The sequence below is a fragment of the Pinus tabuliformis genome, chromosome 4_1 (assembly GCF_031772625.1).
Source record: "Pinus tabuliformis cultivar Carrire ecotype Pingquan chromosome 4_1, CPIR1, whole genome shotgun sequence".
In the NCBI taxonomy this organism is placed as follows: Eukaryota; Viridiplantae; Streptophyta; class Pinopsida; order Pinales; family Pinaceae; genus Pinus; species Pinus tabuliformis.
Genome location: NC_142303.1, coordinates 96,852,431 through 96,996,609, shown reverse-complemented (window position 1 = coordinate 96,996,609; position 144,179 = coordinate 96,852,431). Strand labels below are relative to the sequence as shown.

At 38.7% G+C, this 144,179-nt stretch overlaps 1 pseudogene; it reads right to left on the bottom strand.

Annotated features, from left to right (window-relative positions):
* Nucleotides 1–58,731: 58,731 nt before the first annotated feature.
* On the bottom strand, nt 58,732–129,521 carry LOC149174393 (rust resistance kinase Lr10 pseudogene; annotated as a pseudogene).
* Between the last annotated feature and the right edge of the window lie 14,658 nt (nt 129,522–144,179).

The following is a 144,179-nucleotide window of genomic DNA, read 5'->3' as shown; positions in this document are numbered from 1 at the left end:
GATACATCTCATCTTGCTAAAATTAAAAAAGAAACATAAAACTAACTAAATTATAACTTTATTATTGTTATTATTATTAAAATAATTTATATATAAGTTAAATATATATACATTTAAAAAAACATGGAACAAGATTCTTAATCATGGAAATTTGCCTCCACTTTACCATGGAGATTCTTAAGCTATGAATAGGATTTGTTACAATATCATGGGCCAATACCATGTCTTATCAATACCATATGCACAAAAAGTCATAACCTGCTCCATATGACACTTGTTCATATGGCATTTTTTTAGTTAATCAATTTAATTAAAAGAGTTAAAAGAAAATAACAACTTTTGACATAAATATCAACCATTGATTTGTGTATACTATTATGAATATTCTAGAATATTTCATGCAGTTTTAATCCCTACCATCCACCTAATAATTATTGATAATTAAAATTAAAATTTTGCAATCCCTATTCTAAAATAGTCACTCCTAATAAATATGATGATGATGATGATGATTAATTTCCATTGCTATCAAATTTTTTCTATTGAACCTTTAAAAAGTAAGGAATTACTTAAGTTTCTTAAAATTTTATTTTTGTGTTCGAAAAGTGTTAAGAGAAGCTTTTCAAATTGTCTTGGATGTATGTTGGATATTCTAAGAGGAAGTGTTTTTCTTCTTAATCCTCTTAGTGTCACAAAGATAACAATTTTTTTCATCCTACGATGTTTTGGGAACTATCCAATATATAGTTTGACCATAAAACTAGTAAAACTTTATTTTTAATTTAGCAATGTAATTTGTTTTTTTTTAATTAGTGAAAGCAAAAAGATAAAATGGTTAATCAACTTATATTTCAATTTTTTTTTAATCCTGAACTTTTAGGACAAAGTAATTTATTTTTAAATTTAAATTTTCTATATATAGTAATATATAGATAATCAAAAGTCATAAACATATATTTAAATATTATTATTTTAAATAAATTATATTATAAAATAAAAACTATAAATAAATATTTTCAAAACTATATGAATTATATAATTTGGAAATTTTATATATTTATATATATCGTACAAAGTGGTGACAGCGATAGCATGTGAAACTGGCTTATTGAAGTTTTTTCTTTTATATAAAAAGCTACAAGGTATATAATTTGGAAATTTTATATATTTATATATAGCGTACAAAGTGGTGACAGCGATAGCATGTGAAATTGGCTTATTGAAGTTTTTTCTTTTATATAAAAAGCTACAAGGTAAAGCTTCTAGAGAGGGGATTTACCTAGATGGAAATCATCAACATACTCGCTTATGATATTGAAATTTATGGAGAAAAGATAGAGTGCTAGTAAGAAAATCTATAGAAGACTTCAAAGTCAACATGTAATTAGTATTTGCAGATAGGTTGATTCAGAAAATTGGATTTTAGTGGAAGACATCAATGACTTGTCACTCAAACATATTATACCGAAAGGAGATTGTTTCTATGAAAAATCACAGTGATGGTTAGTATTATCCAAGGAACGACATTTGGAGAGTATCTATATTGACCTTGGAAACAATTTCGAGTATTTATATTGACCTTGGAAACAATTTCGAGTAAAAAAGAATTGCTCATTATAACCAACTTCCTCCTTTTTAATAAAATTGTAGAAGATTTTTTTACTTGAAAGCACTCCAACTTCATGATTTGTGTTTACTTGAGCCATACTCAACATCAACAACCTTTACAAGAATTTAAAACTTTGTTCACACTAACGTTTTTATTAATTCATTTGGTTGTGTGTTCTTATTCTTCGTGTTTTTTTAATCTGATTGTGTTCTTATTCTTTTCAAGGTACCTAAAATTATGATTTTTTCCAATTATATATATATATATAAACTTACTAAAATTTATAATAATTTTGAAATTTATTACTTATAAATTTTTTTCTAAATTTTTTATTTAAAAAAATAAATGGTAAATCAAATATATATTAAAAAGTTAATTTTATTTGATCATCATTATTATTATAAATTCAAATTAGGTCATTTTAATAATATTACTAAAAAATATATCAATTACTTGTTTTAGCTAATTTAAATGGTTATTCCACTTTTTGTTTCAACTATCTATTTTTATATTAGAGATTTAAATAGAATTGAATAGCTTTAATAAAAAAAATAATTGATGATGATGATGATGATGATGGTTAACGTCCAGTGAGACCAAATTTTGGTCTATCAGACCTAAAGAAACGAATTATTTAGTTTGATTTAAGATTTTATTCCTATGCTCAAAAAGCTTGGAGAGAAGCCTCTAGAGCTCACTGTAATTTTGACATCGTAAAAGGCTACGAAGCTCAGTATTGCAACAAAGATTTTGAAATTGAGATCTAATGTGGTTGTACGCAGAGCACTGTAAGAAGAACTGATTTTCATCTTGGTATAAAGCATTTTAGATTTTTATTTTAAATGAAATTTAATTTGATAAATTATAAAATTATAATAAAGATTTGAAATATAAAGATATCCATTTGAGGATTTTAAACTTAAATTTATTCAATAAAATAAAAATAAGAAAATGAAATTTATAATAAATATTATATCATTATATCTATAAAATTAAAATAGATTTAAAAAAACCATATTATAAAAATTTAATTAATTATTTTTCAATAAGTTAAAATTAAAATAAATATTATTCAAATTATAATAAGTATTTGTGATTTTTATTATTAATTAGTAAATTAACTATAAATATTCAATATTTTAAAATTTATTTATTTTTGTTATAATTTAGTGAGTCTAATTCACTCACAATTCACTTTAAATAAATCAATAAAGAAATAAATTTAAAAATATAACACTTGAGAATTTTCATTTTTTTTTTCTTTATTATAATTTAATAAATTTACTAACCAAAACAAGGTCATACCCTAAAATATCAATAAATATGTACACTTAAGCACAACACACAATGATAATGTTAAATTTAAAGTGATAACATTTAATGATAATGTTGTATTTAAAATGATACCATTTTAAGTATAGATTTACCTCAGGATTGAAGTTGATGTGAGCAATTGATAGAAGCTGAAGATGTGGAAAATATACTTTTATAAACAAAATAATAATGTTAAAATGATAAGTTATAACATCTTTATCCTAATAGAATGTAAATGTAAATTAGCCTCACTGATCTTGATCTTGATGTGAGCAACTAACATAAGATCATGATGCACAAAACATACTTTTAGAAATCTAATGGCCCAAACTTCGGTAAGAGAGATTCACCGCTTGGAGCAATCACCGAGTTAGGGTTGTTGTGGAGGTAAATCCCCTCTGCGGACATAGGCGATCCCTACTAGTCCAAATAGGGTCTAGCAACAATCAAACAACGCTAACACGCAGGTTCCTAATTGCAAATGAAAGACCAATGATGAAGGCCTACCTGGATTCCAACGCTAGTACTTGTAGAAGAGTTGATGCTCCCATTCCTTTGCTCCGGCTGGTCACAATCCTCACGATCCTCGTGCACGGACACCTGCACATGCAAAGAACGATACAAACACAAGCATAAAATCCAATAGATGCAACTATATATCAGTCAGAAAGGATATAACTCAAACACCATCATAAAGACAATAATAGTGGAACCATAATGATAGTCGTCTATTATTGATAAACAAAGAAGAATACAACCATAGTTCTGACGTCAAATCCTTCTCAAGAGGGTCCAGCCAGCAAGTCTCTCAAGCATTCACCCTTGAAGGTAGATCTCCCAAGAAAAAAAACCTCTCTCACACAAGTTTACACAAGATGGAAACACTTCACAACCTTCCTTAAGCTCTCTATCAATCCCACACTTGTCACACCAGCTACCTATCAAGCTCACACACTATCAGCAACACTCCAAACACTATGAATTCCAAACTAGCAGCTCATAGCAATGGTGGAGGCTTAAATAGGAGAAGGAGTCTCCATGAATGGTGGGAGGATGAGCTTATCTCCAAGGAAGGTGGCTCAAATGATGAAACAAACATGCCAGAGAAGGGAGGGCGACATTTACAAGGCCAACAACCAAGTCTGGAGTCATCTGGAAGGACGGCTGTTAGAACAAACTCGCCCAGACTGGATCAACGCGGCTGAATAACTGCACTGGAGCACTGACATCGTTGCTGAATAACGAAGAAAGTCATGTTAGCGTGATCAAATATGAGCAATAGTCGCGCTGTCTCATGAAATTCGACCAGTGCGGGAATCACGTGTACTTCCGTGCTGGCAGTGCATTCAGTCTGTTTTGGAGCGCTCATCAGCGCGTTTATTTTTACAACAGTCACGATGATAGAAGAACTTTGGCAAAGTGGGTCATTTGGCAACATTAGAGAGCATGAGCATGATTAATTTGGTCTCATGACATAGTAGGAAGACTGACAGGAAGACAGTGACAAATTACTGTGTAACAGATGCCCCCTAAAGCATGAAGCCCAAGAGAGTGGGAGGGGTGAAATGCTTTATGAAACTAGCTGAACTGGAACACCACCGTGAAGAACCTGTACGCAAGTACAACTGATATCGCTGATAATCAATTACAAGTAGTCTAGGCATGGGCGCAGCCATCCAAAAGACATACGAAAGAGGTCTGTGGTATGGACGCAGCCACCCAGCTAATGAGACCATGATGATAGTAAAGGTATGGTCGCAGCCATCCATGAAGACTCAGGTATGGGCGCAGCCATCCATCAATGAGTCACGTAATGATCATAATAATCCACAAAATCGCAACCTAGATCTCAATAGACAAAACCCAGGGTCTTGCACTCCATCTCGCCCGAACAAAGTACAAGTTCAAACATGTGAATATAGGAGTTGAAGTCGAACATGCGAGAACATCGTCTGATTACCAGTCAATGATGAAAACTGTTAGCAGACGTGAGAGGTACCACCAATAATGACAATGGTCCTCAAGGTACTATAGGTACAATCTACGGCGTGCGAATTAGTGAGCTGGCATCGAGCACCCACATAATCATTCGATCGGAGGCCAATGATGAAAACCTCGCGCCGAACACGAAGAACCTGCCATTGAGGCATGTAGGCTCCAAGGCACCTGAAGGGAGTCTCTGGGTCATCTTCCTGCATAATGAGCTGAAGTTGACAGGAAGTGACCTTGATCGAAGGTGGGCCATAATGTTTCCCACATCATCGACACGAGACAGAGAAGGATAAGATTTTTTGCATGAGGTATCAGAGGGAGGTTGAGTATTCTTGCAGAGGTCAACTTCTCTTGAACATATCGGCGGCACGACAGTGGACTTGGCAGTATTTGACATTAAATGATCAGGGGTCATGGCGACAAGGCAATGAGCAGATGAGAGGTCAAATAGAATAACCCAAACCCACGGAGGCTAGTGTAAAAACAAGATGAGAGGTTCCCACCCAGACACGAATGCGGACAAATGCCATGTTCAAGAGCGACATACTGCTGACACGACAATGATTGTGGTTCAATTTTCCCCACCATTTCTGGCGAGTACCCCGGTTATTTTTTGATGACAAGCTTGACGGGGATAACATATGCTTGAAAGGCGTCATTTCGACATAATCCGATGTCATTAGGTTTTAACGAGTCTGAAAAAGGAATAACTCAGCGTCTTTTCTTGTTTAGAGAGTCTGAAAAGACACCAGAAAAGTGAACTCCAGGGGGGTCCTTTTTCATAAAGTTGTGTCTCTCGAGCCCGAAAAAGTATAACATGATGCTCGAAAGAACTGCCCGACCAGAATGATCGAGGAGTACTTTTCGTAAGTAGTGACTTTGACCCGAAAAAGTAGAAAAGCGGTCAGAAGCACATCGTTTTGTAGCCAATAACGAGTTCGAAACGACAAAAACCCGACGACCTTTCTAAGTTTAAACAGTCGAAAAAAGAGCTTAAAGGCGACCGCCTCTCGCTTCTTTTACTGAGTCGAGAGGGAGACTCGGCTATCTTTTCTTATTTCACGTCGAAAAAGAGATTAAAGACGACGTTTTGGGACCAAGTGCATATAGAAATGTCGTAATTCCACCAGCATGAGAATCTGCACAAGGAACACCGCCCGCGTAAAATCGTTCGAAATAATATAGAAAATATGCATAAAAACATAGTAAAACTATATCAGAACCAAGCATATGGTAAAAACTATGATAAGAAACCCATATTTATGAAAAATAATATTTAATTTTCAAAATTTACCATAAATAGGGGGGTAAACAAAATTTTTACCATTGTTACCATTTGGAGCTTTGGAGAGCGACTTGGAGCTGTGAGGTTGACGAGCGAAATTCCATCTCGTACATGCATCATCCTTCCTGAAGTCAGTTCCAGGTAGGTTCATCTTGCCTTACGCTCCATTTTGAAGTCTTTTTGCTGCATTTTAACGGTGGGAAATGGTTGTTTGAGCGGATTTTTTGAAACGCATTCCGCTCTCGGTCAGCGCGGATTTCCCTATCGGGTCCGCGCTGATCGAAAAAAACTTCCACAGGCCACTCCCGGATCAGCGCGGAAGAGTGATGTACTTCCGCGCTGACCCAGAAAAAATATCAAAGGCGCCCATTATCAGTGCGACTGTTTTAAAAACAGTCGCGCTGACGCCGCACAACAAGTTTTTTGATAAAATTAACGTGTGAAACTTTATGAGCAGGGCCCTAATGAAATTTTTTGATCATGTAGGGTATAATGGCGTTCGTTTGGCAGGAACGCGCTCATGATAATGAGGACATAGCGGAATTTGCCGATGCTGGGTGCCGAAATGCATTGCGGGGGTGCAGGTTGCTTAAATTTTTCTTAACTCCACGCCTGCGAGCAGAACCTGACCTTCTGGAACTCTTGATCAGAGCCTGGAATCCCACTGATGGGAAGTTCGTTATTCGAGGCCGAGACATCGAGTTTGATTACACAGACATCTATTTTTTGACCGAGTTGTCACGCCGATGTGAGATGCCTATTCTGGAGGGGCAGCGACCCGGTGGTGATACTCTAGACATGCTGATGGCTCAGGTGTGCCCAAGGGCACGCAAGTCGTGGAGCGGGAAGATAGCAATTACTACAGTGGAGGACATCATCCTTCGAACTATGCTCTTCATGGTGACTCGGGCAGCGGGCTCCCAAGCCCAACACGAGGCCTCAAAGACCCATCTGCGACTGGCTCTCGAATGCTTGAATCCTACCATATTTAACTAGACAGCGGTAGTAGCAGCAAATATGAAGAGACAACTGACCAACTGTCGTCGTGGTGAGTCAAAGCAGTTTGGATACAGATCGATCTTACTCCCGCTCATGCTGGAGCGGGTGCCGACGTTGCAGCTACAGGATATGGTCGTGGACCCGCCTAGAGGCCCTCGTGAGACGAGGGCCACACGATGGGGCCATGTCATGCCATGGGGAGGTGGCGGTTACCCCCATGGACTTTTTCCGGACGGGCTCGGCCCATAAGGGTTCTGCCCATAGGGATTCTGTCCATAAGCAGACGGTTGACTCTGGATCTACCCCCCAGCACCCCATGGATTACCTACTTGACCTGCAGGAGCAACATACTGTTGCTGATAATTCTGATAAGGGGTGACCTGCATTTGTTGATAATTTTGATACGGGGCCAACTAAGTTTGCCCCTGGGGTTGCTGGTAACCATACGGTTGTTGAGCTCCATACTGAGCCCGGTGACCAGGTTGCGCTTGGTAAGAAGGTTGGGATTGCAACCCACCTTGCATCTGAAGACCAGTTTGAGTCTGGGGCCTAGAAGGATGTCCTTGAACAGGTTGAGGTTGGACCATCTAGCTGGAAGGTTGTCCTAGTTGGGTTTGGGACGAGCCCGTTTGCCCAGAAGGATGAGCTTGCTGGGTATTAGGTTGTCCTTGTGCAACCGAGGGTTGTCCTTGCGAAACAGATGGCTGAGCGGGCTAGATGGCTGGTTGACTTTGAGGTTGACCAACTTGTCCAGAAGGATGACTAGGCTAGGCAGTGGGTTGGCCTTGCTGTATGTAAGGCTGACCGCCCTGCCCAGAAGGGTACCCCTGCTGGACTCCAGGTTGTCCTTGTTGCATATAAGGTTGTCCTGCTTGTCCAGATGGATAACCTTGCTGGACACCAGGTTGACCTTGTTGGATGCAAGATTGTCCTAGTTGCCCAGACGGGTAACCTTGCTGGATACTAGGTTGCCCCGGATTACCAGAAGGTGGAGTAAGATAAGTGAAAGATGGACCACCAGCGGCCGAAGGTTTTCCCTGATAGGGTTGTCCTTGTGGGCCCCCAGGCTTCCCTGGGTAAGACCGGCCATAATATTGCTGCCCTTGGGGGGTTTGCACATACGACGGCTGACCTTGGTTAGGCGGTCCCTGAAGCTGTGCAGGCATTGCTTGGCCACCATGGTAAGTGGTGGCGCCCCAAGCAACGGATAATGGTACCGAGACCTCAACAACAGGTTGAGTAGGTAAGGGTCTGGAAAGATAAAGGAACTGACCAGTGGAATCGTAGTAATAAAATGGACCTTGTGTGTTCGGATCCTGGATAGCTTGCATATATTGATCATATGGCCCTCCTCCTGGAACGAGACTAGAAGAGGGTGGTGCACTTTGTGCAGGATGAACAACTCTGGGTGTATGTGTCGGCTGGCCACTACTCACTTGGCTGTGAGGCGGACCAGCACCAATAGTCACAGCTGAAGATGCCGTAACGACACTAACAACTGGTGTTGAATGTGCTACACAAACAGTCGGAATAGTTGGAACTGAAGTGACGGGTGTACTATGAACTTGTGAAACAAATGATCCTGTAGTGGGAGTGATGCGGAGGTCCCACATAGTACTTGAAGCAGGGATCCTAGTACCCGCATTATCCCTCAACGACTTATAGCGTGAGGGTACCAGAGATGTGGCCGGGATAGGAGTTTCGATACTCGACAAAACAGGTGTCTCACTCACTCTAGGAGATGTATCATCCATATCAGATGTAGACATTGGGGTCGAAACACCAAGAGGGGTAAAAGGAATATCGTCTTCAGGCTCCCAAATGGGGTTCCAATTAATTTCGTAATCCTCTTCGTCTGGAGCACGAGAGTTAATCGGTTGGATACTCGGGATAACAGGGAGAGTATCGCTTACAACCAGTACCTCAGGAGCAACAGAAGGCAGAGACCCTTGATCACTTGGAATGGGAGACGGGATCGATGATTCAGCCAGGATGAAAAACTTCAAAACAAAACCTAGGGAAACTAACGAGAAAGGACCCTACTCAAACTAACGCAAACAAGATCTAACAGGGTAAATGTTAATCGCGGCCGAATAAATTTTAAGACGTAAGGACACAACTTGACCTTTTCATTTTTTAAGAGTCGAGAAAAGGGCAAAAAGATGACTCTAGTCGCCTTTGAATCTTTAATGAGCCCGAAGTGACAAATTCTCAGATGAGCCTTTTCTTTTAAGGAGTCTGAAAAGGATCAAAAGTGACTACTTTGGAGAGCTAGGCAAAAAGGTTTACCAAACAAATCCGTAAAACTGCATATACACCTTGGCAGTCATATGAAAACCAAGGACTTCCCGTACGGCAGTCAATCTTCCCGAATGCTGTGTTCGGTGCATTACGGCTTGTAAGGTGGCAGACACAGCTTCCTGTGGATAAAGGATGATAACCTAGTGGGGTCTCCCCATATACTCGACGGTACGTGGGAGCTCAAATCCGTGCTAGACAACTTGTTGCGTCACGGAAGGAGGAATCACCCAACCTTAAGTGAAACAAAAGTGACTAGGTTTAACGACGCCGGAGCACGTCTCTAGCCTAGACCTCTAAACAGTGAGCATTATGTTCCAATTCGTTTTTAAGTTCATTCAGTTCATTTTAAGGTTGATCTTGAATTAGGTTTCGGTTTTCAAGCCTTACCGTATGAAATCTCTCAAAATTGCCTAAATGCAAACTATATGCCAAAATATGTCATTCCATTCGATGAACGCTAATTACGAGAGGGTTAGAGGGCTTTCACACAAACGAAATGATCACAAAACAACAAACAGGCTCTCTAATGCAGCTCATGGAAATTCACAAACTTTTCCTTCAAGATCACTAATCACTAATCAAAATGAAAAGCTTCTAGTTCTCATTAACTAATACAAAGCGAAAGAGATTTTTCTTTTTGTTGATGCCAAAGTGCATTAAATAGGGAAAATTTTAAGAACCCCCCTAAATTTACATGTATAATAAATGGGCGAATCTCCATGGTATATAGGAAAAATGGAAGGCGATTTTATCAATAATATGATATGTATATATAATTTTTTGGCGAATCTCTCACCAGGCATGGCGAATATTTTACTCAATTATAAAATCTTGTGTTTATTGAATACACAAATGAAATCATTGAATTTCTTTAAAATATCTTTTGAAATCAAAATTACCGAAATTACATATCGATAACCTAGGGGGTGTAGGATAAAATTCACCCGTGCCATTCACAGAAAGCATGAGAAAAAACCTAATACTATATATAAAACCAAGAAAAATTCAAATTCATCACTTCTAGGGACCTCGTAACCACCCTGCCAATACACAAGTATGTTCCTGTTTGCAATTAGGAAAATTACCCAAATTACAATCTGTTTACTCCAGCATATGTTGGAAAGTTATAGAAGGATGACTAGTGCAATCAATCAATTCCTTTTAGCCCTGGATTTGTTTCAGTTTAAAACAGAAGTATACAAATATACTTGTCCAATGTCTATGCTTTAAATATTCACCTCAAGATGTTTTTACAATATAATTTCCTAAGTCTATTTAATATCTTCATTATCATAAAAACCAACCTATATCCATCTTAACTCCACATCTACCACTCTTAGGGGGATGAAATCTATTTATCCCTCTGAGCACTTGGTAGACCCAGAATTATTAAGATGGATCTAAGATGATAGAATTTCCCCTTTAAATAGTCTATGCTCACATGAATACAATGGTATTACCATGGGTCAATACCATGGGTTATCATAAACCTGGAGCTTAAAAATTACTATTAGTAATTTATAAAAATTAATAAAATTACTAGTTGATTTTTATTTCATTTTTTATTTTAACCAAGCTAAAATGTTTAACATACATTAAATTACAACATCCATTTTTACTCTTGATGCAAAACCCGTGAGAGGGATCAAATATTTTTTCACTCTATGCTAGTTTGCATATCACGATATTTGATACCTCTCGGGGGTTAGTAGATCCAGAGTAAATATGGATCTATGATGGTTTAATTCCCCCATTTAAATAGGCTACATTCCAGGTGAATACCATGGGTCAATACCATGTGCCATTTTGGTGAATACCATGTGCCATTTTTATTTTTATTAATACTAATATTAGGGTTAATAATGCTTTTTTGCGTGGTATTAATAACAATCTAGTCCATGGTATTTGTCCCATAGTATTTTGCCCATAGGTTTCACCTAAATATAACGCATTTTTTAAGTGTTCGTAAATATAAGGTGACTTATGAAGTAAATATAAAAAAATGTTTTATTTGTTTACCATAGCTCTCGTTTATTTATATTTTTATTAATTTACCATACCTCTTTTATAAATATGGTATTTGGCCCATAGGATTCACTTAAATAAAACCTCTTTCTTGAGCCTTCATAAATAGAACGAGGGTTATGGACTAAATATAAAAAGAGGTTTTATTTATTTACCATGCGTCTAGTTTATTTATATTTTTATGTATTTACCATACCTTTTGAGTAAGTATAAAAATATGTTTTATTTATTTACCATACCTCCACTTTACTTATATTTTTATTTGTTTACACCATTGCATGTATATAAGGTGACTTATGGAGTAAATATAAAAAATGTTTTATTTATTTACCATACCTCTCATTTATTTATATTTTTATTAATTTACCATACCTCTTTTATAAATATGGTATTTGGGCCTTTGGCCCATAGGATTCACTTAAATAAAACCTATTCTTGAGAATGGGCGAATGGATTCACTTAAATAAAACCTATTCTTTAAAATGGGCGAATGGAAGGTTGTAACTCCTAATTTCAAGGGCTAAATTTACCTTTTTTACCCTCTCCCTTAAAATAAGGTGGGCTATTTGAGGTGATTTGTAAAAATTTACTATGATACAAAATATTCGCCCACTAAAGATTTAAAACCCCTTAATTTCGCCAAAGGGCGAACATTCGCCCCTAAAATTTTATATGGCATTAAACAAACTTTAAGAAATGATAACAAACAAATGTGAAGAGAACCGGTTGACCCCAAACAACTGTGATCTGTGTCCGGGTAGTGAGAAGAAATCGAAACAATGTCAAGACTGGTTCAACAACAATCACTTAAACAACCAAGCAAAAGCAAGCAAAGAGGAAGGCTTCAGCAAACCAAAAGCAAGCAGTAAACGAACCTTTGCAAACGAGTAACCAAGCAAAGCTGATCCAACAAACTTGGAATGATAAAACTAGGTCACAAGACAAAAAGCAAGATTCGCTCAACAAGACTCACAAGAAAGTGCTTCAATCTTCAGACAATGAAAATCAAGTCATAAACCAAGTGAAAACAACAGGGGATAGCAAGACCAACAGGCTCAGGAGGCAGAATTGAAGAAATTCAATTCTACAGGAATCAGCGCGGGTGATACACAACAACAATGCGCTGATAAGAAACTACGCGTAGCAACAATGCGATGTCAGCGCGGAAGTACACGCCTTACCCGCGATGGTCCGATTTACAGAACCATCGCGACTATTTGGTGTATTAACGCGATGATCAGGAAATCACAGAAAGGGCTGCGCAATGACAGCGTGACTGTTTAATTATAAACCGCGATGATGCTAAAAAACGACCACAATCAAGCCAAAAACTCCCAAACCAAGGCAATCACTCTTTAAACAATCAAGGCACCTCCCAGACCGAACCAGGAAACCCAAAAACAGAGAACTAATCCCCAATCTTTGAAAAGAGAGAAAAAATCAAACTCAAGGAAAGAATGAACAAGAAAGGACAAAAACCAGCTCCAAGTCGTTCAGTTCGTAAACCAAACCGGAGATTGACTAAAGTGGCGTTGATCTACTTCGCTAATGCAGAGCAATAGCGTTTCGAAGTCTATCTGGCCGTACTTCAGGCTCTATCTAAAGTTTACAAATCAAACAACAAGGTAAACTCCCCAGCGGAGTCGCCAAATTGTTGTGGAGGTAAATCCCCTCTGCGGACAGAGGTGATCCCTACTAGTCCAAATAGGGTCTAGCAAAAATCAAACAACGCTAACACGCAGGTTCCTAATTGCAAATGAAAGACCAATGATGAAGGCCTACCTGGATTCCAACGCTAGTACTTGTAGAAGAGTTGATGCTCCTTTTCCTTTGCTCCGGTTGGTCACAATCCTCACGATCCTCGTGCACGGACACCTGCACATGCAAAGAATGATACAAACACAAGCATAAAATCCAATAGATGCAACTATATATCAGTTAGAAAGGATATAAATCAAACACCATCATAAAGACAATAAGAGTGGAACCATAATGATAGTCGTCTATTATTGATAAACAAAGAAGAATACAACCATAGTTCTAATGTCAAATCCTTCTCAAGAGGTGTTACACAAAAATATCGTCACCGTGATTATTTGCAGTGAGTATGGGTCTATCATCACTTGTACTGTCCTCCTAAGCAAGTCTCAGACCTCAGCTCTTTAAATCAAGCCTTGGAAATGAGAGAAAGGCATTAAAAATCAATGTAACTCTGGTTCCGCACTTTCTCTCATAGTCACCTGCGGTCCCGCACCTTCTGTGTACAAAAGCTGCGTACCTGCCCGCTCTGTCCCTAACGGTGTAGGTGCAGACCCTTGTGAAAGTCAAAAGGCGCAAGTTTTATCTTTAAAAACTCACTTTGGGTTAATTCTAGAGGTTTCTAGAAGGAATTTTGACGTGGATTGTTTGCTATGAGGTGGTTCATGCATCCCAAAAGAGAAGGAGCTAATCCCTTGATGAGAGGAGCTATCCCTTTGAAGGATGGCTTTATCCCTTTGAAGGAGGACCTAGTAACCTCCCTGAATTGCACTATAAATACAGGCATTGGGCTGGTTGCTGGGGAGGTTAGAAGCTGAACTTTTTTGAGGGTAAATGCTGGTGAAATCAAGACTTCCTAGTTGAGCTTAAGAGGAGAGATCACACATCTTTTTGGCTTCATTGGGGAGTGAGTGAAACTTGTCAAAGTAGAGGAGAATTCTTGCTGGACCCTGGGAGGAGCTTTTACAACATCAAGGCAAAGGTTGTAAGGTTCTTCTTCTTTTGAATTAATACAATCAAACTCATTTTTCTCAACAAGTATCTTATGTTATTTGTTTCATGGACTCCTTGACTTTCATGTTAAATATGTTTTATGCAATTTGCTTTTCAGGTGCTATTTAATTTGTTTGCCTTGTTTGTGTTTGCAGATTCGCGAAAAGGAGCTCATTTGGATCGAAGGAGCGAGGGCATCCACAAGCTAGCGTTGGACCTAAGGTAGGCCCTAAAAACACTTGTTTGCTATTGTTTATCAAAGCATATTTAGAGAAAGATAGTGTCTGGTTGGTTTTCTTGTCATTAGGTCTTATTTAGATTCTAGGAAGGTCTATCTTGTCCACAAGATCAACTTATTCCATGCGACAAAATGGCGACCATACTGGGGAATTGATTGTTTTCCTTGTTTATACTTTGACCTGAGAAACTGTATTTTTTGTTTCTGTTTTTGGCTTGATGATTGTGGGATTGGGTGGATTTAGTTAATTTTGAGTTAGTTTTTATTTTTCATAGTTTTGGGAGAAGTACGCACCCTCTGAGTTAAGCACAGTGCGTACCTGTACGCGCTTTTGCTTTGTGCACAGAGTGTGAACGCACCTGTGTAAACAGGTTGCCTGCGTACCTTGTCAAAATTTTGAGAAATTTTAAATTTTTCTCTTTTTTATCAGTTTAGAATTTGTTTATAGGTTTTAGCCATTGCCCAGACCTGCGTGTACCCTCTCAAAAACTTTCCTTGGTTTAATTTCACTAGCGTTAGGGTTTTAGGTGAAATTCCTAGGAGTTTTGCTTGTTGGGTTTGTTTTTCATTTTGGTTGTGTAGTGACTCTGAGCTTAGAAGCTGTAGGGACTTCAGATCACCTTAGTGTCTACCAGCCTTCTTATGAGTCTGACCATGTATGAAATCTCCCCTTGTTTGAGGAATCCGCTCTAAGTTTTCTCTTTACAAAACTTCGAAAAGCTTGTGTTTGAGAGTTTGGATTTTCATTTTCAAAAAGAAAACGAAATTGGTTGTTCTTGACTAATTTGTGATTCTGCATAAATTAGTCCTTAGCTTGCATCTAGCTGAGTAAAACATCCTTAAAAAAGACTTTTAGTAGGCTTTGACTTCAAATAGGTTTTATAATTTGTAGATCTCAAAGTTAGTCATTTTCATTAGTTTTGAGTGTTTTGCAAAAAATATATAAAAAATCTCTTTTGGAAAAAGTTTGTTTTTTGTAGTGATTGAGTGCTTTGAAACGAAAAAGGGAAATTTTTTTGAAATAATTACTTGTCTCATTTTGAGTGCTTTGGAAAGGAAAAGCTCTTCTTTTAATTTGTTTAATTGAGAAAGATTTGTGTTTACAAAGTTTTTGCATTCTCAAACTCTTTCTTAGTTTAGAAGTTCATCGAAGAGAAAAAGATTGTTTAGATCATCTTAGGTGCATTTTTAGTGATTTTGAGTCGAGTCTTCATACCACAAGTTTCATCTCCACACCTTTGGACTTAAACAAAAACCACTAAAATTAACGCTTAAAGTAAAATTCACCTAGTAACATTTTTATTTCTAGGGCTTTGATACACCAACTTAGCTTAGGCTAGTGTCTTGGAACAGGAGAGTAATTAACTCTCCAAGACAGTAAAAACAAACAAGTAGCTGTATCTTGTGGTAGGGAAGAAATCCAATTGTTGCATTTATGCTCTGGGAAAGCTCCTCTTAAAAGAGAAGCACGAGATCGTGTCCGAACCAGTGTGGGAATCAATCCTTCCTCATTGGGAACGACGCTAGATATTCACGTATTAAAAACGGTAAACCTCGGATTAACCATTGTCGAGGAGCATGGGGTCACTTGTTGGTAAACCTTGGATTATGTCAAGGAGCCTTCAAGGGGATTGAGCTTGATACTCTGACCTTGCGTGCTTATCGGATCGTAGACTGTTCCCCTAGGTGTATTTGTCTCAGTTGGTAACCTTAGTGGCCATATTCTTTAGGACTCTTCCTGAGGTGACAATGGTGGGAAGATCCCACTGTACCTGGAACAGACGTCGGCTAGACTCACTTGGATTTTCTGGGGGGTTCACTTCACTCGAGACGGTTAAGTGGAGGAACTTGTGCCAGTACATTCATTAAGCAGGTTGCCGGGGTAACTGTTCCAACCGCCATTTCTGTACTGAACTCTACGACGTTGGATTTCATCACCAACTAGTGTTTTCGGTCCGGAAAGTTACTGTTTGTGTGTGTTTGATCTCCTAGATTCTTTAGGCGTGTGATTCAAATTTGTTTGGTTCTTTAGAGACCTTAGGTGCTTTTTATTGAGATTTTACTTTGTTTGTGTGTGAAGTAGTTAAAAGTCTTTAACTGTGGCTGAATTACCAAGACAGTCCCGTAGACTTTGGGGCCAGTCTCCTGAGATTATAAACGTGGCTGAGTTATTGAGGAAGTCCCATAGACTTTGGGGCCAACCTCCTGAGGAAGTACCGAGCCAACTTGAAGGCTTAAAAGTCCTCGTAACTCCTAGAGACAGTAGAGTTGGGTCACCGGAAGAAGGAGAATCTTCTTTGATAGTACATCCTGATTTTCAAACGCCAGTAGCAGAATATAATCCACAGTCAGTGTCTGTCTCCAAAATCGCTGGTAGCTTTTCATCTACTAGTGATATAGGTGAAGAACCCGAAATATCCGAACCTGAAAGTGAATTTGCTGCTACGCCGACATCGGGGTTTGTTTCTCCAACTTTTAGTGGTCCTGGTTCACCTAGGGTAGAAAGAGTAATCACTCAAGATCTTCCTTCTGGACTTATTTCTATTGAAGAACTTGCTCTGGAAGAAGAAGAAGTAGGCATCCCTATCCCTGAAAATCAACCTGTCATTGAACTAAGGGAGCGTGAATCAATTTTTTACAATCCACCTAGGAGAAGTTCTTGGTATCTTTCTTTGACTAATTATTTAGAAAACTCAGGGTTAAGTTTTTCACCACCTCGTGCTCCTTATCACTCAACACCTAGAGGTTTTCACACTCCCGTTAATATGGTAGGACACTCGTCCATGTTTACTCAATCGCACGAATCTTTTTTGTACGACAATCCTTCTGTTCCCTCAGGGTATCAGTCTCTTTCTGGTACTTTTTTGGGAGCATCTCCTCAACCCATTGAGCAAGGGTTATTAACTGGAAGCAATGGTACAAAGCCGTTGAGCGTAGAAGACATTCTTATGATGTCAGGTTCTATTCCCAATCCTCAACCTCAAGGTGGCCAGTTACCGCCTGGGGGGCAGCCTTAATTAACGCCTGGGGGGCAACCTCAAGGTACACAATTTGCATGTGGGGGCAACCTCAAGGACAGTACATACCTACGGGACAGTACATTCCTCAAGGTCAACCCTAGACTCAATATGTACCCCAAGGTCAACCCCAGTATCAATTTATACCTCAAGGTCAACCCCAGTATCAGTATGTGCCTCAAGGGTATCAACCCAAGGTCAATACTCGAACCAAGGTTTCCAACCACCCCAAGGTCAAATGTATGTTCAAGGAACAGGAAATGTACCTTTCAATTATCATTCCTACCCTCAACCCGGTTATGGTCCTCAGTATTCTCAACCAGTTATGGGTCAGTACCCTGGAATGAATATAGTGTGGGATCCATCGCAAACCCAACAGGTGTTGCAGCCAAGTGTACAGTTGTCATCTCAAACTGGACAACCCCTAGTTTCTGGTACACCCCAGCAACTAGTCCAATCTAACATTCAAACTTCTGTACCTTTGGTAGTTTCTCAGCCTGGGCACAGTACACCTCGTATTCCACCTCAAACAACTGCTACAACTGCTGCTACATCTGTTCAATCTACCCCACCTACTTCTGGAGTATCGACAACTCTGGTTTCTACTGTTCCTGTATCCACTCCTCAGACATCTTTACCACCATCTGGATCTACGATTCAAACTTCGGTTCAGATGCCTGTAGGACAACCTGGTTTAAGTACGGTTGTCACTAGTTAACCACAATTCACCTATCAACCGTACCAGGGACAGTACCAATTCGGTCCTGCTGTGCACCAGCCAGTTTATCAGTATCAACCGTACCCTAGGTACACTTATCAACAACCTCAACAACCCCAGTACGGTCCGGTTAATCCTGGTTTTCCAGGAGGATACAATATCCCGAATGCGATTCCTATTCCTAGTTATCCTGGATATCTTCCTCGTGGGGCTGGTCTCATGACCCAGAGTTTCAGGGATCCTAATTGGCAGTTACCTTTTATCGCAACTTTGGACTTGCCTGACTTGTCGCGCCTAACGAACGATCCCATTAATTATCTTCCGTTTTGGCCACCAATGCCGAATAAGTTACCCAGTGACATTCCCAAGTTCGAAGGTAAATCAGGAGAGGACCCGTCGAACCATGTGATGACTTACCACCTCTGGTGTGCGTCTAACTCCATCACAGATGATTCAATCCATCTTAGACTTTTCCAGCGCACTCTAATTGGTCTCGCGGCCAAGCGGTACATTGAATTACCGCGAGGCACTTTTTATAATTTTAGTCAGTTAGCTACCTCGTTTTTAACTCATTTTCAGTTGCCAGTCCGATATGACAATGGCACAGAATTGTTAACTTCGCTAAAACAATCGACATCCACGTACATTTCAGATCATATTCATGAGTGGAGATGTCGACGTCGTTTAGTAAAGGTATTTATTCCGGATCAGATCTTGGCTGAGTGGTTTGTAAAATCTTTGTTGCCAAAGATCACTGAAGATGTTGCTAAAGCCGGAGTGGTTACTGAGGAGCAAGTCATTGCTAAATCACAGTACCTTGACTTGGTGTATACTCATTCGGGTACGTTACACGAAAAAATCCCCGATCTTCCCAAGCAAAATCAAATCGCTGCAGCTCCTTCAGGATCTCATGCCGCCGATGGTATGATTGGCACGGTTAACACTAAAAGTAAGAAGAAGTCTTCCAAGAATTCTTCCCCTATCATAACCTTGATTGATTCCCCAACAGGAGATTCTTCTGTAGAGATTTCCGCCGATATTCACGTTGTAGAATCATCTACAGCCAAACCAAAATCCGGTGGGAAGAAGAAAGGAAAGAAGAAGAATAAAATGGACAAAAGTTCAAAGGAGAAACCTGAAAAGGCGGAATCAAATGACAAAAAGCGCAAACCTCGTTATCCTTGTCTCATTTGTGACGATGAACATTTTACAAGAGACTGCCCTCATCGTGCAGAGGTTGCGAAAATTGTCAAGGGTTCCCAAAATCCTGTTGTTTTGAAGGATCCTTTTCCGGCTCAAGACAGTAAGATGATAGGTTCATCCTCGAGTGCCAATGAAGAACCCATACTGATGATGTCCCCTGTTAGGATTGCGACTCGATCACAAGATTATGGTAGTAAGAGTCCTGTTGATGGTAAAGAAGCAGAATCTTCTCATTCTAATCCATCAACCTCAGCTCCCGGTTCTGATCCACTACAGATCGAGAAACCTAATCCAGACTTGGTAATCAAACCACCCGCCAAGGGTATACTTCGAAAGTCAGCTTTCAATCCACATGCGAGAGCGGCTCAGAATTATAACATTGTTGAGGATTTAGCTGTTTCACCCTCGGCAATGTTGGCATTGGAAGTGCTGCAATCATGCCCAGCACAACGTAAATTACTTTTGTCGGCTATAGGAGCTGTTGATGTTCAGGACCCGAACCTAATAATTTTCGATCTAGAAAATAATACACCACGTTTGCCTCATCAAATGGCTTTCCAGATTCCAGTGATAGTAAAAAACAGGCCTATTCATCGGACTGTAATTGATGAGGGAGCCTCAACGTGTATTATGTCGATACAGTGTTGGAGATCGTTTGGTTCTCCTTCACTAAATCAATCCCCAACGATTCTAAAGGCCTTTGATGGCCATGGGTTTCATCCTTTTGGCATTCTACAAGATTTGCCTATAGGGGTTGAAGGAAAAACCGTTAGTCTAGATGTGGAGGTGGTTGATGCCCCTCTAGATTACAACCTTCTCTTGGGTCGAAGTTGGTCTTACGCTATGACAGCGGTCGTTTCATCGGTCTTTCGAGTAATATAGTTTCCACACAATGGAAAGATCATAACAATAGACCAGCTGACTTACTTTTCATCCAACCCAGCCTCTTCGAAGAGTATACAGCATGTTGGTAAAACGAATATCCCATATAAGGATGTTGGAGTAGGACTAGTTAAAGATGCCGATTTACTGGGAAATTTTCCTTTTCCTCCAATCAACGCATCATCTTCATTCGCAACCATTCATATGATTACATCAGTCACCATTGTTTATGATGATCCTTGGATCATCCCTTCTGAATCTGAGATAGACTCATTTGGCAATTCCATGCCTTTGAGTCCATATGAAATTTCCTATGAAGCCATGCAGTCTTTTGCTGACCCGTGTTCAACCAAAAATGACTTAATGAATGTGGTCGGTGAGGAATCACTTTTCACATCAACCTTGGATTTAACCACGTTTTCTGAACTTGCTCACTCTGATGAGCAAATTCGTGAAATCCTATGTGTAGATGATTTACCATGGGAAGATCTCCATCACAGATCTTCGTTTTTACCTGAGGATGATCGTTTTGAAACTGATTTCTCATCAATTTTTACAACTGAATATGTCAAGGAACCTCAGCATCCAATGAAACATCCTGATTCAGAGTTAAATTTGGGAAACATCTCTCGAACTATTCCTATTGACATTTCGGTTAAGCCCGGAATTGTTGAGAACATTCATATAGGTGCCTCGTGTACAGATGACGAAATTCAAATATATAAGGACCTATTTCAAGAATTCCGCGACGTGTTTGCTTGGTCCTATGAGGAAATGCCAGGAATTGATCCCGCGATTGTTGTTCATGAGATCAAGACTTAGCCGGACGCTAAACCCGTCCGACAACGCTTGCGTCAGATTCACCCACGAAAAGCTGCTGCAATTAAAGCAGAAGTTGAAAAATTGTTGAAAGCAGGTTTCATTTATCCGATCCCGTTAACGGATTGGGTATCGAATATTGTTTTGGTTAACAAAAAGCAGGGAACAATAAGAATATGCATCGACTATAGGGACATTAATTGAGCGTGTCCAAAGGACAATTACCCATCCCCCTATATCGATCAAATCATTGATGATTGTGCCGGCAGCGAAATATTTTCCTTTATGGACGGTTTTTCCGGATACAATCAAATCAACATTCTACCTGCCGATCAACCAAAAACGGCTTTCATTTGTCCATGGGGGACATTTGCTTATTGCAAATTACCTTTTGGGCTTAATAATGCTGGAGCAACTTTTCAAAGGGCGATGTCTTATGCGTTTCATGACATCAAGCACATGGTGCAACCGTATCTCGATGATTTGCCTGCTCATTCATTACATCGAGCTGATCAGCTCGTCCATTTACGAGCAATCTTTATGAGGTGTAGGCATTATCTTATTCAGTTGAACCCACACAAATGTGTTTTCTATATAGAAACAGGTCGATTGTTGGGATTTGTAGTTTCGAAAGCTGGCATTCGCGTTGATCCCTCGAAGGTCGAAGCTATCATCAAATTGCCTCCTCCTTCGAGTCTTCGCCAACTCCAAAGTTTGCAGGGGAAAGCAAAATTTTTACGACGATTCATTCCTAACTACGTCGAGTTACAAAGGGTTTTACCCGGTTGTTGAAGCAAAACACTCAATTCTATTGGGATGAGATAACTCAGAAATCTTTTGATGCACTCAAACACGCGTTGACCCATGCACCGTTATTGCATCCTCCCAATTACAACCAGGATTACTTCTTGTATCTTGCCGCCTCTCATTCCACCATTGGAATGGTCTTACTTCAGGAAGATGAATCAAGAACTGAACATGTGATATATTACCTCAGTCGCACGCTAAATCCAACGGAGCTAAAATACTCACATGTGGAGAAATTGGCATTGGCAGCCGTTCAAGCTGTCCAACGTTTCCGTCACTACATTCTACTACAAAAAACTACGATAATTTCGGATTGCAACCCTATGATCTACATTTTGACCAAGCAACTGCTAGGGGGCAAGTAATCTAAATGGATCGTTATCCTCCAAGAGTTCGGCTTGGAATTTGAGAAATCTAAGTCTACGAAATCTTTAGTTTTTGCGGAGTTAATGTGTGACTTCCCGCGTGCTGACACGGAAACTGTGGCGGAGGAGCCCATTGCGGACGAATCCTTGTTTTTAATCAACACTTTAGATCCTTGGTATGGGGATATCATCGTTTATCTCCAGACCCAATCCTTTCGACCAGAAATTTCAAGGTCAGAACGTCTGAAAATTCGATTCCAGTCCCAACAATTCAGAATTATTGGAGATACTCTTTATCGCCGTGGGGCGGACTCTGTTTTTCAATGTTGCTTAACTCACGAGGAAGCTGAAAGGGTTCTACATGACTGTCACTCTAGAACGTGTGGCGGTCATATGTCTGGGTATGCCACAACCTAAAATATATTGCGCACTGGCTACTTCTCGCCGTCTTTATTTAAAGATTGTATTACGGCGGTCCGAAAATGCCACAACTGCCAGATTTTTGATCGTAAGATGCGCACTCCGCCTGCTCCTCTCCACCCTATAATTGTCGTTGGTCCTTTTTCCAAATGGGGTATCGATTTTATTACATGTAACCCTCAATCGGCCGGGGGGCATGCGTATATTATCCTTGCGGTAGATTATTTTACTAAGTGGGCCGAGGCGATGCCTACATTTGAGGCAGATGGCAAGGCAGCTGCAATTTTCGTTTTCAATCATATAATTGCTAGGTTTGGTGTCTCACAAGCGATAATCATTGATCATGGGCGTCATTTTCGAAACGTTATGATGACCGAACTTACAGGCCAGCTTGGTTTACGTCACAATAGTTCAACCCCTTATTATCCACAAGCGAATGGTCTGGTTGAGTCCATCAACAAAATTTTAGTTATCATGATCCGACGAATCATTGGGATTCATCGGTCAAATTGGCACAACATGCTATTTTCAGCGCTTTGGGCGTATCGAACTTTAGTAAAAACATCAACAGGGTTCACTCCTTTCCAACTAGTCTATGGTTTGGAAGCTGTGTTACCAATTGAATGCGAAATCCCGTCACTGCAAATGGCCATCGAGTTACTTCCAGCCACTTCCGAAGAGGAAAAGCGTTTGTTATACTTAGCTTAATTAGATGAGAATCGATGTGATGCTGCATTGGTGATCGAGACTCATGCAAAACGAATGAAAGCTCATTATAATCGAAATGTGACCCCTTGAATTTTTTCGGAAGGAGATCTAGTCTTAGTTTATGATCAAGCTAATGATAAATTAGGCGCTGGAAAATTCGTTCCTATGTGGCATGGTCCCTATGTTGTCAAGAGAAAGCTAGCAAAAGGGGCTTATGAATTGGTAGACTTTGATGGAGACTCTTTGGGTAAACCCAGAAATGGCCTTTACTTGAAGAGGTATTACGCTTAAAAGAATGGGTATGGAGATTTTTAGTTAGGATAGTTTTTCTTTCTAGCTGGTGTGTTTTAGTTTAAACAGTGTGCTTAGCTTAGAGAGTGTTTTTTCGTCATTATTCCTGCTTATCTTGGTTTTAATATTGATATTGTAGATGTCGATGCCTCTCCAAACATACATTGGTTTCGCTGATGGTGCTTGTCGTAATACACGGAACATCTCTTCCGCAGCTTGGGTTATCTATTCGCCCTCTGACGAGTTAGTATCTATGCATGGGGTAAGCCTCGGTCAAACAACGAACAACATTGCTGAATATAGTGCAGTGATTGAGTTATTATCTAAATCTATTTCATTTGGGATTCAGAGTTTGATAGTGAGGTTAGATTCTGAACTCGTTGTATTACAACTTAATAGAGTGTATGCCATTAGAAATATAGTGTTATTAAGATTATTTTTGAGAGTGCATCTCTTGGAACGTGAATTTGATTACATTGAATATCAGCATATTCCGAGATCTTTAAATACATTAGCAGATGCAATTGCTTCTCGAATGTTAAATAGACATTTGCAATAATCATACATGTAAATTTAAAACCATTCCATAACATGATTTACAAGATAAGCCGGTAATAGTGATATATATATATATATATATATATATATATATATATATATATATATCTATATAGGAGTGTGTCAAAAATACATCGTCTTCAATCATAGGTTAAAAAACACCTTATGATCGGAAAAAATGATAAGTACAAAAACAAAAATGTCTCATGTGCCCACAATAGGCGATCATCCTATCACTGGTGATGATCTCTATAAGAAACCACTGCACAGGCCACCTTGCAAAGGAACCTCCTAAAAGGTCCTGGGACTCCAATCACATAGTGCTAAAGTCGACGAGGAATGTCATCTATAGTGGTCTCAGGAATATCTCCTGTCAAGCGCTCAAGATGACCCTCCAACTCGGCCAAAACCTCTGCTGATTCGTCCTGCGGGGCTGGCGTGGGTGCAACGGGTTGCCTCCTCTTGAAAGGCCGGAGAGCGGCTGGTCGTTGTGGACCCACATTTTCATTTCAAAGTTTTTACTATCAGTTTTGAGACGATGGAAAAATAAAAAAATTTAAATAGAAGAAAATGCTGAAAAGGATTTTACTTGACTCGTCCCACTGCTCTCTTGGTGGAAGAACCATGTCTGGGTCACCACGAAAATCTATCCCAGCGTGAGGGAAGTCCAGAATGGAAAAGACCTAGTTTTCTAGCCATTGGAAATACTCAGGTTTGAATCGAGCAACCTCTGTCCTCTGGTCCGGGTGACGGGCCATGACTGCGACCCATCGCATCAACTTGGGATCTCGAGGAAGCCCAGCTCCAACAGTAAGGTGTTGTGGGATCAGCATAGGAACCCTCTCCAGGCCAAAACTCACGACCAAAGCCCCATAACCAAAGGTCTTTAGTCGTCCGTTCTTGGCCCTGGTCAGTTGGCCTTTCACGTTGGCCAACACGGCATCGCACCAGTTGAAGATGGTGCCTCGAAAGCAATCAACTGCCATACGCATTTGGGATCCGGTGGCAATATGTAATGCAGCATCTCTGCAAAGTCTGGTGACAGTGAATGCAATCACCATGAGCTCAGGACAGGATATCATCTTTATGTCTATCCCTTTGTCTCTAGCCTGGCTGTTGCAGTACTCTAGCTGGAGGCTATCGACAGACTGGCCACCTGGCCTTGTCCCGTGCAGAGTCAAGTCTTCGCCTCTCTTAGGCAAATCAGTCAAGAAATATATGTCCGCCGGCTCGATTTCGAGCTGGTGGCCACCAATGAAGAAGCACTGGTCCTGTATGCTCCATCTATCAACCAGCCACTGTAAGAAATCCACCTGAGCCCTCATGCCAAGAATGGCCCAGAATTTGTACAGTCCACACGCCCTCAAAGCATCAAGTGAAGGGTGATGATTCCATGCGGCAACATCCACGTCCTCATGCTCTCGTTCACGCCAATCTAGCATGATGTACTCTCTGCATCAAGTATAAAGATTAATTAAATTGCTAGAAAATATTTTGATTGGTCCACTTTTGAGAATTTTTGAGTTCAAAACCCTTGCGGCGGGGTATGCACCCTCCGGGTTAGACACAATGCGTGGGACCGCACTTTGTCTACACAGAAGGTGCGGACCCAGAGCTTTTTCCCAATGGAGAAAAAGTCGGGTTTCGTAGGCCCGCAATGGTAAACTTGTGGGCCCCCACGCGCAGGTTTTGCGCCTAAAAACCCTCCCAAAAATGAAAATAAAAGACTAAAACAAAAAATTAAACGGTTAAAAATGAAGAGTAGGATGATGTGGATTACCTGGAGAATACGGCGCTCGATTCCGATGGTTGGATTTTCCGAAATATTCACGGGAAGTTTTCTGAGCAAAAGCACTATTTTCTCACCCAAACTCAAACAGTAAAAATGAATCGACAAAGGCTCTTTTTATAAGTTTTTTGAGTAAATAAATCGCAAATTTGTTTATGTTTCACTTTGAAAAGGTATTTTGCGACGTTTTTATCCATTTCAAACAGGTATGAGTAATGTTTGTGTTTTTGTGCAGAATAAAGGATTATTTAGGTGAAATCTATCATTTTCAACAGAAAAACATGTAGATTCATCTTTAAGCTCTTTTCGGACTCCTAAAACATGAAAAGATTGCCGAGTGTTTCTTTTAAAGTTGTTAAAATGGAATTAAAAGACGGTCCACTTACAGTTCTTTTCCGACCGTAAAAACATGAAAAGATTGCCGGATTTTTGTCGTTTCAAATTCGATATTGGTTATAAAACGACGTGTCATTGATCACTTTTTTACTTTTTCGATTCAAAGGCACTAATGACGAAAAGTACCCCTTGGTGGTAAAAGATCAAGCGGTTCTCTCAAGTATTATTTTATACTTTTTCGAGCTTGGGAGACACAAATTTACGAAAAAGGTCAACCCTGGAGTCTTCTTAAGTTTTTTCAGACTCTCTAAAACTGAAAAACGCCGAGTTTCTCCTATACTGGACTCGTTAAAATTTCACAGTAAAGGACTTGTTCAATTACAAACAGGAATGAACCACTCCTTCTTAGGGTTCGAATTTAAACTAAGTTGGACTCATTCGAAGGATGAGCTTATAATAAAGCAAATGTTATCCTCCTCAAGCTTGTCAAAAATAAAGAGGTACTTGCCAGAAATGGTGGGGGAAAAGAGAGAAAAATGAGCCTGTTTGTCATACTTTGTAACCACTCTTGAACACGACACTTTTTTCACCTGGGTTGGGAAATCCTTTGCCTAACAGTTGATCAAACCACATTGAAAGTCTTCAGCCGGTTTCTTGGTATTAACTATGGGTCAATTGTCACCAAACCATCTGTCGTGTCGTTATGTGTTCAAGAGGTCACTGCCAATAAGCCATTCATTTGCAAAATATCTGTCATCGATCTTGACCATCCCTGAGTTAGTCCTTGCAACTAAATTTCTTCAACTTGATCTATGATTTCGTGTTGTGGGCTTGCCTACGACGGATCACTTTCTATCGAAATCGGCTCATTATCTAGAAAGATGATCTAGGAATTGTCAGTACCTTGAGATCTGCATGCATCAATGGCAGGTTTCTTGCCTTTGACGACAGTTTACATCATTGACTTTCGATTAAAGGATTCCATGACATGCTCGACATCAACACATTTATTTGCATCTCATGGACTGTACTGGGTACTTTGAGAGGCATTGACATTACTGGTGGTTTCTCTCACACTTGTTAATAGTTTACATCATTGACTGGTAATCAAGTGGTTTCTACCATGTTCGACATCAACACATTTATTCGCATGGATAGAATCGTACTGTTTCGGGAAGTAGAAATGAAGACCCTGGATCCAGTTTCCACAATCCAGGCTGCGAGGAATTTTGTATTCATCATATAATGGACTATTCATAAACATATCGCTGCGTCCATAATATGTCCACATGAGTCTATACTTGTGATGTTTTACAAGATCATTCCTGTATCAGAATAGTAATTAGTTTCTAGTCAGTTTTTATCCGAGTATGCGAATGCCTACCTCAGCGATGATATGATCTCATATATATATCTTGCATTGAATGTTTTAACAGGTTCCAACCAGGTTCTCCACAAGATGATCATCGAAATGATAAAGTACTTCACTCTTCCTAAATGATAAGAAATCCTCATCTACTAAAGACTTCGCACTTTAGGGGGCAATCTGTTACACAAAAATATCGTCACCACGATTATTTGCAGTCAGTATGGGTCTATCATCACTTGTACTGTCCTCCTAAGCAAGTCTCAGACCTCAACTCTTCAAATCAAGCTTTGGAAATGAGAGAAAGACATTAAAAATCAATGTAACTCTGGTTCCGCACTGTCTCTCATAGTCACCTGCGGTCCCGCACCTTCTGTGTAAAAAAGCTGCGTACCTGCCCGCTCTGTCCCTAACGGTGTAGGTGCAGACCCATATGAAAGTCAAAAGGCGCAAGTTTTATCTTTAAAAAACTCACTTTGGGTTAATTTATAGGTTTCTAGAAGGAATTTTGACGTGGATTGTTCGCTCTGAGGTGGTTCATGCATCCCAAAAGAGAAGGATCTAATCCCTTGATGAGAGGAGCTATCCCTTTGAAGGAGGGCTTTATCCCTTTGAAGGAGGACCTAGTAACCTCCCTCCTTTGCACTATAAATACAGGTATTGGGCTGGTTGCTGGGGAGGTTAGAAGCTGAACATTTTTGAGGGTAAATGCTGGTGAAATCAAGACTTCCTAGTTGAGCTTAAGAGGAGAGATCAAACAACTTTTTGGCTTCATAGGGGAGTGAGTGAAACTTGTCAAAGTAGAGGAGACTTCTTGCTGGACCCTGGGAGGATCTTGTACAGCATCAAGGCAAAGGTTGTAAGGTTCTTCTTCTTTTGAATTAATACAATTTTTTCTCAACAAGTATCTTATGTTATTTGTTTCATGGACTCCTTGACTTTCATGTTAAATATGTTTTATGCAATTGGCTTTTCAGGTGCTATTTAATTTGTTTGCCTTGTTTGTGTTTGCAGATTCGCGAAAAGGAGCTCATTTGGATCGAAGGAGCGAGGGCATCCACAAGCTAGTGTTGGACCTAAGGTAGGCCCTAAAAACACTTGTTTGCTATTGTTTATCAAAGCATATTTAGAGAAAGATAGTGTCTGGTTGGTTTGCTTGTCATTAGGTCTTCTTTAGATTCTAGGAAGGTCTATCTTGTCCGCACGATCGACTTATTCCATGTGACAAGAGGGTCTAGCCAGCAAGTCTCTCAAGCATTCACCCTTGAAGGTAGATCTCCCAAGACAAAACTCTCTCTCACACAATTTTACACAAGATGGAAACACTTCACAACCTTCCTTAAGCTCTCTATCAATCCCACACTTGTCACACCAGCTACCTATCAAGCTCACACACTATCAGCAACACTCCAAACACTATGAATTCCAAACTAGCAGCTCATAGCAATGGTGGAGGCTTAAATAGGAGAAGGAGTCTCCATGAATGATGGGAGGATGAGCTTATCTCCAAGGAAGGTGGCTCAAATGACGAAACAGACATGCCAGAGAAGGGAGGGCGACATTTATAAGGCCAACAACCAGGTTTGGAGTCATATGGAAGGCCGGCTGTTAGAACAAACTCGCCCAGACTGGATCATCGCGGGTGAATAACTGCACTGGAGCGCTGACATCACTGCTGAATAACGAAGAAAGTCATGTCAGCACGATCAAATATGAGCAATAGTCGCGCTGTCTCATGAAATTTGACCAACGCGGGAATCACGTGTACTTTCGCGCTGGTAGCGCATTCGGTCTGTTTTGGAGCGCTCATCAACGCATTTATTTTTACAACAGTTGCGATGATAGAAGAAATTTGGCAAAGTGGGTCATTTGGCAACATTAGAGAGCATGAGCATGATTAATTTGGTCTCATGACATAGTAGGAAGACTGACAAGAAGACAGTGACAAATTACTGTGTAACAAGGGTCTTAACACTTCATGGTAGTCATCTACTCATTCACAAAGGTATTGTGTGGAGACCGGGGCAAATCTAGAAACTGGTTCAAGTAAGACAATAAAAAATATAAATCTACAAAAGTAAGACAATAAAAAATATAAATCTATAATGTAATCTCAATTGCAGAAGGATTTACCGTGGATGGTAGTAGAGGATTTTGAGGTGTGGTTGTTGAGCTAATTTGTGGACCTAAATTAACACAATTATTTCTTATCAATCCGGGTTATTTATGCTTTCAGGAAAGTTCACTATATGTGAAGATCAGATGTAATCAAACCTTGAAAGATAAGTTATTCAAAAGCTAAAAGTAATACATTCTATAAGTCTAATTCAATCAGCTTAAAAAGGGAAAAAACATTGAAAGGGTTCTTGACTCAAGAAGTCCACCTTCACCTCAATTAACACTTAATGAATCAGAGATTGAAACCAAGAGCTTAATATGGATAAATTATTAATGAAAGAAGCTCTTAACTTAAGAGACACATAAGGTATTCCATCATAATTCATTCATCTCAATATCAAAATCTCAATGAGAAACTACTTGCATGCAAACAAAAGAAACTAGTTTTGATTCATCATTTTAGCAGAAGGGATGCCCAACTTGAACACCTGTTTTTCCAACTCAATAAAGTTATGAATAAGATATTAACTAATGAAATCAATCACTATGCATAAAACATAAAACAAACTGAAATAAAGCTTTGAAAGACTAGTGCTATAATCAACCAGATTACAAGGAAATGAAACTAGTTAACAAAGAAGTGTACTTAGCTTGGAATGGGGACCCTCCACCCTTGCCTTGCACACTTGAGAGGTGATATCAAAAGCTTAAATTAAGTCACACATCCATAGCTTTGAACAACAAAATAATAATAACACAAGTCTTCAAATTAACTCCTCAATCCAAAGATGTCACAGCATAAAAGTATATCATAAAATCAATACATAAGCCATCAAAGTTTTGGCTTTAAATAAGAAGTCTCATGAAAAAACTGATCTATATGCACTCAAACAAACCCATCTACTCTCATCCACCTATCTAAGTCGAATTCATTACTCCCATCCCAAGAAAGATGACCATTCCTATGAAATCTCAAAACTGCCCTATTTCTATGGGATTCCTGAATGACTAGTCATGGTTGACTAGCACCAAATGGGCCTAATAAAGCTTGTTCTATTCGAACTAAGCATTTCTGGCTTAGTCCTAGTTCCCAAGCTATTCATCCATGCATTCCATTCGTGCCCAAGTGTCCTGCAACCATATCAACCATAGAGCTATTACGAGAATTTCTGAATCTGCCAATTTTGCACTAAAAATCAAATTTTCATAAAAACTTTAGAAATTGAAAAATTAAAATTAAATACCTGAATGGATATAAAATATACATCAAAATGGGATAAATGAAGGGAAAATGGATGGAAAATAGATGGATAAGTAAGTTTCTTTGAGCAAAAATAAGACCAAAACTAAGGCCCAACATCTCTCCCTTGCTTATCATCAAGCATGTCCCCATGCTTGCTTGCTCCTCTTTAACCTCCGTTTCTCTGTAGTAGATGTTGTACTTGTAGAGGCTTCCTGTTGTGCTGCCCTGACCAAAAGATCTATACCTGTGTCATGTCTCTCCCTAAACAAAGCTGCTTTGACCTTTTGGTTTTCATACTTTGCCTGCCACATGTTCTTTTCCTTTAGCCATTTAAATGCTTGCTTAGAAAGTAGATCATTTTTCCTTTTCAGCCTCCCCAATTCTTAATTTAATTTTTCATTTGCCTTAACCAATTTAGCATTATCTTTCTTATTTGCCTTGTTTTATTCTTTTAATTGTTTCTCCAAGATTTTGCTAATTTCCAATTGGTCAGTTAAATCCCTGATTCTTCCCAAATTGATTTCTCTCTCAAAATATTGTGTTGTTTTCATTAGTGATGTTGTTGCTGCATCATCATATGAAGAATCCTTCTCAAATACCTCTTGTGCAATATCATTTTCTTCTTGTTGTCTTGGGAAATATGTTTCTACTTCCTTGTCTAAATCAATGGGACTTTTATTCCTAAATCTTCTAGGAATAGACATAACAGATGTTTCATTTTCTTGCATAGCCATGCTATTTTGTTGTTTGGCTCTTGTTCTGGGATACAAGGGTGAGTTCATCAATCCTCTGTTTTCCTACTCTATTTTATCCTGTACCTCATTAACCTGTTCAATGAATTGATTTTTAGACATGAACTCTCGCCACAGTATGCCCTGTGATCTCACCTGATACTCAACTAGGATTTTGATTAATCCTTGGTGGTAAATCTGTCCTGCTTTAGGCCTGTGTTCATGTTTGACTATTTCAATCATTCTCAAAAGGCTCCTATATAGGAAATAAGGCAAGTTAATCTTATCCTCCCCTTTTATATGCTGCAGAAGTCTGACATGATACAAGTGGGCAACGTTATATCCTCTATCATAGGTCAAAAACTTTTGGATAATCAAAACCAACTCACCCCATGGTTCATTAAACCATTCCTTGGGTATCCCTTTTGTTCTATCAAATGTCCCCTTCCGGTTCTTCTCAAGAAAGAAAGTCCAAGCTTTCTCCTTGAAGTGCAGACCTTTGTAATACTTCTCACCTATCATGGGTAGATCTAAAGCTTGGGAAATATATTCCTGGGTTACAGGAATAATGACATCTCCCACCCGTGTCTGGTCTTGACTGAAATTGTTTATAAAGTCCCTAGTTATTTGTTCAGAGTGGCCATCAAATTTTTGTAGGAAAGTTATCATCCCCGCCTGGTAAAGTTTTTCTATAGTTTCCTTCCCCCAGTTTTCTATCTGAAATTTTGGCTCTACTCTGACTGACATTGCTTCTGTAAACTAATGAATGAATTCCTCTGCTGTTACTAATTTCATTTTGACAAAAAAAAGATATAAATATTTGTTTGTTTTCAAAATGAAATTTTGAAAGCGAAGAAGCTTACCTTCCTCCTCTCAATCAACTTAATTCTAACCTCTGCTTGACTCTGTTCTCTACAACAACACTGTTTTAGTTCCCTGCTCAATGCAAACATACACCTGTATACCCCTGTTAATATGTTGCTCTCTGTTTTTTTAAAACAAAAATACATATATAAACAATATCCATATATGCTCAGTGCCTTATTTCGTTGCCAAAATTCAAACCATTGTTTTACTATGTATGTTCAACTAGGGAAACTGAGTAGTTCGCATGCATATAGCTCTCGGCCTAACCAAAAATTTTTGCAAAAACGTTTTTGACTGATCACAAAATTTGGAGAATATGCCTACGGCCTCATCACAAAAACAATTACCAAAAATACGCTCGGTTGCATAAAAAATATGGGCAAGAAGGCTCTTGGCCTTAGTATGGCAGATTGAGGACTATACACATACGCTCGGCCTCACAAACATGAGTGATAAAATAAGAAAACATGGCGCATTTAGCTCAGCAATCAAATCTTCATTTGGCAAGTCAAAATTTCACATGCATTATATATTCAATCCTTAGGCATTTCAATCCCCTGTTTTCGGTGCAAACGAAACAACAGTGCGCAGCAAGGGTTATGGACGCATGTCGTTTCATAACAGTTTGACTGTTTGTTTTGATGTTTGAAACGGCGCGCAATCAAAACAATGTATGGCAACAAACAAGCGCAGTGCGCAGTCTATAGCACTCAAATTTTAATACCCACTCACCGCCATTCAATATAACATGCCATAAAAACTAAGTTTCGTGCCTCCTCTGTGTATAGTTTCCAATGTTAACACGATACACCATAAAAATTCCTTATAACAATGCCAAATCCTAAACGTGTTAACCATGCAATTCATTGTCATTTAAGGGAAGCGTGATCCACTAGCAGTGCATACCAAGATTCACGCAGCGAATCAACGGATTTGAGGCTATGGTTTCGGCTTACCTGTTATCAACGAGCGCTTTGAGGAATATCCGGCGCTCCAAATCCTTGTTCAACTGTGCAATTGACTGGTGGCAGGGACAGAGCAATCGTAACCATTAATTCAGAGAGTTCATAACCTTGACTCTCTGTGTGCCGAGCTTTAAACAACTAGCGCCTTACCTGATTAAATCCTGAAAATCTGCTATCCCTGAATATTAAACCCAGGATTATTTCCTTCTTTAAATCCGCCCCAACTCAATTCACTCTTCTTTTTACTATGCTGCGGCTTCAAACACCATTTCCCTGAGCTATTCGGCAATGAAGATTATGATTTAAACAACGCAAGAGCTCAGTCGGTTCATGACCGTTTCAGGGCTGTACTACGCTTCGTGTCCATTGGTGTTTACAATGCGTGGTTTACATGGCCATCCTGATTTACCAGTTGCCCGATTGTATCATGAGGATGGCCGAATCATTGTTTTCATACGCATGACCCCTGCGCAGTATACTGTCCAATGACCATGAGTTGCCATGCCACCGTGTTAAGCTCGTACTTGTGTGATGGCCGGTATTTGTTTGGGGTTAATGTTTTGTTTATTGCGGTTGTTTTACCATCATGCCCACCGTCATGTGCTTGCAATGATATACAACCATTGCTTGTTTTGCAATGATTCGCATGTAATGATATTTCAACCTCCCCGCCGTAATGTTTCAATGTTGGTTTGCATGCGGCCGTCCACCATATATATCATACCATATTGTATGCATTGTGTTATGCGCCTTCACTTATACCTATATCATATATCATATGTTGTGCACCACTTATATCATATGCGCGTTGGGTGATATAAATGGCTTTAGCGCATTCACACATTTTGTTTTGAACTATGGTATATGTTGTATGATATATAATAACTTTTTATTTCCATATAGCGCATGGGGTTTATTTGACTTGTATAACTTAGCTTTATAATTTTAAAATGACCATTTGGGTCATATTTAAAATTATCACCATCACTAATGCTTTAAGTTGTATGTGCAGGTTGAAGGTTGTCCCAGTTTGGTATTTCTAAGCTCTTAAAGAAAAATACTTAGGAGTAATAGGATTAATGAAAATAGGGAATATGTATGGAAATGAAAGGGAATAGGGTTATGATGTATAAGGGTTATAGGAATATAGGATATGAATGATAATGAATATCCTCAGGTACTAATTTCAACTTAACAGAAACTAAAAATTCCTAAGAAAAAATTTAATTTTTAAAGCACAAAATGACTATACATATACTCCCCTGGATGATGGCTGTACAAGTGAGATGAAATCAATTGATCAGATGTTGTAGATGGATCAAAATGTAAAATTTATTGCTGCTCCTTGTTCTTCATGTTCTGGTTCTTGAATTATTATTCAAGTTTCTCTGTAATGATTCTTTGTTTCGGGTCCCTTTTCACTGCTTACAAAATATGCACATGTTGTTTTGACATTGGCAGGTCTTTCAGATCCCTTGGCAATGATTTGTTATGTCAGGTCCCTCTGTTGACAATACAAGTTCTGTCTATACTTCAGCTTTCCAGCTAAAGAGCTGATGTTTGCAATGTCAGCTTTTAACTTCAGCTGTCCAGTTAAAGAGCGGATGCAAGTCTCCCCCTTGTTGAAGATATGACTTGTCCTCAAGTCATTTGGTGGTGGAGAGTGCCTGCAGTAAAAGTATCTGAGAACAGTAGAACAAGTAGAAGGAATTCATAGAGTCCAAGTTGCCCTGGTTTTCCCGTATGAATTCGTGTTTGCAAAGTGCTAGTTGCCTGGTTTTCACTTGCAAACAAATTATTTGTTTTTTGTTTTGTTTTTTTTTTATGTGTTTTTTTTTATATGTTTTTTATTTATTTATTCAAATACTAAACTGGAAGATGGCTGATCCTGTGCCATGAGTTCCAGTTCGGTATCTTCGATCAGTTGTTTCATAAATGCTTCTTTACTAATAGGCCTATTGTAAACTTTGAGCCTATGTCCATTTACTATAAACGAGGTGGAATCCTGGTTGATTGTCTTGATCCTGACTACTCCATTGTCAAAGATTTCGTCAATTTCATATGGGCCTAGCCAATGTGTTGTGAACTTCGCTTTGAAGTCTTTGAATTTGGAGTCGAAAAGCAATGCCCAGTCTCCCTTGTGAAATGTCTTTGTTTTGATATATCTGTCGTGCCACTTCATTCTTTGTTGTTGCACCAATGTAGTATGTTCCATGGCTTGTTGACGATGCTCATCTAACTGATTCAGTTCCATGATCTGCTGCTGTTGTGCTTCTGTCAAGTCGAGTCCTAGTTCAGCTGCTAGTCTGTATGTATGTATTTGAAACTCTATAGGCAGTAGGGCCTCTTTCCCATATACTAACTGGTATGGACTGAAACTAGTTGTAGTTTTCCATGTGATCCTGTAGGCCCATAGTGCATCTTTTAATTTTTCAGACCAATCTTTTCTGTTCATCTGTACTGTTTTTGTCATGATATTTTCTAGGACTTTATTTGTTGATTCAACCTGCCCATTTGCTTGTGGATGATATGGTGTAGATTTCCTGTGTTTGATCTTGTATTTCTCTGTTAGATCTCGTACCAGCTTTGATGTAAACTGTGTGCCTTGATCTGTTACAATTTGTCTAGGTACTCCATATCTGACAAAGATTTCTTCAAAGAGAAAGGTGACCACTGTATCTTCTGTTGCTCTGTTTACTGCTTTTGCTTCTGCCCATTTGGTTACATAGTCTGTACATACTAAGATGTACCTCTTCCCATTTGATGGTGGATTGATAGGTCCAAAAAAGTCAAGTTCCCACTGCTCAAATGGTTCTATGAGAACCTGTGGCTTCAGCGGCATTTCATCCGATGTTATTAGTCGCCCTATTCTCTAGCAGCTGTCACATTGCTTGACATATTTCTTAGAATCTCTGAAGATGGATGGCCAGTAATAGCCCAGTTGCAACACCTTATATGTTGTTCGTTTATCTGCAAAATGGCCACCACATGGTTCATCGTGACATGCTCTTAGAATGTCTAATATTTCGTCTTCCTGTACACATTTTCTAATTATCAAGTCTGAACCAGTATAAAATAAATCACCATTTACCCAACTATATTTAGAGCTTGCTCTAACAATTTTATATTTTTGCTTTTTAGTGAATTGAGCTGGAAACTTCCCAAAAGGTAAATAGTTTGCAATGTCTGCAAACCATGGTGTTTTGACTGTGATGGAAAACAGATGTTCATCTGGAAAGTTATCTGCAACTGGATTTGGATCGTTGGGTGAGTGTATGCAGGACAGAAAGTCAGCCACTTGATTTTCTTTTCCTGGCCGATCTTGTATTGTGATATTAAATTCTTGCAATAACAGTAACCATCTTGTTATTCGTCCATTGGTGATGGGTTTATTCATCAAGTATTTGATTGCTGAATGATCAGTATGAATGAAAACTTGATATCCTGTTATATAGTGCCGGAATTTATTTACTGCATGTATAATGGCTAACATTTCTTTTTCTGTGACTGTGTAGTTCATTTCTACAGGTGTTAGATTCTTGCTTATAAAGTATATTGCATAAGTGAACAAGTTCTCTTTCTGTCCAAGAGAGGCACATATCGTGGTATCGGATGCATCAGTTGATATATGAAATGGTAAAGACTAGTTGGGCCCATGAAGAATGGGGGAAACTGACAATTTTTCTTTCAGAATTTGAAATGCATTTTGACAATCATTTGTCCAATGAAATTCGATATATTTTGCTAATAGTTTGAACAGAGTTTGGGCTATTTTACTAAAGTTTTCAATGAATCATCTATAATAGCCTAAGAAGCTTCTTACCTCTTTCTGTGTTGTAGGAGGAATTAAGCTTACTAGGACTTGGATTTTTGCTGGATCCACCTTTATTCCTGAAGTAGAAATATGGTGTCCCAGAACTATTCCTTTTGTCAACATCATATAGCATTTCTCATTGCTTAATGACAAATTTGTTTCAATGCATCGTCTCAAAACTTTCTCAAGGTTGTTTAAGAAATCATTGTATGTGTTTCCGTAAACTGTGAAGTCATCCATATAGACCTCTACACATTCATGAATTAGATCAGCAAATATTGCAAGTACTGCTCGTTGGAAAGTTGCAGGTGCATTGCATAGACCAAATGGAAAAACATTATATGCATATGTTCCCCATGGACAAGTAAATTTTGTCTTGTCTTGGTCTTCTGTTGCTATTCTTATCTGGTTGTATCCGCTAAACCCATCTAAGAAGGAGAAAAATTTCTTCCCAGCTAATGAGTCTAACACTTGATCAATGAATGGTAGAGGAAAATGATCTTTTAGTGTAGCTTTGTTTAGTTCCCGATAGTCCACACATACCCTCCACTTTCCATTTTTCTTTGGTACAATAACCAGTGGAGAAACCCATTGACTATCTGAAATAGGATAGATGAATCCAACTTTTAACAATTTTTGCAGTTCTTCTTTCACTATTTCCTTCATCATGGGATTCATTCGTCTTTGAGGTTGTCTTACAGGTTTAAGTTGATCATCTGTATAGATGTGGTGGATACATGTGCTAGGATGGATTCCTTGCATATCAGTATAATCCCAGGCAAAAGCTTTTGAATATTTATGTAATAATGCTATTACCTCTTGCTCTTGTGCTGATTGCAATTCGTTTCCAATGTTTAGATGTTTTCCAGGATGAATCTCAATTGTTTTTATTTTTGGCTTGGAGATTGTGTTTACAGGAAAGATGTCTATAAAAGATTTCTGCAAAGTTTGAATTGTACAAGTTTCCTGAAAGCATTGATTCAAAAGGTTACTTGCAGCTTCACATTGAAATTTTTTAAGCTGCTCTGAAATACTTGGTTCTGAAATGAAAAGATCCATTAAGTCTTCATTCTCTTCTTCTTCTCTAAAATCAAAGAATTGGTTTATACTTAAAACTGATTTTGTTTGCTGTTTTTCTTGAGTTTCAAGTACTGATTCTAAAGAAGTTGATTATGCAGGTGAATAAAGAGTTATGTGTTTCCTTTCATCTCCATGTGAAATAATCATGCTTCCAGATCTGAATCCTATGAAGGCATCAGCGGTGTTTTTGGGAAAAGTATCCAATACGGAATGACCCTATCCCACTCTAAGGGTGATAGTACCTCAACAACAACTGAATGCAAAGCTATTCAAGATTACTTCTTTAAGAGATGAGAGAGAGAAGAGAAAGGGGATCCACTAACCGTTATCTTCCGCTAATGGTTGATCCAATCTTCCCTCTTTGCTACTTGCTCCAAGCTCCTTGCTCTTTCACCAGCCCAGCTACACAAAGATCCTGTAAAAGCACAAGAAAAGGAAACTACAAGAAGCATACATCCATAATCGATTCAGGGATTAGCATAAATCAAATATACAAGCATCAATTCACCATTGAGACACATGCATATAGAAGAACCTCAAATACTTTATTAATAGAAGAAGTAAAGTTCTGAGAGTGTCACAACCATAATAGGCCCAATCCAGCAACACCTCCCAGCAGAAAGAAATCTCCTCTTCACCTCCTTCAAGCAAATCACCCAATAGTTCTATACTCAAACCAACAACACTTCCTTACTTACACAAAATTCCAGCCTCCCATAGACCTCATGAGAGAGCTCTATATATAGAAGTTTTGGAGAAAGCATGAGCCAGCTTGAGACTAACATGAAGCAGACTAGTGTCTTCTCCTACTTCAGTTAATCTTCAGTTCTTGAGTCCACTTGGAGTCTCTTGCTTCCACTTGGAGATCTAGATCCTCTTACTCATCACAAGGCGAATTCCCTGATCCAAGTGTCATTTTGGAAGCTTCCTGGGCATTTGACACCTTGCAGAATGACTGTGCCACTTGGCCAATCTCGCCCAGCGCAGGTAGCCTTCATTGATTTTGACATTCAGCACAGGTACAGAGTGGAGCAGTTGACATTCAGCGCAGATGCTCAGTGGAGCAGCTGACATGATCCAGAAATAGCTTGTTTTTGAGTGTTTTCAGGTGGAGAATTGATTTTCAGTGCTGTGGTTTGCTGACCTTGTTCCTCTAGGGGTAGGAACAACATGTTTAGGGACTTTGGATCCCTTAGATTATTGACATTCCATGCTTCATGCTGTTAGGCACAAAAATGTCTATAACAGTTGCCCCCTAAAGTATGAGGTCGTTCATCGGGTGAAATGCTTTATTAGCAGGATCCGAAGTTCATTCAATCGCTGAGAGGTGCCCTGTAATAAAATACAATACAATACATTATTTTTCATTCTGCTTTCATGATCTAGCTGAGGCGGGCATTCCCATGCTTAGCTTTATAAATTCATTTTGGTACATACAACAGACGATCGTCTGATAGTAGACTGATAATTCTCTGCTGAAATTATCATCCTTTGAGTAGGATGATCATCTGCTGCAATGATGTACATATCAAATGTCTTTATATCTCCTGAATATATATCGCAGCTCGGATGGATGAAACTAGATCCGGGGTCTTCAAACTCGTTCGATCTTCACTCTAAGTACAAGTCGATCCATGTGAGAATTGCGCTGAAGTCGAACATGGAAAGACATCGCTTGATTACCGGTCAATAATGTAAACCGTTAACAAGCGCGAGAGGAATCACCGATAATGATAATGACCCTCAAGGTACTACAGTACAATTCACGTGGTGTGAATATAGGACTTGGCGTCGAACACCACGCAAAATCTTCTGGTCGAAGGTCATTGATGTATACCTGTCGCCGGAAGTGAGAAGCTTGCCATTGAGGCATGCAAGCTTCAAAGTACTGGGGGGGTGTTCCTAGATCAACTTCTTGGATAATGAGCTGAAGTCGACAAGAAGCGATCCGTCAAAGGAGGGCCTTAATGAATCCCACATCAGTGACACGGAACGGAGCTAATGATTTTAGTGGAGGTGAAAACAATCTGTGAGATATGATTCAGGGTGGCGATCATGGGTGGATGAAGGATAATGTATGGCAGTGGATGGGACACGGTTGACTCTTTCTAAACAACATCTCTTGAACATATAACGACACTGATGTGATGGATCGGTAGCATTACCCCAAATACGGATGGTTTGGCGAAGACCATGGTGATGAGACCGGTGAATGAAACAACCCAACCCGATGTGATATAGAGGACAAAGTGTCATGTTCAAGAGCGACTTGCTACCATTAAAGCTTTGAGGTTCTCCTAATTTTTCCCCAGTCATTTCTGACCAGTACCTCTTTATTTTTGTCAAGCTTGAGGAGGATAACATATGCTTGTTCTATAACCTGCCCTTCGGGCAAGCCCATCACTATGTTTTAACGAGCCTAGCGATAGGAAAACTCGTTCTCGTCTAAAGACAAGTTTATCGCTATTTAATCATTTTAACGAGTCTAGCGACAAAGACAACTTGGTCCTTTTCATTTTTAGAGAGTCTGAAAAGGTACAGAAAGTTAACTCCAAAATTCCTTTTTCGTCATCTAATCCCTTAAGTCCGAAAAAGTATAAAACAATACAGAAGGGATGAAATTTCGATAACTTTAACGAGCCGAATAAAACAAGCGCTCAACCTTTTTGTGCAATAATCCCTCAGGTCCAAAAAGATTAAAATCTAGAGGAGGGATAGCTCTTCCGGTCCTTTTAACGAGATGGAAGGCCAAAACTCGGCAAACTTTTCATTTTTTATGAGTCAATTGAAAAGAGCTCAAAGAAGACTCGTCTTTTGAGGAACGAGTGATAAAAAGGGATAGCCGCAGATTCCAGGTACAGGTTGGAAATTTCCAATCATGGCAGTGTCACAAGGATGGCTAAGTGAAATCACTCTTCCCAGCTGTTCCTCAAAATGGGTAAACAATCATATGGGGTGAACGATCGGCCAAATGGAATGGAGGTGGCAAGTGCAAACACGACCAAGGCTTTTTATGGCTAATAAATTTATGATCACAATGGTTATTTACCGAAATAGGTTCATTTTTTAATGAGCTTGAACTATGGGGGAAACTCTTGCTCACACTTTTCTATTTTTTAACGAGCATAAATTCCACGGTAAAATTGCTCGAATCTTGCGTTTAGTTTTTAACGAGCATGAACTTTATGCTAAAACTGCTCGATATACCAGTCATAAGATAGGGAATGTCTCCTGAAAGATCCCATTTTTTATAGAGCTTGCGCCTTACCAAAGCTATGCTCCCTCTCATCCTTTCTTTATGCAAGTTCGGAAACGGCTAATCCCAAAAAACAGATAAATAACCGCCCCTAGCTTGCACTCCAAAAGGTTTGCATGCCCCCAGGTATAAAGTACAATTTCAAGGCTGCCCCTACTTATCCGATAAAACATTTGTTTTAAAGGGTGAGGCTTACCTCTTTCTGGTTACCCAAAGATTGTTCTGTTAATCTTTCAAACTGAACACTTCCTCGGCATTGCCTCCCATAGTAGACAATGGTGAATGACCTTTGTCAAACACGTGACCTTAACAAAAGAATCCTATTCTAGAACAACCCCTCTTCCAACCACGGACGGGGTACAGACTAGTCATATTCTCTCGCGGAAATTCTACCTTATACCCAGGGTTTCTTCTGCCCGAAGCAGACCAGGATTCATGCCCCCTGGGTTCCAGTCCCATCTTTCCGAATCACTCGCACTCATCAGGAAGGAGGACTGGGGGTGTAGACATTTATTGAGTGAAAAGACCATTGAGGGTTGGTATTTGACTATTTGCGATGCGTGATCCTGGAAATGAAAGTTGGTCTACGAGCTTGACCACCCTTCCTTCGTGTGGAAAACACATTACTCTAAAGAGTGAGGAGACTATAGCTCCCATGCCATATATATAGTCTCGTCCAAGGAGTAGGTTATAATCCAAGGGTCCTTGAACGACCATCACGTTCATTTGAACGATCTTCCCTTTCAATGTAACAGGCACATTGGGGAGGATCCCTAATGGTCGACTGGTTCCTTTATCAAAGCCCGAGAGATTTCTTATCTCAGGCAAAAGCGTCGGGGAACCCAGTGCTTTCCAAGCAACAGAGGAAAGGATACTCACAGATGCCCCTTCATCAATGATAGTTCCAGCCATCACCATTCTGTAAATTTGGACTATGATTCTGAATGGTATACTGGCTGGCAACCGGGGTCTGCCTAGTTGGTTCCAATCAAAGGACACAACCAGGTTGCTTGGTGGTGGGACCGAATACACGGCCGGATACGATCCTGACGACGTTCCTTCCTGCGATAAAGGAATGGGCGCATTGCCCTGATGCTCATCAGAATCTGTGTTGATGAAAAGAATCTGGATGGTGTCATCCTTATTCTCTTCCGTGAGGGTGTCATTTGAAGATGAATCTTCAGTGACGGTGTCATTTGAGGATGAAACCTCTGAAGGAAGAACCGGGTCAACTGCCGTATCGACCTTTAGACTTTCGTCTGGTTTGGATTCAGTAGGTTCATTTTCAATGACTGACGCTTCAGCTGACCACTTGAGCGGGCCAGCTGTGTTTTCAACCAACGAAGGACTTGGCACGAGTTTTTTGTATCCAGGAGGAAGTCTCAACGGTGAAACCGGACGATCTTCCAAAACTCTCTTCGCTTCGTCTAAGAAGGGACAACAGTGGATGGCGTGATCGCCTTCACACAGTCTACAGGGGGATCTTGCTCCCCCCTTTTGTCTTGAACCTTCACTTTCGCTGGTTGAAGGTAAGCACTCAACCTGGTTATCAGAGGTTGATGCTCCCGAATTGTGCAACCGAGGGGACCAGTCCCTTAGTATCCGGGGAATACAGGGACAATCTCTATGGAAGTGGTATCCTCTACATATGGCACATGGCGATTTAGGCCCGGTCTCTGCTGTGTGTGATTTTTTGTTAGATGTCTTTTGCTTGCCCCCAGTCGCCTTAGGCTCCTTCTTCTTCTTCTCTTTCTTCTTCTTTTCCTTCTTCTCCATGGGAGCTTGGCTTTTGCCAGCCCCACTTTTCAAAGATGAAGGATTGGAGGAAGAGTTATAGGAAGTAGAAGGCCGGTGGGACGCTCTAGACTCATCTAACTGTTGACTCGACTGTTCAGGAACCATGGTGTTCTGAACTACATTAGTTGAGAATAGCCAAATAGGCAGGCCAATTGTCAGTCCTGGAAGCGACAATGTGGCCATGTGGGGCGCACCAACTTCTCCCCAAGAGGAGAAAGGACTAGGATTTCTGTCATGTGGAATTCCTTGGTTGGGGCGTTCCATGTTCTCAACCTAAAGATCAACGCAGGAATAGGAGGTGATTATGTTCCGTTTAAAATAAATTTTATAACGACGCTTAGACACAACTTGCTTTTTCACTTTTTAAGAGTCGAGAAAAAGCTAAAGATGACTCTAGTCTCCTTCGATGTTTTAACGAGCCCGAAGTGACAAATGCTCGGATGGACTTTTTCAGTTATAGAGTTTGAAAAAGGCCAAAAGAAACTACTGTGGAGTTCTAGGCAGAGGGTGTGCCAAACCTTTCGCAAAACCACAGAATACATTTTACGGTACGAGTGGTCGATCTTCGTGAATGTTGTGTTCACTGCATTGCGATCAGTAGGGAGGCCGACACGGTTTCCTATGGATAAAGGCTTTGATCCTATAGGGGTCTCCCAATATATACGTGACGGTACGTGGGAGCACAAGTCCATATTGATACTTATCGCTTCACCGTGGAGGAATCACCCAACCACTCAACGCTAAGATATCACGTTTAACGACGCCGGAACACGTCTCTAGCTTAGACCTCTATGTGTTTGCGTTATGTTTCAATGCGTTGTTATGTAAATTCAATTTATTTTAAGGTTGATCTTGTTTAGCAGTTTGCCTTTATGGATCACCACGAGATGTATAGTAACACTCCTAAATGCAGTCTAAGATGATAATCAAGCTTTTCAATCTTTCAACTTTGAAAATCTTAACTACTGAGGGAAAAGAAAGATAACACCTTTTCACACAGATCATAGAGCACACACTAATGCACTTTTTCCTTAAATCAACATGCAAACTATCATAATGCACATGCACAATGCAAGTATTTCTTTTCTCTTTCTTAATGTTGGTGCAACACAAAAAGAAAGGTGTTGTATAATTTTGAATTCAATTTCAAGCGAAAGCAAACAAGTTTGTCCAAAATCAAAAGACACCTTAAGATTTACTTGTTTCGACACTAGAAATATATAAATTCAAACCATATGACGAAAGAAAAATCTCAATCAGCTATGAACAGCAAACAAACTAACTCTTAAGATCAAAACGACACTTAATCACAGGTCTAGATCTAAGAGGCCACAGCAAGACTAGTTCACTTTCGTTATGGGAAACTGTAAATGTACAAGAAATACACAAAGAACAAACACAGTTTCTTTATACAACCGAGGCGGAATAGTGACAAGGAAAGTTGGTTTCAGATAGGCACATTGACTGGTAACAGGCAGCAAAACAAGAGTGAAAACAGGGCAAGAAACAGCAGGAAACCCCAGTAGCACTAGGAAAAACTGGTCTAGCGCAGGTGGGACACTGTCTGTTTGACCTTCAGTGCAGGTATCCCCTTCGGGAACTGCGCTGAAATGCAGACAGCCTTTGGACAGCCTGCACTGAAGAACGAAACTTTCGTTTCTCTTGGTTTCCGGGTCACAGATTGCTCAAAAATTCACCGTTTTTGCTCAAATCAGAAGCTATCAGTCAAGGACACACTAAGGGATGAAAAGGAGGATGAAAAGCTATCACTAAGAGCTTATTAGAGTCCTTTTGGATCAGCTCTTCAAATCATAAACTTGCCCAGAAACTGAGCTAGAGTAGCTGCCCTCTACTTTGTATTTGAAAGATCCAAATACAGTTTGATTCGGTACTCCCTTTGTTTATGAAATGAATAGCAAAACACAAACAACCAACAAGATACGATCCCCAGTGGAGTCGCCAATTTGTTGTTGGGAAAAGTATCCAATACGGAATGACCCTATCCCACTCTAAGGGTGATAGTACCTCAGCAACAACTGAATGCAAAGCTATTCAAGATTACTTCTTTATGAGATGGGAGAGAGAAGAGAAAGGGGATCCACTAACCGTTATCTTCCGCTAATGGTTGATCCAATCTTCCCTCTTTGCTACTTGCTCCAAGCTCCTTGCTCTTTCACCGGCCCAGCTACACAAAGATCTTGTAAAAGCACAAGAAAAGGAAACTACAAGAAGCATACATCCATAATCGATTCAGGGATTAGCATAAATCAAATATACAAGCATCAATTCACCATTGAGACACATGCATATAGAAGAACCTCAAATACTTTATTAATAGAAGAAGTAAAGTTCTGAGAGTGTCACAACCATAATAGGCCCAATCCAGCAACACCTCCCAGCAGAAAGAAATCTCCTCTTCACCTCCTTCAAGCAAATCACCTAATAGTTCTATACTCAAACCAACAACACTTCCTTACTTGCACAAAATTCCAGCCTCCCATAGACCTCATGAGAGAGCTCTATATATAGAAGTTTTGGAGAAAGCATGAGTCAGCTTGAGACTGACATGAAGCAGACTAGTGTCTTCTCCTACTTCAGTTAATCTTCAGTTCTTGAGTCCACTTGGAGTCTCTTGCTTCCACTTGGAGATCTAGATCCTCTTACTCATCACAAGGTGAATTCCCTGATCCAAGTGTCATTTTGGAAGCTTCCTGGGCATTTGACACCTTGCAGAATGATTGTGCCACTTGGCCAATCTCGCCCAGCGCAGGTAGCCTTCATTGATTTTGACACTCAGCGCAGGTACAGAGTGGAGCAGTTGACATTCAGCGCAGATGCTCAGTGGAGCAGCTGACATGATCCAGAAATAGCTTGTTTTTGAGTGTTTTCAGGTGGAGAACTGATTTTCAGTGCTGTGGTTTGCTGACCTTGTTCCTCTAGGGGTAGGAACAACATGTTTAGGGACTTTGGATCCCTCAGATTATTGAAATTCCATGCTTCATGCTGTTAGGCACAAAAATGTCTATAACAAGAGGTAGCCAACCATGGTCTGCCTAATATTAGAGGATGTCCTCCCAAGTTTGTCTTTGGTTGCAAGATCAGGAAGTCAACAGGATACTCCGATGAATCCAAAGAGACTATGATATCTTCTAATATTCCTTCAGGAACAACTTTAGATCTATCCGCTAGTTCCAAGATTGTAGAAGTTGACCTATGTTGTTTAAATTCAAAGTTTTCATTGTCTCCATTGTCATTACGTTTATAGCTGCTGCCAAGTCTATTAATGTGTTTGGTACTGAAAAATTATTTATTGATATAGTAACCATAGGGATACCAGGATCAATATATCTCTCTACTATAGTTTGTGTAGACATGAGGCTTGCTAATTTACCAACGACTTGGATTGTAGTAGGATCCTTTTTCTTTTTCTCTGATTTCCGAATGCACAATTCCTTTATTGTTTTAGCATATATTGGTATTTCTTTAATTGCCTTCAACAAAGCAATTTTTACATAAGCATTTTTTAACTCATCTAAGATATCAAATTCAGGAAGGATTGTTTTGTTTTGTTGTTCCACTAACCTCTCAGGATAAGGTGGTGTTCGTGTTGTAATATTTGTTCCTTTTTGAATTTGTATCTCAGTTTGTGATGTTTCAGGTGATTCTCCTTGTTCAGTTGGTTCTTCTATGATTGGAGGAGAATCCTTTTTAAGCACTTTTACAGACCTTATATGGACATCATTAAGAGGAAGAATCGAATATGTAGGGAAACATGCTGCTTCCTCTATAGTGTATGCAGATTTGTCCACCTTATTATTTGGATTGGCCATTGGTTGGGCTGGTAGTTGAGTTGGTCTGGGTTGATTTGTGGGTAGTTGTAACTGTTGTGGTTGGGTCAACAACGATGGTGGATTCTGTTGTGGAAATGGGATGGATTGCGGATATGCAGAATGTTGTTGTTGAAAGGGTATGGATTGTGGATATTGTGGATATGCAAATGGTTGTTGGTATTGTTGCTGGTATTGTTGTTGATACTGTTGAGGTGGCTAGTTTCCATAACCATATCCTCTCCAACCTTGTACAGGTTTTTGTGAATATTGTTGTGGAGGCCAAGCTTGCCATGGCATTGGAGGGGTCCAAGGATTTTGAGGTGGATAGGGATAATTTTGTTGAGGGAATTGCTGCTGATTTTGTTGAGGCATCCTAGGTTGCCATGGTCTTCATGGTGCTACATAATAGAAACCTTCTATCCCTGGCACTTCTTCCATTGAGTTCATTTGTAATTCCTTCAATCTTAAACAATTCTCTGTGGAATGATTTTCTGTACAAAGACCACGAACCTGAATACTATCCAAGGGACATTCTCTCAAGGGATGTTTCTTTTTACATTTGGAACAAAAGATTGCTAGAGCTTGTTCTTGTTCTTCTTTCTTCTTGTTTGCCTTTAGCACATCTATTTGTGTCCCTAATGTACTCAAGGGATCTGTTTTGAAATTTTCCAATAATCTTCCTATTTCAGCTCTTGTTATCCCTCCTGCAGCTGACTTTGCTGCTTTTGAACTTACTTCCCTTCTTCCGGTTTTTGATCTTCCTCTAGAATATTTTTGACATAACTCAACAATTTCATCGAACGGTAGGTTTGAAATGTCTCCTTTACCCATAACATTCAAAATGTCAAGGTATTCATCCCTTACACCCTTGAGAAAGATCGTGCGAATGGTTTCTTGACTTAGAGAGTGTTGTTTAGATTTCTGTAGATTATATGCAAATCTTTCCAAATATTCTTCTAAACTTTCATCTTCTTGTTGTGTCATTCTGAAAACATCTTCCTTTGAATCTCTAGATCTACAATAAGCTTGATATTTCTTAAGGAAGACAGATCTCATATCATCCCAAGAAGCTATTGTTTGTTCTCCTAAACCCATAAACCATTTCAAAGCTGCTTCTTTTAATGTTGCAGGGAAAAGACGAAGTTTATAAACGTCATCAGTATATCCATATGTTCTACATAGAATATCAAATTCAAACATAAATGCATCAGGATCTTCTGTGGACATTCCATAAAAGTTTGGCAATACACAAGGTGGAATATTTTTCATTTTTACTTCTTCTCCTAATATTGCACTTGTGTCTGCTATTGGAAAGCCAAAAGTAGTTTCTTGATCATTACCATCTTCTTGTCTTTTCTGATCGTTTTCTAGCTTGCTATCATTTTCTTGTTTTGCCTCCTCTTCTCTTTTTCTTCTCCATTCTCTTTGTTGTCTTTCATATTCAGCCCTTTGTTGTTCAGGAGTGAAAATAACAGATCCATGTCCCTCTTCTGCCATTGATTGATTTGTTTCAATTTCGAGTGGAATTTCAGGTTGTTGGAATTACAGGTTGTTTTCCTTTAATAATTTATTTTTTGTTTTCCGGAAGTGGAGAATTGTTTTTGTTTTGCTTCCCAAGCTAACAAAGTTTTCCTTTCAATCAAGGTTAATCTTTGTCTAGTTCTTTGTTTTTCTGCCAATTCCTCAATTATTGGATTACCAGTAACTGGGGTGTTTGATGTTCCTATCTCTACTTGTGGGGGGTTTTTGATAAATCTACCTTGAGGATCTCTATATCTAGGCATAAAGAAACATAACTAAAAAGGAATGTAACTAATGTTTTTGTTGTTTTGAAATTTATCTTTCTATTGACTATGCAGATATTTTCCTCCCCGACAACGGCACCAAAATGTTGAGCTAATTTGTGGACCTAAATTAACACAATTATTTCTTATCAATCCGGGTTGTTTATGCTTTCAGGCAAGTTCACTATATGTGAAGATCATATGTAATCAAACCTTGAAAGATAAGTTATTCAAAAGCTAAAAGTAATACATTCTATAACTCTAATTCAATCAGCTTAAAAAGGGAAAAAAACATTGAAAGGGTTCTTGACTCAAGAAGTCCACCTTCACCTCAATTATCACTTAATGAATCAGAGATTGAAACCAAAATCTTAAGATGGATAAATTATTAATGAAAGAAGTTCTTAACTTAAGAGACACATAAGGTATTCCATCATAATTCATTCATCTCAATGAGAAACTACTTGCATGCAAACAAAAGAAACTAGTTTTGATTCATAATTTTAGTAGAAGGGATGCCCAACTTGAACACATTTTTTTCCAACTCAATAAAGTGATGAATAAGCTATTAACTAGTGAAATCAATCACTATGCATAAACCATAAAGCAAACTGAAATAAATCTTTGAAAGACTAGTGCTATAATCAACCAGATTACAAGGAAATGAAACTAGTTAACAAGGAAGTGTACTTAGCTTGGAATGGGGGCCCTCCACCCTTGCCTTGCACACTTGAGAGGTGATATCAGAAGCTTAAATTCAGTCACACATCCATAGCATTGAACAGCAAAATAAAAATAACACAAGTCTTCAAATTAACTCCTCAATCCAAAGATGTCACAACATAAAAGTATATCATAAAATCAATACATAAGCCATCAAAGTTTTGGCTTTAAATAAGAAGTCTCATGAAAAAATTGATCTATATTCACTCAAAAAAACCCATCTACTCTCATCCACCTATCTAAGTCGAATTCATTACTCCCATCCCAAGAAAGATGACCATTCCTATGAAATCTCAAAACTGCCCTATTTCTATGGGATTCCTGAATGATTAGTCATGGTTGACTAGCACCAAATGGGCCTAATAAAGCTTGTTCTGTTCGAACTAATCATTTCTGGCTTAGTCCTAGTTCCCAAGCTGTTCATCCATGCATTCCATTCGTGCCCACGTGTCTTGCAACCATATCAACCATAGAGCTATTACGGGAATTTTTGAATCTGCCAATTTTGCACTAAAAATCAAATTTTCATAAAAACTTTAGAAATTGAAAAATTAAAATTAAATACCTGAATGGATATCAAATATACATCAAAATGGGATAAATGAAGGGAAAATGGATGGAAAATAGATGGATAAGTAAGTTTCTTTGAGCAAAAATAAGACCAAAACTAAGGCCCAACAGTGGCCAAGGAATTGAAGGGCGACTGTTACAGGGAAAAGTGTCTATTTAGAACTGCTCTATCCCACTAGGGTGTGATAGCTGCCTTAGAAACAAACAGAGAAAAGCTAATTATGTTTTTCCTTTATGAATTATAGATGGAGAGGAATAGAAAGACCAACCTCTGTCATGCGCTAATCCTTTGATTACGGTCCCTCTCTTCTTTGATAGTCCCCAGCTACCTTCTCCCTTGCACGCCCAACTTCACAAAGTACCTGTAAGATCACAGAAGCATAACACTATACAAAGGCATGGATCTATATTCATAAACAACTTAGGATCAGATTTAAATTGACCATACAAATGTAACAAGCATCAATGATACAAAAGCATGGAGGAAAACTCAAATAGCTTTTATTGATAAACAAGAAAAGATCCAGGAGGAGTTACAACTAGTTGTTCTGACCCAGCATCAACCTCCCAGCAAAGAAGCCCCTCTTCACCTCCAACAAAGCTTAGATCACCCAACAATCTGATGTTTGTCTTTAGAAACCAACATCAATTCCTTACAATATACAAAATTCCAGCCTCTGGATCTCTGGGATGAGGGATCCATATATAGATATCTGTAAGGGGGACTAGTCAGCTTGTGATTTGATTAGTGTCTTCTCTCTGTCAGTTCTTGCTTCCACTTGGAGACTGAGGGCCTCTTACTCATCCTTGGTCGAATTCAGCGAGGCAAGTGTCACAGGAGAAGATTCTGGAAGCTTCCGTTGCCTCTCCACCTCGCGGAATGACACTGCCATTTATTATTTCTCTCCCATCGCACCCCACAGAAGGGACTTTTGCAATGCAACGCACCCTCACAGTGCATTTGGGTGAGATTCAACGCACCTAGCCAGTGGAGCAGCTGCAATGATCCTGTTTTGACCAATTTTGAGTAGTTTTTCATGGAGAACTTATGGGAGAAGCTGTAATCTATTGACCTTGTTCCTTTAGGAGTTAGAACAACACTTTTAGGGACTTAAGAGCCCTTGGTTTATGGACATTTCATGCTTGGTGTTGTAGGGCACAAAAATGTCTATAACAGTTTCCCCCTAAAGTATGAGGTCGTTAACCTTTTGGTGTCGGGTGAAATGCTTTATTATGAGGATCCGAAGTTCTTTCAATGCTGGGAGGAGACCTGTAATAAGATACAATACAATACATTATCTTCATAATATTTTCATGATCTAGCTGAGGCGGGCATTCCCATGCTCAGCTTTATAAATTCATTTTCATGTACATAGGACAGACAACCGTCTGAGTGTAGACTGATGATTCTGATGGAGCCATCATCCTTTTGGTAGGATGATTATCTGTGCTGCAATGCTATACATTTAATGTCTTTATTTCCTGAATTTATATCGCAGCCTGGATGGTTGAAACTAGATCCAGGGTCTTCAATCTCGTCCGATCTTCACTTGAAGTACAAGCCGATCCATGTGAGAAATGTTCTGAAGTCGAACATGGAGAGACATCGCTTGATTACCAGTTAATGATGTAAACTGTTAACAAGCGCGAGAGGAATCACCGATAATGATAATGAACTTCAAGGTACTGCAGTACAATTCACGTGGTGTGAATAAAGGACTTGGCGTCGAACGCCACGCAAAATCTTTCGGTCGAAGGTCATTGATGTATACCTGTCGCCGGAAGTGAGAAACTTGCCATTGAGGCATGCAAGCTTCAAAGTACTAAATGGGGTGTTCCTAGATCAACTTCTTGGATAATGAGCTGATGTCGACAAGAAGTGATCCGTCACAGGAGGGCCTTAATGAATCCCACATCAATGACACGGAACAGAGCAAATGATTTCGATGGAGGTGAAAACGATTTGGTGATATAAGGTTCAGGGTGGTGGTCATGAAAGAATGGAGTATAATGTATGGTAGTGGGTGAGACACAGGCGACTTCTCTCGATGAATTCTCTTGAACATATCGGCGACACTGATGTGATGGATTGGTAGCATTAACCCCAAATTTGGATGGTATGGTGTGACCGGTGAATGAAACAACCCAACCCGACTCGGACACGGAGTGGAAGTGTCATGTTCAAGAGCGACTTGCTACCAACAAAGTTTCTTTGAGTTTTCTTCCCAATTTTTCCCCAGTCATTGCTGACCAGTACCTCTTTATTTTTGTCAAGCTTGAGGAGGATAACATATGCTTGTTCTATAATTTTCCCTTCGGGCAAACCCATCGCTATGTTTTAACGAGCCTAGTGATAGTGAAACTCGTTCTTGTCTAAAGACAAGTTTGTCGCTATTAATATTTTTAACGAGTTTAACGACAAAGTTAACTCAGTCCTTTTCAATTTTAGAGAGTCTGAAAAGGAACGTAAAGGTAACTCCAAAATTCCTTTTTCGTCATCTAATCCCTTAAGTCCGAAAAAGTATAAAACAATACAGAAGGGATGAATTTTCGATAGTTTTAACGAGTCGAACAAAAGAAGCGCTCGATCTTTTTGTGTAATAATCCCTTAGGTCCAAAAAGATTAAAATGTAGAGGAGGGATAGCACTTCCTGTCCCTTTAACGAGCTGGAGAGGCCAATGGCTTGGCAATCTTTTCATATTTTACAAGTCAGTTGAAAAGAGCTTAAAGGAGACTTGTATTTTGAGGAACGAGTGATAAGACGGGTAGCAGCTGATTCCAGGTAAGGTTTGGAATTTTCCAATCACGGCAGTGTCACAAGGATGGCTAGTGAAATCACTCTTCTCAGCTGTTCCTCAAAATGGGTAAACAATCAAATGGAGGTGAATGATCAACCAATGAAAAAGTGGAGGTGATGGTGCAAACACGACCAAGGCTTTAACGGCTGAAGTACTACATTCACGATGGTTATTTACCCAGGAATAGTTCATTTTTTAACGAGCTTAAACGCAGGTGGAAACATTTGCTCATGTCTTATGCTTATTTTTTAACGAGCTTGAACTATGTGCTAAAACTTCTCGATATGGGTTTATTTTTTAACGAGCTTGAACCTTGCGGTAACACTGCTCGATTAATCCAGTCTTGTGATAAGAATGTCTCATATAAAACGACAAATTTTAGAGTTTTTCCCCACATCCTTTATTTATGCAAGTTAGGAAACGACCAATCCTACGAGTTTAAAGGGTTAGAGGCCCTAAAAATTTTAAAAAAATAAATAGTCGCTCTTCGCTTGCATGCCAAAAGGCTTGCATGCCCCCAGGTATAAAACAGAGTTTCAAGGTTACCACTTCTTTAGTCTGTTAAAACATTTGTTTTACCGAGAGAGGCCTACCTCTTACAGGTTACCCAAAGATTGTTCTATTCACAGTGCAAACAAAACACTTCTCCGGCGATGTCTACCGAGATAAACAAAGGTGAGCGACGATGCCCGCCAACTCACATAACTTTGACAAGAGAATCTTGTTCTAGAATAACCCCCTCTTCCAATCACGGATGGCGGTACAGACTAGTCATATTCTCCCGCAGAAACCTACCCTATACTCGAAGTTTTCCTGTCGAAGCAGACCAGGGTGCATGCCCCCTGGGTTTCAGTCATGTCCCCCCGAATCACTCGCGCTCATCGGGAGGACGGACTGGAGATTGAGACATTTCTTGCATGAAAAGACCATTTAGGGATGGTATATGACTATTTGCTATGCGTGATCCAGGAAATGAAAGCTGGTCCACGAGCTTGACCACTGTTCCTTCGTGCGGAAAACACATCACTCTAAAGAGTGATGAGACAATGGCTCTCATGCAATAAATATAGTCTCGTCCAAGGAGTAGATTGTAATCTAGGGGTCCTTGAACTACCATTATGTTCATGTGAACGGTTTTCCCTCTCAATGTTATGGGCACATCAGGAAGGATCCCTAACGGTCAACTCGTTCCTTTATCAAAGCCTGTTAGATTTCTCATCTCAGGCAAAAGCGATGGTGAACCAAGCACTTTCCAAGCAGTTGAGGAAAGGATACTCACAGAAGCCCCCTCATCTATGATGGTACAAGCCATAACCATTCTATATATTTGAACAATAATCTGGAATGGTATACTGGCCGGTAAACAGGGTCTGCCTAGTTGATTCCAGTCGAAGGAGACAACTAGGTTGCTTGGAGGTGGGACCGAATAGACGGCCGAGTACAACTCTGATGAATTTCCTTCCCGCGGTAAAGGAACGGGTAGACTGCCGCCATGTTCGTTGGAGTCTGTGCCTATGAAAAGAATTTGGACGGTGTCATCCTTGTTCTCTTCAGTGGCTATATCATCTGAAGATGGAACCTCTGAAGGCAAGACCGGGTCAACTTCCGCCTCGACCTTTTGACTTTCGTCTGGTATGGATTCAAATGGTTCATCTTCAATGACAAATGCTTCGGCCGACCACCTGAGCGGGCCAGCCAGATTTTCAACTAGTGACGGACTCGACAAGAGTTTTTTATATCCAGGAGGAAGTCGTAATGGTGAAACCGGACGATCATCCAAAACTCTTTTAGCTTCATTTAAGAAGGGACAACGGTGGACGGCATGATCCCCTTCGCACAGTTTACAAGGAAATCTATATTTTCCTTTTTGTCCTGGGGCTTCACTTTCACTAGTTGACGGTGTGTTTTCAACATGATTATCAGAGGTTGACGACACCGAGTTGTGCAAACGAGGAGACCAGTCCCTTAAGATCCAAGGGATGCAAGGAAAATCTTTGTGAAAGTGGTCTCCTTTGCAAATGACACATGGCGATTTAGGCCTGGTCGGTGTAGTGTGTGGATTTTCGTTAGATGACACTCATTTGCCCCCATTCGCTTTTGGCTCCTTATTCTTCTTCTCTTTCTTCTTCTTTTCCTTCTTCTCCTTAGATACTTGACTTTTGGCTTTACCAGCCCCATCAATGAGGAGAGGAAGAATTAGAGGAAGTAGAAGGTTGGTGGGTAACTCTGGACTCGTCTAATTGCTGATTCAATTGTTCAGGAATTGCGGTGTTCTGAACGACAGAGGTTGAGAAGAGCCATACAGGCAAACCAATTGTCAGTCCTTGAAGCGACAATGTGGCCATATGGGGCGCACCAACATCTCCCCAAGAGGAGAAAGGACTAGGATTTCCTCCAAGGGGAATTCCTTGGTTGGTGGATTCCATTTTCTCAACCCAAGATCAACATAGGAAAGGGGTAATGAACATTCCGTTTAAAATAAATTTTTAGACGCTTTGACACAACTTGTTTTTTCAGTTTTTAAGAGTTGAGAAAAAACAAAAGATGACTCTAGTCGCCTTCGATTTTTAATGAGCCTGAAGTGACAAGTGCTCAGATGGACCTTTTCCATTAAGGAGTCTGAAAAGGAACGAAAGGGACTACTCTGGCAGTCTAGGTAGAGGGAGTACCAAACCAATCACAAAACTGCAAAATACTTTTTATGGTACGACAGTCAATCTTCCCGAATGCTGTGTTCAGTGCGTTGCGCTCGATAGGGCAGCAGACACAACTTCCTATGGATAAAGGATTTAAGCCTATAGGCGTCTCCCAAAATATACTCGACGGTACATGGGAGCACAAGTCCGTACTGGCACTTATCGTCTCAAAGTGGAGGAATCACCCAACCATCAGTGAGAACAACAATTACCAGGCTTTACGATGCTGGAATACGTCTCTAGCCTAGACCTCTAAATGTTGTGTGTTAAGTTCCAAAGTGTTGTTAGATTCATTGAATTTATTTTAAGCTGATCTTGCTTATGAAGTTTGCATTTTGAGTTCACCACAAGATGTAGATGTAATTCATAAAATGCAATCTAAATATGATAAACAAACTTTTTATCTCTTTTGTGCAATGAAAATCCTAGCTACTAGGGAAAAGAAAGACAGAATCTTTTCACAAAGAGCAAAGAGCACACTGTAAATGCACTTTCCTAAATCAAGCCAAATAGACTGTTTATATGCAAATGCACATGCATGTATTTGTTTTTCGACTTTCTTAGTATATAGATGCTAAAAAGAAAGTTGATGTACAAATCTGAATTTCTTTTCAAGCGACAAACATAAACAAGCTTCTTTTCGAAATCAAAGATAGAGATGATTACGACACCTTACGATTTTGAAATGAATGCTTGTTTTTGACACTAGAAAATTACAAATTCAGACCAAAGGCAATAGTAACAGGATAATCGACCATCAACAACAATCAAACGTTATCCTATGATCGAAATCGAAACTTGCAACAGATTCAAATCAAAGGACGACAGTACGACTATGCTACTTTTGCAAAGGAAAATTGTAAATGACTCAACAAACACACAAAAACATCTACAGTTCTTGTGTACAAAGGAGGCGGAATAACAGCAAGGAAAAGGAGTTTCAAGCAGACATATACTGATCATAGGCAGCAAAATTCAGGAATAGAACTCGAAAGGGTGATCCACATAAGACACAACTGCACAGAGCTAGTCTGATTAGCGCACCTGTAACACAGGGAATCTGAAATGCAGCGCAGGTTGTCCCTTCGGGAAGTGCGCTGAAATTAAAAATCTCTGAACAGTACATGTGTTGGGCCAGAAACGAGACTCTGTTCGGGTTCCGGGTCACAGTTTGCAGTTCAGTTCTTGGTTTTTGGTCGAGTAAAAAGCAATCAATAATGCAACAATCAGGGGTAGATCTAAGGAGGATCTAAGAGCTATCACAAGGGAAATCAGATAGTTTGTGAATCAGTTGTTTAAATCATAAACAGATCCAGTGGATGGATTGAAGCAACAATTATCTACTTTTAATTTGTTATGGCAAATGTAATTCGAATGTTACTTATAAGTTTATGAAACAAACAACAAAGACTGATAAACAAACAAACTAATTATCTCCAGTATCCATTTTGTTACCGGGAAAAGTGTCTATTTAGAACTGCTCTATCCCACTGAGGTGTGACAGCGGCCTTAGAAACAAACAGAGAAAAGCTACTTATGTTTTTCCTTTATGAATTATAGATAGAGAGGAATAGAAAGGCCAACCTCTGTCTTGCACTAATCCTTTGATTCGATCACTCTCTTCTTTGATAGTCCCCAGCTACCTGCTCCCTTGCACGCCCAGCTTCACAAAGTACCTATAAGATCACAGAAGCATAGCACTATACAAAGACATGGATCCATATTCATAAACAACTTAGGATCAGATTTAAATTGACCATACAAATGTAACAAGCATCAATGATACAAAATCATGGAGGAAAACTCCAATAGCTTTTATTGATAAACAAGAAAAGATCGAGGAGGAGTTACAACCAGTTGTTCTGACCCAGCATCAACCTCCCAGCAAAGAAGCCCCTCTTCACCTCAAACAAAGCTTAGATCACCCAACAATCTGATGTTTGTCTTTAGAAACCAATAACAATTCCTTACAATATACAAAATTCCAGCCTCTGGATCTCTGGGATGAGGGATCCATATATAGATATCTGTAAGGGGGATGAGTCAGCTTGTGATTTGATTAGTGTCTTCTCTCTATCATTTCTTGCTTCCACTTAGAGACTGAGGGCCTCTTACTCATCCTTGGTCGAATTCAGTGAGGCAAGTGTCACAGGAGAAGATTCTGGAAGCTTCCATTGCCTCTCCACCTCACGGAATGACACTGGCATTTGTCATTTCTCGCCCATCGCACCCCACAGAAGGGACTTCTGCAATGCAACGCACCCTCACAGTGCATTTCGGTGAGATGCAATGTACCTAGCAAGTGGAGCAGCTGTAATGATCCTGTTTTGACCAATTTTGAGTAGTTTTTCATGGAGAACTTCTGGGAGAAGTTGTAATTTGTTGACCTTGTTCCTTTAGGGGTTAGAACAACACTTTTATGGACTTAGGAACCCTTGGTTTATGGACATTTCATGCTTGGTGTTGTAGGGCACAAAAATGTCTATAACAACGACGGAGGATTGGCGAAGTCATCTCCATTTCCTTCTAACATTTGCACAACCCTCATCATGCAAGGACGATCTGCAGAGTTATATTGAATGCACCACAAACCAACTTTTGTGAATATTCTCGCCTTCTCCTCATCTGCACATTCCATTTCTCCTCCTCTCAACCTCATCCCCAACTAACCACTCTCAATCAACTTGAAATCCAATTCAAGAAAGTATAATTGACTAGACCGGCTCACCTGCACATCAATATTCTTTCTGCCTCCAACAATCTCTAGCAATAATATTCCGAAACTATAGACATCTAATTTATCTGTAACAGGACTGGCATCATTATCGCACAACTCCGGTGCAACATATCCCAGCATCCCTATCGTTGTTTTCATAGAAATATGATCGTCTCCCTTTCCAAAAAGTTTTGCGAGACCAAAATCAACAATTTTAGGGGTGAAGTCGACGTCCAACAATATATTGTGAGGTTTGATGTCGAAGTGTATGATGCGCTTTTGGCAATCATGGTGTAAATATGCAGTTCCACGGGCCTCACCCAAAGCAATCGAATACAATTGTTCCCACCTTAAGTCTTGTCCCTCCTCTTTCGGGGCAAATAAAAATTTATCCAGACATCCATTAGGCGTGTATTCATATATGAGTCTGCTTATAGGGTTTTCAAAACAGTACCCCAACAGACGAGCCAGATTGACGTGATGGACCCGTCCAATGGTAGCAACCTCATTCATGAATTGGGTCTTGGTATGCCTATGCCTATCAAGAAGCTTAACAGCCACTAGAGCATCATTCCCAAGCATTCCTTTATAGACCACACCAAACCCTCCTTCTCCCAACTTGTTTGCAAAGTTGTTTGTGATCTTCTTGAGGTGAGAGTGTGAATATCTGGCTGGAATTGGCATTTCATAAGCATTTTCCTTTAGGAATTTCTCCACCCTTGAAGTAGAGGTACCAGGAGTAGGGCTTCTCTTCTTGGCATAAAACATTAAGAACAACACTGCTATTGTTTCCAGCGCAACTCCTCCAATGATGCAACCTGCAGTGAAATACAAAGATTGATATGAATGTGAAAGAATGAACACTCATGGTTGAAGTCGAAATGCCAAGGTCACGAGGTGGAGGTGAAGTGGTTGTGATAGTTCGGTGATTGTTTTAGCAATCGAGTCTCGGAAGAGTTCATAACTGTCCAAGAGCAGATGAATCGATTCAATGGATCGAAGGAAGGTTAAAGAGAGAAGTTTATGGTGTAAGACGGGTTGGTTTATGGATGGTGGAAGTAGCATTCAAAGTTTTGACTATTGGGACTATGCACAAAAGCAAGAATGAGTTGGGTTGAATGAATTCGTGTTATTGCAAACCTAGTAGCAGCATTCCAGGTGTTCATCGCTGTAATCATTGTTTGATATCTTATATTTCGTTGTTGTAGTAGCAAGAGTTTTTAATTCTGTTGAATGTTTAATAAATAGGCACTAAATCCTTTGTTTTGTATATTGAATTACTTGTCTGTATTTGATTTTATTCTCTGTTTCAAATGTGAGTTTTGTTGTGTACTCTGTGAGTAGAGCACGATGTGTTGTAACTGCTAGTGAGTTGCAACCCGTAGCTACTGCGTCAAAATGAAATCAATACATTAATTTTAATGTACCCGTCAATTTTAGTTTCAATTTCAATTTCTATATCTATCTCTATTTGTATTTCTATTTTTATAGCCATAGAGATAGTCTCTTACTAAATGTTGCTCTCAGGTATTAGTTCCATATTTAGATATGTACCTAACTATCCTAATTTACTTAAACAATTACTTCAATATCTGAACATCTTTATTTATGTATAGTGACAATTTTCTATATTCAACAACGACATGTAAGTCTTATTATTTTGGTGGAGAGTTTGTTTTCTTTTAAGTGAAGCCAAAAAAAATAGTCTAAAATTATTTCTTTTTAATTTCACCTTCTTATAATAAAATCTATATTTATTATATTTTTTTGCTATGTTATTATATTTTATTTTCCTAAACCCTATTTTTCTAAGTTCCCACATCCATTTCATTATCTTTATGTTTTTTTCTATATTTTTATTCTTACTTACATAAATTAATATTTTGTCCTTTACATTCTTCCAATTTTCTCTTTACATAGTTTTCTCTTCTATTTAGAAATGCATAAGCACACTCTGTTAATTCGCATCTAATATTGTTACATGTATGATATATCAAGATAGAGAAATTAACTTGATCACACAATCAATTAGTTGAGAACATATATCAACCTTACATCAATCTAGGAAGCATCTAGTTGAGAAAATATCTCTCAAGCCAACTAGATCTAACCAACTCCCTAAAGACTTGGAACAAGATCCTTCTTCAACCTATGATCATACCTAAAACAAGTAGGAGTTACATACTTTAACAATCCCCATTAATGATGTTGGAAATAATACTGAGAGGGGTGGTGGGGGGGGGGGGGGGGGGGGGTTGAATTAGTATTAGCAATTTAACAATTTTTCATTTCCATAAACAAATTGATATGCGCTACTTCTGTTAATTAAACCTGCATATATATGCAACTGTGTTTAGAGAAACTCGTGTATATCTTGCAGGTTTCTAATTTAGTTAGCTGATCTTAATCTGTGTATCAGAACCATAAAAATAGTAATCAAGTGCAGTAAACAGTATAGGCAATCACACACATGAACACAAGATATAAGGTGGAAACCCAATGTGGGTGAAAACCACCTACTACAATTCATCTCTATGTTCTTTTAATAAGAAACTTCTTTTTACAATATTTATGTACTGATGCAATCTTATACCAATATGCAGGCTTCTACCTGCAGAAGGCTACAACCTTCTCTCGTTTTCCAGCTTCTCCTAGAAGGGAACTACAACCCCCTTAGTTCTTGTACTAGATGATGTACTAGTACGTAGGTGCTAACCTACAGAAGGCTACAACATTCTCTTTTCTTCCAGGAACCATGTTTCATGAATTTTTAGACTGGATCCATCAATAACATCAATCAAATATCAAATATTTTTGTATCAACCAATCTCCTTTGCATCAACCAAAATTGAATCAAACAATCACTTCTCTAAAGCTGTAACCAAAATACAGTAATAGTAACCATAAACCAATCCTGAACCCAGAACACTGCAGCAATAAACAGAAGTAGCTAAAACATATTTTATGAGATGTACCCTACTTTAATCTGTAGAACCTGCATGTATACATCGATATATTAAGGCAAATCTGCGTATACGCCATTTTCAATTATCTAACCAGCGTGTATACGTGCCTTTGATATGTTGAACCTCTGTACAGATCTATAAAATATAATTTACCCTTTTCAATTATTTAGATATCAGTTATACCCAGATCATTAGATTTATAGATCATTTCATGCACAAAATATAATAGATCAAAATCTCACAAAGATACTTCTCTTCAAGCCTTAAGATCTTGACCCATCAATATAACTCATCCTTCTCCTAGTGCTCAGGTTCCTCTTTGATTCAGATTCAGCTATGCACCATAACCCAATGACCAGTATTCTAGATCTTGTTCTTCATAAGATATCCAATACTTGAGTGCCTTTGCCTAATGATCTCCTTCCCCTTTTATAGTCTTAGGCCTTACTCAATACCATTGTCCAAAACCACTTAGAACCAAAACCTGGGTCCAAAATACCTCGGTTCAACTCTTCGGATGAGATACCATGGTCCAAAACCATAGTTTCAAATACCAAGGACCAAAAACCAAGTTTTCCGAACTATACGTGCTTTTCTATGCATGGAAGTGCATGTATACGCATACGCTCCTTTGGATCGGCGATCTCGCATGTATATGCAGCTTGCTTAAGTGGAACCTGCATATATCTCTTTTTCCTTCATTCTGAGAGCCTGAATTATGATCTGTCAACTGAGTGAGTTGCCATCAAGGACAACACCTGTGTCATAGTGCCAAACATGTGTCATAATGCCAACAATATCCCCAAATCACTGTCACTCTCCCCCTTTGTCATCAAGGGCAAAGGGCTATGCTCCCCCTGAATACATGCTGAAATCTATGATCTGCTGAAGAGTCTTGTCCATGCTCCCCCTAACTGTAAGAAAGGTCTACAAAAAGATGTTCTAAAAGAACTTCTTATCACCAAGGATTCATACATACATCCATCTCCCAACCAAGTGGGGATATACCATAATTGACTCATTCACCCAACCAAGTGGGGATATACCAAGAATTTATACAAGATAAAACAAGAATATTACATCATCCATTGCAGGCATAGTGGTGAAACAAAATAGGTCGTTACATGACCTTGATAATAAAAGAAACACATGACATAGAGACAAAATATATAAAAGAAGAATATGATAGTCATCAACAACTATCATCAATAGCATCTGTCAATCATCATCCAGACCAGCAACCATGATCTCCCTCTGCACCTGTTCCACCTGAAACAAAAACAGTTATGACCTTGATAATAAAAGAAACACATGACATAGAGACAAAATATCTAAAAGAAGAATATGATAGTCATCAAAAACTATCATCAATAACATCTGTCAATCATCATCCAGACCAGCAACCATGATCTCCCTCTGCACCTGTTCCACCTGAAACAAAAACAATTGTGAAATTGAACCAAGATCTTCTAGGATAATGCCAACAATGCATTATTAGAAGTATATGCTCCCCCTGAACCTGTGCTAGATGGTCTCTGTCAGACCCATATCAGGCTCTTTTCATCTTGAGTCTAGCCCACTATTTGCCTTCAAACCAACATATACACATTTTTATCCACAGAAACCGGAATATTTACACAGATCCTATTCATGAAACTCACGTACAACTAATGTTCTCTGAACAGATAAGTGTCAACAACAAGATGATGCATCAACTACTCCCAGCTTCTGTCTGAGGTATTCAAATGTCTCTCTAGGCAGTGGTTTGGTGAATATATTAGCAACCTGTTCCTTGGAGGGAACATACTCCAATTTGACCTTTGTTCAAGCATTTTTTCCTGGAGAAAATGATATTTGATAGGTATGTGCTTGGTCTTTGAATGCATGACTAGATTCTTTGAAATACTGATGGCACTTGTATTATCACATAAAATGGAGATAGGTGGAGTACAAGTGATTTGAATGTCTTGCAATGTTTGCATCATCCAAAGGAGTTGTGTGCAGCAAGATGCAGCAGCCACATATTCTACTTCAGCTGTAGATAATGCAATTGAACTTTGTTTCTTGCTTAACCAGGATACTAATTTGGAACCCATAAAGAATGCACCACCACTAGTGCTTTTTCTGTCATCCACGCTTCCTGCCCAATCTGCATCTGTATATGCATGAAGTGTGAGATTTGTATCTCTAGGATACCATAAGCCATATTTTTGAGTTCCTTGAAGATATTTTAAAATTCTTTTAACTTCCTGAAGGTGTGCTTCCTTTGGATTTGCCTGAAATCTTCCAACGATTCCCACTGCATGCATGATGTTTGGTCGGGTACCTGTCAGATAGAGAACACTACCAATCATGGATCTCTAGGTTGGTTGATGTACTGCTGTTGATTCATCGTTTGTGCTGAGGTTGCATCCTATTACCATAGGGGTACATGCTGGTTTCGAATCCTCCATGCCATATTTCTTCAAGATTTGCTTGAGGTACTTGGTTTGTGATAGAAAGATACCGTCCTTGTTTTGTTGGACTTGTAAACCAAGAAAATATGTGAGCTCACCAAGTAGGGACATTTCAAATTCTTTCTGCATCACCAAAGCAAAGTTTTGACTCATGGTTTCTTCATTGCTACCAAAGATGATATGATCAACATACACAACAAGTATTAGCAATTTATCATTGTCAATTTTTATATATAGATTGCTATCTACTGATCCTTTTGAAAAACCTTGTTGATGGAGGTATTTGTCCAGACGATAATACTAACCCCTTGGAGCCTTTTTAAGGCCATAGAGAGCCTTTTTGAGTCTGCATAGAAGTTTTGGATCATTTCCAAGGATAAATCCATTTGGTTGCTCAATATACACTTCTTCTAGGACTCCATTTAGAAAGGCAGATTTCACATCCATTTGATATACTTTGAACTTTTTAAAGCTAGAAAGAGCAAGAAACATTCTTATGGCTTCAAGTCTAGCAAGCGATGCAAAATTTTCTTTGAAGTCTATACATTCTTGTTGAGCATACCCTTTACAAACAAGTCTAGCCTTGTTTCTAATAACATCTCCATTTTCATTCAGCTTGTTTTTGAATATCCATTTGGTCCCTATGACATTCTTATCATTAGGTCTAGGAACCAATTCCCAAGTGTTATTCTTTTCAATCTACTCAAGTTCTTCATTCATGGCCTTGACCTAGCATTCATCTTTGCATGCTTTGCTTATATTTCGTGGTTCGACGGAGGAGAGCAATGCTAGATAGCTTGAAGCTTCTGTAATAGTTCTTCTTGTTTGTACACCTACCTCTTTCTGCCCCAAAATTTGAGTCCTTGGATGATTCTTCTGGACGTACCTGAATGGAGTCTTTTCTTCTACCCTTATCTGTTCTTCTGGTGCCTCATAAGTTTCTTCTTCAGCATTAGTTTGATCTGATGTTGAAGGATAGTCCTCATCATCTTCAAATCTTCGATTTTTATCTTCTTTGGATTGTTGTCTACTTCATCAACCACCACATCAATACTTTCAATAATTTTTCCAAGTCTTTTATTGTAACACTTATATCCTTTACTTCGAGAAGAGTAACCAAGGAGAATGCCTTCATCTACTCTAGGTTCAAACTTGCCAAGATTTTCATCAGTCCTTTTGATGTAACATTTGCTTCCAAAGACTTTGAAGTATTTTATAGTAGGATTCTTACCATACCAAAGTTCATGAGGAGTTTGAGTGTTGTTTACTCGGACGTTTGTTTTGTTGAGAATAGTAACGGCGGCAAATGCAGCTTCACCCCATAAGGTTGCAGGAGTTCTAGATTCATCAAGCATAGCATGAGCCATTTGTTGAACCATTCTATTCATCCTTTCTACCACTCCATTTTGCTGAGGAGTCCTTGCAATAGAGAATTCCGTTCTTATTCCATGTTCTTCACAAAAGTCGAAAAATTCATTCGAGGTAAATTCCCCTCCTCGATCAGACCTAAGGCATTTGATTTTGCGATATGATTCATTTTCAACCAAGGCTTTGAAAACTTTAAACTTTTCGAAAGCTTTGTATTTATGCTTCAGAAGTCCTATAGAACACATCCTGGAAAGGTCGTCAACGAACAATATAAAGTATTCTTCTCCACGATGTGACTTTTTCCTTGATGGACCACATAAATCAGTATGGACAAGTTCAAGTAGCTTACTAGCTAATCCTTCCTTCTCAGGGAAATGTGTTTTGGTTTTCTTACCAGACTAACATGATTTTCATATTGTATTGTTTGGAATTCTGATGTCAAGAAGATCAGGAACAACCTGATATTTGTATGCTTTCCTTATCTGAGGGAAGCTTAGATGCCCCAATCCTTTGTGCCATAGCCAGTGTTCATCATTTTTGCTTAGGTAACATTGTTGTTGTCCTCCCTTGAGTATGTATAAATTATTTGGAGTTCTTATGCCTTTGATCACTGTTTCTCTTATATCAAGCTCACGAAGAATGCATCCATTTGATCGAAATACTACCTCATTTCCTTGCTTACACATTTGACTAACACTCAATAGATTATGCTTTAAGCCATAAACATACATAACATTTCCATCTTTGACCTTTTCTTTTAAAAGAATAGAGCCTTTACCTTTTATGAGTGTAGGGGTGTCATTTCCAAATGAGAACTTCCTTTCCTTTTCTAAGGCACTATATGAATGAAGCTTTTCTTTATCACCTGTCATATGTTTCGAGCATCCACTGTCGATGTACCACTGATTTTCCTATCCTTCTGCATATAAGTCTATACCACATCTTTCTATTTGCGGTTCTTTCTTTATCCATGTTTTGGGACCCAATGACACTTGCTCCTTCTGAGATGTTTGTCGAACCTTACTCCTGCATTCAAACTCTTCATGACTGAAGTTGTTACAAATAGAGAATTCTATTTCATTTTCAAGAGCAGAAAAGTTATTGTAGGTCCTCTTCATTATCCCAGTCACGCTCCTTTGATTTCGTGCTTCTCTAGTCATGATGGTCTTGTAGGCAACACATTGAGCAGCTTTGTGTCCAAAGTTATGACATGAGAAACATTGGCCATTAAATAAATTCCTGCGATTATCAAATCTACTGACCAGGTGATTGTAGTTTCCATTGACATTCATTCTTGATGAAAATTGAGAATGATTTACCTGCGGTTGGTTGTAGCTTCTGTTCATCCTTGAAGTATATTGACCCCGATTTACCTGGTGATCCGTTTTATGCCTCTATTGATGATTTTCAACCTGTTCACTTCTCCTTGTTGCATCAAGATAAATTTTGGAGGTGGATGGCTTCTGTGCTTGAGATGCTTCTTCAGTATACCCAATACCTGTCTTTATTAGAGGAGAACGTTGCAGTTTGATAATCTCATCTAAAGTTTTAGATCCTTTAGCAAATCTAAGATTAAGAGCTTTTGTTTTCTTAATATCTTTTCTAAGTCCCACAATTTCACATTCTAACTTTTCATTGTGTTTTTCCCTTTCAGCAAGTTGGAATGTCAGAGTATCTATAATCATACTCTTTTCTTCTAAATAGATTTTAAGTTTAGAAATTTCTTGATAGAGATCATCTTCATCTGTAGCATCCAAGAAATCATCATCTTCGAAAGCCATCAAAAGTCTATAATCATTACCATGTTCATCTACATCACTATTTGATAATCCATCGCTGTATTCATGTGTATAATAACTCTTCTTACTTACGTTTTGTTTTCTGTTCCATTTAACTGGTTCCTTAACTTTATCAAGCTTGTCTTTATGAGGACATTTGGCTGCATAATGACCGACTCTTCCACAAGCAAAGCATTTGAAAGGTAGCTTACCTCTAAATCTTCCAGAACCCCGTTGAAGGTTCTTGACAAAGTTTGATTCTTCCTCTCCTTCTGACGTATGCCCTGACTCATTGTATTCTCCTTTTCTTGAAGCTTTGAATGCGGCTTCTTTCATATCTGATGGACCCCCTTTCCTCATTTCGAAAGCCGTTAGGATTCCGTGCAGCTGTGACATGGTAATACGCTGAAGATTCTACTTTTCTTCTATGGTAGAAAATTTTGATTCAAACTTAGAAGACAAAGATCTCAGAACATTTTAAACCAAAGTAACTTTTTTTTATCTCTTCACCCAAGTTTTTCATGCGATTAAAAATCTCATCTATACGTAAGAAATAATTAGCCACACTTTCATCATTGTGCATTCTAAGAGTTTCATATTGAATTCTGAGAGATTGTAGTTTTGGATGTTTTACCTGATCGTCTCCTTCATAGCTTAGAACGATCTTGTCTCATATTTCTTTGGTGGTTTTGAGCTGCATAACCTTGACGAATTCTGATTGAGATAGACTCCCTAATAGAGTATTGACAACCTTTGCATTTGTTTCATACTGCTTCTTACCAGTCGTATCTGTAGGAGTTGTTGATGGAAATGTGTATCCTCCTTCCACGATATCCCAAACTTCTGTACCAAGAGATTGAAGATAAGTTGTGATTCTTCCCTTCCAATAGATGAAGTTTCTCCCATCAATGATTGGTGGCCTGATAGATGCTTATTTTTTGTAGTTGCTCATGATGATAGATCTTCCTTCAAGCAATCAAGCTTCTTTTGAAGGACCTGCTCTGTTACCATTGGAAATAATACTGAGGGGGGAGTGAATCAGTATTAGCAGTTTAACAATTTTTTATTTCCATAAACAAATTGATATATGCTACTTCTGTTAATTAAACCTGCATATATATGCAACTGTGTTTAGAGAAAGCCATGTATATCTTGCAGGCTTCTAATTTAGTTACCTGATCTTAATATGTGTATCAGAACCATAAAAATAATAATCAAGTTCAGTAAATAGTACATGCAATTACACACATGAACACAAGATATAAGGTGGAAACCCAATGTGGGTGAAAACCACCTACTGCAATTCGTCCCTATGTTCTTTTAATAAGAAACTTCTTTTTACAATATTTCTGTACTGGTGCAGTCTTATACTAGTACGCAGGCTTCTACCTGTAGAAGGCTACAACCTTCTCTCGTTTTCAAGCTTCTCTTGGAAGGGAGCTACAACTCCCTTAGCTCTTGTACTAGTTGATGTACTAGTACGTAGGTGCTGACCTATAGAAGGCTACAACCTTCTCTTTTCTTCTAGGGACCACGTTTCATAAATTTTCAGATTGGATCCATCAATAACATCAATGAAACATCAAATATATCTGTATCAACCAATCTCCTCTGCACCAACCAAAACTAAATCAAATAATAACTTGTATGAAGCTGTAACCAGAATATAGTAACTAGAAACCAATCCTGAACCCAGAACACTACAGTAATAAACAGAAGTAGCTAAAACATATTTTATGAGACATACGCTACTTTAATCTATAGAACCTGCATGCATATGTTGATATATTAAGCAAACCTGTGTATACGCCGTTTTCAATTATCTAACCAACGTGTATACGCACCTTCGATATGATGAACCTGCATACAGATCTATAAAAGATAATTTACCCTTTTCAATTATTTAGATATTAGTTATACCCAGATCATCAGATTTATAGATCAATTCATGCGCCAAATATAACAGACCAAAATCTCACAAAGATACTTCTCTTCAAGCCTTAAGATCTTGACCCATCAATAGAACTCATCCTTCTCTTAGCGCTCAGTTTCCTCTTTGACTCAGATTCAGCTATGCACCATAACCCAATGACCAGTATTCTAGATCTTGTTCTTCATAATATATCCAATACTTGCGTGCCTTTGCCTAATGATCTCCTTCCCCTTTTATAGTCTTAGGCCTTACTCAATACCATGGTCCAAAACCACTTAGAACCAAAACTTGGGTCCAGAATACTTGGGTTCAACTCTTTAGGCGAGATACCATGGTCCAAAACCATAGGTCCAAATACCAAGGACCAAAAACCAAGTTTTCCAAACTGTACACACTTTTCTGTGTATGGAAGTGTGTGTATACGCATACACTCCTTTGGATCGGCGATCCTGCGTGTATATGCGGCTTGGTTAAGTGGAACCTGCGTATATCTCTTTTTCCTTCATTTTGAGAGCTTGAATTGTGATTTGTCAACTGAGTGAGTTGCCATCAAGGACAACACCTGTGTCATAGTGCCAAACCTGTGTGATAATGCCAACAAATGACTACTTATCCTAAGCTCATTCAGTTGACGACTTCACCAACATGTTCTTCTTTACAACACATGATCCACTATCAACTGAAGGACCTCTTGATCAATGAAGTCTATTTATAGTCCAACTTGGCATTTACAAACATTATTAATATGTTGACACCCATAAAAAGGAAAAACTATTCACCAGAATGAATGGGTGACCAACCACTACATTTGTCAGTCTATAGGGATGCCCTTCATGTACGTGTTTCATTTAACCATCATTCCATCACATATATTCATACATGTACTTATACCTTTAACTTCCCCTACATCACCCTCATCATCATGTTAGGTTCTCTCAGCTACCCATAACCACACTCTGGGTTTTCTTGGTTTGACCTCAACCATGGCCTAGGTTTTCTTGCCTTACCCTCAACCATGCTTTTTATGTTCCTACATTATACTCACAAAGAACAAAAACACTCTACAGGATTCCTTGTCCATATGTTCCCTATCTCTCACAAACTTGCATTTCTTCATCACATGCTCACATGGTTTCTTCTTACAACAAACAACACATCAACTATTTCATGTTGATCATAAATTTCCTTCACAATGTGGTTTCTAGTTTAGCTCAAACCTGGAATACAAAGTGGTTTTGGATTACAAAAAAATACATGGGGGTACACATGCCTCATTAGACTCGCATCAACATTGACTCAAGTATGAAAAGCTCCACTCATGGAGATACCAGATACATACATTTCAAGGACCATTACATCAAATCAAAACATGACACATAGACTTTCTTAAAAACACAAGGTGATTCAAATTATAATATGGTCATGGGTTTGTTATTATTCAACACACCACACAATCTTACCTTAGTTTGTCCACCACCATTTAACCTTTTCTACTACCACAACCAATATCATCATCTACCATAAATCTTCCATAGGAACCGTCATATGTTTTCCTTGTACCGAACTCCAAATATCTCTTTGTTGTATCTACGACCTCTCTATCCTTCTTGCTCCAATTTCATCATTCAACTCCAAAAAATCAAACTCCATTCATCACTTAGTTTTCTCAAGCTATAAGAATGTAACTCACTTCTACCTCAATAGATGTTCACGCTCCTCCCTTCATTTGAAGAACTGTTGTCATGTACCGGTTGGAAATTAATCATACCATTGAAACCTCAAATTAATTTGGAACCTATCGTACTCTAGGGTTTAACATCAATTTGACCACGAAGACTCATTAGCTAGTCATCCTATGCACATACTTCCATCTAACAAGATACATGGATGTCATCCACTATACTTGATAATTATCTAGGAAAGTAGTCCAGATATGATATGTATCAATCTCATCCTTAGATTCTTTGCCCATGCCAATGAGGATTCGTAGTGAAACTTTCAACGAATAGTTCACAAAGCAAGAACACATGGCTAGAGCTCATTTTTTTCATACAACACTTCTTTTCAAAAAAGACCTAGGAATGATGTTTACATCACAAAACATTGCAACATTACATAAATAAGGGATAATGACGTATATAACAAGAATAACATTTTCTTCTACAATCACTCACACATTCGGAATATCTATCTTCATCTTGGATAACCTTACTTCATTTTTCATTTGTTATAGTAGTTAATTATAACAAAATAATTCCACCTACAGATTGAGTTACTTAAGATCAATATATAAATTCAATAAAATATTACCATGAATTGAACCAGGGATTTGTATCTTCATTTACCTTATCCTTCCTAAAGCATCATGTGTGGAAAACATGCTAAAATAACTTCCCATATTAAATCACCACAGATTTTAGTAATTTGGGAACCATTTTCACAATGGTTATAGGACATTTGACATTGTTCATGCAATAGTAACTCACGTTGACAATAAGCATCCTCTTGACTACACCAAAATTATGACTATCCATAACCAAAATATCTACTTTTGAATTTGAATTTGTCTCACAAATGAGATCCTTCACTAGGGGAGAAATACCTCCCAGAACAGATAGTAGTAATAAATTTTAGCCTCTGTTTTAGGATTTGGTTGTTAAAACGAACCAGCATATATGTAAGTTTTATGTTATTGTAAAGGGATTTGGACCGAGTGGTTTTATCTCATATTGCTTAAGAAAAGAGGAAGATATCTCTATGTATTGGTTGATCCCAGAGGCATTGTGATCTCTGAAAACCTTTATGTGCATCTGAACATCTCTTTATCAGTTAAATCTTGAATTTATGTGTATCTTTGGCTTCACGCATCGTTTTTCTTTTAAGTCTTTACATCAATGGTTTGGAATGGTTTCCTAGTTAATAATTTGATTGAAGTCAATTTGAATGTGTTTTCTTCATATCGGCGTGCTCGTTTCCATTTTATGTGTCGTTTATCCCTGCAAGCTAAATTCTGGTTTACACTAACAAAAAGTGAAAAACTTAGTCCGAAATTGGAATTTGGACTTGAAATCTTGTTAAATGTGGCTAATATCCATATCGGGTCCATAAGCGCTATCACATCGTAGCAATTCAGTGGAGAGGAATTGGCCTTTTGAACCGCCGAAATCCGATGTTGCAACACATTCAGATCCGAAATATTATATAGGAGGATTTATAACCTTTTGGGTTTGCGAAGTGTTATCGCATCATAATTCTTAAGTGGAAGGAGCCTGGTGAGGAAGTGTTGAGACTACCGAATGCGATCACCGATAATGCTACAATGTTATCGCATCGGAAAAGGGCCATTAGCATAGTGCCGATAGTGTTATTCCATTTCTTATGGAATAAACCCCACCGATAGTGTATATTCGTGTTAATGCATTCCTTTGAGGAAAACAGTGTCGATAGTGTTAAATGAAGTGCCAACAGTGTTATTCCATATCTCATGGAATAACCCGTCGATAGTGCATTTTCCAGTATAATTGCATTATGGGAAATTGAACCCATCGATAGTGTATTTTACACATATTTGCATATTTTCCATTCAAAACAACACCGATAGTGTATTACATAATTCCTATGGAATTACAGCTCCGATAGTGAGAAAAAGGGGCTTCGTTATGAAATTGCACCCGATAACAAGGGTTGGGCCAATTAAGGGAAAAAGATTGGTAATAGTGGCTAAACAGGGGAAAATTTATAAAACAGTCACTCTAGGAATATATGATTGATACTCCAGTTGGCATTGAAGAAGAGATACAACCAGAATTAGAGGAAATTGTATCAGGGTTTGAACATTTGTCTATATTGCCTACACCCAGGCCACCATTAGTGGTATCAGAGCAACCTGTTGACACTGAATTGAATCTCGGAAAGAGTGATAGTTAATATGGCTTTCAAAGTTGGAAGAGAACGAGGACATGGTAGAAGAGGACGACTAGTTGCAAATGTTGAAGTGATGGAAGATATGCAACAGATGAAAGCTAGATTGGAAGCATTAACAACAGGGCGAAATATAGACAATGGGGATGTTAGTGAGCCTGAGATTGAAGCGGAAGGAGAGGAGGAAACTATAGCAGTTACTCCTGAGATGAGATTCTTCCAATCAGTGTTGAGATCCACAGCTAGGCCAAAGACTGAGGTTTCAATATATGAAGAAGGATTGAATCCAAAAGAATTGATAGACTGGATTAATGGCATCGAAAAATTCTTTGATTATGAAGAAGTAAAGTTTGTTGTCACCAAGCTAAAAGGACATGCAACACTTTAGTGGGATGGAGTGCAGGTAGAAAGAAAGAGTCTTGGCAAGAAACCAATCAAAAATTGGAATAGGATGGTAGCAAAGTTAAGCGGTAAGTTTCTACAAAGTAATTATCAACAAACCTTGTTCAGACAAAAGCAGAATCTTAGACAGAGGTCTATGACAGTGGGAGAATATACAAAGGAATTCTATAAGGTAAGCATAAGAGATGGACAAACTCAGGATACATATGAGAAGGTGGCTAGATATGTGAATGGTCTTAGGATGGACCTTCAAGATGAGATAAGTATACTGTCTCGTAAAACAATAGAAGAAGCTTATTAGATGGTACTGAAATATGAAGAAAAACTCATGAGGAAGCAGTCTGCCAGAGGAAGAGGTACTTTCCAAGGGAAAGGAAGCCAAGGTGGTACAGGAAGATCTACAACACCTAAAGATGGAGCTAGTAGCAGCTCAAACCAACATGCACCCACAGGAGGTGATGCAAGTGGCAGAGGGAGTTTTTCTAGGGGAAGAGGAGGCAGAGGAAGAGGAAGAGACGTAAGATGTTACAGGTGTAACAAACTGGGACAAAGAGCTTTTGAGGGTCCAGAGAATGCAAGAAAAAGTCATAGGAATGAAATTGTTGCTCAAGTTGAGGAAGAAGTAGCAGTAGTGATAGAAGAAGAAAATATGCCAGAGAGAGGAGAATCTTTGGTAGTCAATAAAGTTTTTCTCAAGCCAGCAAAGGAGATAGTTGAACCATCACAAAGAAATACTTTGTTCAGAACAGTGTGCAAGGTTAAAGGGAAATGCTGTCAGATGATCATTGGTAGTGGCAGCACTAATAATTTGGTCTCTACAGAAGTGGTGGAGAAATTGAAGCTGAAGACAATGAGACATCCAACACCTTACAAGGTGTCATGGTTACAAAATGGACATCAGTTGTTAATGAATGAATAGTGTGAAGTGGAGTTTCAGTTGGGCAAATATAAGGATAAAATTGTATGTGATGTGATGCCTAGGGATGACTGTCACATATTGCTTGGAAGACCTTGGCAATATGATAGAGGATCTATGCATGATGGGGAAGAAACACCTACAAGTTTGGTAAGGATGGTGTCAATCATACATTGTTTCTTATGGGAGAAGAGGATGCACCAGGAAAGAAGACTAATAAAAAAAGTCTAATACTAGGAGGAAAGGAATACTTATAGTAGATTGAAGAGAATGAGGTAAATTTTGCTGTAATTTGCAAGCCCAAGGTAATAATGACTTCTACTAAAGTTTTTGATTTACCCATTGAAATTCAAGAAATGTTGGAAAACTATAGTGATATCATTGTTGATGATTTGCCTAATGACTTACCACCCATTAGAAGAATTATCCATCATATAGATTTGATTCCTGGAGAAAATATACCTAACAAAGCAGCTTACATAATGACTCCCACATAAAATGAAGAGGTTATAAAGCAGGTTCAGGAACTGCTTGACAAAGGACTGATTAGAGAAATCTTGAGTTCTTGTGCAGTACCAATAGTGTTGAGTCCAAAGAAAGATGGAGGCTGGAGAATGTGTACTGATTCAAGATCCATCAATACAATCACAGTTAGTGACAGATTTCCTTTAACTAGAATTGAAGATTTGATGGATTGTTTGGGTGGAGCAAAGTATTTTACAAAACTAGATCTTAAGAGTGGGTATCATTAGATAAGGATAAGAGAAGGAGATGAGTGGAAAACTACTTTTAAGACAAATGAAGGATTGTATGAGTGGAGAGTAATGCCTTTTGGGTTGTCAATTGCACCAAGTACATTTATGAGACTCATGAATGAAATTCTTAAAGAGTTTATTGGTAAATTTGTAATAGTATATATGGATGATATATTAGTTTACAGCAGGTCGAAGGAGAAGCACATGAGACATCTAAATTATGTCTTACAAAGGTTACAACAAGAGAAATTATTGTTGAATTTGAAGAAATGCTCATTCATGAAGGAGGAATTAGTGTATTTGGGTTTTGTTGTTTCTGTTGAAGGATTGAAGATGGATCCATAGAAGATCAAGGAAATCATGGAGTGGTCTTCACCTAAAAGTGTCTTTGAGGTAAGAAGTTTTCATGGTCTTGCTAGTTTTTATAGGAAATTCATAAGGAATTTTAGTAAGATCAATGCTCCTATTATTGAGACCATAAATAAGGATAAACATTAGATGGACTGCTGAAGTAGAAAAGAATTTTCAGTTGTTGAAGAAGAAGATCACTGAAAAACCTATTTTGGTTCTACCTGATTTTAGTAAACCTTTCCAAGTGAAATGTGATGCCAGTGGAGAAGCTATTGGGGGTGTTTTAAGTCAAGAAGACAGACCTATAGCTTTTTTTAATGAAAAGTTGAATGATTCAAAGAAGAAGTATTCTTCTTATGATAAAGAGTTCTATGTAGTTGTGCAGTCATTGAAGAAGTGGAGACATTATCTAATGTCAAAAGAGTTCATACTTTATTCAGATAACCATGCATTGTAGTATATTATGCAGCAGCCAAAGCTTAACCAGAAACATGCTAAATGGGTAGAGTATCTTCAAGGTTTCCATTTTGTCTTGAAGCACATAAATGGCCAATCAAAGAAAGTTGCAGATGCATGAAGTAGGAGAAATGTATTACTTCAAGAGAGTCAAATTCAAGTGTTGGGTTTTGATTTCCTTAAAGAATTGTATGATATAGATTCAAATTTTAAAGAGGAATTTGAAGCTTGTAAGAATTCTATTTTAATGGATAGGAATGAATGGTTGGATTATTTCTTACAAGATGTATTGTTGTTTAAAAGAAATCAGTTGTTTATACCAAACTGTTCTATGAGGGAGAAATTAATCAAAGAGAAACATAGTGGTAGACTTGCAGGACATTTTGGTATAGAGAAGACTTATGAACAGTTGAGTATATTTTATTTCTGGCTGAAAATGAGACCTAAAGTGGAAAAGTATGTGAAAACTTGCAAAATCTGTCAATATGCAAAGTGAAGAAGCCAAAACACAGGTTTGTATGTTCCATTACCAATTCCAGATAGGCCTTGGGATATGGTAAGTATGGATTTTGTTTTGGGCTTACCAAAGACTCAAAGAGGAAATGATTCAATTTTTTTGTAGTGAACAGATCTTCAAAATTGACACATTTTATTCCATGTTATAAAACTAGTGATGCTACTCACATTGCTAATCTGTTTTTCAAGGAGATTGTAAGATTGCATGGGTTTCCTAACAATATTGTCTCAGACAGGCATTCCAAATTTGTTGGACTTTTCTGGAGGACATTATGGAAGAGGTTGGGAACTAAACTAAGTTTCAGTTCTTCCTATCATCCACAGATTGATGGACAGACTGAAGTTGTGAACAAGAGTTTGGGTAATCTTTTAAGGGGTCTTACTGCAGAGAATCCAAAGGAGTGGGATCAAGTGTTCGCACAGGCTGAATATGCATATAATGACTCACCTAATAGGAGTACAGGGCAGAGTCCATTCCATATAGTTTATGGAATGCATCCAAGAGGAGTATCTGAGTTAAGAAACTTGGGAAAAGATGAGATGATAAGTGCATAGGGAGAAGATTTTACTTCAGAAATGCAAGCAATACATGAGAAAGTGAAACAAAGCTACAGGATAGCAACATCAATTACAAAACCAGAGTAGACATGAGAAGAAGAGAGGTGAACTTTGAAGTTGGAGATTTGGTTTTAGCACACCTAAGGAAGGAAATATTTCCAAAGTGGGAGTATAACAAATTGAAGCTCAAGAAAATTGGACCATGCAGAGTATTAAGGAAATTTTCTGCAAATGCATATGAAATTGAATTACCCCCTGATGTTGGAATATTTCCAATTTTCAATGTTGCTGATCTGTACAAGTATGAAGGTGAAACTGCAGATGATATAGAAAAGGATCAGGAGACATAGGAAATTGACTGCATAAAACAATTACCTACATCAAAGGAATTATAGACAGAAAGGATTTTGGACAAGAAAGTGTTCAAGAAAACCAGAGGATAGGAGTACTTTCAGTATTTGGTCAAATGGAAGGATCATCCAATTGCTGAAGCTACTTGGGTAACATAAATCATACTATAGAAATTGGGCAGTTCTATAGAAGAGCTCATGGACAGGAGCCCATGAAGAATTTTTTCCTCAGGAGTCTGATGCAAGAGCATGAGACTTGGAGGGAAAAGGCTTCAAACTTATTCCAAAAATACAAAAAAATCTACAAGCAAAGGAGTGGGATCCTTTAGCAATCAATTTCCATGTTTTTCTAGTTAAGCATAGAGCTAGAATCTAGGGTTAAATCATTATGTACTAAGTGTTAATTAGTTAGCTGTAGTGGAGATTCTCAAGGAGAATACCTCATAGAACAGATAGGATTAGTTAGTTGTAGTGGAGATTCTCAAGGAGAATACCTCACGGAACAGATAGAAGTAATAAATTTTAGCCTCTGTTTTAGGATCTGGTTGTTAAAACAAGCTAGTATATATGTAACTTTTATGTTATTGTAAAGGGATTTGGACCGAGTGGTTTTATCTCATATTTCTTAAGAAAAGAGGAATATATCTCTTTGTATTGGTCGATCCTGGAGGCATTGTGATATCCGAAAACCTTTCTGTGCATCTGAACATCTGTTCATCAATTAAATCTTAAATTTATGCATATCTTTGGCTTCACGTAATGTTTTTATTTTAAGTCTTTACAAAAATGGTTCACCTTGGTTTACTAGTTAATAATTTGATTGAAGTCAATTTGAATGTGTTTCCTTCATCGGCGTGCTCTGTTTCCATTTTACACGTCGTTTAGCCCCGCAAGCTAAATTCTGGTTTACACTAAGAAACAGTGAAAAACCTAGTCTGAAATTGGAATCCGGACTTGAAATCTTGTTAAATGTGGCTAATATCCATATCGGGTCTATAAGTGCTATCGCATCACAATGCTTCAGTGGAGAGGAACTAGCCTTTTGAACAGCTGAAATTCGATGTTGCGACACATTCGGATCCAAAATATTATAGAGAAGGATTTATAACCTATCAGGTCTGCAAAGTGTTATCAAATCACAATTCTTAAGTGGAAGGAGCCTCGCAAGGGAGCGTTGAGACTGCCGATTGCGATCAACGATAATGCTACAGTGTTATCGCATCAGAAAAGGGCCATTAGCATAGCGCCGATAGTGTTATTCCATCTCTTATGGAATAAACCCCACCAATAGTGTATATGCGTGTTAACACATTCCTTTGAGGAAAATAGCGCCGATAGTGTTAAATGAAGTGCCGATAGTGTTATTCCATGTCTCATGGAATAACTCGCCGATAGTGTATTTTCCGTTATAATTGCATTATGGGAAATTGAACCCACTGATATTGTATTTTACACATATTTGCATATTTGCCATTCAAAACAACGTTGATAGTGTATTACATAATTCCTATGGAATTACAACTCTGATAGTGAGAAAAAGGGGCTCTGTTACGAAATTGCACCCGATAACAAGGGTTGGCCCGATTAAGGGAAAAGGATTGGTAATAGTGGCTAAAAAGGGGAAAATTTATAAAATAGTAAGTCTAGGAATACATGACTGATACTCCAATTGGGATTAAAGAAGATATACAACCAGAATTAGAGGAAATTGTATCAGGGTTTGAACATTTGTCTATACTGCCTGCACCCAGGCCACCTGTTAGCTACCTATACCAATAGGTTTCATTTTTCATGATTGCAGGGTAAGTGCCAATATGATCTACTTTGGTGATGCAAAGATCTCATATTCTTGTGGAAGACACATATCTATAGTTGGTTGATGTTGTCCTACTTCTGAATGGGTGATCCAACAGTCTAAGCTGGGTCATGCCATGTTTCAATTTTTTTTGTTGTAGATTAAAGAAAGAAATCTATCCAAACTGTTCAATCTTGGCAGATAAGTAGTTAGGTAGAGAATGAAGGTTCCCAACTATTTAATCTGGGGCCTTGGAAGTAATAATGCTAGCCTTAGATAGAAAATCAAAAGGAAAATGCCAAAGGAAAAGAAAAGGCACATGAGGGTTTGCAAGTCTAAATGCACCCTCCTTGAAGTAACAAAAAATGCTAGGAAATAGAATGGGTAGGTAGATGGGGTTGCAGAAGCATGATTTCTTTCATATCACTGGCCTAAGCAAAGGAAACACATGGTGGCCAGTGCAGATCCTCCTATTCAGCAGTTTTGCAGCAGCAAAATGAAGCATGTCTAACTTTCCAATCATCCCCCAGCACATTCCTTGCTAACATCCCTCTATCACCTGGGTTTATGAGAGAAATCAAACTCATTCATTGATCCTTGTAGCATAAAGAGCCACATTTCTTGTGTAAAAAAAATCTTTTCATTTTGATCTACTCTCCTAACTAAGTTTGTTCCCTAACAACTTAGTCTTTGCCTCCTCCCATTCCTATTCCCCTCCAATACTAACTACTAACTCTATCTATACTTAACTCCCTATGTTCCCCTCTCCCTATTAATATAGCATCATTGTGTATAAAAACCCCAAAAATAAGTATATTCCCTTCCCCTAGGCAATATAACCTAATAGTTCTAAAGGGTTAAAATACAAAGAAATCAAAGCGCTAAGGTAAGACCGCGCTAATATAGTGTCTTGGGATTAAATCAAGATCCGCTTGGTTTATAACCCTAACCCCACTTTTGCAAAAAATATCAAAAACCCATTTTGCCTATAAAACGCCGCAAAAACCCATATTTTCTTTCATTTCCAAAGTCCCGCCCAGGCGTGCTTTTCCATAAAAATCAATTGTTTATTCTCCGCCTCCCCGCCGTATCGTCCTATCATTTTCACAACCCGTCACCCGTCGGATCTGGGCTTTCCCATCCGACGGCCCACATTGATATCGGACCGCCCCCGATGGCGGTACTTTACCTCCCGAAAAATGTCAGACCATGACGTCAGGGCAGTGCCACGCGTCGCTCCCAAATCGTATCGGGAGGTCGCCTGCCAAAACCACTCCCGTACTGTAAGCGGTCCGATGGAACCGCTTACCGCCCTCCGTATACCGCCTGCCCACGTCATGCCCACGTCACGCCCACGTCATGCCAATTCGGCCCCGCGTCAACGCTAAGCCTGCCATTGCTCCACTCTGTCCGCCACCTCTGCAGTTCCCGTGGACCACTCACAGGCCGCTACGTCACCTTTCCGTATCCGACCCCACCCGATGACGTCATGCTGACGTCATCCAAAAACGCGCCAAAAGCCCAAAATGTCCATATTTTCGCCAAATTTTGCGTTTTTCTCATATTTTCACCAAAAGAACTACTGTGATCTCTGCATGTAATTTACGATGTTCTCGCCACCAACCTGCAGAAATTGATTTTAGAGACCGTGGGTGCCCTCAATTCACCTGCATTGCCACCATTGACCGTCTGCACCAGGTATTTATCCAAGTTTCTCCTCCGCGCCTGGTTTTTTGCATAAATTCACCAAAACAAGCAAAAAAGAGTGAAAAACACCGTAATCTCCAGCAAATTCTCGGTGACCACCTTTATCTCTAACTACAAGGCCGAATTTACCTACAGACTGTCTGCATTTAGCCTAATTTCCACAAATTTACAGTCAGTTTACGCATTCGCAAACTAAAACTTCTGCTGCACAAGTTCACCAGGAAAACAACTCTTCAGTCCCAGTACCTGCTCATTATACCTTTTCAGGAGCATTTCAACTTGTTTTCACCATAATTCACCCTGTTTCCCCTGCAAATTGCCTTGCTTCTGCAGAATTCATTGCTCTGTATCGTTGTGCCCACAAAAACAAGTTCAAATTACAATTCAAAGTGCCAAAACCATGGAAACACCAGTGGCATTGAATATTGCACCTCTAAATGCCCCACAAAGAGAGCTAGAGTGGCAGGCCCTGGCTGACAGAGATTACCAGATGGTAGAAGTACTCTCAATGGACACCAAATATAACATCCATGTACTCAATGACCTTAAAGCCAAACACCTCAGTGGGAATGACATCCTAGGAATTTGGGACTCCAATTTTCCCATTTTCAATCTCCCTCAGGTCAATATCCTCCCAGACTTCATACACAGATGTAGTGCCAACTATGACCCCTGTCAGAGAGCTGTCCTCAATTCCTCAGGCTCAATTTTGTTCCATGTCACCCCTGAGGCCATAAATGAAATGCTACACTTTCATACTTCAAGGCCATTGAATCCCCTCTCCATCATGGATTTGATAAAGAAAGGAGGCAAGCTGTCCAATGCCCAAATTGTAAAGATCAATCAATTATTCATTGAATCAAGCTCTGAAACTGTGAGGACTCCCCCTATTGGAAATTTGTATCTAAATGAGCTGGGAAAAATGCTTGTGGATATGATCAGTTATGTCTTGGGATACAGAACATCTGAGGATGCTGATGAAATTATTATGGCCATGCTGTCCATCTTCTCCCCTGGAAAGCCTCCTGCTGTTCACTATGATTATGCTGCCTACATTGCCAATAAGATTCATGAGCAATTGATGAATCTAGAGAGGGAGAGGATATTCAGATACACCTCTTATATCTATCATTTGTTCCTATTCTATCAGCCTGATAGCTTCCCTATTACTCTCAAGAAGCTTGATGCCCAAGGGAACCCAAGGTCTGTAGTATTTTGGTCTTCTATCTTTCATCATACATCTTATTCACCATACAGCTACTGTGAATTCATAGACCTTTTTATCCATCCAGCCATGTCCTTGCTGCTGAGTGCCCCTCCTCCAAGATTAACAGATGAGATGCAAAGGATCCTCCAGCTCTCAAAGGCCTACAGCATTGGGGATTGGTACTTTTACCAACACCATACAGTGATCAGAATATATGGCTGTGAGTTAGCCCCATATAGGCTGCCAAGATATGTCCCTATGAGACTCTTTGCCTTAGAGTATTTCAGGCAGTTTGGAAATGCAGACATGGTCCATTTCCACAGCAAAAACAAGAAGGTACAACTCAAAGTCAGGAACCAGCTAGGCCCATTTATTTATAACAAAAGAGAGGAGGCATGGCAAGAAGCAGACAAGATCCTGAAGTGCCTCGAGTTGCAAACTAGTTTCCTCTGGATACCCTATGATCCAAATCACTTCATTAGCCTTAGAAGGGTCAAGTATAAATTGGCCAGCTATGATCATGTCAGGCTGCCTCATATTGAACAATATGCAAATCTATTAAGATGGAAAGAGGGCACATTAGAAGAGGCAAGTACTAGAGAGGAAATACTACAAAAAGAAGCAAAGAATCTTGAAAAGGAAGCTGACTTGGAAAATTGTGGGCAGGTTTCCTCGTCTTATCAAGTGCAACTTGGACCAGCTGCCTCATCCTCTACAGCCCCCCAGCAGGCAGCTAGAACTACTCCTCAGGCAGCTAGAACTACTCCTCAGGCAGCTAGAACTACTCCTCAGGCAGCCAGCAAAGATAAAGAGAAAGAGATGGAACAGGAACTGCCACCCCCTACAGCAGAACAGCAGAAGGAGCAGCCCAAACAGCAAGAAGAAATGACTGAGGCCCCAATATCTACAGAGAAACAGGCTCAAGAAAGTGTGCCTCCAAGGCAGGAAACAGTAGTGGAGACCTCGGTGCTCCAAACTCCACTAAATGAAGAAAGAAGCATGAAGAGGGATAGAGAGCAGGAAACTCCCCTCACCACATCAACAAATAAAAAAGGGGAGAAAAGGCAAAGATTAAATCCCCTTTCTGAAGAAGAGATGCCTATTGGGCAATCCTTGGGTATGGGCCCCCCTAGTATGGAGGCATCTCCCAGTTCCTTCTAGCAGGAACAAGAAAGAACAATTGGAGGAGAGGCCAGCTCCTCAAGCCAGCAAAGGAGAGCTGAATCAGGCATAAAGCAGCAATTTATTGACATCAAGAAGAGAAATGAGCCAGTCAGGCTCCAGCTGTACAATCACTTGCTTAAAATGGCTCCCACAAACCAGCAGAGGCTTATGTCAGTATATGACATAACAGAGGGGAAAATGACTATGAGTTATTTCATGCCTACTATGCTGCAGCCACAGTCAGCTGCAGATTATATAAGGACCAACCTTGAGGTACTTGCAAAGGACATCCACCCAATGGACCAGATAGAGCTTCACAAGCAAACGGGTGAGATGGTCTATTCAACTCCTGTAGACAAGACCTTCCTGGCACACAAATTGCAAAACAGTGTTCATAATACAACTGCCCAACTTGAATTGGAGAAGGCATCCTCTCAGGCCAAAGACTACAGGATCAGGTCTTTGGAAGATATTATTATAGAGCTTGGGCATGACCCAAAGGATCCCAAAGCTGTACAGGCACTACTAAAGGAAAGAGATGCAGATATAGCGGCTTTGAGGAAAATAGTAAAAATTCTAGCAACCCTTCACCCTCAAACAGAAGATGTTGCACAACAGAGGAAGGACCAAGATGTAGCAGCCATTCTGCTAACACTGCACAAACAATTGGTACAAACAGAAGGGAAATTGGTAGAAACAGAGGCTGCACTACAGGAAGCCCTGAAGAAGAAAGAGGGAGGCTAGACATCTCAACCCCCTCAGCTAGTGATCAACCTTGAGGAGCCCCCTCAAAGTATCACTCCTCCCACAGGACAGATAGCTGAAACAAGCCCATCAACATCAGCACTAGCAACAACATCAGAACAGACTCCAAGCCTTGACATGCAGAAGATGATGAAGGAGATTCAAGCTCTAGAGGCCCAAATGGCAGAGCTGAATGAAGCCAAGGAGAAATTGGCCACAGTTAATGAAAAATATGATAAATATAAGCAAACTGTAGCTGAAAGAACAAGGGAAGTAAAAGCTCTATAGAAAAGGATAAAAGAGCTAGAGAAAGAGCTCTCTCTTGACAAAATAGTGGCAGAAATCAAGAAAGTCCTGTGGGCCAATATTGGTCAATCCATAACAGACCAATGGCAATACATAAAAACCATTCATGAGCACATGGATCTCATAGGCAGGGCACACAAGGAAATTCAGAGAGCAAGGGCATCTCTAGGCACTATGCCTGAGATAGCCAATAGGATGATCAATGTCCTCAATAACCGCACAGGCCCTCAGCTGGCAGCAATAGGAATCCCCAACAGAACTGACACCATCTTATTGATAAAGAGGGTCCTCACTTTAAGAAATCAAGTGCAGACATTGGATAGTAGATGCCAGGAAATGTAGACAGAGGTGAACAAGTTTACAGAGAAGTTCACAACATTTCATAACAGAGGCCTTCCCAACCTACTAAACAGCGCAGGTAGGTTGCTATCCCATGAAAATTATGCCAAAAGGGTTAATACTTTTGCTACAAATCAGATCACTGTAGGATCATGTACCCCAGAGGAAACAGGGCCTGCATCTGGGTAGAGCCTCTATGAGAAAATATAAAATTTATTTTTTATCATGAATGAAATCAGACATCTGTTTGAATTGCCTCCTAATTACTACAAATATACTGAGGCAGATGAAACACTAGACACAATTTTGAGACATCAGTTGCTTACACAGGAATGGTGGACCAGCATGATACAGAAATTGCTGTGAACAAACAGGTCTTCATCAAGTTTTTCATCAAAATATAAGTCATCATGTTCAGAAAAATTGGTGCATTCAGTATGACTGGAGAAGAGTGGACAGAGCCAACTCAGCAGACAAATTTGGCCACTAAAGCAACACTGACAGATGCAGATGACATGGCCGAGAAAGCTACAGCATGACAGAACATAAAGAGCATATCATTAAGAATTAATGCAGAGTGCTCAGCCGACTCAGTGGCCTCCAAAAGTCAAAAAGGTTTCTGACAGAACTGAAGGGTATTCATTGTACATTAAAAATAGCAATAACTTTCTTATCTGCTATTTTCTGAAAGTTGGTGAACGCAGTTATTGAAAAAATGACTCAGCGTTCAGATATTTTGTAAAACCGATTGTATATGTATCCCCTCGCATAAGCTTGTTGGGGTTGTTGATTTTCTCTTCTATAGAACTTATGCTGTAAATTTCAGAGTTTTAATACAGGGAGCTGATGGAATTTCGACAGTTCTGAGTTGTTTTGAGGTGTTGTGGTGTGATTGCTTACTGCTACAGGATTCCTGTATATTTCATGGCACAATAAGTTTCTTGAACCTTCTTGTTATGTATTTCATTGTTTCTTAATCCGTTCATGCTCTATATTCAACAGTTTAATAGCATAGAAAAAGAATAGTTTCAGGATTTGTTCATTGAATACCCTGAACTCAATCTATGTTGTTATGAATGTTTTCCTCTAGTATTAGTTATGAAAGTGTAATTCTTAATTGCTTCACCTTCAGACTAAAACTTCACAGTGAGTATTATTCAGGAATTCAAATCTGCTCCTGAGTGATATATCTCTTTCTCATATCACCAGCTTAGTGAAAAACTCTTAGTTGCCTTTCACTGGCTAGACATATTTCATCTTCACAATTTTAAGTTTGTTTCATGATATATCTATAAGGCCCTGCAGTTTTAGCCAATCTTACTCAATGTCTCAAACAACCCATAATCACAGACTCCATTGCCCAATGGACTGAACCTTTTGAAGACCTCATCTTAGCTATTGGAAGACATCATTCAACCAAAATTTTAAACAAAACCCTCACCTCATAACTAGCCTAAGATCCTCAAGAACAAATTTAAAAACTAAAAGAGAGAGCCCTCTTTGATTACAGGTTGGCTAGAACCTGTAATCCAAAGCATGGTTAGTGGTTACCTCGGCCGTATTCCCTCAGGAGTCAAAGGGAACAACCTGGGTGTTAACACCACCAAAATGCATAAGCACACTATATTAATTCAGATAAAATATTGTTACATCAAGAGTACATGAATGATATCTCAAGATATAGAAACTACTTGATCGCATAACCAATGAATTGAGTGAATCTCTCAACATGCCATTAATGTATGATAAACAATAATTTGACCAAATATCTCTCAAGCCAACAAGATCTAATCAACTCCCTAAAGACTAAACAAACTCCTCCTCAAGTTGATCACACCTAACATGAGTAAGAGTTAGATACTCTAACACTTCTCCCCCCCATATATTTTTAATGCCTCTTTTATCCTCCTGTTTAGTTTTAACTAATTTTATATTTTTATTCTTTATTTTCTTTTATCTTTATCTTTTTTATTTTTCACTCATTTATTATTTTTACTTTTGTCTTTATACTATATATTGCTCGATATTTATTATTATTTCTCATTGTTTTTGTATTATTGATAAAAACAAGAAATCAAAGTGCTAAATCTATGCATGACAATATTTTTTGTTGTATATATTCTTAGAATCGATTTGCAAGTAGTTCCACCCATGTTTACTTAAATCTATACTCCACTATTTACATTCTTCCAATTTATTTTTTAACTTAATTTCTGATTATTCCCTGCCGCATTTTAAACTCGCTTTATATCTTTATTATTTAGTTTATTTTATCTTCATATTTTTTACTTTTTATCTATTTATTACTTTTATTTTTATCCCTTTATTATTTATCCTCCTTTTTATATTTCTTCATTTTTTAAAATTGTGGCATATATATATACTTTACTATTGTTCTATTTTATATTTACTATTTACATTATTATGTATAATATTTATATTTTAAATGTGGGTTTTATTAATTGTAAAGAAAATATTATTTTCATGTTTAAATTATTAAAATTAATCGACAATAGCTTTATATTGAAAATAATTGTGTAAGTATATTCATTAGTTACAAGTTAATTAATTTTATCAATTTATATCATGGAATGACTATTAAATAATGAGAATGGAAGTCAAAGTGTTGGGAAGATGAGAGATGCAACTCTTAGGTGAGGCAAAGCTCAATTTGGAGAGACTACCTACACTCGCACTTGCATTCATCCAACCCAAAAAATACTTACATACATAGGATTAGAAAGTGGTTGAGGATTTTGAACAACATCCTCATAAATAGTATCTAAAATCTACATAATCTCAATGAGAATGTATAATAATCTGATAACAATAATTTAATCTAGAAATTTCTCCATTATTTTAACACTCTCCCTTTATGGAGAAATGTATTTTTTAACACACCTAAGTGATTTCAAAATAGTTCATACTTTTCCTTTCCAATAGATTTTGTAAAGATGTCAGCACGTTTTCATTTGTATTACAATAAACTAAATCAATTTCCTTATACTATATCTTTTCCCTGACAAAATGATAATCATTCTCAATATGTTTTGATCATGCATGGTACATAGGATTGTTGGCCAGTGGGATGGAGCTTTTATTATCACACTTGATAACCATTGATGTTTTATGTTCGTCTTCCACATCTTCAAGAACTCACCTCAACCGAATTGCTGAACAAGAAGCGTTGCATAAAGCTTTATATTTTGCTTTAGTTGATGACAAAGAAATAGTTGGTTGCTTCTAACTAATCTATTTCGCGGTCTCAGATCCATCATTGAATGCATATCTTGAAGTTGATCTTCTATCATCGGGATTTCTAACCCAATTTGAATTAGAATAACCTACCAACTCAACATAAAAGTCATCAGTATATTTAATACTAAAATTAGCAGCCCTTTCAAATATCGAAGGACTTTCTTAACTTCTTTCCAGCAACTTTCAAGAGCTTGGCCATAAATTGACTTATGATGCTAATTTAATATATATGTCTAGGCTAGTTGTAGTGAGATAGTTTAGACTTTCCACCAACTAACGATATAATGTACCATCCACCTATTTAGTCCCATCATCATTGTAGAGTTTGACATTATGTTCTAAAGGTCCTAATACTGCCATACATTGATCCATTTTAAACCTTTTTAGAATCTCTCATGTATATTTATTTGTGTAACCAATTTTTTTTAACTTCTCTTCGCATTTCAAGGCCTAATCAATAGTGAAATTCACCAAGGTCTTTTATTTCAAAAACCTGTGACAATTGTCTTTTAACTTTATCAATCAACCTAGATGCAATTCCAGTTATAATGAGATCATCATTATAAAAGGAAATCAAAACAATATGCTCCTTCTGATTTGATTTGAAATACATGTTATGATCACATTTTCTTTTCATAAAACCCTTTTAAAGAAAGAAAGAGTCAATCTTCACATACCAAGGCCTTGGTGTCTATTTTAACCCATATAAGAATTTCTTTAGTTAAAGAAAAAAATTCTCTTAACCCTTTTTAACAAATCCTTCTAGTTTAACAGGAAATATTTCTTCAATCACTTCCCCATTCAAAAAAACAGACTTAACATCTAGTTGATGTAGTTTCCATTGATATTTTTGCAGCTAATGCAATCATTAATCTAATTGTGTTTAGATTTTTTACATGTGAAAAGGTTTCATCATAATCAATTCCATCTCTTTGTGAGTAGCCTTTAATAGACATTTTGGATTTAGATTTATTTATACTTTCATCAGAATTAATTTTTTTTCTTGAAAAACCATTTGGATCCTATGGGTTTTATTTTTAAACAATTATATTAATTCCCAAGTATCAATTTTCATTATGGACTCATATTCTTCCTTCATTGCATTTCTCCATTATTTATGCTCATTAGCATATTCAAAATTAAAAGGTTATATGGCATTCATTACTTATGTCATTAAGGCATAGTCCTTATACCTTATGGGTATCCACGTTTGGCATGATGACCTCCTTATTGATTCATTGCTTTCATGTCTTCTCCTTCTTTGTGGTGAATTATCTCCTTCTCCTCGTGTGTTATGGTTGCTTGAGGTGTTAATGCCACTATATTCTTCCTCCTATTTATGTTCCTATTTATCATCTACCTCTTCCTTGAAATCATTATAATCAAGAGGAATATGCCATGCATCATAGTTTTTCTCCTTATGGCATTCAACTACATGCTCATGAAATAACACATTTCTATTTGCAAAAAATTATGTGTAGTACTTGATGAATGCACCTAATGTATATTCCCCCCCTTGATCTAATCAGAGGATCGTGATGTATTTTTATGTTTGCCTCTCAAACAATTTTTAAAACTCTTTAAAATATTCAAATACGTCACTTTTATTTCTTATGAAATACACCCAAGAATATTTTGTGCAATCATCAATAAAGATCAAAAAATAATATGCTACACCAGACACAAGTAGTTTGCTAGGTGGAGACCCTGAGAATCTTCTAGAAGCTGCTCATTTGACACTTGCCTCCTTGAGTTCACCCAAGGATGAGTAAGAGATCATGAAATCTCCAAGTGGAACCAAGAACTATTAGAGAGATGACACTAATCAAAATCCCAGAAGCTGACTCACCCCCTGCAAGTATCTATATATGGATCCCTCATCCTAGAGATCTAAAGGTTGGAATTGGGCAATTTGAAAAGAAGTGTTGTTGGTTTCTCTTTGAAGACATTGTTGGGTGATCTTGCTTTGTATGAGGTGAAGAGGGCTTTCAAGTTGGGAGGATGGCGCTGGGTCAGACCAAGTGGTTGTAATCCTCTCTTCTACTACTCTTATCAATAAAGCTATTTGAGTTTTCCTCCATATTCTCGTGTAACTCTGAATATTGTGTTGATATATGCATTTGTATGGTCAATATATATATCTGATTCTATATTGTTTACAACGATAGGTCTCTATGCTTTGATGGTATTATGTTGTTGTGATTCTACAGGTTCTCTTTGAAGTGGGACAAGTAAGGAAGCAGTGGCGAGATTCTGTCGAAGGGGAAAGGAAACAAGCAAGGAGCCAAGCGAAAGACTGAGGTTGGTACTCTCTTCTTCTTTCTCATCTATCTCTTGTAAAGGAAAATACAAGTAACTTTAGTTTGTTTGTTTCTAAGATAACTACCCGTCTTAGTGGGACTAGCAGTTCTGAATAGACACTAGTTTTCTTGGTAACAAAATGGCGACTCCACTGGGGAGCGATTAGTTTGATTGCTTGTCTCCATTTTTTTGATTCATAAACCATAGACGGAGCCTGAAGTTAAGCCAGCTAGCCTTCGAATTGCATTTTCTATGCAAGTGCAAAGTAGATCAACGCTGCTTCAGTCAATCTCCGGGTTTGTTTATGAACTGAACAATTGACTTGCAAACATCCTAAGTGCCCTAGAGGTAGCTCAAGTAACCTCATTAGATCAGCCCTTTTACTTTTTGTTTACTAACTATCATTAGCTTGGCCTAAATCCTTGAACTAAGCTGTAAACTATGACCAAAAACCAAGTTGAAGTCTCATCCCTGGACCATCGCACCTTCTCCTCTTGGCAACCTGGATGCATCGCACCTCCCATGTGCAATAGGTGAGATGCATCCCTGCTTCCCTGTGTTACAGGTGCGATGATCATATAAGACTGTTTCTGCCTCCAGATCTTGGTTTTTTCTTCACTTCCTTCAGCTTTATTCAGGAGTTTTGCTATCTGTGATCAGTAAACCATTGTTGAAATCCCCTTCCTTTGCATCATCCAGCCTCCATTGTAAACAGATTTGTGAATGTTTTTATGTATTTTTCGCCATTCACAGTTCTCATTTACAAAATAGTAGCTTAATCGAACTGTCGTCTTTTGATTTGAAAGTGTCACAAGTGTCATTTTCAGTCAAGGAAAATAATCCTTCTCCTTTTGATAGTCGATTACACTGTTACTCTTGTATTTGATCTGAATTTATAGTATTTCGAGTGTCGAAAGCAGTTTTCAATTCAAAATCGCAAAGTGTCGTCTTACCTTCCTGTCGTTTTTTGAAATGAAAATCGTTAGTACTGTCGCTTTGAAAGAAGATATAATTCAGATTTGTACCCAACATTCTTTTTGTCATTCACACATTAAGAAAGCGAAAAACAAATACATGCATGTGCATTTTCATTTAGACTGCTTGTTGATTTCGATTTAGGACAGTGCATCTAGTGTGTGCTCTCTGTTCTATGTTGAAAGGATTTCATTTCTCTTTTTGTAGTAGCTAGGATTTTCATTGCAAAAAGAAGAGTAAATGACTGTTTATCATCTTAGATTGCATATTTAGTTGTATATCTACATCACACGGTGAACCTTAAAGGCAAACTTCTTAAGAAAGATCAACTGTAAAATAAATTCAATGAACATAAAAATGCTTTGGAACCTAATGGACAACATCTAGAAGTCTAGGCTAGAGACGTATTCCGGCATCGTACATCTTGGTAACTGTTGCTTTCAGCGTAGGTTGGGTGATTCCTCCTCTTTGAGACGACAAGTGCCAGTACGGACTTGTGCTCCCACGTACCATCGAGTATATATTGGGAGACTAGAATAGGTTATATCCTATCCTTAGGAAGCCATGTCTACCGCTCTATCGATCGCAATGCACTGAACACAACATTCGGGAAGATTGATTGCCATACCATAAAAATTATTCTGCAGTTTTGCGATTGGTTTGATAATCCCTTTGTCTAGATTTCCAGAGTAGCCTCTTTCGTTCCTTTTTAGACTCCTTAAAAGAAAAGGTCCATCTGAGTACTTGTCACTTCAGGCTCATTAAAAATCGAAGGCGACTAGAGTCATCTTTAGCTTTTTCTCGACTCTTAAAAATTGAAAAATCAAGTTGTGTCAAAGCGTCTAAAATTTATTTTAATCGGAATAATGTCACTGTTCCCTCGTTGATCTTAGGTTGAGAAAATGGAGTCCACCAACCAAGGATTTCCCCTTGGGGGAAATCCTAGTCCTTTCTCCTCTCGGGGGGATGTTGGTGCACCTCATATGGCCACATTATCCCTTCCAGGACTGACGATTGGCCTGCCGGTATGGCTTTTCTCGACCTCTGTTATTCAAAGCACTGTGATTCTTGAGCAATCAAATCAGCAACTAGATGATGCTAGAGTTACCCCCCAACCTTTTACCTCGTTTTTTTCTCCCTTTCCTTCTTCCTCTTTGCTTGGTGAAGATAGTAAAACTAAAAGCCAAGTAACTGAGAAGAAGAAGAAAGGGAAGGAGAAGAAGAAGAAGGAGCCAACGGAAAAAAGGGGCAACCATACATTGTCTAGCGAAAATCCACACACTGCACCATCCAAACCTAAATCTCCATGTGTCATCTGCAAAGGGGACCACTGTCATCGAGATTTTCCTTGCATCCCATGGATCTTAAGGGATTGATCTCCCCGCTTGCACAATCCGGTGTCGTCAACCTCTGATGATCATGTTGACAGTACACTGTCAACTAGTGAAAACGAAGTCACCGGACAGAAAGGAAAATCTAAATTTCCTTGCAGAATGTGTGGAGCTGATCATGCCCTCCACCGTTGTCCCTTCCTGGACGAAGCTAAAAGAGTCTTGGATAACCGTCTTGCATCACTGTAGCGACTCCCTCCTGGATACGAGAAACTCTTGCCGAGTCCATTGCTAGTTGAAAATCCGACTGACGCACCTTTGTTGTCGGTCGAAGAACCTATCATTGAAAATGAATCCTTTGAGTCCACATCGGACCAAAGTCAACAGGTCAAGACGACAGTCGACCCCATCTTGTCTTAAGAGGATTTACCTTCAGATGATACAGTCACCAAAGAGAATGAGAACTATACCGTTCAGATTCTTTTCATAAACACAAACTCCGATGAACATGGGGGAAATTTACCCGTTCCTTTACCGCAGGAAGGAAGTTCATTAGAGATGTATCCGACCGTTTATTCGGTCCCACCTCCAAGCAACCTAGTTGTCTCCTTTGATTGGAATCTACTAGGCAGACCCCGTTTACCATCTAATGTACCATTCTGAATCATAGTGCAAACTTACAGAATGGTCATGGTTGGTACCATCATAGATGAAGGGGCTTTTGTGAGTATCCTTTCCTCAATTTCTTGGAAAGCGCTTGGTTCGCCATCGCTTTTTCCTGAGATGCGAAATCTGACAGGCTTTGACAAAGGAACCAGTCGACCGTTAGGGATCCTTCCAAATTTGCCTATAACTTTGAGAGGGAAAATTGTTTATCTAAACATAATGGTAGTCCAAGGACCTTTATATTACAATCTACTCTTGGGCGTGACTACATTTATAGCATGGGAGCTATTGTTTCCTCACTCTTTCAAGTGATGTGTTTTCCGCATGAAGGAAGAGTGGTCCAGCTCGTAGACCAGCTTTCATTCCCCGGTTCGCACATAGCTAATAGTCAAATGCCATCCCTAACAGGTATTTTTTGCGCAAGGAATTTCTCATTAATCTCCAGTCCATCCACCTGATGAACGCGAGTGATTCGGTGGTTGTGACTGAAACCCAAGGGGCATGCACCCTGGTCTGCTTCGGCAGAAAAACTTGAGGTATAGGGTAGGTTTCCGCGGAGGATATATGACTAGTCTGACACACCCGCTCATTTAGGAAAATGGGATTAGACTGGAATAAGATACCTCTGTTAGAAGGTATGCCTTTCCTGACAGAACAAATGTTTTGTCTGCAAATTGAAGGGTAACTTGTGAAACTCTACTTCACTATACCTGGGGGCATGCAAACCTTTTTGCGTGAAAGTGAAAAGTGACAATTTATTTTATTAGTTTGTAGGTTCTTAACCCTTTAAAATTGTAGGATTGGTCATTCCTAGCTTACACAATAAAAGGAGTCAGAGCATAATTTCGAATGGTGCAAGCTCCCTAAAAAATGAACCTATCGATGATACATCCTTATTATACGATTGGCATGAGCAGTTTTACGCAATGTTCAAGCTCGTTAAAAATTAAACCTATCAATGAGCATATGTTCCACCAGAGTTTAATCTCATTAAAAATTGAACCCACCTATGGTAAATAACCATTGCGAACGCATTATCATCAGCTTTTGAGCCTTGGTCGTGTTCTTACTATCACCTCCACTCTGTTTTAGCTGATCATACGCCTCCATTTGATTGTTTACCCCTTTTGAGGAACGGTTGCGACGAGTGATTCTGTTAGCCATCTTCTTAACACTGTTGTGATTGGAAAGTTCCAACCCTCACCTGGAACCAGCTACTACCCAAATATATCACTCGTTCCTAAAAAAAACGAGTCTCCTTTAAGCTCTTTTCATATGACTCATAAAATATGAAAAGATTGCCGAGCAATTTGCCTCTCCAGCTCGTTAAAGTGATCGGAAGTGTCATCCCTCCTCTAGATTTTAATATTTTTTGACTTGAGGGATTATTACCCAAAAATATCGAGCGTTTGTCTTGTTCGGCTCGTTAAAACTATCAAAAAGTCATCCCTTTCACATTGTTTTATACTTTTTCAAACTTAAGGGATTATACTACGAAAAAGGAATATCAGAGTTTACTGTCCGCCTCTTTTCAGACTCTCTAAAATTGAAAAGGACCGAGTTATCCTTGTTGTTAAACTCATTAAAATAATAGCGACAAACTTTTCCATTTAGACAAGAGCGAGTTTCATTGTCGCTAGGCTCGTTAAAACATAGTGACAGGTTTGCCCAAAGGGAAAATTATAGAACAAGCATATGTTTTCCTCCTCAAGCTTGACAAAAATAAAGAGGTACTAGTCAGAAATGACTGTGGAAAATTGGGAAGAAAAATTGAAGAAACTTTATTGGTAGAAGGTCGCTCTTGAACATGACACTTTCACTCCATCACCATGATTGAGTCGGGTTGGGTTATTCCGTTCACTGGTCACATCACCATTGGTCCACCGTACCATCCACTTTTGGGGTTAACACTACCAATCCATTTCAGTGTCGCCGATATGTTCAAGAGAAGTCGCTCAGAGAATTCACCTACCCATATTGTGTCTCATCCGCTGCAACATCTTCATGCTTCATTCTTTCATGACCACCACCTTGAACCATGTATCATCAGATCGTTTTCACCTCTACAAAATCATTTGCTCCATTCCATGTCGTAGATGTGGGATCCATCAATGACCTCCTACGACGGGTCACTTCTTGTCGACATCAGATCATTATCCAAGAAGCCGACCTAGGAACAACCCTTTCAGTACTTTGAAGCTTGCACGCCTCAATGGCAAGTTTCTCACTTCCGGTGACAGGTTTACATTAATGGCCTTCGACCGAAAGATTTTGCATGGTGTTCGATATCGAGTCATGTATTCACACCATGTAAGTTGTACTGCAGTACCTTGAGGGTCATCATAATCATCGGTGATTCCTCTGGTGCCTGTTAACACCTTACATCACTGGCTGGTAATCAGGTGATGTCCTTCCATGTTCGACATCAGCACATATTTTCACATGAATCGACTTGTACTTTCAGGCGAAGATTGAACGAGTTTTGAAGACCCCGGATCTAGTTTCATCCATCTGAGCTGCGATATATTCAGGGAAATAAAGACATCAAATGTACATCATTGCTGCACAGATAATCATCCAAACAAAGGGATGATGGCTCTACCAGAATCATCAGTCTACACACAGACGGTTGTCTATCCTACGTACATGAAAATGAATTTATCAAGCTGAGCATCGGAATGCCTACATCAGCTAGATCATGAAAATATTATGAAGATAATGTATTGTATTGTATCTTATTACAGGTCACCTTCTAGTTCGAAAAACCTTGGATCCTCATTATAAAGCATTTCACCCGACATCAAAAGATTTACGACCTCATGCTTTAGGGGGCAACTGTTATAAACATATTTGGGTACTGCAAACCCAATCAAATATGTCCATAAACCAAGGGTTTCTAAGTCCCTAAAAGTGTTGTTTCATACCCTAAAGGAGCAAGGTCATCTGATTACATCATCTCCCAGAAGTTGTCTATGAAAAACTACTCAAGACTGGTCAAAGCAGGACCATACAGACTGCCCAGTGCAAAGGGTGCGATGCATCTCACCTGCCACATGAGAAAAGTGCGATGCATACTGGAAAGCCCTTCTGTAGGGTGCGATGAGCGAGAGCAGACAAATGGCACAAGCAGTTTGCTAGGTGGAGACCCTAAGAATCTTCTAGAAGCTGCTCATTTGACACTTGCCTCCTTGAGTTCACCCAAGGATGAGTAAGAGATCATGAAATCTCCAAGTGGAACCAAGAACTATCAGAGAGATGACACTAATCGAAATCCTAGAAGCTGACTCACCCCCCTGCAAATATCTATATATGGATCCCTCATCCCAGAGATCCAAGGGTTGAAATTGGGTAATTTTCAAAGAAGTGTTGTTGGCTTCTCTTTGAAGGCATTGTTGGGTGATCTTGCTTTGTATGAGGTGAAGAGGGCTTTCAAGCTGGGAGGATGGCGTTGGGTCAGACCAAGTAGTTGTAGTCCTCTCTTCTACTACTCTTATCAATAAATCTATTTGAGTTTTCCTCCATATTCTTCTGTATCTCTGAATATTGTGTTGATATATGCATTTGTATGGTCAATGTATTTCTGATCCTATATTGTTTACAACAATAGGTCTCTATGCTTTGATGGTATTATGTTGCTGTGATTCTAGAGGTTCTCTTTGAAGCGGGACAAGTAAGGAAGTAGTGGCGAGATTCTGTCAGAGGGGAAAGGAAACAAGCAAGGAGCCAAGCGAAAGACTGAGGTTGGTACTCTCTGCTTATTTCTCATCTATCTCTCCTAAAGGAAAATACATGTAACTTTAGTTTGTTTGTTTCTAAGATAGCTACCCGTCTTAGTGGGACTAGTAGTTCTGAATAGACGCTAGTTTTCCCGGTAACACTAGGTTTTCATATCCACTTTCATGAACCACAAGATTGTTGCACCAATCAATAAAAATGCTACCTAGAAGCTTTTATAGATTTCCAATCTGAATTCCCCACATCAATACCAGTGCTCCTCAAACTATCTTGCATGTATCTTTATCGAACATTGTTTTTACACCTCCATCATCCATATTGTTTACAGAAATCAGATTTCTGGCCAATGCAGAAATATACAGAACACTAAGAAGTGTTCCAATCCTTCCACCTTGCAACTTCAGCTTGAATTTTCCACATTCGATGCTTATTTCCTTCCTTTCATCCCCTAAGAAGACATCCCCACCATTATATTTCTTGTACTCAAGAACCATTCCGCATGGGGAGTGAAGTGGAAGGATTCCCCTGAGTCAATCAACCATGCTTTATGATCTACATGTATACTTTAAGAAGAAGCTAAGTACACATCCACACCTTCATCTGAGGTGGTTTTCACCTCTACAGAAGTAGCATCATGAAATCCATTTCCTTTCTTAGGAACTTTAGATCTACAATCCTTTTTGTAGTTCCCTTCCTTTCCGCATTCCAACACACCTTTGTAGGTTTCCCTGGAGATTTAGATCTCCCACTCAAGGACTTATTTTGTTTCTGTTCTGGGACCTTCCTCATACATAAAAGGGAATCTCGACTCTGGCTCTCCAGATTTTTCTGTCTCATCTCCTCTAATAACAAGGATGAGACTATTTCATCAAAATTCAAGGTAGTTGTATTGCTACCTATAGAAACAGCCAGAATATCCCACGAATATGGTAGAGAACACAGTAAATTGATGCTCTTATCTTCATCTGAAATTTTATATGAACATAAAACAACTGGCTTAACACAGTATTAAATGCATTCAAATGTTGTGTTACCAAGTCTCCATCCTTCATCCTCAGGTTATACAACTTTTTGTGTAAGAACAATTTGTTCATGAGAGACTTAGATTGGTACAAAGTCCCTAACTTGTCTGACAAAGTGTTTGTTGTAGCTTCCCCTGATACATTCAACAATACTAAATCTGAGATACACAAACATATTGTGCTCTTTTCCTTCTGATCTAACTTCGCCTAGCCTTCTGCTGACATTGTAGTTGGTTTAGTACCTAGATCTACTACGATACACTGATCTTTATCCACCAATAGATCCTCCATCTTAAGCTTCCACAACAAAAAATTGTCCATTGAATTTCTCAATCTCTATCTTTCCACTATTTGCCATCTTTTTACACCGTAAGAATTGATCCTGTAGATCTCCCATTGAGCAATGTCTACCATAGGCCCGAGAAAAAACCCTCAGCAGCAAAGGGGTCCCCTTGAAGCTGAAACAACTGTGATACCAAAAGTAGGTTTTAACCCTATACAGAAATTACCTACAAATGAATTCTTCAAACATAAAACTAAACAATGGCGAGAATAAAAAACAAATATACGCAGAGATTTTCCCCTGGATCCCAAAACTGGGAGTACTAGATTGATTTTTCATTATCTTCCTTTCAATGTTACAATACATATATGTACATGTTGAAGCATTCATAAACCCCAATCCATCAACCCTAGATTAGAACATAACCGAAGTTCCCTTGATCAGATCTACAAAATATCATGGGCAGATAACCATCATACCCAAAACCATGGGTAGGTCCACCCACCATCTTTGGGTCCACTAAAGTATTATTGGGTTTTCATAAAAAAGCATTCTCCAGGCGCTACCCCAAATCCCTATAGGGGGGCTACTACCCCCTTGAAAACCCCCCCTAGAGTGGGGCTACCATCGCTGTGCAAACCCTCCAATAAGGGGGGCTACTGCCCCCTTATGACCCCCCTTGATGCACCTGGTGCAACATACAACGAATGCTTCTAGTCATGGAAATAATATAGCACATACCTAACATGGGAACTAAATTTTGGCCAAAATTTTTGATAAAAGGACAAGAAAAGTCTAGGTAAAGTTTTTGGATGAGAAACTAAGCCTTAGAATCAGTTGAATTTCCAAGAGTTATAAGGCCAAGTGGGCAAAGTTGATGTAAAGATTTTTCTCATTCTTATTGAGCTGAGAGGCTCATTCTATAACCTAGTATGAGGGGGATCTGTAAGTTTGTCCATCCGTCTGTCCATCAAATTGACACGTGCCTCTTTAAAATTAAAATAAATTATGTTCTAAATAGAAAAATAATGTCGACTATAATAAAAAATTATGTATATATCGTGGAATTTTTTTATGGTTAAAATGTTTATTTCGTCCTATATATACTCTATATATCATTCAAAATACAAATTAAACAATGAAAAATTACACATTGTATTTTCCCTCTAAAGACATTCGCACATGAAAAAATTTGATCCCTCTCGGCTCATGTTAGATCTGTATTTAAGATGGATCTATGCCAATATATAAAACATTTCCAAGTTTTAGGCTTCGTATGCACCACCCACTTATATATTTGTGTCTCTAGCATTATTTTGTATGGATGTGTAATTATAAATATGGTTTAAGTATAAAATTTTGCTAATGATATAACTTAGAAAGAAGTAGAGACGTGTAGTCCAAGTTTACTATAAATAAAGTGGGGATATCATTGGGGAAAAGTATTGGTGTTTCACACTTATAGGTCCACAATGCACCATAAACCTTGTGAGTCCTCCTGGGCTATGACAAGAATAGTTCCAACCTCTTTGAAACTTATTTTTGACTTTTTTGTGTTTTGTTTTTTAGGGAATTTTTTAAATGGGTAAAAATATATTTGATAGTAAACAATATGCACCACACAATAGTGCGACATATAAGGTTGGGATATACACCACTGGTTCTAAAAAGATACAACAATGTATATCCTAACCTATATTTTATTTATTGCATTCCGTGTGGGGTTCATACGGTTACCATTTTCAAGTGGCTTGGAATGGTTTTGATATCATATGAAAATTTTGGAAACTTCTAATTTGAAAACGCGAATTTGAAAGAAGTTCCATTAGAATTTTCTACATATTCAACCATCATATTCACAAAAAAATTGTAAAGTTCAACCCATAAAGCATGTTTTGATCGACATGTGATTTAATAAGTAATTTTATAATACTATTTTATGTGATTTTTAAAAGGATATAATTCTTGGAATATGGTCTTGTATTAAGACTTAAAATTTTTCTTCATTGGTTAAGAGCTTTTCTTAACCAAACATAAAGAAATGGATTAATGACCTAAGAACTAGAGGAATTAGGCAAGAGTGGGACTCTACTACCCTTAAGAAAGATTAGTGGGTAGTTTCAAGAGGCATGATTTTCCTTGAACCATAGTGATGAGATAGGTTGCATTCACAGATATTATCCAATGATGGTTGTCCTCACTATTGGTTGACCATTGAGTTATGATAGGTTTTGGCACCTTTAACATATTATGGAATATAATGCTATGAATTTTCCCCTTCCATTGTACTCATATTCCCTCCATATATAATATGAAAATAATGTGGCCATGTACCATTCATCTATCATAATTTCTAGAATCAATGGCAAGTGGGAAGAATGCATTTGCACGTTGATCTATGAAAGAGATTATGTCATTCATGGGGTGGCTTGAAGTTAAGTTGACACCAAAGTAGTGATCTCTAGACTATATGTTTTATAACTTATGATTGTAACTTGTTATATAGGTAATACAAGCACAACCATATAGATTAAATAGTTGTGTTGATAGCATCAATTCATAATAAGCATAAAAATAGGCAATTTCATGATACATCTCATCTTGCTAAAATAAAAATAAAAAAACATAAAACGTAGTAATTATAACTTTATTATTATTATTATTAAAGTAAGTTATATATAAGTTAAATATATACATTTAAAAAAACGTGAAACAAGATTCATAATCATGGAAATTTGTCTCCACTTTGCCATGGAAATTCTTAAGCTATGAATAGACGTTGTTACAATATCATGACCCAATACCATGGCTTATCAATACCACATGCACAAAAATTCATAACCAGCTCCATACGAAACTTGTTCATATGACATTGTTTTAGTTAATCAATTTAATTAAACAAGTTAAAAGGGCATAACAAATTTGGGCATAAATATCAACGATTGATTTGTGTATACTATTAGGAATATTCTAGAATATTTCATGCTTACCATCCACTAATAGTTATTGATAATTAAATTAAAACTCTGGAATCCCTATTCCAAAATAGACACTCATAATTAATATGATGATGATGATTAATTTCCATTGCTATCAAATTTGGTCTACTGAACCTTAGAAAGGTAAGGAATTACTTAAATTTCTTAAAAAAAAATATTTTTGTGTTTGAAAAGTGTTAAGAGAAGCTTTTCAAATTGTCCATATTTTTGCTTTGTTGGAGGGATAAGAAAGATGGTAGTCTAACATATTTTTTGAAATTGGGATTTAATTTGGATGTATGTTGGATATTCTAAGAGCAAGTGTTTTTCTTCTTCAATTCTCTTAGTGTCACAAAATAACAAATTCTTTCATTCTAAGATGTTTGGGAACTGTCCAACACATTGTTTGATCATAAAACTAATAAAATTTTATTTTTAATTTAACAATATTAATCTTTTTTCTTTACATTAATGAAAGCAAAAAAATAATTTTATTTTTTAATTTATGGTTAATCAACTCATATTTCAATTTTTTTAATCCTAAACTTTTAAAACTATATATATATATATATATATATATATATATATATATATATATATATATATATAATTCATAAACATATATTTAAATATTATATTATTATGTAATGTATTAAAAATCTATAAATAAATATTTTAAAAACTATATGATTCGTATAATTTGCAAATTTTATATATTTATATATACCGTATACAGTGGTTACAGCTATAGCATGTATAAGTGGATTATTGACTTATATACTTTTATAAGAAAAGCTACAAGGTAAAGGATCCTGGAGAGGGGATTTGCCCATATGGAAAATCATTAACATACTTGCTTATGATTTTGAAATTTATGAAGAAAAGATAGAGTGGTAGTGAGGAAATTACATAGAAGAATCAGAAACTTGTAATTAGTGTTTGCAGATAGATTGTTACAGAAAATTGGAAAGCATCAATGACTTAATGCCGAGCGTACTATATAAAAAGGAAATTGTTTTTATGAAAAATCACAATGATATTAGTATTAGCCAAAGAACGGTATTTGGAGAGTATTTATATTGACCTAAACTGGATTTCTTCCTTTTTAATAGAATTGTAAAAGATTCTTTACTTGAAAGCACTCCAATCCAACTTGATGAGTTGTGTTTAAAACTTTGTTCACAATAACGTTTTTATTAATTCATTTGGCTGTGTGTTCTTATTCTTCTCGTTTTATTAATCTGGTTGTGTTCTTATTCTTTTCGAGATACCTAAAATGATTACAAGATGATTACAAGATGGAATGTTAGTATTTGTTTTTAATAAAATTATAAGTTTTTCAAATTTATATTATATTATATATATTAGATAATAAAAATAAAAATAATATATATTATTTTATTTATTAAAATTTATAATAAAATTAAAATTTATTATATAAATAACTTAATCTTTTTTTCTAAATTATTTAAATATAAAAATAATATGGTAATTCAAAAATATATATTAAAAAATTAATCTTACTTGGTTGTCACCATTATTATTATAAACTCAAATTATGTCATATGTAAATTACTTGTTTTAGCTAACTTAAATGGTTATTTCACTTTTTTTTCCAATTATCTATTTTTATATTAGAAATTTAAATAGAATTGAATAACTTTAATAAGAATTTTTTTATAATCTACCAAATAAAATAAAGTATAAAGTTACTTGTTTTAGCTAACTTAAATGGTTATTTCACTTTTTTTCCAATTATCTATTTTTATATTAGAAATTTAAATAGAATTGAATAACTTTAATAAGAATTTTTTTATAATCTACCAAATAAAATAAAGTACAAAGAATTTTTTATGTCATTATTTTAAATGAAATTTAATTTGATAAATTATAAAATTATAATAAAGATTTGAAATATAAAAATATTGAGTTGAGGATTTTAAACTTAAATTCATTCAATAAAATAAAAATAAGAAAATGAAATTTATAATAAATATTATATTATTATGTCTATAAAATTAAAATAAATTAAAAAAAATATATATTATAAAAATTTAATTAATTAATAAGAAAATGAAATTTATAATAAATATTATATTATTATGTCTATAAAATTAAAATAAATTAAAAAAAAAATATATTATAAAAATTTAATTAATTATTTTTCAATATGTTTTTCCAGACGAAAAATCGTAACTTTTCATTAATTTGAAAAATTGCATATAGTAGAAGTCGTAGGCATATGTAGTCTGTTGGTCGTAGCTTTTAAGTAAATATAAAAAACTATTGGCCATAGCCATGCAAAATATATAGATATGTACATAATTTACCGCGTAGGGTATACTCATAAGTCTAAGGCACGAAAGAAAAATATATACAATATATCAACAAGTAGCTGTTATAATCATTGCTAAAAATTGCAAAATAATTTAGGGCTTGTCTACCCTTGGATATGCTCTATCAATATATGGCCAATGATAGTACTGGTAGTGATCATCTCCAATCTTCTCCTGAATTAACCATAAGCCTCTAGGGTGTGCCGCAACCTCCTTGGAAAGTTGGTTAGTAGCTGTGTTACGTTCCCTGTAAATATGTTGACATGAAACATAATTAAACTGTGCTTTTAATATCATGATATCATCCAATATGTTCCTGAGAGTGTGCACATGACAAGTAGAAATGTTATTGAACCAATTGATGATGATTTTTGAGTCATCAAAAATCTGTAAATGATAGCATGCATGGGCCAATGCAAAATGAAGAAGATGTCTGAGAGAGACGATTTCAACAAAGTTGTTTGTTCCCAAGCCTAAACCCATTTGTATTTTGTAATGATGGTTTTCAGTTTTATGAAGTAGGATTCCCCCTCCACATCCCTGTGCTTGTGCCGCGCCATCAAAGTAGGCCCAGGGAATAGATTGATCAATAGTTTCGGGTGAGATAACATGACCTACAGGTGTATTATCTTCATCAGGGATTTCATGATATGCTGTAATAATTTTTGTGATGATGGATGACCGTCGAGCCACTTTTTCCCTGAAGATGATCCCATTCCTTGTCAACCAAATAGACCAGAAGATGAGGAGTGGTAGACAATGCACTTTAGTGTTTCGGTTTGTAGCTTGCCAAATATCCCAAGCATCTGATACATTATGTCCATGCCATCTGTTAGTAAGGGCCAACAGGTATAGGACTTGATTCCAAAGATGAGTTACCAATGGGCAGGATAGGAAAAGATGGTTGTTGGATTCCTTCGCTTGTTGACAGAGCACACACCAGGTAGGGTGATCCGGATTTAAACAGGAACACAAAAAATTACAGAGATAACCATAAACACAGAGATGCATCGGAAATAATACTTGATATCATTAATGTAAAATACTGAAATATGCTTACAGACAGAAATGGAAATAAACCAGCTAGGGCAATGGTAGCTTATCTCTGAGAAGAGATGTGGTAGCTACATGCCTCTGAACTGTCTTACATTGAGGCTCGAAGGCCTATTTATTATTGAGAAAAAATGGAAAACCCTAAACATCCAAAAAGCTAACCCTAGAAGATGGAACGCCAAACTGTGGGCCCTTTCTGGGTAAATTGGTACATCAACTTCCTGAGGTCGTAACTTTGGCACACGATATGTGCACGTTAGAAAGATCTATTTGAGAACTACAACTTTGGGAAGAGAAACATTGGTCCATGGACCCAAGTTGCTCCCAATTTTCCCAAAAAACTTCGTTTAGGGCCTCAAAATGGCTTCAGAAGTTCAAGACCCGAAAAACTACTAAAAATAGTAAACTATGCTACAATTAAGGAAACTGAAAAGTTGAAAGAAACAATGGTGGGGGTCCAAGTGGACTTGGCAGGTGGCTACCAATATCCACCTGGATCATTCCTCCCCCCTTAGGAAGCAATGGTCCCCATTGTGATGAGTTCCTCCATGAGATGAGGAAACTTCTGTTGAACTTGGTCCGTAGTGAGCCACTTACCCTGGTGAAGGAGTTGGCTTGCTTTGACAACTCTATACAGTTGGATATTCTGCTAGCGGGTGTGCTTGATTTGTGTGCCCATGATCTGATCAGTTGTAGCTTGTTCCATGCAATCTGGATTTGAACCTATGGGTGTGAGTTATTATGCAATGTCGGATGTGTCTAGTAATGGTGGAAAGTATGGTCGAAGGTGGTCCACATTGAACACTGGGTGTAGGCCAAGGAATGTGGGAATGCTGAGCTCAAATGCATTTTCTCCCATAGCCTTGGTAATGGTGTAAGGGCCATATCAGAGTGGTCTGAGTTTCTGATAGGCTCTGGTAAGGTGTTCCTTTTGCAAATGCAACTAGACTTTGCCGCCCACCAGAAACTTGTGTGGCACTTGATGTTCATCATGTCGTTGCTTTTACTTGGCATTTGATTTCTACAGGATGTCATGGACTTGTTGGCGAATATGTTGGATGTTCTCAATGAAGCTGTTTTCCTTATCTGTTTCAGACTAGACATGAGCCAAATCTGCATGAGTAGCTGCAAATGGCATGGCCACAACAATGGGACATAGTGGCTGGAATCCCAAGCCCACCTGAAAAGGGTTGTTGCTAGTCGAGCTGTGGAGAGCCCGGTTGTATCTGTGCTAAACATAGGGGAGGCTCTTGTCCGATGTGCATGGATGCTTTGAGTTGTACATGCGCAGAATGTGTGCAATCATCTTGTTGACAACCTCTATCTAGCCATCAGTTTGAGGATGAAAGGCTGTGGACTTAGTGAGTTTGGTGTCTAGGATCGACCAGAGACTAGACTAAAATGTACTGAGGAACTTGCTATCTCGATTTGAGATGATATACTATGGTATCCCAAAGTGTACCCACACTCGTTCAAAGAAGAGTTGAGCAGTGGCTTTTGTTGTGATATTCTTCTTGTAGGCCGCCATAATGGCCATCTTCAAGAACCTGTCGACGACCACAATAACACAGTCATTTCCATGCATAGTGGAAGGAAGGCCTGACATGTAATCCATGGAGATGGATTCCCAAGGTCGACTAGGGGTAGGCAATGGGGTATAGAGGTCTTGCTTCTTAATGGTCAGTTTGGAAATGGCGCAGGCAGTGCATGATCTGATGTACTTCCCAACATCTTGTCGAAGATTCGGCTAACAGATAGTAGTACTGCCACCATTTTCTCGACCCCGAAATGCCCAATAGCCCGACTGTAGTGTGCTTCCCAAATCATCTTGGCATGCTTGCTTGAAGGAACATGAATTGAACTAGGTGGCATAACATGGCATCTTAGAGGTGAAAATCTGGAACATGCTGACCCTCCAAGAGTGTTTGGTATGTGTGGCCAAATTTTGGGTCACTTTTCTAGAGAGGTGGCCAATAAGAAGTCTTGTTCCCACAAGAGTTGAGCACGGTGGTTAACGCCATGATTGGTGGTTGACTGAGGCAATCTCCAACATTATTGGTGCTACCCTTCTTATACTTGATATTCAAATGGAATTGTTGCAGGTATGTGGACCACTTCTGATGGCGATCATTCTGCAATTTTCCTTGGAACTGTATGAAATGCAGGGGTCGGTGGTCTGTGTGGATGACCATTTCCTTCCCCAAAATGTAATGCTTCGATTTTCAGTAGGCTTGTAGAATGGAATACATCTCTTTGTCATAAGTGGGATATTTCCAGACTGTGTCTGAAAGTGTCTCACTGTGATATGCCACTGGATGCTTGTGTTGGGTAAGGACTGCCCTAATAGCATAGTCAGAGGAATTTTTCTCGACCTCAAATGGTTGTTGCAAGTCTGGCAATGTGAGCACTGTTTCAGAGTAGAGGTGATCTTTCAACTCTGTGAATGCTTTCTGTTGAGGTTCAAACCAAAAGAATTTTTCTTTCTCTCCTCCCTTGGTGACATGACTCAAGGGCCAAGTGATATGAGAAAATCCCAACACAAACCTGCGGTAGAAGTTGGCAAGACCTAGAAAGCTGTGGAGCTCTGTCAGAGTGGTTGGAGATGGCCAATCTCGAATGACTTGGATCTTGGCTAGATCCACATGCACTCCCTGTTCATCAATAACGTATCCCAAATACTAAACTTGGGTCATGCCAAAAGTTCATTTCTCCAAATTGGCACATAACTTGTGTTGTCGTTGTGTTTGGAGAACCTTTTGGATGTGGTGGAAGTGCTCTTCCCAACTGTGGCTAAAGATCAGGATGTCATCCAAGTATCCCACTACAAATGAGTTGGTGAATGGCTGCAAGATGTCATCCATTAGCCTCATGAACATTGCAGGAGCATTCGTCAATCTGAAAGGCATAACCAACCATTCGAAAAGGTCCTCCTTGGCTTTGAAGGCAGTCTTCCACACATTGGAGGGTTCGTTTGGTACCTGGTGATATCTTGACTTTAAATTGATCTTGCTGAAATATTTTGCCCCCTTTGGTTGGTCCAGGAGGTCATCAATCCACGGGATCGGGTACCTATTATGGACAGTGATCTTGTTCTAGACCCGATAGTCAATATAGAGTCTCCAGGTCCCACACTTCTTCTATACCAACACAATCGGGCTCCCATGGGGTGATGAAATCAGATGGATGTGACCTTTCTATAGAAGCTCTTGAATCTGCCTCTTGATTTCATCATTCTCCAACATGGAGCACCGATAGATTGGTCCATTAGGTAGTGGCACACCTGGTGTCAGATCAATGGAGTGCTTGACCTAATAGTGCAGAGGAACCCCTGAGGGGAAGGTGAAGATTTCCTCATACTCCTCCATGACCTTGTCCATCTGTAGTTGTTGTGCGGAGGGGCCCTGTCTGGAGGTCGTGGCTACCGTCTTCTTCTTTCCTTGAGGGCATATCATCAGGAAAACAAATTTCACAATTTTGGAAATGAGCTTACTACATTGTTTTGCAGTAACCAAAGAGATGGCGGTAGGTGGTGCTACCTCTCGTATCCTGTACAACTTATTTCCCAAAGTAACAATAACAACACGAGGCCTTGATTCATACACAACATGTCACTTCCACAAGTATGGTTGTCCTAATAATACATCACAAACTTCAAGGGGAGCAATTTCACACAATACCTCATCTGTGAAGGGCTTGATGTTGTATGGAAGGTGACACTGCTGGCTCATGCGAATATCCCATCCTTGGAGAAGCCACCCAATGGTGTACGGTTGTGGATGTGCTGTGGTTGGTAAGCCCAGCCACTTCATGACCTCTACCACAATTAGGTTCTTTTGGCTCCTGCTGTTGATAATGAAGTGTAGCGGGGAGCCCTTTACCCACATCTGGGAGTGGAAGAGATGTTCCTCCTCCTCTGTATCTTCGGGTTCCTCCTTCTGGATCTTCATGGTGGCAACGATGGCATTGGGCTCTGCATCGATAATCTTCTTTCCTTTGTCATTCCCCTTGTCGGGTTCTGACTCAGAGTCGGAACATGCATCTAATTCTGAAACCTTTAGCTCTGCCACTAGAGACTGCTTGGCCCAACTAATCCAAAATGGATCCTAGAAAACCCTCTAAGTCTTCTAAAGATCAAAACCATCGCAAAATAAGAACCCTTAGAAATGGCGGATAACACTATTGGGAGTGAAAAACACAAAGAAATGACCAAAAACAAAGCTATCGACAGCTTGGACAGTGATGAATAGGAGCCGTTGGATCTGGCCGATCAATGATCCAGATCCAATCGGCATATCGCAATTGACGGTTACAGGTGGAGGCTATCAGAGGTGACCATATGACAGTTGCAATGCAATCAGTGCGGGTCAACGAGGACTGTCTATCAAGTGCGCATATCGATAGCCCAGGTTAACTTGCAATATCTTAATCAACAAATACAAGGAGCGGTTACCAAACGGCCGGGGGTTTATCCGATATGCGATTGCGATCAATCGCATCGCAATATCGCATTGGAGAAGTACAACAGAGCGAGGCTGATATACATATGACTTGCAATTGCTGGACCTGATGGAGTTATAGATCATATTTTATATATTTTGAGATCTGGAAAACAACATTTTCCTTTTTATTTCACATTTTTGTTAAATAAACGAAATTGCAAAGGAAATGCGCCTGATGCAATGAAGCGGACCCAATGGAACTTATAGATGAAAATACATAGCATTTCAAGTCCGCCATAAAGCCATTTCCGATATTTTTAGTGTTTTAACATATTTTCCAAATACAAAGGAAAACCACGGAATGGGAATTTGCGACATGCGATAACAACTTAAAGGCGGACCCGATGGAATATAGGGTGGAATTCATAATATTTGAAGTCTGATAAACAGTGATTTGGCGGATTTTTCCCGTGTTTTACAGTGTTTCTCTGTGTAAATAGAGAACACTATTTTTGGGGATTTCAAAGGCCCGATGGTCCCTTCCATTGTAGAACAAGAGGCCACCTCCCCTGAAGACGTTATTCCATGATTGCTAATGCTCAGAAGGGGATTCGAGCGGACAAAGGCTAGGAGCCAGAGAGCCCGAGAAGGGGAAACGAACAGACCGTGCCGATTGGCTTTAAAGCCATAGACTGACAAAGACAAAGGGGAAGCAGTACTGAGACAGAGAGAAAACAGAGACAGAGAGTGAAAGAAAGAGTCTGTGTACTTAGAGAGGCATGAGGGATTCAAGTAAACTCCTACTATTTGTATCTGTGTGTGTTGAGACTCAATTTGAGCTCACATTTTGTAAAACTCGACTCTTGAAGACATAATAGAGAGGTTACCACTAAAGGTTGGACCAGGAGACATAGCCCAAGATTTTTGGGTGAATTCCATATTAGAATTGCTGTGTTTATGTGTGTTTTTCTATTATGCTTCTCTAACTACTCAATTGTCTATATTATTTGCAATCTTATCAATTCGTTGCATAAGTAATATAGGAAAATCCATGGACATGAGTTTGTAATACCTTAAAAGTAATCTAAGATCTTCATTTTCAGATCAAGTGGTATCAGAGCTTTAGGTTTGCTAAGGTTAGACAAGCTTGTGCTGGATTGTTGAATGCTAAATAGGTCAAAGCTCAAACTAGGAGAAGGAGAGCTTGTTGAGACTAATCCAGAGATTGGAAGAGTCTATGCTCAGAGGAGAATGGTGGAAGAAGTCCCATTGTAATCAGAATCTCAGTTCATGGATAGTTTCATGTCCATGACAGCCATGGTGGAAAAAATGTGTCGGGAATTTAAGAAGGATTGAGGGGAAAGCACCTCAACACCCAAACAAGGCAAGGGAGTAGAGGAACTTCTTCTAGTTGCCCATTTAGAAGGCAAAGGGAAAGGGGAAGAGCCTCCTCCATCAACTCCTCCTTCAAGCCTTGAAAACAAAAAGAAGAAAACATCTTTGATTAAATTAGATGTAATATTTGATTTTCCAAGCTATGATGGAGAATTAAATGCATAAAAGCTAGATAACTGGATTAGATAGATTGATATGTATTGTAGGGTGCAGAACATTGATTCAGAAAAGATAAAGATTCAGCTGGCCAACCTTCACCTTGGAGGAACTACCCTAGTGTGGTGGGAAGGTAGGACACAAGCTAATTTGAAGAAGCATGGTAAAATTCTTTCTACCTGGAATGAATTTGTTTCTGCCATTAAAAAACAATTCTATCCACTAGCTTATATGTAGCAAGTAATGATGAGTTGGAAAACTTTTCGCCAATTAAAGGGAAAAAGTGTACAAAGCTATACCCAGGATTTTAGAAAAAGAGCTTTAGTTCTAGGAATTTCTCTAGACTCACCTGAAAATTTGTTGAAGTATATAGGTGGTCTACATAGCTATTTGAGGCGCACCATTCTCATGTTTAATCCCACTAGCATAGATGAGGTATCTGTTCAGGCTACACATCTAGAGGCTAGAGGCAAGAATGTGAACCTAGAGATTGGGGGATCATCAAAACCCACTGCAAGCAAGAACAAGGAAAAGAAGAAGCAGAAATGGAAAGAGAGGAAGGAAAATGCTGTACAGAAAGACAAACCTTCATGCACTCACTACAAGAAGGATGGACATGATGATGCACATTGTTGGTCTTTTCATCCGGAGCTGAAACATAAGAAGTTTGATGGAAAGAAGAAGAAGATTGCTACTACTATTCAGAAGGATTTGGGGTCAGACTCAGGTGATGAAACAATAGTCACAGCCACAGGTATAAAAGGTAAAAATTCTGAAGCATCTACTAGTAATTATGCACAATCTATTGATAATGAAGAAAATGAGAGGAAAATACATGAGCTTTTTCATATTAGAGTTATTTCCAAGCATAAAAATATTGATACTTTATTTGATAGTGGATCACAAGCAAACTTGATTTCTGAAGCAATTGTAAAGAAGTTGGGATTACTAACCACACCTCACAAGAAGCCATATCCATTAGGTTGGGTATGTGATAAAGCAAAGCTACAAGTGACTAGACAATGTAAACTTAGGTTTGCATTTGGGTCAACATTTGTAGATGAGGTTGTGTTAGATATAGTTCCCTTGGATATATGTGGTATTGTTTTAGGAAGTCCTTACTTGTATGATAGAAAAGCCATTTTATATAGAGCTGAAAATAAGTATCAACTCAAAAAAGACGGAATAAAATATATTGTAAGAGCTCATAAACTCAAAAATAATTACACTCTCATAAACTCGGGGCAGATGAAAAGAATTGTAAATTCATGCAAGCAATTTTTACTAATTGTTGTAAAGGAAAAGAACCCTGATAAAACCAATGTATTTGAGGGTTGTGATGCTAAATGGAAAGCTGATTTAGAAAAACTTGTTTCAGAATATGATATCCTATTTCAAGAACCTAAAGGTCTACCACCCAAAAGGGAAATTGTACATGATATTCATTTGCAGCAAGATGCTCCATTGCCTAACATCAGAATGTACAGGTTATTTGCCTTAGCAAATGTAGAGATCAAGAAGTAGGTATAGGAGATGCTGGATAAAGGGTTCATAAGACCAAGCACATCACCATGCGTATCTCCAATCGTGTTGATGAGAAAGAAAGATGGTTCGTGGAGGATTTGCATTGATTACAGAGCACTGAATAAAATAACGATAAAAAATCATTATCCTCTTCCTCGCATTGATGATCTATTAGATAAGCTGAAAGAAGAAGTTTATTTTTCCAGGTTGGACTTGCATAGTGGCTATCATCAGGTTAGAGCAGCAGAACAAGATGCATGGAATACTGATTTCAAAACAAAGCAAGGGCTGTATGAGTGGCTGGTTTTGCCTCTTGGCTTAACCAATGCTCCTACCACTTTCATGAGAGTTATGAATGATGTACTCAGACCTTTTATTGATGATTTTGTAATTGTATATTTAGATGACATTCTTGTTTTCAATAAATCATGGGAAGAACATTTGAAGCATGTAAAGAGGACTTTAGATGTTTTGAAAAGATAAAATCTCTATGTGAAATTGTCAAAATGTGAATTCGGCAAAATATCTTTAAATTATTTGGGTCATATTGTAGGGGGTGATGAATTGAAGATAGATCCCTCTAAGGTTGAAGTAATTTTGAACTAGCCTAAACCAAAATCTGCTATAGAAGTTAGGAGTTTCCTAGGAGCATCACAATATTGGAGAAATTTTATTGCTAACTTTTCCTTGATTGCAGCTCCCTTACATGCTTTAAAAGGATTGAATAAGTTGTTTTAGTGGGGAGGCAAACAACAGAAAGCCTTCGACACCTTAAAAGAAAAAATTAGTACAACACCAGTACTAGCACTGCCAAATCTTCAACAACCATTTGAGATTGAAATAGATGCCAATGACTATGCCATGGGAGTAGTGTTGATGCAACATGGTAAACCCATATGCTATCATTCTGATACATTCAATTCTGTAGTAGTTAATTATCCCACATATGATAAAGAATTGTATGCATTAGTACAAAGTGTGAAAAAGTGGAAACATTACTTAATGGGCAAAGAAACAATCATCCATACAAATCATCAACCATTTCAGTATCTGCACTCAAAAACTAAATTGCAGCAATTGGTGAGCCCCAGTATTGCAGCAATAATGCTGCAACTCCTGGAACTCCCTTCTTTAATTTTATCAACCCTGGTAGTTCGTAACAAACTTGGAAGCGACAGTGATGTATGCACAAGTACTAGCTCTTGCCACAACTGTCACTTGGTCAACTTGCACAAGTCCGCTAGGGGCTTAAGCCAACCTCTATGAGATCTTAGAAGAAGCTTTTTAACTGATGGATGAAAGCTAACTCAAAGGAAGCTAATCTACTTGCGGAAAGAAACTGAAAGCCAAAAAGAAACACAAACCCTAGAAAACCCTAATTCTACCAGCGAGTCCTACTGACGCAAAGGAGAGCATGCAAACCACTGAAAGAGATACCATTACTTCTATGAAGGTAAAATACATGTGTCTAGACTACCTCTATCTGAAGAAAACATCTTTTTGTATTTTTTTTCAAGTTGTTGAAATTATCATGCATGTGCTTCTAACTGGCTTTTTACTGTGCAGGGGTAGATCAAGGGGAGAAATGCTTGGGAAAGGTTGGGAAGGTTCAGAGAGGGTCTAATGGGTCCCTAAAACCCTTCCAGAGAGTTTCAAAAAGTTTCGCTGCCAAGAAACCTCATTCGTGAGCTTCTACAGGAAGTCTGCAGGGGTTCTACAGGATGTTCTAGGATTTCTACAAGATGTTCTGTAATTTTTCTACAGGATGTTTAGTAATGGAATTTTGGAGCATGGATGGAAGGTAAAAGGTGGAGGAATGAGTATGGAGGTGAAATATGGGTGTAGGGGAGTTCAAGACTTGGAGGATGGAGTTGAGGAGAAGGTGTAGATGGTTGGACTTGTTCCAAGAAGGTTGGAATAATGTTGCACAAAAGGTAGGGTTATGAGGGAAATGTGGAAACGTGAGGCAAGAAACCAAGTTAGGAGATGGAGAAGATGGGTTTGAGGGAGTCTGGGCAGATAGAGAAGTGGTATAGGTGCTCTGCAATTTGTGTTTCCAACTGAACCAACAAAGACATGCAAGAAAACAAAGATCTAGCTATGCTACCCTAATATGATCTGGCTAACAGTAACGAGAATGGACAACAGCTTTATTTGCAATAAAACCATGTATATTAACTATGAAATGAACCATTCAAAGATTTGAACATGTAACCAACCTCTGCAAATGAAAAAAACACACTAAGAATTGCATGGTAAAGCAAACTAGTGTTTTTGTTTGGGATAGCACGATTATTCCAACTCCAGCCCCTGATCCAATAAGGAAGAGGTGAAACCAAAATTGTTTGCTGACCCTTTTTTGGAGCCTTTTTCTTGTTATTATCCTACCAATCTATTCTAATTGTCAGAAACTACTTTAACCATCAAAAGAAATCTAAATAACAAAGCAAGATTTAAGTGTAAATAGCAGATTTTATTTTAAGAATGCAGCAAAAACACATAAACATAAACAAAGAAGGTATTGGGCGCTTGAGATGGGCCGAACCCCAAGAGCTACAGCCTCCTAAGAGATATTTAGAGCTGGTGCAAAGATGGATTCATCTTTATTGAGCAATAAAAGAAGAGTTACATGAAAACTGTCCATAAGGGAAACTTGAAAATGTGCTGAAAGCAAAGCTAATCTACTACCTAAAAATCGAACTACAAACTAGCTAACTTCTGCCTACAAAATGACTAACCATTGGCTACAAAATTACTAACCACTAGCTAACCAAAATGAGGCCCTAAGCCTTCTTATTTATACAAATTGAGGACCCCAACAGTCCTCCTAAACTTTAGGGACTCAGCTGCCCAAAACTTGTAGTTAACAACAGTCCTACTTGACTTGCTTGGCTGCCCTTGGGCTAATTGATTTGGTGGCCCTTGAACTCCGAAGTGATGGTGGAGAATTCGAGGTAAGGTCCCATAAATGAAGGGGACACCTTCCTACAAATCCTCTCCCTTGTTCTCCCACGAATTTGGCTGCCAAGTGCTCATTAAAACCTTCAATTTTGTCTCCAAATTGACCAAAAAGGCTACATAAAGCACACATTAGACTTGTTGGCATAATGACTAACCCAATTCACTCTATTAGCATAAATATAATTAAAAACATGCAATAAAATAATGAGAATGGTGGATTAAGTCAAATTAGGAGGTTGAATGAGCCCAAATAATTATCCATTTTTGGGGCTCATCATCACCCCCCTACTGAAAGTGTTGCTCATCCTCTGAGCAACCAATCTATCTCCTCATCTTTGATGGCCTTGGTGGCCTCCCTATCATGCCAAGCTTCTGAAGTGATGTCCTCTTCTCTGTCATGAAACCATGCTTCTCTCTTTGCTTCTTCCCACTGCCTGTGCTTCTTTTCCTAGAGAATTCTCAACTTCCTGTAGAACTGTCTCAGCATCCTGTAGAACTGTCTTTGAGTCCATTATCTGAATTCTCTCTCTTCCAGTGAAGGTTTTTGGCTTCCTCATTCATAGGTGATGGACATCCTTGAAGGAGGCCCCTCCTTTTGTTTAGCTTGTGTGTCCTCAATGACAATTTGCTTCCTTGACTGTGGTTTGGGGTCTGCCAATTCTTATCTGCATGCCCTTTCCTGGCTTAAAATATAGTGGAAGCTCCCTCTTTCACTTCTCCTTTGGCTTGGGAGAGATACTTAGGGCGGCTAGCACAGCTGGTGCCTCCCTAGCTAGGATTTCGGCCGAGTTCTCCTTCTGCTTCCCTTTTTCACGACTTCCTGTAGAAAGTCCTGTAGCTGATTTCTGGCTTCCTGTAGAAATTGTTTCAACTGTTTTGGTCTGCTTGGCTGGGTGTTCCTTCTCCTTGACCCGTTTTGTGGTTGCCTTGGGTGTGTCCCTACTTGTTTGTACTTTTTCAATCCTCTCTGCCCTGATTTGAAACCATTTCTCCCTTGGCATTTATGCCTTTATTCCACCCACAGCTTTGGCCTTGGTAGCTTGGCCTTTGTTTTTTTCTCTTCTTGATTTTCCTGTGGTGGCCTGTACTGGGTCTTCTTACCCTTAATTTCCTTACCCTTAGTTAGCTTCTCTGCCTCAATATGCTCCTTTTTCTCACTACTGGATGAAGTGTAAGTTCACATGACAACCATGGATAATGCTGAATCATGAATCCCCCTGGCATGGTAAGAGTGCTCCCTTTTTGTTATTCTTTTTTCAGAAACAGAAATTTTGTTTATAGTTTCCCCCTGGACTCAAGGAAGAATGCCTCAGCTGTTTGATATCAATGAACAACAATTCCCTTGTTTCAAGACTTTTGCTGCCCAAATACTCGACTGTCAGAAGGGAATTAGGCTCCCACATATAAAGTGTAGAGCTTAATTTTTATCCCCAGCATGCATACAACCACATAAATTTCACATTCTTCATGCACATGTTAGTCCTCACAGTGCTTTAACTTTTGTACAGGAGAAATTTGTTAATAGGACCCATGGAGGGGAATGTGATGCAGAACCAACTGAAAAATTTCGTGTATCACACAGGAAAACTACCATTCTTGACCCGCAGGCAGATTTGTTTCATACTTTCTTATTCAAAAACAGTTTTAATTCACCACCTTTCAGATGTATCATGCATGGAAGAGTGTTTTTTTCAAGCCTACCACTTTCGGGACTCCCAATTTGTCGAAGAAAAATCCAGGCTTTTCTGCTCTGGAAGGCTTTGCTGTACTTTCCTGTAGAACGTCTTCCTGTAGAAATGCCTGTAGAGTGCCCCTGCGCCTCTGAGCGAGCCTGATACACGAGATAATTTCGAAAACAGGTAGAAACCAGTGGAGGACGACTAGTTCATCATTTTGTGGAAGCGGAGGATGCATACTTCAGTCAAGTGCAAATGGACAACAGGTGGTGTGAGTTTCAGCCGAGCATTTTACATTGCGGCGTGATTCTTAATGAGGGAGTGAAGTGGCCAGGTGTACGTGGCCACATGCAGACTATAGTTCTATTTATTAACTGTATGTTTTCTTCTTGATCAGTTGCACTAGAGTTCAAACGGCTAACACTCCCTGTTTTTTCTTTTTCTTTTTTTAATTTCACGTGAGTTGTCTAACACATACGTTGCATGATTCTTGGCTGATTGACAGAGAATTGGACAAGGAACTATCGACTTAATCTTGTTATATTCGTGGCTCAATTCCACCATTCCATTCATTCATGCAGTTTTTAAATTAGATTTGTGCAATAGAAGAACGAGTTTCAGTCACATACCTGAAGTCAAATGGCTGCTGGGAGGTGCTGTGGCTAGTCATTGCTGCATGCACTGGTTTCTTTGGTTGCATGAGGGCTTGGCTGATGATTTTTGGTTGTTTTCCTTGTGCAGGTGTCCTCTGGCTGGATGCATGCTGCAGGAGTTCCTATCATCATGATGCACCTCCCATAGCAAAATCGTGATCAATGGATGCACAGATTTCGAGAAAAACGGAAAATGGCTGAAGATTTCAGAGATCAATTTCTCGGAAACCGTGCATCGGAATTGACTGAAACTGCTTGGGTAGGTTACTAGCACCATATGAATCTCCCCATGAAACAGGTTTTGAAATGGAAGCACGGATATGGAGAAAATGCAAAAATGGCTGATGGTGATGGAGGCTGATTTCTTGGAAACCGTGCATCGGAATTGGCTGAAACTGCTCAAGCATGTTGCCATCACCCCTGTATGATTCCTTGTAAAATGGGTTTTCAAATGGATGCATGGTTTTCAAGTTAGGGCAAAAATAAATTTTGTTCTAGGTATTTTTGCTTCAAGGCATTCTGCAGTTTTGTTGCATGGTAGGAGAAATGAACTTGGGTTGTGATGCAGGTATGGAGATGATGGAGGAGGAGTTTGAAGATTGCAGGAGGACTTCTGAACCCTTGAGGAAGCTACCATGTTCGCCAAACTATTTTCTCCAATCCATTTTTAACTTCTTGTAATTTCTACAGGAACTTCCTGTAGAAAACACAGTTTTGAGGAAAGAAGCACAATGACATGAAAAAAAATGATGGAAAAGGGTGAGGAATGGAAACATGGATGCTTGTAGGCATAACCAATAGATTCCAAGCTTTATGTTCCCTTCCAAAATCAAATCTGGCTCGCTTGGAGGTTCTACAGGATGTTTCCTGTAGAAATACAGAACTTCCTGTAGAAGGCACAAAAATTCCTTTGACCTTGTTTTGAGTGATCCTCCTGACCTGAAACGTCCTTGCTCCAACCTGCAATTATTCAATGCAAATTAGCTTTATTTTTATTTTCTTTTTCTCTTTTTTTTTTGAAAACCACTAGGGCGCCTCATGGAGGTTTTCACCCCAATTGCCTACCCTGGGCACCTCCAAGGGAGGTTTTCACCCAGGGATCTTATTCTATTTTCTCTTTTTTTCCCAACCCATTTACTGCCTCATGGAGGTTTTCAATCAATGAGCCAATCTAAGGTGCCTCCGAGGAGGTTTTCACCTTAGATTTTTATTTTTCTTCTTTTTTTCATTTTTCCTTTTTTTCTACCCTACCCTACTTGAAAAACAAAATCATTTTCAAGTATAAGAATACTTCCAATGGAGCCATGTGCACATCGATATTAGAGACAAAATGATGTGAAGGTTCGAAATGCATGCCTTGATAGGTATCCAGATTTCAGAGACCAAATCATTTGACTTTGAAGGGATCAAACATAGCTGAAGAAGAGAGTACTGCTGCAACTTAGTGACCGTCTGAAACCATATTTCAATATAGCTCTGATATCCTTGGTCCTTTTGCTGATCTGGATCATGTTTCATGTCACCTTCTACCATAAATTTCTCATCTTCCTCTTTTTGCTGATATTTCTCATGAATACATGGAATATTTGATGGTAACCATGAGGGAGCTTTCTTGATCTCTGATTTTGATCTCTTCTCTTCATCAAGAGCAGCCCATGGTTCTTTGATCCTTTATTTTGAATCTTCTTTTGCCTTTGGTCCTTCAATGTTGTCAATATAATCTCTATTTTGTAATACTCTTCCTGAGCTATGGTGAAGATCATCGAGCTCAAGAGGAGTCATTTGGACATGTTGTGCCTCAACATTGTAATTGGATTGAGCTACTCCATTGTATGGTTTTGGGAATGGTGGTACGGGTAGCTGAGTGGGGATGTATATTTGAGATGGATGTGGATGGGGTTGTGGTTGGGCAGGCATTTGGGGTTGCCTTGGTGGAGGAGGAGGCGATGGTTGCGGTTGAGCAGGTGGTGGAGGCAAAGGAGTGGGAGGAGAGTTGTATTGGGGCCTCCACCTTTGATGAGGTGCATTCCACTGAGGTTGTGGCTGAGCATAAGAGTGAAATGAATGAGCAGCTGGTTGGGCATAATATTGAGGAGGATACGACCAAGGAGGGGGTGTGGACCAGGAAGGATGAGCAAGGGGACCCCAAGAAGGCATGGAAGTGGCTTGATAGGGGTTATAATAGGTCTGGGATGTCTCTTGCATTCCCTCCTGGTAAGGTATGGATCCATGTGGCCTCCTTTGATTCATATAATAGAGTGGTTCAGTGGCTCCTTTGGCTCTCTGATATGCAGCTTTAAGTCCAGGCAAGGAAGGGCACTGATTCGTAGGATGGTCTTCTTCACAGACAAAACACACTTCTATGGAGTGCAATGGACATTCATTCCTAGGATGTTTTCTAGTGCACCTGGGACAAAAGATGGCCAAAGCACTCTTGGCTTCTTCTTGCTTCTTTTGGATCCGCAAGGTATCCAGTTGCATGGCAAGAAACTGCCTTACCTCGCTTTTGAAATCTTCCATCTGATCTGCAAATTCATTTTTGGATAAGGAACTGCTCCCAACATTTCTGTTTGTAGCCATTCACTCCAGAGGAATGGTTTCTTCTTCTTCTTCCCTTGAGGTTCTTCATATATGTCTTACTGTCCATCTAAGGGTTCTTTAATCACAGCCATCGAAGAAGAGAGAAGGTTGGCTGTGTGAAGCAGTGGGGGTGTTGTGCAATCATTTTTCTGAATTGTCTCTACTCCTACAAGGCATGAAAGGAAATCTTTTTGGTTGATTTTTGCTTTTTTTTCTTCTTGTACCTGCAAAACTAAAATAGATTGAAATGCAAGTAACTATCTTGCTGAAATGAAAATGCGGATTTGAAATTAAAGCAAGAAAGGACTAATCTATTTTTCTCAAATGAAATTGCAGGAATGAAATGCTAGTCTATTCTTGCAGAATTGAAATTGCGGAATCGAAATGATAATCTACGCTTGCAGAATTGAAATGCTAATCTATGCAAGAAGGAAATGTCTAATCTACTTTTGCAGAAACGAAATTGCATAATGGAAATGAAATAAACTACTTAGCAGAAGGTTGTAGTGGAAAATAGAAGAAAAGCAGCAATCACTAATACTCTGATGCTTCCCCGGCAACGGCACCAAAAAGAGTGGTGAGCCCCAGTATTGCAACAATAATGCTGCAACTCCTGGAACTCCCTTCTTTAATTTTATCAACCTGGTAGTTCGTAACAAACTTGGAAGTGACGGTGCTGTATGCACAAGTATTAGCTCTTTCCGCAGCTGTCACTTGGTCAGCTGGCACAAGTCCGCTAGGGGCTTAAGCCAACCTCTATGAGCTCTTAGAAGAAGATTTTTAACTCATGGATGAAAGATAACTCAAAGGAAGCTAATCTACTTGCGGAAAGAAACTGAAAGCCAAAAAGAAACGCAAACCCTAGCAAACCCTAATTCTACCAGCTAGTCCTACTGACGCAAAGGAGAGCATGCAAACTACTGAAAGAGATGCCATTACTTCTCTGAAGGTAAAATACATGTGTCTAGACTACCTCTATTTGAAGAAAACATCTTTTTGTATTTTTGTTCAAGTTGTTGGAATTATCATGCATGTGCTTCTAACTGGCTTTTTACTGTGCAGGGGTAGATCAAGGGGAGAAATGCTTGGGAAAGGTTGGGAAGGTTCAGAGAGGGTCTAAGGGGTCCCTAACACCCTTCCAGAGAGTTTCACAAAGTTTGGCTGCCAAGAAACCTCATTCGTGAGCTTCTACAGGAAGTCTGTAGGGGTTCTACAGGATGTTCTGGGATTTCTATAGGATGTTCTGTAATTTTTCTATAGGATGTTTAGTAATGGAATTTTGGAGCATGGATGGAGGGAAAAAGGTGGAGGAATGAGTATGGAGGTGAAATATGGGTGTAGGGGAGTTCAAGACTTGGAGGATGGAGTTGAGGAGAAGGTGTAGATGGCTGGACTTGTTCCAAGAAGGCTGGAATAATGTTGCAAAAAAGGTAGGGTTATGAGGGAAATGTGGCAACGTGAGGCAAGAAACCAAGTTAGGAGATGGAGAAGATGGGTTTGAGGGAGTCTGGGCAGATAGAGAAGTGGTATAGGTGCTCTACAATTTGTGTTTCCAACTAAACCAACAAAGACATGCAAGAAAACAAAGATCTAGATATGCTACCCTAATATGATCTGGCTAACAGTAACGAGAATGGACAACAGCTTTATTTGCAAGGAAACCATGTATATTAACTATGAAATGAAGCATTCAAATATCTGAACATGTAACCAACCTCTGCAAATGAAAACAACACATTAAGGATTGCATGGTAAAGCAAACTAGTGTTTTTGTTTCGGACATCACGGTTATTCCAACTCCAGCCCCTGATCCGATAAGGAAGAGGTGAAACCAAAAGTGTTTGCTGACCCTTTTTTGGAGCCTTTTTCTTGTTATTATCCTACCAATCTATTCTAAATATGAGAAGCTACTTTAACCATCAAAAGAAATCTAAATAACAAAGCAAGATTTAAATATAAATAACAGATTTTATTATAAGAATGTAGCAAAAACACATAAAGATAAACAAAGGAGGTACTGGGCGCTTGAGATGGGCCCAACCCCAAGAGCTACAACCTCCTAAGAGAGATTTAGAGCTGGTGCAAAGTTGGATTCATCTTTATTGAGCAAGAAAAGAAGAGTTACATCAAAACTGTCCACAAGGGAAACTTGAAAATGTGCTGAAAGCAAAGCTAATCTACTGCCTAAAAATCGAACTACAGACTAGCTAACTTCTGCCTACAAAATGACTAACCATTGGCTACAAAATGACTAACCACTAGCTAACCAAAATGAGGCCCTAAGCCTTCTTATTTATACAAATTGAGGACCCCAACAGTCCTCCTAAACTTTAGGGACTCGGCTGCCCAAAACCTCTAGTTAACAGCAGTCCTACTTGACTTGCTTGGCTGCCCTTGTGCTAATTGATTTGGTGGCCCTTGAACTCCGAGATGATGGTGGAGAATTTGAGGTAAGGGCCCATAAATGAAGGGGACACCTTCCTACAAATCCTCTCCCTTGTTCTCCCACGAATTTGGCTGCTAAGTGCTCATTAAAACCTTCAATTTTGTCTCCAAATTGACCAAAAAGGCTACACAAAGCACACATTAGACTTTTTGGCATAATGAATAACCCAATTAACTCTATTAGCATAAATATAATCAAAAACATCCAATAAACTAATGAGAATGGTGGATTAAGTCGAATTAGGAGGTTGAATGAGCCCAAATAATTATCCATTTTGGGGCTCATCAGCAATCAAGACACGATAGGTGGATGGGTTTTCTACAGCAATTTCATCTTGTCATCAGATATAAGAAGGGTATACACAATAAAGTTGCAGATATGTTGTCCAGAACAATCATAAATGAATCTACTATACTTAAGGATAACTTAGTAATGCATGAAAGCTACATTGAACGATATTCTCAAGATATAGATTTTAAAGATGTATATGCAACTTCAAGTCATGGCAAATAAGTATAAGAATTGGATTATTATGTTAAGGACCAACTCTTGTATCATTTGGGAAATTTATGCATTCCAGAAACTGAAAGAGTTAACATAATTCGAGAAGCACATACTTCTCTTATATTAGGTCATTTTGGTGTAAGTAAAATAATTGCACATCTGCAAAGGTTCTGTTATTGGCCAAGAATGCATGAAACAATTTCTAGATATATTAAAGGGTATACCATCTGTGCTAAAATCAAGCCCAACAATAGAAAATTAGGCTTGTATACTCCACTTCTAGTTCCCTCTTGTCCTTTGGAAAGCGTTTCCATGGAATTTGTTGGGGGATTGCTAAAATCTAGAAAAGGTCATAACTATTTATATGTTATTGTGGACAGGTTCAACAAAATGTGTATTTTAATACCTTGTAGCAAGCAGATTACAGCTGAACAAATAGCTAGGTTGTTCTTTCAGCATGCATGGGTTCATTTTGGATTACCCACTTCCATTGTATCTGATCGAGATTCCTGATCTGTTGGGAAGTTTTGGTCAAGTCTGTGGGAATTGATGGACACCAAACTGAAGAGGAGCACAACCTTTCATCCACAAACAGATGGCCAAATAGAGGTGGTCAACAGAACAGTGATCTAGTTGCTCAGGGGCTATTGCAACAACCATCCCAAGCTTTGGGATGAACATTTGTGTTATGTGCAACATGCTTACAACCGTGCCAAGCACTCTTCTACACAGAGATCTCCTTTTGACACTTGTTTTGGTTTTACACCAAGTTCTCCCTTGGATTTTGTCTTTGGAAAAGACATAGCAGTTGATGGACACAATGATGTGGACAAAGCAACCAAGTTCATTGAACAAATCCAAGAACTTCACCAGGCAGTGCAGGAATAGCTGGAAAGAAGCCAGGCCAAGTACAAGGCAAGGCATGACAAGAATCGAATTGAACATAGCTTCCAAGTTGGTGATTAAGTCTATTTGCACATCAACAAAGACAGAATGCAAGGTGAAGGAAAGACGCTGAAGCCAATAAGGTATGGGCCTTTCAAGATACTTGAGAAAACTAGTGAGAATGCTTTTCACCTTGATTTGCCAGCTTATATGCATATCTATTCAGTAATTAATGCAGAGAACTTGAGACTATATGAGCCTTCATTGATTGAAGATCCTGAAGAGCAAGGTCAGTGGCCTTCTATTGATGATTTGTTTCCTGAATATCATAATGAGTTGTAGGAAGACACAGTTTTGGATAGGAAGGTGAGAACTACGCGTAGAGGGGATGTTGAGTACCTGAGAATTGGACTCAAAGGTTCAAAACCAAGTAGTGCAAGATGGATAGAGATTGGACAAGTGAGGAAGCTGTATCCTCACTTGATTGATGCTTAAAAACCAACTTTTGTAGGTCAAAAAGCTTTTTCAGTGGGAAGGCGTGATCCAAAATGGATCCTAGAAAACCCTCTAAGTCTTTTAAAGATCAAAACTATTGCAAAAGAAGAACCCTTAGAAATGGCGGATAACACTATCGGGAGTGAAAAACACAAAGAAATGACCAAAAACAGAGCTATCGGTAGCTTGGACAGTGATGAACAGGAGCCATCGGATCTAGCCGATCAATGGTAGATCCAATCAGCGTATCGCATATAGTGGTGATAGGTGGAGGCTATCGGAGGTGACCATATGACAATTGCGATCACGATCAATGCGGGTCAACGAGGACCATTGATCAAGCGCATAGATTGATGGCCCAGGTTAACTCGCAATATCGTAATTGGCAAATACAAGGAGCGTTACCAAACGGCTCGAGGTCTATGCGATATGTGATTGCGATCAATTGCTTCGCAATATCGCATTGGAGAAGGACAGTGGAGTGGGGCTGATATACATATGACTTACGATAGCTGAACTCGATGGAGTTATAGATGATATTTTATATATTTTGAGATCTAGAAAACAACATTTTCCTTTGTATTTTGCATTTTCGTTAAATAAACGAAATGCAAAGGAAATGCACTCGATGCGATGAAGCAGACCCAATGGAACTTATAGATAGAAATACATAGCATTTCAAGTTTTCCATAAAGCCATTTTGCGATATTTTCAGTGTTTTAACGTATTTTCCAAATACAAAGGGAAACCATGGAACGGGCATTTGCGACATGCAATAGTGACTTAAAGGTGGACCTGATGGAATATAGGGCGAAATTCATAATATTTGAGGTCTGATAAAGAGTGATTTGGAGGATTTTTCCCGTGTTTTACAGTGTTTCTCTGTGTAAACAAAGAACACTATTTTTGGGGATTTCAAAGGTCTGATGGTCTCTTCCTTTGTAGAACAGGAAGCCACCTCCCCTAAAGACGTCATGCCATGATTGCTAACGCTCAGAAGGGGATTCGAGCGGACATAGGCTAGGTGCCAGAGAGCCCGAGAAGGGGAAACAAACGAACATTGTCGATTGGCTTTAAAGCCACAGACTGACAGAGACAAAGGGGAAGCAGTACTGAGACAGATAGAAAACAAAGACAGAGAGTGAAATAAAGAGTCTGTGTACTTGGAGAGGCTTGAGGGATTCAAGAAAACTCCTGTTTTTTGTATCTGTGTGTGTTGAGACTCAATTTAAGCTCACATTTTGTAAAACTCTGCTCTTGAAGACATAATAGAGAGGTCACCACTGAAGGCTGGACCAGGAGATGTAGCCCAAGAGTTTTGGGTGAACTCCATATTAAACTTGTTGTGTTTATGTGTGTTTGTCTATTATGCTTCTCTAACTGGTCAATTGTCTATATTATTTGCAATCTTATTGATCTATTGCGCTAAGTAATATAGGAAAATCCATGCACATGAGTCTGTAATACCTTAGAAGTAATCTAATATCTTCATTTTCAGATCACCGACACTCACTTGTGTTGTGAGTGGAGCTCTAATAGAACTCACACCAATTTCCTGGGTTCTTTTTCAGCTCGTGATGCCGTTCTTTGCTTCTAGCTTTGGTGGGTTGTCTTGGGCCACCCCACCTTGGCTTTGTCCTTTTTTTTTGCAGTTTGGGGGCACCTTTCCCTTGCTTTGGATTCACAGATCAAAAGTCTTGCTTATTTTGTTTAAACTTTTTCTCAACCTTAACGACATATAGGTGTGTCGTGGCGAGCGAGGAGATGTTCAAGAATTCTATTTCTTCATGGATGTACTTGTGCAGGCAGCTTGATACCCATCTTTGTGTGAAGGGTATGGAAAATATTGGTAAACTCCAACATGTCTTGGTCCCTTCCTTGCCGCAGCGTGGTCCACTTTACGTATTGATCCTCATAGCTTATGACAGGGTAGTACTGCTCCTTGATGGCATCCCGGAATGAGTTACAAGTAGGTGCGACTGAAAATAGTGAGCCTGTACTTTCATCCTTCTGCTCACAGTAGGTTTCCCACCAGTCCTTGATGTGGGGGGCTACTTTGAGAAGAGCGAAAATAATATTTTCCCGACTGGAAAAATCATGAACAGAAAAATAACCCTCTAGTAGATTTAACCATTTATCAATGATATCTGTGTCTATATGACCCTCAAATATGGGGATTTCAAAATTAACTTGTTCCTTAAATGGTGTGGCATTTCCAGAGTAGCTTTTGGAAGCCAATGCGTCTCCATTGGGTAGCCACTGAAGGATCTGGGCAAAGTTGTCAATCATTACGTTCCTATGTCGCTTGAGGGCTTCTTCGAGCAATATTTTAATAGGATCTCCTAGCCCCTCATCATTCTTTTAATATGCCATGGGAGGCCATCGAGATTTGTGAGGCTGGTCATGCAAAGGTTTGACCAGTTCAAGCCCTAACTCCTTATATCCTAACCTCGTTGGGGACATGCAAAGAAAAACAAAGAAAAAACAAACCGCTCTGATACCACTGATATGGATTTAAACATGAATGCAAAAAATTATAGAGATAAACATAAACACAGAGATGTAGTGGAAATAATACTTGATATCATTAATGTAAAATACTTAAATATTCTTACAGACAAAAATGGAAATAAACCAGCTAGGGAAATGGTAGCTTATCTCTAAGAAGAGATGTGGCGGCTACATGCCTCTGAATTGTATTACAATAAGGCTCAAAGGCCTATTTATTATTGAGAAACAATGGAAAACCCTAAACATCCAAAAACCTAACCCTAGAAGATGAAACACCAAATTGTGGGCCTTGTTTGGATAAATTGGTACATCAACTTCTCGGGGTCATAACTTTGGCATATGATGTCCATTTGACGTGCACAATATCTCATTAGAAATACCTTTCCAGGAAATACAACTTTGGAAAGAGCAACATTTGTCCATGGACCCATGTTGCTCCCAGCTTTCCCAAAAAATGTTGTTTAGGGTCTCAAAATGGCTTTGGAAGTTTAGGACCTGAAAAACTGCTAAAAATAGTAAACTGTGCGACAATTAAGGAAACTGAAACTCTGAAAGAAACAATGGTGGGGTCCAAGTGGAATTGGTAGGTAGCCACCAATATCCACTTGGATCATAGGGCCAAAGAAATATCACTATAATAAGTTGCAGCTAGTAGGTGTCTTATTTCAGATGACATTCCACATGAAGAGCTTCGTTCTCAGAGGCGCTTTGAGCTTCCATATCTTAATCCACCAATCCTTGAGAACAAGCGGTCTGTTCCTAATGTGAATAATGGGATAGCCTGCCTTCGGGGAGTATGCACCATGTTTCATTGGGGTCCAAAGGAGATCATCAACCCCTTCTTTTATACGAACGTGAGATTCATTAAGGGCTACGATATAAGCCTCCCATTCATATTGTTAGAGTGCGGGGATGTCTAATTGCTTTGAAAAGAACCATGCTTCATTAAAGATAGTGATATTTTTTATATCCGCAACATGAGAAATTACAGAAATGTTCCTGTTATTGAGAAATTTTATTAAGTCCGGGGGTAATCGGAACATATTCCCATAGCTTGACCAGGGATCTAAACCAATGCAAATAGATGATCCATCATTAATTATCCATGCTAATACATTTCTCATAGTACGCAACATGAGTAGGATCGCTTGCCAAACCATTGAAATCCCTGTTCTCTTCTAATTGGGCATACATATCCAATCCATTAGTTGATGAGGCTAGATATATTTATGAAAGATAACCTCACTCTAGAGTCTATGGGAGATGAGAATATTCCAACCCAGCTTAGTAGCCATTGCATGTGCGAAGGAGGATAAATCCTTCAGACCCCAAGCACCCCATTTATTTGGTATAGCAATATGATTCCATCCTACCCATGCAAAGTGTCGACCCTCCCTATATCCATTACAAACGAATCTGCAACAAATCCTTTGAATCCAGGAAATGATTCCTTTAGGTATCCAAGCCAGCGACATCCAGTAAATAGGTGTAGCTTCCATGATAGATTTGATGAGCATTAATAGTCCTGCCCTGGAGAGAAATCTATGGTTCCAGTTGAGTAATCATTTTTCAATCTTGACCACGAGCCAAATCCAGTCAACAATTTTGTAGCTATGAGGCTTGATCCAGAAGCCCAGGTATTTGAGTCCATCCTCGAGGTGATGGCTCTGAAAAGGAAATTTTTGCATTGCCACCCTAGCCTCATGGGGAGAACATTCAGATAGAGTAATAGTGGATTTCAAATGATTTTCTTCCATACCTGTGGCCTTTGCGAAGAGTAGAAGGATATCTGAAAAGGTAGTAATATCCTGAATGCCTCCATCAAGGAAGATGAGTACATCATCTATGAAGAGTAGATGGGTGAGTATGCACTGATAGGTTATTTTGAGACCCTGAAAATGCCCATCATTCTTTGCAGAAGCAATGAGCCTACTGAGGCCTTCCATAACAATCATAAAGAGGAGAGGGGAGAATGGGCATCCTTGGTGCAACCCTTGTTCAACATGAAAAAGGTAGGATGTAGAGCCATTGATCAGGACACTAAAGGAGGCTGTGGTAATGCAACACATAACCCAATCAATGAAGGGAGGGGGGAAACCCAAGTGGGTGAGAATTATTTTGAGATAGAGCCAACTTACCCAATCAAAGGCTTTTTCTAGATCAATTTTGAGAATTCCCCCCTAGAGTTTTTTAGATTTCATGGAATAAAGGGCTTCCTACACAGAGCCTATAGCCTCATGGATCTATCTGTTATGAAGGAAAGTGAATTGTTCAGGGGATATGTGACAGGAGAGAATAGGTTTGAGGTGGTTGGCTATGATCTTGGAAATGATCGTGTAGAGACAATAAATAGGTATAGGCCTCTGGTCATTGAAAGATAAAGGGGAGTCTAATTTGGGAATAAGGGCAATGAAGGTGGAGTTAATAACCTCATACATACGCCCATAAGTCTTGCATTTTTCCACCACCTTTAGCAGATCCTGACCAATAGTTTCATGAAAAGCAAGATAAAACTCAATAGACCAACCATCAGGTCCTAGGCTCTTGTCTTTTTTGAACCATTTTAAGGTACTTTCCAATTCACCCATTGTGATTGGGGAGGTGAGCTCCTCAACTTCATTTGGGTCAACAAACTAGGGAAAATGTCCCGCTATTCGAACGATATCAGCAAGGGTGGCACCGGGGGGGCCTTAAACAGTTTTTGGAAGTGTGTGTTTCCTAGATGAGCCAGCTGATTAAAAGAAGTTGCAAGACTACCATCCTCCATGGGCATGTGCCAGATAGTGTTGCAGACTTTCCTTCCCTTTGCATAGTTGTGGAAGAATTTTGTATTCTCATCACTAGCTTGTAACCAAATAGCCCGACTCTGGAGGCACCAGGTTTCTTCCCTCTCTTTTAGAATCTTAGATCACTGAGCCTCCAATTCGATGAGGTGGGTCTTTGTAGCTTCAGATGTGAATCCCCGACCCTGTTCATCCAATAGATTGGCCAGATTAAGCTCAATAGACCTGAGGGTCTGTTCATCCCGGTCTCTTTTTTCTTTGGCCCAATCAATAGATAATCGCTTGATTTCAAGTAGGTTGTCATAGAAGCCCTTCGCCAAGGTTCTCCCCGAGGATGGTGGATGAGATAGCCAGTAACTGTTAACTAGGTGAATGTATGAGGGATCCTTTAGCCAGGTGGAGTTGAATTTAAAGGGTGCCTTTGGCTTCCAGACAGGACTGGAGAGTTCCATGAAGATGGGGGAGTAGTTTGATATACCTCTAGAACTGTGTTGGGTCCCTATAATACTAGTGATTACCCCATTACTATTGTAGTTATACCCCTTATTTATATTGTTGTGCCCATATTACCCCCATATTGTTATTTCTGTGCCCCATAGAATCCCTCTATTTTTTATTTTGTGGCTTTATATTATTATTGTTAGGTCGACTAGATTATATTGTGACTCCTTAGACTCCTATATATAGAAAGGAGGTTTTTTCATTTGTATCATCGAATAATTATTCATTTATGTAATGTAAAGGAGGTTTCTCCCTCGAAGAGGCTGAATTCTAAGGCGTTGATCTATCTTTTCTATCTTTTCTTGAGCTGGTTTCATAACATTTGGTATCAGAGCTTTGGATTCTAGGGTTTTGCTGCTCCAAACAGGTCATCGTGGTATTTTCGCTATAACTTTTGTTCTGTGACGTTTCAGAAGTCTAAAAAAACCCCATTTGAGAAGAAATCGCGCTGAACCTTGGGTCCAAATTTCCGAGCTTTTCGCGTGATATTTTCGGAGATATGATCTGAGGAAGTTGGTCTTTTTGTAGACTCCTGAATTACATTCAAAACAGGTGACCTGGGGAAAATCGCCATAACTTTCTCTCTGGGGATCGGATTGAAATTTTGTAAGAAGGTATAGAAAGAGGATGGACTGTAGTTTCTTGTATGCATTTTTCAGATCCATAGGTCTAAATTGTGACTCGTGGCACGTCGTACAAGTTCGCTCTACTAAACTAGTCTATAATCAAGTCACTGTGGGAGATTTCGCATAACTCTTCCTTGGAGAATCCAATTTGGGTCAGACTTGTGGCATTGGAAAGAGGAAACAGAGGTCTACTACAGGTCACAATTTCAGAATTGGAGGATCTGGAATTACAGAGATACATCAGATTCAATATCAGGCTTCTACAAAGTGAAAAAAGGTGTGTAGTTTTTTTTTAAACTTTTGTGTAAGCTGGGTTTGAAGGAATTCAAAGGGCATAGTAAAGAATTATTATTGGTAACTGATGCCCCGAGGAAAGAAAATGCAAAAACCTAGTAAGGAACTTGAAAGCTCTAGCATGACTCATGAATAAGAGGAAGAAATGCTACATGATATATCAAAATTACAAGAACAAGTGCAACAAATGTCACGCTCACAAAAGCTAACAGAAGCTAAGATAAATGGCATGGAATATAAGATAAACGGCGTGGAAGCTAAGATGGATGATTGGAAGACAAATTTGAAGACAGCCATGGAAGAATTGAAGATAGATTTGAACACAAACTTGAAGACAGGCATGACAGATATGAAGACAGATTTGAAAATTTTTCTACAAGGAATACTTACTAATGGTGAAAAGGTAGTAAAGGAAACTCATGATGCGAACAAAAGAAATGTTAATCATGATATCATAGAATCTAATGTTGGATCGAAGACCCACCATATTCCAAAAATCGATATGAGAAATTTTGATGGCAAGGACCCTGCAACATGGATATTACAGATGGAGCAATTTTTCGATCTCAATAATGTGAAAAACGCACAAAAGGTATGTATGGCAACTGTATATTTGGAACCAAATCAGTTTGTATGGTATCAATGGCTTTGTTCTCGAAAAAAATTTATCACTTGGGCAATTTTTACGGAAGAATTGATAGCACATTATGAGGATACAAAATGCAAAACTTTTTTTAGCCAATTGATAAGTCTCAAACAAAAGGGTTCAATAATGGAGCACATTGAGGAGTTCCAAAAATTGAACATAAGGGTAAAAGATATTCCAGAGGAGCATAGGATTGATGTGTTCATAGGGTCTTTAAAGGATAATATCCAACATGATGTTTGCCTTTGGGAACTTGATTCAGTAAAGAAGGCATTCAGGTTAGCAAGAAAAATGGAAAGCAAAATTATGGCAACTAGGAAGCATACCATTCACAACTATAAAGACGGAAGTGTTGTTGCCCATAGTCTTCCACAACCTACAAGGTTGACACCACAAGAATTGGAAGAAAAAAGAGCAAAAGGGATTTGTTACAATTGTGATAGAAAATACAAAAAAGGTCATAAGTGTGCTGAGAAGAAATCATTCTACATAGATTGTGAAGAGGAAGAAGAAAAGGAGCAAGAAAGGTCAAAAGAAGAGGATATACTCCAGGAAAAAAGCCTTGATGAAGAACAAATAAATCCAACCATATCTTGTAATGCATTGGCGGGAATTACCACTCCTCAAACCATCAAGATAGAAGGACAAATCAAGAAGAAAATATTAATAGTGTTGATTGATTCAGGAAGCACCCACAATTTTATTCATTGTAGGGTAGCAAAAGAATTGAATTGCTTCCTGTATCCAGCACCAGAGTGTCAAGTGATGATTGCAAATGGAGGAACAATAAATTCCTCTGGAAAGTGCCATAATATCAAGCTACCCATGGGAGAATATGTATTGACTAGCCCAATGCTTTCCATTCCAATGGGAGGTGCTGATGTTGTACTAGGAGTCCAATGGCTACAATCCTTGGGTACAATAGCTTTTAATTTTCAAGAACTTTTCATCAAATTTTCTACGGAAGGAAAGGAAGTTTAATTAAGGGGTATTGCAGGGAAACCAAGAAAGATAATCAACTCTAATGGCATGACAAAGCTTCTAAAAAAGGAGCAAATAGGTGTAATTGCACAATTATGTTCGCTAGCTGTTTCCACATTGGAATCACCTATTTCTCTAGATCTCCAAAAAGTCCTGGACAATCATTCCAAGGTATTTGAGACTCCCAAAGGTCTCCCACCTATGCGTGATCATGACCATGCTATTCATCTGATTCCAGGAAGTGTTCCTCCAAACATCAGGCCGTACAAATATCCCTATGTCCAAAAAGTGAAATTAAACGTATGGTTGCAGAAATGCTAGAGGCTGGTATAATTCAACCGAGTCAAATTTCTTTCTCAGCTCCAGTAGTATTGGTGCACAAGAAGGATGGATCATGGCACATGTGTCCGGATTATAGGGAGCTCAACAAACTCACTATTAAAGATAAGTTCCCCATTCCTATCATTGATGAATTACTGGATGAATTGCATGGATCAATTTACTTCACCAAGTTGGATCTTCGTTCGGGATATCATCAAATCAGAATGAAGATTGAAGACATTCCGAAAACAACATTTAGAACTCATGAGGGTCATTATGAATTTTTGGTCATGTCTTTTGGCCTTACCAATGCACCTTCAACATTTCAAGGTTTGATGAATTCAATTATCAAACCATTCCTTAGAAAATTTGTGTTAGTATTTTTTGATGATATACTAATCTACAGCAAGTCTTGGAAGGATCATGTTGAACATGTTGACAGGGTGCTACAACTATTGGAGGAGAAACAATATGCAAAAAGATCCAAATGTTTCTTTGGAGTCCAGGAGGTGGAATATTTGGGTCATATTGTATCTCATGAAGGAGTTAAGGTAGACCCTAGCAAAATTAAAACCATTAAGGAATGGAAAATCCCCACATCCATAAAGCATCTGCGAGGATTTCTTGGGTTGACAGGGCATTATCCTAAGTTTGTTAAGAATTATGGGAGAATAGCAGCACCTCTAACAACATTATTGAAGAAAGATTCATTTTCATGGACTCCGGAAGCAACAAAGGCCTTTGAACATCTTAAAGAGGCAATGTGCCAAGCACCGGTCTTAGCTACACCAGACTTCACAAAAACCTTTATTGTGGAATGTGATGCTTCAAGAAATGGAATTGGTGCTGTTCTAATGCAAGATGAAAGACCCATTTCTTTTGAAAGTTGTCCAATCAAGGGAAAGTTTTTAAGCAAAGCTATTTATGAGAAGGAAATGTTGGCAATACTCCATGCACTTAAGAAATGGTGACCCTAACTAATGGGCAGACACTTCAAGGTAAAAACGGATCATGATAGCCTTAAATACTTTTTAGAACAAAGATTATCCTCTGAAGAGCAGCAAAAGTGGGTCACAAAGATGTTGGGTTATGACTTTGAAATCATCTACAAAAAAGGGAAGCAAAATATGGTGGCAGATGCGCTCTCAACAAAGGATGAGAATGTGGAAGCATTGTTTTGCGCCATTTCTATTATCCAACCAGATTGGATGAACGAAGCAAGGGAGGAATGGAAGAATGACGAAGAAGTGTGGGCACTTATTCGAAAGCTACAACAAGATTCCAGTACTTCTGATACATTTAGCTGGCAAAATGATTCGTTATGGTACAAAGATCGCTTATACCTCTGTAAGAATTCCCAGCTAAAACAAAAGATTCTTATGGAATTGCACACTTCTCCCTTAGGAGGGCACTCAGGATTTTTAAAAACTTACCACAGGGTTAAGAAGGAATTTTTTTGGGATGGCCTTAAATCGGATATTCAAAAGTTTGTGGCGGAATGTTTGGTTTTCCAACAAAATAAAGTTGAAACAATTAAGACACCGGGTCTGTTACAACCTTTATCCATTCCAAGCCAATGTTGGGAGGAGGTTTCAATGGATTTTATCACAGGTTTACCCAAGTCTGAGGGAAAGAGTGTCATCATGGTGATAGTTGACAGACTTACCAAGTATGCACACTTTTGTGCATTATCACATCCATTTAAATCCAGTACAGTTTCTACTGCATTTATGGAAACAGTTCAAAAGCTACATGGAAACCCAAAGATTATTGTAAGTGACAGAGATCCCATTTTCACTGGAAATGTTTGGACGGAATTATTTTCTTCTCTTGGTAGCTAGTTAGCTCATAGCTCATCTTATCATCCTCAATCTGATGGGAAAACTGAGATAGTAAACAAATGTTTGGAAGGATATCTTCGTTGCTTTGTATCTGATAAACAGACACAATGGGTCAAATGGTTGCCTCTGGCTGAATGGTGGTATAACACTTCCTTCCATACAGCAACAAAAATGACCCCATTTATGGCACTTTATGGGTATCAACCACCATCCATCACATCATATTTAAGAGAAAATTCTAAGGTTCAGGCAGTGGAACATCACATCGAACATCAACAACAAGTCCTCCAACTCTTAAAGGATAACCTCGTGTTGGCACAAAATAGAATGAAACAACAGGCAGATCAACATCGCAGTGAAAGATGTTTTGATGTAGGTGATTAGGTATTCCTACGGCTACAACCATATAAGAAAATGTCCCTAAAGCAACCTAAGAAGGATAATAAATTATCACCAAAGTATTATGGTCCGTACAAGGTGTTGCAAAAGATTGGTACTATGGCCTATAAATTGGAGCTTCCTGCAGCTTCTCGATTGCACCCAGTTTTTCATGTTTCATGTTTAAAGAAGGTTATAGGCGACAAGCTCCCAATTCAAACAATATTGCCAGAACTTGACGAGGAAGGAAAAATTATATTGGAACCGGAAGCAGTCACAGAAACAAGAACTCAACAGCTACGAAATCGATCAATTTCAGAGTATCTTGTCAAGTGGAAGAACTTATCTGCTAAAGATTCCACATGGCAGGATGAGAATTTTATCCAGAAGTATCCAAAACTACTCAAGTGTTGAGGACACACTTTTTTGAAGGAGAGGGGCATGTTGGGTCCCTATAATACTAGTGATTACCCCATTACTATTGTAGTTATACCCCTTATTTATATTGTTGTGCCCCTATTACCCCCATATTGTTATTTTTGTGCCCCATAGAATCCCTCTATTGTTATTTTTGTGGCTTTATATTATTATTGTTAGGTCGGCTGGATTATATTGTGACTCCTTAGACTCCTATATATAGAAAGGAGGTTTTGTCATTTGTATCATCGAATAAGTATTCATTTATGTAATGTAAAGGAGGTTGCCCCCTCGAAGAGGCTGAATTCTAAGGCGTTGATCTATCTTTTATATCTTTTCTTGAGCTGGTTTCATAACAAACTGACCCATTATCTGTACAAGGAAAATATTCTCACCAGGGGATCCTTAATGAGGAAGTGATCCAAACGCCTAGCCAGGGCAGCATCCTCGATTCTTCGGTTGCGCCAAGTGGGATGAGGTTTAACCATAGGGATGTCAATCCAGTGATGTTGTTCAAGGAGCTGTTCCATATTTTCAGATAATGGATCCACTTGTGCATTGCTTCCCCGTGATTCCCCATATCCAATGGAGAAATTCAAGTCACCTCCCAAAATAGTCTAATCAGAATTGATGATGGAAAGACTTAGGAGATGATTCCAAAATGTCTCTCTATTGCGACAAGGGTCATATACATTGACAATCTTGAGGTCCATGCCTAGTTCCGAGGAAAATATGTCCATACCAACGAAGCCAACCCCACCCTAGGAGGCCTTAAGGTGTATTGTTCGAGGATTTATGCCCAGGGCCAGCCCACTCGATCACCCCATGACATCAAGAGCCTGGAAATGCCATCCCAATTTAATCAAGCGTAGCACATGTATAGTATGATCAACCAACCCAAGTGTTTCTTGTAGAAAGATAATATCCACCGACTTAGATTCAAATAAACATCTGAGGGCTAGTTTTTTAGGAGGGCTAGCCAGACCTTTGCAGTTGAAGGAGAGCCACTTCATGGGGGAGACTGAGGGTGGGTAGGTTGTGCTCTAAGTACCCAGTTGAGAGGACATTTCTCCCAAAAGCTACATCCACCCCAGATTGCTTAATGGCCTTTGATATGAGGGATTTCCACCATCTGGGTACCATGAAGGAGAAGGAATGAGATATCAGGCCCAGCTCGGAGTTCCCAAAGGTTTCATATGGTTGAGAAGTGCGGGGGCAAAGATTATAAGGATGAGAGTGACTAGAGATTGTTGATGGCTCAAAATGAGAGGGAGAATGATCCAGGTTTAGGATGGTGGGTGGAGTAGTGGAGGTAACCGAAAGATGGGGATCTAGGGAGAAGGGTATGGAAGGGATATAATCCGGTAAAGATTTAGATGTAGAGTGAAAATGTAGTGCAGAAATTAAAAGAGAAAAAACAGTCACAGAGCAAGGGATAGGAGGAGTACCCGATGATCAAGCTGCCGCATCTGCAACCCTTGATCTGGTCATCGATGGGGAAGGAGGGTGTGGAGCACTCGAGGAAGGAACCTGAATCACAAAACCTTTCTTTGTCTATGGAGTATTTTCCTAAGGATTCAGACCAAGAGATGATGTGGCATCCCTTGCCATTCCTTTTTCTATTTCTTTGGATGGTGAAGTAGTCTTGTAAACCAACATACATTTCTTGTAGAGGTGCCTGACCTTATGGAACCTAAGAGATCTGAATGACACTCCTTCATAGTCCAAGATTTAAATCCTGGTGAAATTCTTCCACGATAGGGTGATTTTTTCCTACAACCCTTCTCTAGTATCCAAGTAAACTAATATATGGACCAATGATTGATTTCTCGAGTGAATGTATGTCTTGTCATAGTCTAGATAGGTGCCAAGAGAATTGCTAATGCAAATGAAAATATCTTTAGACCAAAAATGTAGGGGGAGACAAGCAAACCTAACGCAAAGTGGTCTGGCTCCAATTTGTTCCCGTTCTGGATCAAACAGTGGACTCCATCACTTAAGCATGACCGAAGCCATCTCAATATGCCAATACATGGTAAGTGCTCAATTTTTATATTCCTCCTGCTAAAATTAGAGCGCGAACCAACCTCGAGCAAACATTTTCACTTCTGGGAGTCCCTTGAATATCTTCTCCCAAATCTCTTTGACACAGAGCCTGAGTCTCTCGGCTGAATAGGCATGGCCTCAAACTCTTTCAACAAGAACCCTGCTCACCATGTCTACAACTTCTCCCATTGTTACCCCTTCCCCAAATTTCAGAAGCAGGTCCTTGATCGTGGCCTTCACACACTTGAGCTTTCATTTCCTGGTGCGAGGTGTTGTGGGATGGTCCTACAAAGGATATTGAGAGCCCTAGTGCTCCTAATGTGACAGCGGAGTGGAGTGCCAGACATTGATAACCGAGATTTAAAAACAACATAAGGGGGAAGATGTGGAACCTAGAACCGCAACTGAAGGGGCAAGTGGAGTGCCCAGTGGGGGGTTTATTCCGATCTCCGAGTCAAATCCTGTAGAGGAGGGAAACTCAAAGGAAGGTGGAAGATCCAAATTTCCATAAGGTGAAGGGTCAAAAGGGGGAGATGGCAGAGTGTAGGAGGTGAGTAGGTGGAGGGTTTCCGGCGAGAGAGGTGGGCAATTCAAATCTAGGGAGTCGATGGAGAGAGTGGTGACAGGGAATCCAGAAGTAGATGGACCGGGTAAAGAAACAGAGGGTGGATCAACGGGAATGCGCAAACAGGATGGATCTTGTGACCTAACAGGCGTATATTTTGGTGTAGGTTTAAGGTTCGACCAGATAGTAGCATAGGGGCCAGGGTCAGTGAAGTAGTCCACCTCCTTAAGCTCCATGTCCAACATCCCTAAAATATTAATGAATATATGCACTCAAACACGCCACACCTAAAAAAAATTCAATTAAAATAATAATAATAATAATAATAATATCATTCCCTTTTATGATAAAAACTCTCAGCAATAAAGAACAAGCAAAAGATAAAATTGACACCGAGCATAATCTTACAAAATTTAAATAATCTCAAAATAATGTAAACTTAAATAAATAGATAAATATACATATACACGAACAATTAACAAAATGATAATGTTAAATTTAAAGTGATAACATTTTAGGTGTAACTTTATCTCAGTGTTGATATTGATGTGAGAAATTGACACAAGATGAAGATGTGCAAAATTTACTTTTATAAACAAAATGATAATGTTAAAGTGATACTGATAACATCCTTATCGTAATGGAATGTATATGTAGATTTAAGTCACTGATCTTGATCTTGATGTGAGCAACTAACACAAGATCATGATGTGCAAAACATAATTTTATAAATCTAATGACCCAAATTTTGGTAAGAGAGATTCACGGCTTGGAGCTATCACTGCATCGAGTTAGGGTCTTAACACGTCATGGTAGTCATCGGCTCATTCGCAAAGGTATTGTGTGGAGTTCGGCGAAAATCGAAAAACTGGTTTAAGTAAGACAACCAAATATAGAAATCTATAAAGTAATCTCAATTGAAGAACAATTGACAATGGATGGAAGTACAACATTTTCAGATGTGGCCAAGGAAATGAAGGGAAATGGAGGATTGGCAATGTCATCTCCATTTCCTTCTAACATTTCCACAACCCTCATCATGCTAGGATGATCTACAGAGTTATATTGAATGCACCAAAATCTAATTTTTGTGAGTATTCTTGCCTTCTCCTCATCTACAAATTCCATTTCTCCTCCTCTCAACCTCATACCCAACTGATCACCATTCTTAGTCATCTTGAAATCTGACTCAGGAAAGTATAATTGACTAGACTGTCTCACCTGGACATCAAAGTTCTTTATGTCACCAACACTCTCTACCAACAACATTTTGAAACTATAGACATATGGCCTATGTGTAACATGACCCATATCTCTCGACCACACCTCTGGCACAACATATCTTGGCATCCCTCTCGAAAAATATGATCGTCTCCCTTCCCACAAAGTTTTATGAGACCAAAATAAAAAAATTTAGGGGCGAAAGCAGCGTCCAAAAATATATTGTGAGGTTTGATGTTGAAGTGTATGATGCACTTCTCACAATCTTGGTGTAGATATCAAAATTCCATGGGCCACACCCAAAACAATTGAATACAATTGTTCCCACCTGAATACTTGCCCCTCCTCTTTCCAGGAAAATACAAATTTATCAAGAGATCCATTAGGCATGTATTCATATACCAATGCGCTTATAGGGTTTTCAAAATAATGCCCCAATAGACGAACTAGAATGACGTGACGAACCCATCCAATGGTAGAAACCTCATTCATGAATTGGGTCTCACTAACCCTGTGCCTATCAAGAAGCTTCACAACCCCTAGAGTGTCATTCCCAAGCATTCCTTTATAGACCACACCAAACTCTCCTTCTCCCAACTTTTCTACAAATTTGTTTGACATCTTCTTGAGTTGTGAATGTGAATATCTGGTTAGCATTGGCAGTTCATAGGCATGTTCCTTTAGGAATTTTTCAACCTTTGAATTAGATCTTCCAGAAGGACATCTTCTCTTCTTGGCATAAAATGTTAAGAACAAAATTTCTATTTTTATCAGTGCAACACCTCTAATGATGGGACCTACAGTGTAACAGATAGATCGATATGAATGTGGTATTTATCGATTAAGTTGATTAGTGTGAACAGTGGAAACAAGTTACAAGTTCACAACGATTTTTAATGGGAAAAAACATAGCTACCTATTACAATGTGTTTATTTTGAACTCGTTAACATTTAAATAAGGATGAAATTCACAAGAAAGAAACTGAATCACACAACAGGAATGCACAAAATATTTACGTGGTCAAACCCTAACATTGGATCAAGGAAACCTCCACGGGGAAAGGGATTGGAATTTTTATTGCTCCAAAGTGAAGAATCACTCTCCAAGTTACATCAAGTGTCTTAGAAAATCACCATTTTAACACACATACTTCGTTACATAACTCTCTATAGTTACGCAACTTCCTGAATGGTAAAACTATATTACTCATATAATTACATTGTTAACATTATTTGTTGTCATTCTTTAACAATCTCCACCTTGACAAAAATTTTTACTAATCCCTTACCCATGCCTATTCATCGTCTCTTTTGTAATCAAATAGAATCCAAACACAATCACAACTTCTCTACTAAAACTGGCTTCATGAACATGTCTACACGATTCTCCTATGTATGGACCTTCTTGAGAGCTACTTTGCCACCATTGATCACATGTCTTACAAAATGGTACCTTACATCAATGTGCTTAGTATTGTTGTCAGAAGATGGATTTGTAGCCAAATAAATAACACTATGACTATCAAAAATGCATTCACTTTCTCCTTTGTCCTTCTTGTTAATTTTTTCAACTACGGTCAAATTCCAACTTAGAAAAATCAAATAACCAAGATGGTGATTTTATTTAATTCCTCTTTTTGAGAGGACCAAAATTGAACTAAAGATCGCCTTATTTGGACAAGTGAAAATTGTTTTTTGAATTTATTTATTCACTCATGTATATTGGGTTAGGTTGATCCTAAGCACATGTTAAATTGGATAGGCCAGCCTCAACCCCAAGTGGACCCTCATGAAAGCCTATAGATAGAAGGGACCTCAAGCTCATTTGGACCAATTGACCAAGCCTTCTTCTCCTCTTAATGTCCTGGTTTGTACATGTTTGTCAGAGGAAAGTTACCACAAGGGTCCAAAATCTCAGGGGTGAAGCTCGCTCTGATCTATGGTTTTCGGATTCTTGGACGCTGGCAGAGAAATGGAAATTGTAGTCCCTGGATGGTAGCACACAGGGGTCAAGACAATATCCAAAGAGCCCTAGAGGCTGGCACAAAAGCTCATGTGAGCATCTAGGGTTTTAGAGGCAAATGTGGTGGTGTCAGTCCCGGGACGCTCACAGAGAGTGGTCCTAAGATCATCCAGGCTATCCCAGACGTGCACACAATAGCTAAAAGAGAGCGTTTGAGGGTTTGGAGCATATCTGGTGAGTTGGTCCCTAGAACTACACACATAACGTTCTAGGGAGTATCTGGGTTACCATACACGCTAGCATATATTTCACAGAGAGTGTCTAGGATTGTTATAGATGCTCACACAACTCCTTCTCCTTGTGTCCAAAAATATAAGATGAGATTTTAGTATTTCTAAGACTTCACTCGGTGACAAAATTTTTCAACAATATCCAATAGTTAACTAAAGTCAGTTTCATCATATTACAGCCATCAAAATAAGGCGTTTGATTATAAGCATGATTAGATATGTTTCACGGATATCATAGTTGTTTTGTTGCATATATAAAGTTATGGATCATTGTACTCTCTTTTGTAGAATGATTTGATTATGATTGAAGGAGAAGAAGATTTTCAAGGGTTTTCCCCATAGTGGTTTTTCCCCTAGTCTCAGACCAATCCTGGTGTCTCTATCTGTGCATGATTTTCGTTTGTTGTTCCCTTATGTTTCTCTGCATTGATGATGAAGATGTTGTTCTTTTTATATAATCTCATATGCTAATGAATAATGGTGTAGATATGAATAATGTAATGATGATATAGGGTGAACTTAATGTATTAATGAGGAGATGCAATTATCAAAGCAACGAACATGTAGTCCTATGAAAAATGAACATGGTATCAAAGCTGGGCTAAAGAAAATCAATGGAGATCACTCTGATGACGACACCTTAGGTGGAAGCAGGAAGAGGATGGTGGATACCTATAATAATTCTAGGGTTTGAAGAAAACCCTAGGAAAATTGATTATTAGGTTTTGATGGATTCTATGAGGTTAGGGTTAGAGAAAAAACCCTGGTTTATGGAAACAATATGAGATATGGAACCTAGCTAGTCAATGTGAAGATTATCAAGAACTTGACAAATATTTGATGAAGCCCTAGATGGGTAACTCCTAGAATAACTTGTTGGATAATTAAAGGCAATATTAGTAAATGGACCTTGGACATTGCTGGCTCTTTAAGATTGGTTCAAGAGGGAGAGGATCACCTCTCATTTAAGATAAGTATTTATTAACTTATGATGCCTCTTACTTTGTTTATACTTAAGGATCTGATTATTATTGTACTTCATGCATATGTATTTAAGTATATGGATGTTTCTAACCTCCTTGATGATATAGATCCCTCTTGAGGATAATTTGAAATGCAGGAAGGATGGCTAAAGTTGGAGAAGGCTAAAATGAAATATGTGAAAAGATGACAAAGTGCTTCAAGCGACCTATGTCTAATGAAAAGGTGAACAGGTATTTGAATACCAAAAGGTATGCATGGTATGTTGTGTTGGTCGATTAAATTAGCCATTTTCACTCACCTTTCCTATCCTTTTTTATCCATTTCATAGATTTTATGAGGTCAATTTATATCTCAAAAAAATGAAGGTATATTAAATTGGCATGTCTTCTTGAAATGTTGATTAATGAAGCATAGTCCTAGGGAATATTTCTTAGATGATTTTATGATTGAGTTCTCTTCCAGAATCATGACGAATGATGCTCAACGGGATATGAGTCAGCATGATGCTATTAATGGGTTGGTCGTGATATTCATGGATGGGATTGCTAAAAATGTTCAAATGTCAAGAAGTTGATGATTGACCTTGACTTCTATATTTACATTTTGTTTCTACCTTAAAAATTATTGCGTACTTGTGGGTAGGAATGATATCCACCATTTCTGATTTCGTTGAATCCTATTCATGAAACGATGAACTGTATAAGTAAGTCTCAGCGCAGCAGAATGATGTACGTTTATGGGATACGTGTAACAATATAATTCAATTGTAATTCCTTTTTTATTAATGCAAATTCCAATGTTCTGCAGTCTCATGTGATCTCTACTCTTCACCACAACCCTGATCGGAGAGTTTCGCCCACTCCCCTGATCATGCGCTATTAGAGTTATTCGTGTGAATATGTATGCGTTTGATTATGTTATTAATGTTTTATCGTTCCTTCTTTATTGTTTTATAATCTTGTAATTTCAAATTATTGTTACTCTGGGTTGTTCTTAATGTTCTTTAACTTGCTATTACTGTAGGTTTTTATTATTGTTCTTACTTTGTTGTTATTCGATTTAAGCACTTTTTGAGCCTTGAATATTGTGAATTCTCAATACTGGGTAGGGAACCTGTGTCCTGCATAAACTTTGCACGATACCTTGAAATAATTAACGAACCATGGATTAACAATTAAATTTGGTAAGCATTGTATCTATAACTCATATCTTAACACCAACATTTTGGTGTCGTTTTCAGGGAGGCTAACAAAGGCACAAAAGTACAACCGTTATTGAGCATAGGAACACTCTCACATCCTGGTGAGGTGAAGTTTGTACTAAACCTCTTCTTGGACACAAGCATTAAATTGTTTTGATTGATTTATTTTTCTATCTTTCTATTGATCA